The 121,896-nt window shown below is 37.9% G+C and overlaps 1 protein-coding gene across 4 annotated transcripts; it reads left to right on the top strand.

Moving 5' to 3' along the window:
• Positions 1-1,296: 1,296 nt before the first annotated feature.
• USO1 (USO1 vesicle transport factor) lies at positions 1,297-96,908 on the top strand. 4 transcript variants are annotated; one of them, XM_042984373.1, is made up of 25 exons: positions 1,299-1,567; positions 26,428-26,514; positions 26,592-26,656; positions 35,863-35,939; positions 48,772-48,872; positions 49,283-49,385; positions 49,542-49,597; positions 51,974-52,094; positions 64,812-64,990; positions 68,616-68,756; positions 70,648-70,736; positions 71,133-71,287; positions 71,697-71,902; positions 73,438-73,458; positions 79,313-79,423; positions 79,744-79,862; positions 80,219-80,400; positions 80,680-80,801; positions 83,414-83,552; positions 84,529-84,692; positions 85,364-85,453; positions 88,914-89,012; positions 91,036-91,143; positions 92,111-92,326; positions 93,051-96,904. In XM_042984373.1, the coding sequence occupies exons 1-25, from the start codon at positions 1,502-1,504 to the stop codon at positions 93,138-93,140; spliced, it is 2,907 nt and encodes a 968-aa protein (XP_042840307.1). In that variant the 5' UTR covers positions 1,299-1,501; the 3' UTR covers positions 93,141-96,904. The 4 variants fall into 4 exon arrangements, with proteins under 4 accessions (XP_042840309.1, XP_042840307.1, XP_042840306.1 ...); XM_042984372.1 differs by having other exon boundaries at positions 71,691-71,902; XM_042984374.1 differs by lacking the exon at positions 73,438-73,458 and having other exon boundaries at positions 71,691-71,902.
• Positions 96,909-121,896: the final 24,988 nt, after the last annotated feature.

The following is a 121,896-nucleotide window of genomic DNA, read 5'->3' as shown; positions in this document are numbered from 1 at the left end:
AGATGTTTTCTTGTTGTTAGGCTCACCCAAAGGTGGAGCGGAGACTGGACTGGATGGAAGCCAGGGCTTGAATGCAGACAAACTAGTTAGGAAGCTACTGCTATAATCTTGGTGAGAAATGATGAGAACATAAACTATGTCAGAGGCAGAGAAGATGAAGAGCAGAGGACCTGTCTGAGAAATAGTCTATAAATAGAAATGAAAGGACTTGAATATTGGACGCGTGGAGGTAAAATCCAGAATATAAGATTCCACCCAGCATCCTTCTTCTGGCTTAGGCAATTATTTGGCTAGTGGTACTGTTGCGCGTGGCAGGGCACAAAGAAGCATACTGATTTTTTTTTCCCCTTTAATGGAGGCTGGGGAAGATGATGAGTTCAATTTTAAATGCTGAATTTGAGACCTGTGGGGCATCCAAGCAGAGAGGTGTATGAATCAGTAAGCTAACTAGACCCTGCGCTTTTTAGCCTCCCTCAAGAAATTTACAAGACTACTCCAGAAGCATGTGTACCTACCTGGGCAATTTCATTTCAAAAGGGTCAGGGCATACCATTTTGAAAAAAATGACATTTTTCATGTTTAAAAAAAAAACCGCTGAAAATGCAGACGCTGAGTTAGTAACAAAATGTTATGCTACTAGCTGCCAAACTGACACTACAGACCAATGTATTTTGTCTAACAAGCTAAATGCAGGGTTCAATCGGTTTGCACCTCACACTACTTGAAAATAGCGGCGTACCTGGTGTTAAGATCTAGGAATTCCATTTAGAACAGGTTTGAAGAGCAAGAACTGAGAAATGCGCCCTCCAGTGGCAGTGGAATGAGGGGGCTCTACTACCCTTTTTACCACTAAACAAAGCCCTGTAAAGAAATGCAATTGGCGAGGATCAGAAGGCCACACGGCTCGTACTGCTAAAACACAAAACCAAACGAACCCTCCCAGGGGCCGGGACCCCTTACCTGTCACGTCGGCCGAAGTAAAATTTCACTTTCGACTCAACAAAATACGACCCCAGATTCGATAGCTTGCAGTAAGTCCCCCTCGGCGACAACTAAACACCCGCAAGCCAAAACACGTACACTACTGGTGTCCTCTCCAGCCGGCAAGGCCGGGCTTCTACCACGTGGGTGGTTGGGGCCAGCAGTAGCGACCCGAGAAGGGCGGGAGTAGGAGGCGTGTCCCTGCCGTGGGAGGTGGGACCTGCGCAGTGGGCGGCGCTTGGGCGGATCCGAGCTACCGGCCTCCTTTTTCCTACTTTTCCCCTTTGCCTTCGCCCTTGGAGCCGCCACGTAATGCCACGTCCCCGCGCATGCGCATCTTGACTGGTGGCGGCGGCTGTTTCCGGGCTTAGCGGGGGCTGGAGCGGCCGCCGAGTAGGAGGCGGTGGTGGCAGTGGCCACAGTGCAGAGTGCGGGCTTGGGGGCCAGGCCCTGCCGAGGGCAGGGAAAGTTACCTCTTCTTTCCCGAAGGTGCCGATAGAGCCGGTGGCTGAGCGACAAGATGAATTTCCTCCGCGGGGTAATGGGGGGTCAGAGTGCCGGACCCCAGCACACAGAAGCCGAGACGGTGAGAGGAGCGCGACGGGTCCGGGACTTGGGAAGGGTTCGCGCAGGAACGGGACGGAGGACTCGGGGGCCTGGAGGTGACTTCCCGCGCGCCACCGTGGGCCGGGGGTCCACATGCCGCCTCTCCCTTAGCTTCCCTTTCTCTCCTGAAACCCCCGAGTTATTCCCTTACGCCCCAGCGCAGTCCCCACCGCGGCGCTTCGGCCCGGCTGACAGCAGCCGCGCCCCGAAGCTCCGCAGGCCTGGCGTGAAGGGTGGTCCTCGTGTGATGCCGCCCCGTCAGGGCTCGATCCTGGGCACAGGGGCCCCGACTTGTCTTGTACACCCCTCGGGGCCGTGGGCCCTTGACTCCTTTCCCCGGACCGAGAGGAACCTGAAGTCCTGCTTCCTCCGGCGCAGCCTGGAATGGGGCATGGGGGAAAACTGCAAGAAGGTTTAAAACCCAGCTGTTGACGAGAGCAAGTGGCTAAGAATAAAACGATAGTTTGGGGGCACAAAGCCACCTGCTCCTGTCCCTTCAACTGGAGGAAGGTCGTTCTGCCAGGTGTTATTAGTTCAGACCTCGTTTTTCGGGTTCCTCCAACTATATGCCATTTGGGAAATACTCGATTGGACGTACAGGGATGTTTCGCGCTCAAACCGCTTTGGGATACATCCCCCGGCTTTCCCTTACACTCTCCCCATTCAGAAGTCTGAACCCTTGGTAACACGATTTGCAGCGTCACTTTACAAAATTGTTAGACACTGAAAACAGCATTTGCTAGTTGGTTAAGTTTAGGATCAACTTACTTTGAAGTTTGGTTGGTGTTATTAGAAGTGTGTGTGACACTTTTAAAATAAACTATGTGAGGGTAATTTTAGATCTGCAGAAAAGTGACAGAGGATGACATTTTAAAGGAAAACTTTGGATAGTAGTCATGAACATAACTGGAATATCTATGAACGTAGGTCCTATGTTCTGTGTTACTGGGATCTTGAAAGATAATAATAGCTTTCATTTGTCAAGCTCTTACCTTGAGGTAGAGGCTTACCTTGAGGCTGAGCTCTTTATAGTCCATGTTCTCCTTTACTCTAACCACGCTGCAAGATAGATGATAGTATTTTCACTTTACAAATGAAGAAATGAGGTTTAGAGAGGTAAAGTAACTTGACCAAGGTCGCACGGCTGGTGGTAGTAGAGCCAGGATTCAACCATGGTTTGCGTTAGTTCCTAGCCTAGGTTTTCTTGCTGATGCCCATATTTTATTTTTTTTTAATTTTTTTAAGTTTATTTATTTTGAGAGAGAGAAAGAGCATGAGCAGGGGAGAGGGAGAGAGAATCCAAGCAGGCTGTGAGGTGTCAGTCCAGAGCTGGGTGTTGGGCTTGATCTCACCAACAGTGAGACCATGACCTGAGCCCAAATCAAGAGTCCAAGGCTTAACCAGCTGAGCCACCCAGGTGCCCATCCATATTTTAATACTTTCTTGGGAATTTTGGAAATTTATGTAATATTATTGAAATCAACCTCATAGATCTGGATTAGAGCTGTTTGAAGCAGAAGTTGAAAGCTAGTGAGTCTGTTTTTTTTTTCATTTGAAAATCAGGAGATTTTGTACAATATTAGTGTGCACACACACATCCCTGATTTTGGCTTCTTTGTCTGCTCGCATGGCTACAAGGTCCCCAAGCTGCCCCGTTTATAAGACCATGCTCCCTCCAGATTACCAAAGTCGCAGCCTACCTGTTGAGCTTTTGTTCATTTATTTTATGTCTGACATTTTTTGTTTGAGGCACCAAGTATGGCTTATTAGAGCTTGCTTTGGCATCAGACCTTGATTTGAATCCTTGCCTTCCACCCCTAATTTTATTGGACCAGACAAGAGTTGGAGGATACCCTGCATAACGGAAGGGAACCACCTGCTCTTATTGGTGTAAATGAGGATTAAATGAAATAGGAAATACAGCCTGGCACTTAGTATAGATTTTATTGCATGTTTTTTTTTTTAACATTTATTTATTACTGAAAGAGACAGAGCATGAGCAGGGGGAGGGGCAGAGAGAGAGAGGGAGACACCGAATCCGAAGCAGGCTCCAGGCTCTGAGCTGTCAGCACAGAGCCTGACTCGGGACTTGAACTCATGAACCGTGAGATCATGACCTGAACCAAAGTCGGACGCTTAACCGACTGAGCCACCCAGGTGCCCCAATTGCATGGTTTTTTTTAGAGGAAGACTGTTTCTTCTTTTTCTTTTTCTTTTTCTTTTTTAATAGTTGGCCTTGTCACAATAACTTCTGTAGAAAAGGTAGTGTACAATTGAGTATAGAATTTTAAAGCTGGAAGGCCCTTTGCGGATCATCCAGCTTAAACACCCTCATTTTACAAGTTAGGAAACTGAAGCACAGAGCATTAAAGCAAGTTGTACAGTATGAGACTAGAACTCTGATCTTGCCAGTGAATGGAACAATATAATTTTTACATCATGATTTCAAATGAAGCTTGAGTATCACTTGTGTATGTTGTTTATGTAAACTGAAAGGAAAGTGAGAGCCCTTGTTCTTGCCTAACTTTTTAACTCTTGCGGTCCGTGAGTTCGAGCCCCGCGTCGGGCTCTGTGCTGACAGCTCAGAGCCTGGAGCCTGTTTCCGATTCTGTGTCTCCCTCTCTCTGACCCTCCCCCATTCATGCTCTGTCTCTCTCTGTCTCAAAAATAAATAAACATTAAAAAAAAAATTAAAAAAAATATGCATACTCAAAAAAAATGCATACTCAAAATTGGATAAGTAATTTATCTTATGAAGAGAATTAATAGCTTACTCCAAGTTACACAGTGAATAAAATTTGTTTCACCATCTCATTCAACAGATAAAGGGGGTCATGGGTCACTAGTTTTGAAGGTGTTTGTAGGGGCTCCTGGGTGGCTCAGTCTGTTAAGCGTCCAACTTTGGCTCAGGTCATGATCTCGTGGTTTGTGGGTTCAAGCCCTGTGTCCGGCTCTATGCTGACAGCTCAGAGCCTGGAGCCTGCTTCGGGTTCTGTCTCCCTCTCTCTCCTCTCCTGCTCGTGCTCTTTCAAAAATAATAAATGTTAAAAAATTAAAAAAAAAAACGTATTTGTAGAGCATCATAGAGTGGTACAATATTAAATATTTTAATTGGCGATTTGATCTGGCCTGGATATTTTAGTTGCCAGAGTTGGGAACCTCTAACTTCTACATAATTGTTTAATATTTTGTAATTTTTTCCATTTCTCTAAAATTAAGTTGTTTTCATTGTGGTTTTCCATCTTTTGTGCTTTTCTCCTCTTTTTCCCAGCAGAAAGCCTCTTTTCTTTGTCTCAAGTCTACCTGTCCTTTATTTTAATTAATTTTATTATCTTGGTTTTTTTAATTTTTTAATTTATTTTTAAAGAAGATTTAAACAGATTTTAATCTCTGCACCCAACATGGGGCTCAGACTTACAACTCTGAGATCAAGAGTTGCATGCTCTACCAACTAAGCCAGTTAGACACCCCTAAAGTCTACCTGTCCTTTAAATCCACCCCTTTTCCCCCACCAAGCTGCAAATAATCTCTTTCCCCTCTGAACAATCTTCATATTTTAACTAGATTGTGCATTTCTTATGCTTTCTACCTTTCCCTACCATTTGTATATGTTTCACTCTTCTGGACTCTTAAAAATCTTTTGGTCAGAGTTCATACGTATTTTAATCTTTGTTTTTTCATAGTAGTAGATACTTGGTGAGTATTTGTTAAATGAATGAATTATAGTGTTACATGAAAGAAATCCCAGATCTATAATCATAGCAGCTTATGAATTGCTAGGTGGTAAAACAATACTTTTTTTTTTTTTTTCCAACGTTTTTTATTTATTTTTGGGACAGAGAGAGACAGAGCATGAACGGGGGAGGGGCAGAGAGAGAGGGAGACACAGAATCGGAAACAGGCTCCAGGCTCCGAGCCATCAGCCCAGAGCCTGACGCGGGGCTCAAACTCACGGACCGCGAGATGGTGACCTGGCTGAAGTCGGACGCTTAACCGACTGCGCCACCCAGGCGCCCCAAACAATACTTTTTAAAGACTGCTGGAATCAAAGTTCTGGAATGATTGATGTTGATTTTGTCAAACTTTTTACTTAAGGGATTTTTCAAATTTACTGTGCCTTTAGTGCTTTCCTGCTTTCTTTTACTGAACTTAAATATCTTCTAAATGTGTTAGAGTTACATTATTGATTAAAAAAAATTTTTTTTAAGGTTTGTTTATTTATTTTGAGAGAGAGAGAAAGTACAAGCAGGGGAAGGCCAGAGAAAGAGGGAGACAGAGAATCCCAAGCAGGCTCCCCACTGACGGCGTGGAGCCAAATGCCGGGCTCGAACTCACACCTGATCTGAGACCAAGAGCCAGATGCTTAACCAACTGAGCCACCCGGGCACCCCATATTATTGATTTTTTTTAAGATTTTATTTTTAGGTAATCTCTACACCCAACATGGGGCTTAAACTTACAACCCCAAGATCAAAAGTCGCATGCTTTATGACTGAGCCAGCCAGATGCCCCATTACTGATTTATAATACCTAATTCTTCATCCTCTCAGTTAAGAGTAACTTTTTTTTTAAAATAATCCCCAAGATATTATCCCAACTTTTCAAAGGGACTTTTTTTTTTTTTAATTTTTATTTATTTATTTATTTGGACAGAGGTGGGGGAAGGGACAGAGAGAGAAGGAGGGAGATTATCCCAAGCAGGCTCTGCTGTCAGCACAGAGCCCGATTGCAAGGCTCCATCTCACAGACTGAGATCATGAACTGAGCTGAAATCAAGAGCCCGTAGCCCAACCCACTGAGCCACCCAAGTGCCCCAAGAGTAACTTTTGATTGGTGTTAAGGATGCTTTCTAGAGACATAGTGTTATATCATAGGATAGTCAATAATTCTATAAAATTCTAAAAAATATTTTAAGTGTAGAATTCCATCCACATTAAACCTTTCATATTTTAGAGTCAAATACTTTTAAATTTGATTTCTCTTTTTTTTTTTTTTTTAACTTTAGAGACAGGCACTGATTTCTGGTGATTGAAGCCTCCTTAGTCTTGACATACTTTGCAGGGTACAAATAAACACTAATTATAGTAAAAGTCCTACTTATTTTTTTTTGAATGCTAACACATTTAATTTTCCATCTACTTTTCATGTAATAGCTTTTTTGTTTTAAAGCTAGTTTCTTGAAAATCCCAAGAGAAATATTAACTGCATTTGATGATAGATCATAGGGGATTTTCTTTTCTCAAGTTGTATCCCAAGGCATAAAGGTTGCTTAAGTCCAGAAGAAGTATGTGGAATTACTGTACTGATAAAGTCATCTCTTTTTGTTTTTAATGTTTATTTATTTTGAGGGATGGGGGGAGGGTCAGAGACACAGGGAGAGAGAGAGAGAGAGAATCCCAAGCCAGGCTTCATGCTGTCAGCCTGAGCCTGACACAAGGTTTGATCTCACCAACTATGAGATCATGACCTGAGCCGGAATCAAGAGTTGTGTGCTCAACTGACTGAACCACCTATGTGCCCCAGGTCATCTCCTTTTAGATCAGATGTTGATCAGCTGGCTTAAAAAGCAAAAGGGCTAACAATATAGAGACAGCTGTAGTTTCTTGTAATAAAAATTGTTGTTACGGAATGTGTGTTTAAATTTAGACATAGTTTTGGTTTGGTCAAACATGTTTTATACCTCGTTACTATAAATGTATAGTCTAAAACTCCTGTTTGGGTTCAAGTTTCATATTAATAACGAGGTCAGTGTCATCACTGATACGTGTTTTCTCTCTTGGTTCTCTTGCAATAGCAATGTCAAAGAAAACCATAATAATGATTTGTGTTTTGATCACTTCTATCCAACCAAAGATGTCTCATATTCTTTTTAAGTAGTGTCTGTTGAAAACTATATGGATTTTTTTTAAAGGTTATTATGTAGATTATTAAGGGAAAGTTAAAAAAAAACTAGAATTGTTTAAATATTACACACCCTACCAGTAGCAAGGTATGTTTCAAAAAACATGAGTAGATGTACTTAAATTTGTTATCAAGAAGTATGTTGGGTGATGATCAGAAACAAAACAAAAAGCCTAATATTTATGCAAGGTTTATTAATAAGCAGTTTTCAAATATATTCAACATGTAGATATAAAGTAAGTTGTGTTTATGAATTTTATTAGACCAGATCCTTTTTTCCTCTGGAAACCTTATAGATCTGAGTGTTCTGAAGAACATACTTTGGGAAAACTTGTCCTAGAGGATATATTTTTAAAAAGATACTGCATTTTAAGGGGTGCCTAGGTGGCTCAGTCGGTTAAGTATCTGACTTCGGCTCAGGTCATGATCTCACGGTTCATGGGTTCGAGCCCTGCATCGGACTGTGTGCTGACAGCTCAGAGCCTGGAGCCTGCTTCAGATTCTGTCTCCCTCCCTCTCTGCCCCTCCCCCACTCACACTCTGTCCCTCTCTCTGAAAAGTAAACATTAACCAAAAAAAAATTTTTTTTAAGTCTTTTACTATTGTCAGTTTTATGCAGCTCATGAAGTGTTGCCAATTTAAATACCTAAAAGATTGGGGTGCCTGGGTAGCTTAGTCAGTTAAAGCATCAGACTTTGGCTCAGGTCATGATCTCATGATTCATGGGTTCGAGCCCCACGTTGGCTCTGTGCTGACAGCTGAGAACCTGGATCCTGCTTCAGATTCTGTGTCTCCCTCTCTCTCTCTGCCCCTTCCCGGCTCATGCTATCTCTCTCTCTGTCTCTCTTTCTCTCTCAAAAATAAACAGACATTAATAAGTAAATAAAAGATAAAATAAGTCCTGGTGCTTTGTGGTTTGAGAACTAATTGTAATCACTCTTGAATCTGATTATCGTTTAGGAGAGAATTTAAAATTTTCTTATGTAAATTTGCTGATAGCAAATACCATTTTGCTCTCTTTATGTATTCACATTTTATATATACTGCATTGTTTGTTTTTTTTTGTCTGTTGTGGATATCCTAAAAAAGGCCTGCTTATATTTTTATACCTCAGGCAGAAATGCTATAAACATTTTTGTATAAAAAATTACCTTTAATTTGAAAGCTGGTGGTGTTAAGACTTTGAGATGCTAACATTTGTGATAGGTTAATTGGTAGACAAGTTTCATAATGATGCCTTGCTTGGAAAAAATGTTCTTTTGGAAAGCATTGTTCTTTTCTTAGAGAAAACATGGAGAATAAACGAAGCAGTATATTAGCTTGGCTGACTTACTGGTAATTGTAATGGAAATTGATTGTATTAGATTCATTGGATTTATTTGCGAAGAGACTGGTGTTTGACTTTGTAATGTTCCCACATCTTTTTTTAGATCATAATAATTTAGGTCATCTGAAGATAGGACTGACCTTTGCTTTTTTTTTTTTTTTTTTTCCTTCGTAAAACCTCTTAGTTGTAGAGTTCAATTTAAAATAAATTTCTGGTTCTTGGGGCACTCGGGTGGTTCAGTCGGTTGAGCATCCAACTTCGGCTCAGGTCATGATCTCATGGTTTGTGAGTTCGAGGCCTGCATCGGGCTCTGTGCTGACAGCTCAGAGCCTGAAGCCTGCTTCGGATTCTGTGTCTCCTCCTGCTCTCTCTGTCCCTCCCCTGCTTACACTCTTTCTCTTTCTCCCTCTCTGTCTCTCTCTCCAAAAATAAATAAACAATAAAAAATATTTAAAATAAATTTCTGATTCTTTTTGTGTTCTGAAACACTAATTTTTTTTTTAATTTTTAAAATTCTTTATTTTTGAGAGAGAGAGACACACAGAGTGTGAGAGGGGGAGGGTCAGAGAGAGGGAGACACAGAATCCGAAGCAGGCTCCAGGCTCTAAGCTGTCAGCACAGAGCCCAACACTGGGCTTGAACTTGTGAACCACGAGATCATGACCTGAGCTGAAGTAGGACGCTTAACCAACTGAGCCAGCCAGGCGCCCCGAAACACTAGTATTTTTTTTTGTTTGTTTGATTAAAACACTGTAAATGAATTGATTATTGGTTAACATGAATTATTTTAGTCCTGCAGTAAATAGTCATGGTTAGGGAAGTTCTCTCCAGGGAAGCTATAACTACGTTTTAAACTTCTTGGAGGCAGTTATATGATCAAATAAGTTGGTAATAGATGTTTGATAAATATTTATTGAATAACTGGTTGAATGAGATTTTTTATTTTATTATTATTATTTTTTTAATTTTTTTAATGTTTATTTATTTTTGAGACAGAGAGAGACAGAGCATGAATGGGGGAGGGTCAGAGAGAGGGAGACACAGAATCTGAAACAGGCTCCAGGCTCTGAGCTGTCAGCACAGAGCCTGACGCGGGGCTCAAACCGCGAGATCGTGACCTGAGCCGAAGTCGGCCGCTCAACCGACTGAGCCACCCAGGCACCCCTATTATTATTTTTTTTAATGTTTATTTTTGAGAGAGAGAGAGCACAAGCTGGGGATGGGCAGAAAGAGAGGGGACAGAGGATCCGAAGGGGGCTCCGCACTGACAGCAGCGAGCCTTACGCGCAGCCAGAACCACAGCCAGAACCATGAGATCGTGACCTGAGGCAAAGTCAGACACTTAACTGACTGAGCTATCTGTGCTTCCCTGAATTAGATTTTTTAAATTGGCATTCCTGTCCTTCATATTTGTATGTCAGTTAAATAGTTACTGAATACTAAAAAAATATATGGGTTTCTCCTAGGAATTGTCAGAAAATACTGCAAACTGCATTATGTCAGTGTCTTTAAATTATACTTTCAGCATGCTGGTTTTTTTTTTTTTCAAGTTTATTTATTTTGAGAGAGAGCATACTACACACCATTGTGCACAAGTTGGGGAGGGGCAGAGAGAAAGGGAGAGAGAGAATCCTAATCAGGCTTGAGCTATCAGTACAGAGCCCAACAGGGGGCTCCATCTCGTGAAATGTGAGATCATGACCTGAGCTGAAATCAGGAGTCAGATGCTTATCCGTCTGAGCCATCCGGGCACCCCAGCATGCTAGTTTTATGCCACTTGCCTTTTTCCCCTTTTTCTTTTCAGTGGCTTTTCATTTTCACGTTTCTCATCTCACTTTCTTCTTTCCTAGTCACTCCCATCACATTGCTTCTTTTTGGTCTCCTTTGTTTATCTCTGAATAAAAGTAAATGGCACTATTGGTTAGCAACGTAAACAAATATTAAATTCAGATTATTAGGTTATCATTCTGATTATGCTCAATTTACCAATTGTTAGTGGGATTATTTGCCCTTTTCAGTTTTGTCTTGGTAAGTGGAATTGTGAATCTCAGTTGACAATTACTAAAAATGATGAAGAGTTCTGATAAATAATCACCTGCGTGAATTACATTATCTTACGCATACTATCTTTTTCATTAGCTTTTTAATTTTTTATTACACAAAATGGCAAACAATACTAGTAAAGTTTAAGGCCTGCTTGACTACCATCTCCAATTTCCGTACTCTTTCCAGAAATAACCATGATTCTTAATGTGATATAAATCCTTCCAGAGTTTTATGAATAGTTATACATTTATACAATATAGAATTATATATTGGATGATCATATTTATCCTTTTTTTCATAAATGATATACCATTTATAGTGTTTTGCAGCTTACATTTTTAATTGGTTGATAGGTCTTAGAGATCTTTGCATGTTAAAACATAAAGCTACTTTATTAGAATTATTTAAAATACCAGATTTCCAGTTACTTTGTTAACTACACTATACTGAGGCTATAAAAGCATCTTGATAACAGGATACATCTTCATTTATTTTGAGAGAGAGAAAGGGAGAGCACATGCAAGCAGGGACAGGACAGAGAGAGGGAGAGAGAATCTCAATAAAGCTCTGTGCTGTCAGTGCAAAGCCTGACTTGGGGCTCCGTCTTGCGAGCCATGAGATCATGACCTGAGCAAAGCCAAGAGTCAGATGTTTAACCAATTGAGCCACCCAGGCGCCAGGATACATGTCTAGTTCATCACTGTATTTATCGTTCAGAGCACCTAATACTTAGCATAATATAAATTAGTTGAAGAACTTTTGTCTTTTGAGTTTTTCCTTATTACCCCTTTCCGGTCTTTCTAAATAAAACTAACTCTGGGTTAAATGTCATCCATATATATATATATATGTATATATATATATACACACACACACACACGTCTATATATATATACACATATATATATGTGTATGTATATACATGTATATATATGTACGTATACATATATACATATATAAACATATATCTATACATATATGTACATATATGTGTATATGTACATATATACACGTATATATATGTACATATATGTATATGTACATATATATACGTGTATATATGTACATATACATATATACATATATAAACATATCTATACGCATATATATGTACATATACATATGTGTATATGTACATATATATGCGTATAGATATATATATATTTTTTTTAGAACTGTTTTTTGTTAATATATAGTATTCTGTTGTTTAATGCAAGAGTCACAAACTCAAATCCTAATAGTGTCAGTTGGGTAACATCACTGTTCATTCCAGCAGGTCAGGTTAAAGGAGAGCAGAGGTCTGGCTGAAACTGGAGCCTGTGTATCCTGACTTGAGAGCATAGATAGTGCTCAACCCCAGCCAGTTGGTGCCTCCAGAAATGCAGGCTCAGAGAGCCAATTTAATGTAACGGTTAAGCACTCAAACTGCTTCACTTTGAATCCTGTCCAACTCCTTACTAGTTTTCTGAACTTGGATTTACCCACTGTACCTCAGTTTCTTCATCTCTAAAGTGTGGATAATAATAGTGCCTATTGTATAGCATTTTTATGTAGATTAAATGAATTTTAAATACATAGATCTTTAGCAAAGACTGGCACATACTAAATGCTGTACATTGCCATATTATAACAATTCTGAGATGCACATTAGCATGTAAACATCTCTGAAATCACCTTGTATCATGTAATTATAATTGGCAATATTTCTCTTTGCTTGGTGTTACATTAAAAAATGGTGGATCTTGTGGCCCAGTTGCTAGAATATGCAACTCTTGATCTGGGGGGTCATGAGTTTGAGCCCCACATTGAGCATAGAGATTACTTTCAAAACTGGTGGATCTTATAATTGATGGCTTCTTAGATTGTGTGAAATACAGTATTAGCTATCATTAGCTATCAGGCTGATTTTCCTCCAGAAAAGGTGGAAATATGGATTTCTATATAAAATCTTTCAATTTTTAGATACTGGCTTAAAACTCACCTTAAATACTGTGTAGGCCAAATAGATCTTTCAGATAGTATACAAAACAAATACGTTATTACTTACTATGAAAGGTTAAGTATTTTTAACTTTTTTATTTTTATTTTTTTCAATGTTTCTTTTTATTTTTGAGAGAGAGACACAGAGTGCGAGCAGGAGAGGGGCAGAGAGAGAGGGAAATACAGAACCTGAAGCAGGCTCTAGGCTCTGAGCAGTCAGCACAGAGCCTGACGCAGGGCTCGAACTCACAAACAGTAAGCTCATGACTCGAGCCAAAGTCAGACGCTTAACCAACCTGAGTCACCCAGGCGCCCTGAGTATTTTTAACTTATTCTAAGTGTTGAGTATTAAGTAGCCTTAGAGTTTATCCTTTATTCTTCCATCTTGCAGATGATGAACCTGACTTAGATTATATTTAAGGTACAGTCAATCCTTGTTATTCATCTATTCCATATTTGCAAATTCATCTATGCTGAAATTTCTTTGTAATTCCAAAATCAGCACATCTAGTCCTTGCAGGTTATTTGTGGACATGTGCAGGGTAGTGAAAAATTTGAGTCACCTGATCTGTGTGTCCCCAGTTAAGGTCAAACAAGGAGATACTCTGCCTTCTTGTTTCAACTCTCATATTAAACCAGTGTCCTTTTCACAGCCTATTTAGTGTCATGTTTTTTGCATTTTTGTGCTTCTTGGTGATTTTGCTGTTAAAAATTACCCCACATGTAGTGCTAAAGTGCTGTCTAGTGTTCCTAAAGCACAAAAAGGCTGTGGTGTTTTCACAGAGAAAATATGTGTGTTATAAAAGCTTCCTTCAGGCATGAGTAATAGTGCCGGTGACTGTGAGTTCAGTGTTAATGAATCAAGGACATGTATTGAAAAAGATATCTTTAAAGAAATACACATAAAACAAGGTTATGTATTGGATTGATTGGGGAAAATGTGACCACAGGCTCACAGGAACCTAGCACTGTATTTCTCTTAGATGCAAAGGTTCAGTATCTGCTAATTCATTGTCTGTGGTCACTTACAGAACATAACTACTGTGGCTAACAAGAATCAACTGTATTCAGAAAGTAGATAAACAGTGAGTCAGTCAGGTGCTATGTTAGAGCACATAAGAGAATAAAAGCAAGGTCTAATAAATTCTGGAAATTTCTTTAAATTTTTCTGGTTAGTTATTGAAGCAATAGTGAAAACATGCTTATTGTAAATAATTCATATCACTATGTAGTCTAAAATTTCCCCTTTCTTCTTCCTGTCACAATCTCATTTCCCATTGCCAAGGGTAATTGCTAATGAAGTTTGGCATACATCCTTCCAGAATATTTTCTTTGCAGTTACCAATATGTTTATGATACAAATGAGGTTTTTTTTTATAAGAGTGGCATATGGGGCACCTGGTGACTCAGTTAAGCATCTGGCTCTTGACTTCAACTCAGGTCATGATCTCATGGTTCGTGAGTTCGAACCCTGCATTTGGCTTGTGCTGACAGTGCAGAGCCTGCTTGGGATTCTCTCTCTCTCCCTCTCTCTCTTCCCCTCCATTGTCATAGCTTTCTTTCTCAAAATAAATAAACCAAAAAAAAAAAAAAAAAGAGTGGCAGAGTTAATTAAAAATTTAATAGTAGATGAGGCACCTGGGCGGCTCAGTTGGTTGGGCATCCAAATTTGAGTCAGGTCATGATCTCGTGGTTCATGAGTTTGAGCCCCACATCAGGCTCATTGCTGTCAGCACAGAACCCATTTTGGATCCTCTGTACCCCCCTCTCTCTGCCCCTCTGCCACTTGCACTCTCTCAGAAATAAACATTAAAAATATATATATTAGAAAATTTAATAGTAGGTACTAGAATTTTCCTATTCACTAATCAGTAAACATAGATTCCCATAGAGTTTAAAAAATATTTACAGGGGCGCCTGGGTGGCTCACTCAGTTAAGCGGCCGACTTCAGCTCAGGTCATGATCTCACAGTTCATGAGTTCGAGCCTTGTGTTGGGCTCTGTGCTGACAGCTCAGAGCCTGGAGCCTGCTTCTGATTCTGTGTCTCCCTCTCTCTCTGTTCCTCCCCCGCTCACAGTCTGTCTCTCTCTCAAAAATAAATTAGGATGAAAAAAAAGTAAAAAATAAATAAAATAAAAAATATTTACAAATTTCTTTGTTTCAAGCAAATAGGCTGAAGTATCTTCTTTTGTTGTTACCAGTTTTCCGTTCTGTAACCTTACATGTCTTGTCTGTATTTATATTTCTCTTTATTCAGGTAGTGAAATTCTGGGAAGGTTACTTGTTTCAAGGGTACAGAATGGTTATCTGAAATGTTGTGCTTTATAGTCTACTGAGATAATGACTATTTTGGTAAAAAGTCTAGGTATAAACATTTCTGACTTTTTAACAAAGTAGACTTGATTACCTTCTTCTGTATTAGATCAATAATGGCAGCAAAATGTTAATTAAGGAGAAAATGGTATTAAAATATGTGGGATTTAAACCTTTCACTCCCTTTCCAACTCTCCCATCATGTCGATGAGAGTGTTGAAGATTCAGACAAGAGTTTCTGACTTTAAATACCCAGTATAATTATGAATTTTGCTTTAAAATTTTTTTAGGTTTATTTATTTTGAGACAGAGAGAGAGAGAGAGAGAGAGAGACAGCGCGCAGTGTTGGGGCAGAGAGAGAGAGAGAGAGAGAGAGAGAGAGAGAGAGAGAGAGAGAATGAATCCCAAGCAGGCTCTGCACTGTCTGCACTGAGCCTGGTGTGGGGTTTGAACTCAACGTACTGTGAGATCATGACCTGAGCTGAAACCAAGAGTTGGACGCTCAACCAACTGAGCCACCCAGGCACCCCTTATGACTTTTGCTTTAAACAAGTTGGCTTCCTTGTTTGGTTTCTGAGATAGTGAGTGAGTTGCTAGTAACAAAGTCTCTCACCTCAGGATCCCATTTGGGACACTGAATACATTTATCCTTTAAAACACTGCCTTTTTCCTTATGGTAATATGCTCATTCACTCTGCTTCCCTACTTTTCCACCTGCTTTGTTGTTGTTACTCATTACCCACACTTCTGGCTATGTCCAAACCAGTGCTTAACTTGGGGCCCTCTGACCAACTAGGCTATGTAAAGTCGTACTCTCCACCTAATCACTATCTCATTTCCCTAATTATTCCCCCTTGTCATACTTATCACTTTCTCTCTTTATCTTAATTATTTTTAATTTGTGGTCTCCTTGCCATTATCATTTCATTAGAATAGGTACCTTCTACAGTGGCTCACTGCTATTCCCCCAGAATAAAATTTTGCAGTGCTTTGCAAAATGTTAAGCACTTTACTAATATTTCTCTAACTGTCTGTGGTGAAAGACCAGTTGCTTTAGTTTTATTTTTTTAATTTCCAGTTAATCACAGATCAATACCTCTATAAAATACAATAAAAATGAGTTGCTGGGAAGATGGAGTGACAGTACACATAGACACACTCATGTGCGTAAAAATGTTAAGCCCTATTTTTTTTTATATAGCCATACAGTTATCCAGTTGTAGAAGTTTCTAAATGTGTGGTCCCAGTTTCAGAACTTACCTTGTCACAGACCACTGCTTTCTGGTTGCACTGATCACAGCCCCCATGGGGGTAGCAGCACTCTGATATTTGTTGAATGAATGGATGAACCACCACTTAGGATTATGGTACTGAATTCTTCAGATATATTGCTCCTTTGACCTTTATCCTTGCCAAAACCCAGAGTGTTTGCTGAGATATAGAAGAATGATTGCTGGTTCATGATTTCAAACTTCAGCTAGCTTTAATCACTGCTGCTTTTTTGATTTTTTAATTGTATCTTTTAAAAAACAATATTTGACCATATGTTTGTTTAAGGAAAAGCTGTAGAAGTTGAATCCCAAATAGTGGTTGTCCCAGATGTTTTATTCTTTAGAGCCCCCAGCCTCTTAAATTCAGTTCTTTCAATTATTCTTTTGCTTTGTTTATCCCTTCAGCCCTTTGCCCATTACCACCACCCTAATACGTTTTTTTCTTAACCTTATTCCTTGTCTATTGTAATGAGCTGACATATTTTTTTCTCTTTCTCTCTTTTTCCACTCCAGTTTGTCCTTATCTCAGCCAGGTTAATTCTGAAAGAGTGAGTATATTAATTTTTGTAGTTTTTCTGAAGTACTTATACGGTACTGATTTTTTTTTTTTTAACTTGGTAGCTGCTGCCTTCCGCACCCCCCACCCCCCCAGCTTCTGATTATAGCTTTCCCAAAGTAAAGAGTAAAGCTCAAACTCCCTTAGAACAAGGGACAACCCTGGCTGACCAGTTAAGTCGAAGGCTTCTCAGGGTCCTTTAGTGAGCTATAGTGCAAGTAAAACCTATTCATAGAAACTGTATTTCAGTCTCCCCCTATAAAGTCCTGCAGTCCATGTAGTTTGCAACAGTAACTCAGATTCACATTTTTCTGCATAGGATGCAATATAAGCTATGAGAGGGTGGGCTTTGGAGTGAGACATCTACAGCTTGGGTAGAAAGAATCTGGACTGTGCCACCAAACTGCCAGTGTATTTTGAGACGTATTGTTTTGTTTCTGAGCCTTAGTTTCTTCTGTAAAATAAGTACTAAGAATGCATGGGCCAGAATATAGTCACTGTCTATGCCTGGATGCAAGGAAGACTTAGAAAGTAGTTTATGTAGATAGACATCTATGTGCCCAGCTAAAACACAGAGGATTCTAATAACTGAAAGGAGGAAATGGAAAGAGAGGCAGTTACGCTGCATTGGATTGGTTTTTCAAGTAAGGAATAAATGGCATAATGGTCTGTGAGAGCTACAATTTCTGAATATAACTTAAACATCCTTGTGGTACAAAATTTTTGCTTCGTAACTATCAACTGAAAAATATAGACAGTGTTTGGCCTAAAACATGGCTAAATCTTTGTAAGGTTTAGAACACATATATTTTCCTTTCATTTGGTTTCAGTGGTCGGTAAAGAGTAGCAATGTAGCGCTTTATTACAGAGAGATCACTTATTCAGAAACTTCAACCATCTGGAATATTATCAGGAGGTAATAGGCTTTCCTATAGCAAAAGTAGAAGTTGCAAGGTCCGTGTTCTCAATCTTGATCTTAAGCCTGAATGATTTTTTGTTATAGAAAAATTGTATTTGGGCACCTGAGTGGCTTAATCGGTTAAGTGTCCGACTTTGACTCAGGTCATGATCTCCTGGTTGGTGGGTTCGAGCCCCACATCAGGCTCTGTGCTGGCAGCTCAGAGCCTGCAGCTTGCTTTGGATTCTGTGTCTCCCCCTCTTTCTGCCCCCCCCCAATTGGCTCTCTGTCTCTCTCAAAAATAAATAAACATATAAAAAAATTTTTTAAGAAAAATTATATTAGTGTCTAACTTAATTATCAAATTTCTCACTTAGTTGCAAAATTGAAAAAAAATCTGCAAAATTGAATGGTCTGTTAAAAACATATATGATGGAAGTGACAGCCAAAAGCCTGATAGGATAGACGAATACAAAAAAGTCATAAGCTTGGTAACAATAAAGTTTGTTAATAATATTTATTGAATATTTGTAGGTGCCAGGTACTAGGCAAAACCTTTTATGTTCAATACTTTATTTAAAACCTAAGACGTTGGTCTTATGTATATCTTGGAGAGGACTTAGGTTTAAGTGCTAAGAAAGCTTATAATTATGTGTGTTGTTTAAGAAGACAGAGAAGCTGGTAATTAATTTTAGATTACTATCAGAAAAAGCTAAAATGAAAAGAACAGTTTGGTCCCTGACAGAAGGTATCGGAAATAACTCAGTCTAATGCTTCTAAATAAGTTGTTCTTATATTCACTTTGATTCTCATTGGCTTGCACTATGGTTGACTGCTTTGAGTTCATCTTTAAGTTGCTAGAGAGAAAGTTCTGATTAAAATCCCCAATTTGGGGGCGCCTGGGTGGCTTGGTCGGTTAAGTGTCCGACTTCGGCTCAGGTCATGATCTCACGGTCCATGAGTTCGAGCCCCACGTCGGGCTCTGTGCTGACAGCTCAGAGCTGGGAGCCTTTTTCAGATTCTGTGTCTCCCTCTCTCTCTGACCCTCCCCCGTTCATGCTCTGTCTCTGTCTCAAAAAAAAATAAACGTTAAAAAAAAGAATTAATAAAATCCCCAATTTGGAAGAATATGTACTTGCTGTAAAAATCCAGGTTTAATCAGTCAGAAGCATGCTTATATTGTTAAAAATAGTCTTGATAGAGGGGCGCCTGGGTGGCTCAGTCGGTTAAGTGTCTGACTTCATCTCAGGTCATGATCTCGCAGTTCGTGAGTTTGAGCCCTGTGTTGGGCTCTGAGCTGACAGCTCGGAGCCTGGAGCCTACTTCAGACTGTGTCTCCCTCTCTGTCTCTCTCTGCCCCTCCCCTGCTCACACTCTGTCTCTCTTTCTCTCAAAAATAAACAAACATTAAAAAAAAAAAGTCTTGATAGATTATTTACCCAAACTCAAGAAAGAATGGATTTTATTTCTATAAGTATAATAGTGATTAATTTTAATATTCGAAAAGGTACTTTTTTCAACTAAAAATAGTGATTTGCTCATTAATCAGTTTATTGAAGCAGATACTTTGAACTTACTAGAAAAGAAATATGTTTTTAGCTAACATTTTAATCTTATATATTCTTATTTTTCCCATGTTATTTTAGATCAGCCATCATTCCCAGAGATACAACTTATTGTAAAAGGGGAAATTTTCTAATTTTAGAAAGTCTCCTTTGGTGTATTATTTTACTAGAACAAGTGTGTGTGTGTGTGTGTGTGTGTGTGAGAGAGAGAGAGAGAAAGAGAGAGAGAGAGATATGAAAATTACGTTTTTTGGTTCATAGATGTATACAATTTAAAAACTCAAATTAGACCAATTTTGGGGGGTGTTTTTATTATACAATGGGGACAGGACCCATGGGCAGAAAGAACTGCCTAGACCAATTTTATTGTGAATATGAAATGCTCTTTTATACATTAAAATATGTGCAAACAATTACAAGGAAATAATTTTCAGTGCCTGAAATTCCTTCATATTGTCTGATGAACTACTTATCCTTTTTTTTTTTGTAATGTTTATTTGGGGGGTAGAGGGGCAAGTGGGGGAGGGGCACAGAGAGAGGGAGGCACAGAATCCACAGCAGGCTCCAGGCCATCAGTGCAGAGCCTGTCATGGGGCCTGACCCCATGAACCTCAAGATCATGACCTGAGCTGAAGTCAGATGTTCAACCAACTGAGCCACGCAGGCACCCCTGAACTACTTACTTATCCTTTAATTCTTGACTCAAGAATGGCATCCTTAATTATACCATTCTTTTTTTTTTCTATTAAGATTTTTATTTTATTTTATTTTTATTTTATTTTTTTAATTTACGTCCAAGGTAGTTAGCATACTAACTACACTGTACTGAGGCTATAAAAGCATCTTGATAACAGGATACATGTTCATTTATTTTGAGAGAAAGAGAGAAAGGGAGAGCACTTGCAAGCAGGGACGGGACAGAGAGAGGGAGAGAGAATCTCAATCAAGCTCTGTGCTGTCAGTGCAAAGCCTGACTTGGGGCTCCGTCTCGCGAGCCATGAGATCATGACCTGAGCAAAGCCAAGAGTCAGATGCTTAACCAATTGAGCCACCCAGGCGCCTCTAAGGGGTAGATTCCTTAGTGCCCCTTACCCATTTAGCCTATCTCCCCTCCCACAACCCCTCTAGTAACCCTCAGTTTGTTCTCCATATTTATGAGTCTTCTGTTTTGTCCCCCTCCCTGTTTTTATATTATTTTCATTTCCCTTCCCTTATGTTCATCTGTTTTGTCTCTTAAAGTCCTCATATGAGTGAAGTCATATGATTTTTCACGTAGCATAATACCCTCCGGTTCCATCCACGTAGTTGCAACAGGCAAGATTTCATTCTTTTTGATTGGAGTAATTGGAGTAATACTCCATTGTATATGTATACACCACATCTTCTTTATCCATTCATCCATCGATGGACATGTGGGCTCTTTCTGTACTTTGGCTATTGTTGATAGTATTGCTATAAACATGGGGGTGCATGTGTCCCTTCGAAACAGCACACTTGTATCCCATGGATAAATGTCTAGTAGTGCAATTGCTAGGTCATAGGGTGGTTCTATTTTTAGTTTTTTGAGGAACCTCCATACTGTTTTCCAGAGTGGCTGCACCAGCTTGCTTTCCCAGAGTAATACTCCGTTGTGTGTGTGTGTATGTGTGTGTGTGTATATATATATATATATCTATATGTATATATATATATAGATATATATATATATATACAACACTTAGATATATACTTAGATATATATGTATATATATATATCCCACATCTTCTTTATCCATTCATCCATCGATGGACATTTGGGTTCTTTCCATACTTTGGCTATTGTTGATAGTGCTGCTATAAACATTGGGGTGCATGTGTCCCTTTGAAACAGCATACCTGTATCCCTTGGATAAATACCTAGTAGTGCAGTTGCTAGGTCGTAGGGTAGTTCTAGTTTTAATTTTTTGAGGAACCTCCATACTGCTTTCCAGAGTGGCTGCACCAGTTTGCATTCCCACCAACAGTGCGAAAGAGATCCTCTTTCTCTGCATCTTTGCCAACATCTGGTGTTGCCTGAGTTAAATATACCATTCTTAAACAGTATCTGTCTTAATCTATTTGGGCTGCTACAACAGAAATATAATCTGGGTGTGGCTTAAACAACACGCATTTATTTCTCGCAGTTCTGGAATGTGGGAGGTCCAAAATCAAGGCACTGGTAGATTCTGTGTCTGCTGAGGGCCTGCATTCTGGTTCCTCCATATATCTACTCACTGTGTCCTACTTGGCAGGAAGGGAGACGGAGCTTTCTGGAGTCTCTTTTATAAGGGCACTAATTCCATTCATGAGGACTCTATCTTCATTCCCTAATCACTTCCCCAAAGCCCCATCTCCTCATACCATCACATTAGGGGTTAGGATTTCTAAATTTGCATTGGGGGTGGCGGCCCGGGGAGGGGTGGGGGGAGGACATAAACATTCAGTCTGTACAGTTTCACTTTCACATAGAATTGACTGTTTTCTTTTGTGCCCCAGCTTTACTCAGCACATACTTATATACCTTTAACTTGTTATTATTCTGTATTTATGTGACTGTCTTCCTGTGCAAGTTCCTTGTGGTTAGAGACCATATCTTATTTTGGTTAGTACAAGAACAAATACATGTGTCCTCAGTGTGTGTATATTAACTGAGCAATGACTGCATTCTAGTTAAAAAAATTTGGACTTGATAAGCAACAGGGGGCCAATTGAGGATATTTTTATTATGGTAGTTTATTTTTTATCAATTAAGAGCTTATTTCATACTATTAATTTTTTAAGTCTATTAGGGAGGACATGAGCAGGGGAGGGGCAGGGAGAGAGAGAGAATCCCAAGCAGGCTCCACAGTCAGCGCTGAGCCCAGTGCAGGGGCTTGATCTCACGACCACAAGATCATGACCTGAGCTGAAATCAAGAGTTAGATGCTTTACCAACTGAGCCACTCAGGCACCTCTGATTTCATATTATTTTGATCAGAGTGAAGATAGCATTTGAAAAGATGTGTTCAGTCAGTCATGAAAATATCTTAGAAATTCCAATAAAACATAAACCATTTTGCTTTACTCCATTATTGCTCTTTTTTGTTTATAAAGGTAATTCCTATTTTATCAAAATTCAAACATGAGAAATAATGTAAAAAATGAACATTTCCAGCAACCTACCAAATGGCAATATGGTACATTGTCTTAATATTTTCTATACATATTCACATTGTTTATTAATAGTATCATATTAAACCAAAATGAACTAATGCCAAACATACTGCTTATAATTTTTGTCCACTTTTTTTCTATTAAAAAAAATGGCTCTGATTCATTCATTTGATCAACTGCATAGTTTCTGAGTACCATATGTTAATTACTCTCTGATTGATAGATGAACCTTTAGATTCCCCTCCACCTTTTTTTTTTTTTTTTTTTTTTTTTTCCAATTAACAGAAATTTATTGCTCAAAGTTGTGAAGGCTGGAAGTCTGAGTTCTGGAGTGCCAGTTGCAGACTTCTTATTATATTCTTATGTGGCGGGAACTGGATTTCCTTTTTAGCTATTAAAAGTATTGCTACAAAAAACATCCTAGTATAAAACGTTATGTAACTGTGGGGGTGTTTTTAAAGAGTAAATTCCTAGAAGTAGGAATGCCTGGCTAAAAAAAGGGTATGAATATTTTAGGTTGTAATTGTTTTTGCCAAATTGCCACTTTTTTAGGTTAGTTTCCCTTTGGTAGAATATAAGCAAGTTAATTAATATATCTTTGCCTATCCTAGATATTTCTATTTTAAAAAATTTATTGGGGTGCCTGGTGAACTTAGTCGGTAGAGTGTGCAACTCTTGATCTCAGGGTTGTGAGTTCGAACCCCATGTTGGGTGTGGAGATTGCTTAAAAATAAAATATTTTAAAAATAATTAAAAATAACTTTATTAAATGTATTAAAGTATGTAGAAAAGTATGCATGTCAAATATGTAAACCTCACAACCTGAACACACCTATGTAACCAGCACCCAGATCAAGGAACAGAACATTATCAAGACCCAAAAAGTCCCCTTTGTATTCCCAGTCACTGCCTCTCTCCATGAGTAACCACTATCCTGACTTCTGCTAACACAGATTAATGTTACTTGTTTTTTTTATTTTATAGAACTGATATCATAGAATATTTGGTACAATTTTAATCTTAGTGAGTCTGATAGGTAAAAATAACCTCATTGCTATTTTAGGTTGTATTTATCTTCATAACAACTGAGATTATCTTTGTGTATATCTCAAAGCTTTGTAAAAAAAAATTGACAACACTCAAATATTAGCATATTTAGAGCACAAAATAAAAGACTGAAAATAAAAACAAAGCAAACCCCCAAACTCTAGGATTATGATCATCTCACTCCAAAATTCCTAAAGCCGAGTTTCTCCTTCAGTATCAAGTAGCCTTCAAGTGTTCACATTCAACAAATAATTGAAGAGTTTCTAGACATGGAAGGTCATATTTTGACACAGGGCTTTCTATATACTAACCATAGAGGAGTCTGAGGCTGAAGCTTGAGTTCAAGCCCTGCATGGTACTAGAACTCAGTACTCCATGAGAGTTGGGAATCCGAGGTCTAGGACTGGTGCTAAGGTCTAGGGCTCGTAAAAAGCAGAAAATGCCTATAAATGATTTCAATTCCTAGTATCAGTTATAAATGACCTAGAAAAAATTAAAAGATGTACAAGACCCAAGTAAAGGAAATTATAGTCATACTTAGGAAAACTATTTTTGGACTATGAAATTCTTTAAGCTGAAAGAAAGTAGCAAGCTTCATGTTTTCAAGAGATAGTTATGTAGTTTTTCTAATGGTAAAAAACAAATTGTGGTAGAAAAAGTCAACCAGTTATTTAATAAAGAGAAAGTTGTATTATTTGTGTTTTGGAAAGTCAATGTAATTATTACAAAAGTAAATATAGTTTAAGGTAGAAATAATTCTTAAATGTGAGCAGTTAGAATGAATAAAATCAAAGAGTAAGGCTATGCTTGGTTATCATACTCTGTCCGCAGTATGAAGAAATGCAAATCAGCATAGTAAAGACTTTTAGAAATCCTGCAGTGCAGAAACCTATTTAATTTTGTATAACCTTGTGTTTCCTGCTGGTTCTGCGATCATAAGAAATCTATTAATATCTTCTGGGACACTAGAAGTCTGCAGAACATAATTTGGAAAACAGTGTATGTATTTAAACACCACTAATTCAGATACATAGGATACAAAAGTGTGAGTGATATGCCATAATATTTATAGGATCTTAGTAACAGTCATTAAAATAGTAACTGTTAGAACTTAACAGGAGCCAAGTATCATGGTTTTAAGAACTATTCTTTATCAGATATTTTCAAATATTTTCATTCAGTTGGTGGTTTATCTTTTCATTCTCTTGAGAGTGTCTTTTGAAGAACAGAAGTGATGAGGTCCAGTTTATTTAGTTTTTCTTTATGGATTGTGCTCTTAGTATGTATGAGAAGTTTTTGCCTTATTAAAGGCTACTAGGATTTTCTCTTATGCTCTCTTCTAGAAGTTTTATAGTTTGAAGTTTCCAATTTTTTTTAATGCAATTTTACATGCACAGTTTAGTACTTTTGCTTCAGTGGGCTCATAATTTACATGTAGTTTTACAACTTGCTTTTCTTTTTTCCCCACTGTTTATTAAATCATTGTATTTTCATATCAGTACAGTTAATTGTTTTGAGTAGCTGCATAATATTCTACCAAAGAATGTATAATTTATTTTCTTCTTTAAAAATTTTTTTTAATGTTATATTTATTTTTGAGACAGAGAGAGACAGAACATGAGCAGGGGAGGGGCAGAGAGAGAGGGAGACACAGAATCCGAAGCAGGCTTCAGGCTCTGAGCTGTCAGCACAGAGCCCGACGTGGGGCTCGAACTCATGAACCGCAAGATCATGACCTGAGTGGAAGTCAGATGCTCAACTGACTGAGCCACCCAGGCGCCCCTAGTTTTTCTTCTCTTGAGGGACAGCTGTCTCCAGTTTTTTTCCCATTGTAAATTAAATGCCCAAAGGTTTTGTTTTATTTTATTTTTAGTTTATTTTAGTTTATTTTAGTTTATTTATTTTGAGAAGAGTCCACAAGCAGGGGAGGGGCAGAGAGAGAGGGAGAGAGAGAATCCCAAGCAGGCTCTGCAGTCTTAGTGATATCAAGAACCGTAAGATCATGACCCAAGCCGAAATCAAGAGTTGGATGCTTAACCAGCTGAACCACCCTGGCTACCCCTGGAAGGTTTATTTTAAAATGCAACTTGAACTGTAATACCTGCAAATTTATTAAAAATTTTAATAATAGAAATATTTCATCTCTATAGACTTTGAGGCACAGTTAAAACTTAAAATTTTAAGTTTTTATTTATTTATTTAAGTAATCTCTACACCCAATGTGGGGCTCAAACTCCTGACCCTGAGATGAACAGTTGCATTCTCTTCTGACTGAGCCAGCCAGACACCCAAAAACTTAATATTTTTGGTATATAATTCCATCTTTTCTTCTTCAAATACTTAGTAGAACTATTAGGGTGAAATTATAAACAATTATTATTTCAAAAACATTTTTAAATAAGTTCCCGTCTTCTACCATAACCCTGCTTTCCTCTTGGCTCAAACAGTTGTAAGCTGCATGTTTACAAAGTTCTGATTATACTGATGATTTCTCTTAATTCCTCAACTTATATGACTTATTTCATTTAACTTTTCTTTCACCACTTCTGTTTTTCAAGTCTCTGTGAGAAATCTGTCTGTAATGAGATTATAAAAGCTCCTAATTTCTTTTTTTTTTTTTTTTTTTTAAAGCACCTAATTTCCATGACATCCCATTTGTTGATTTTTGTTTTCGAAAGTAAATGGTGTAAATTTAGGGGGGAACTTCATGTTTCTTTTTTGCTTTTTTAAGTTCTGTTTATGCTATTTCATTTTTTCATGACAGATTCAAAAGCTTTGTGACAGAGTTGCTTCATCTACTTTGCTGGATGACCGAAGAAATGCTGTTCGTGCTCTCAAATCATTATCTAAGGTTTGTAATGCTTTATCACCTACTAATTTTATTAAGTTGGATATTAGTTATTTTAACAGCATTTTTCTTTTGTGCAGAAATACCGCTTGGAAGTAGGTATACAAGCTATGGAACATCTTATCCATGTTTTACAAACAGATCGGTAAGTCTGTTTTTAATGATTTTTCTCCCTAATTTTCTTGCAATTTTAATTCCTTTGTTTTAGAGTCACTATTTTAGAAATGAAATGATTAGCTTATTAAGGTTATTAAGTTTTTATTTTCAGTTGTTTCAGTAAATACTAATTGGATACTAGGTGCAAACCACTGTGCTAACCATTAAGACAGATAGAATCTCAGGGGTTGATATCTTTCCATTATGTGAAAATGGAATGACATGACTTCTCATTAAAAGCTGAAGATTTGTGGTTTGAATTGGTCAGTTGGATGTTTTGATATTTAATTAGATATACTGTAATATACTGTTCTATAACATAAAATACATATTATGGTATATCACTTATCTAGATTTGTCTTTATGGAGAAAGAAACTGGACTAATAGAGTGAAGTGTTAAATCTGAGCATGTCCTAAGAGAAAGATCACTAGCCTATTTTTATCACTTCCAATTTCTCTTTAAGAGATTTTATTTGCATCTTTGGTTTTAATTAACAACTATGCATGAATAGCTTTCAAAAATCTTATATCTAGTTAAATATATATTACCTTTAACTGCTCAGTGTACATTTCTACCATATCAAGATCTCTCATCGGTGTCTCAAGTTCAGAATGTTCAAGAGTTAATTTATCTACTCCTAATTGTGGCCTTCCGCCATCTCCTTCAACTGCCTTTGACCCAGGTCAACCTAGGTGGTAATACTGTTCCAACAAGCAAGAAACTGTAGGATTCATGCTGAACTCATCCCTCTCCTTAACCCATTATGCTCCTGCAGACCAAAATCCATACATTTCTTTCTATTTCCTTTGTTGATTTTTAGTTCTAGCTCAGTATCAATCAACGAATCAATTTTCAGAGCCTCTGTGTGTGTGTGTATTTTTTTGTTTGTTTTTAATGTTTATTTATTTTGAGAGACAGAGCTTGGGCAAGGGAGGGGCAGAGAGATTGGGAGAGAGAGAATCTCAAGTAGGCTCCGCACTGTGAGCACAGAGCCTGACGTGGGGCTCAGTCTCACAAACTGGGAGGTCATGACCTGAGCCAAAATCAAGAGTCCGGATGCTCAACTGACTAAGCCACCCAGGCACCCTTGTATTAGTTATCTTTATTATTATTATTACTTTTGCTGTATAACAAATTACCTCAAAACTTAGTGGCTCAAAATAATAAGTATTTATTATCTCACACTTTCTGTGGATGAGAAATTCAGAAGTGTCTTAGCTAAGTGGTTCTGTTCTGGCTCAGGGTCTCTCATGAGGTTGCAACCAAGATGTCAGCCAGGATGGTAGTCATCTGAAGGCTTGATTGGGAAGATGTGATTCCAAAATGGCTCACTTACTTTGCTGATGGCAGGAGGCTTCACTACCTCACCATGTTGCTCTCTCTATAGGACTGCTTGAGCATTTTTATGGTATGGTAACTGGCTTCTCCCAGAACAAGCACTTTTAGAGAGAAAGCAAAGAGAAAGCTAAAATGCCTTTTGGGACCTAGTCTCAGAAGTTGCATACCATCAATTCTACCGCTCTCTGTTTGTTAGAAGCAAGTTAATAAATACAGCATACACTTAAGAGGAGGAAGATTAGGTTCCATCTTTTGAAGGGATCTGTACCAAGGAATTTTTGGACATAGTTTTAAACAACTACTACCTCCAGACTATTCTTTGCCTCTGATCTTTTTGTCCCTCCATTCAGTCTGTGCATTATAAGAATTACCTATCTGATGTATAAATCTTTTTTCACTTCATGCATTTCACCAGCTCAGTGCAATGTGAAGTCTAAGTTCTTTCTTCTTTTTAATATTTATTTTTGAGAGAGAGAGAGAGACAGAGAGAGCGAGCGCAAGTGCAAGCATGAGTTGGGGAGGTGCAGAGAGAGGGAGGACAGAGGATCCGAAACGAGCTCTGCACTGACAGAATTCAAAATCATGAACCGTGGGATCATGACCTGAGTCGAAGTCGGACACTTAACTGAGCCACCCAGGCGCCCCTAATCTAAGTTCTTAAACAAGCAAAGCATATAAACTTTTTGAAGGTTTTGGTATTGCCTGTCTAACCTCATAGCCTCTTATTTCAGTTATATTTTAGCAATGCCTAGCTGCTTATTCATACCAGTTAGATTCTTTCCTCCTGTCAGATGGTACAACCCACATTGGCTATCTTTTCAAAACCAACTAATTCTAATGCATTTGAATAAATACACTGGATATGTCAGGACTATCTGGCCTTTGTTTTTTTGTTTAAGTTTTATTCTGAGAGAGACAGAGACAGCACAAGCGGGATAGGGGCAGAAAGAGGGGAAAGAGAATCCCAAGCAGGCTCCATGTTGCCAGCACAAAGCCCAATGTGGGGCATTAACTCATGAAACTGTGAGATCATGACCTGAGCTGAAACCAAGAGTCGGATGCTTAACCAACCGAGCCACCCAGGCACCCCAGGACTGTTTTTTTGTTTGTTTGTTCTTAAGTAGGCTCCACGTCCAGTGTGGAACCCAGTGTGGGACCCAGTGTGGGGCTTGAACTCAACACCCTGAGATCAAGACCTGAGCTGGAATTAAGAGTCGGACACTTAACCGACTGAGCCACCCAGGTGTTCCTGGACTGTTCTATTAACAGCATAGTGAGTAACTATAGTAGACAGAATAATAGACGCCCCTAAGGATGTTCACATCCTAATTACCACCACCTCTGGATGTTACCTTATACGGCCGAAGGGACTTTGCAGATGTGATTAAATTAAGGACTTTGAGATGGGGAGATTATCCTAGGTTATCCTGGTGGGCCCAGTGTAATCCCAACGTTTCTTAAAAGTGGAACAGGAACGCAAAAGAGAAGGTCAGAATGAGGTGATAGAATAAGATCTTGATGTGTGGTTGCTGGCTTCAAAGGTAGAGGAACTGGGCCTCTAGAACTGCAAAAGGCACGGAAACAGATTTTCCCTTAGAGCCTATAGAAGGGAAGGCAGCCCTGCTGAGACCTTGATTTTGGCCCATTGAGACCCATTTCAGACTTCTGAACAGTAAGGTGATATATTTGTATTGCTTAAGTTTGTGGTAACTTGTTATAGCGTTAGTGGAAAACTATAAATAAAGTAATCTAAAGTTAGTTACCTGCTTTAAATAATATTCCAAGTTAGAGAAAATGGAGCCTAGATCAAAAAAACTTTAGTGTGATGACTACGCATACATACAATCTGTAATTTTTCTTTTATATTATTCCATGTGTCTTTATTCCATGTGCACATTTTCTCATTGAGTCTTACAAAGTTAGTAATGAATGACTAACATCTCAGTATGGAAAGTAGAATGTTACCTCTTATGTAAAGTGGCTTTTATTGTCATTTTAAGCACACAGCAGAAAACAAATGTGTAGATATTAGAAATTCTTGATATAAAGGTTAAGAAGTTGAGTTTTTAAAACATTTACTGCACATTTACTATGTGCCAGGTACCATGCTTAGAAGAAGGGTGTACCATTAGCCTGTGAATGTATGAACTCATAATTGTATCATGTTAGAGACTGCTTGTTTTATTCTGCCTTTTAGACAGAAACAAAGCTAAATTTCTATGAGCCTTCTTGTGTTTCACTCCCTTTCTTGTGTCAAAATAAATTCCCTTTCCATTTGCCTCTGATACCTGTCAATTGCCTTCTGTTTCCAAAGTGTTTTGGGTTATTTTTTTTTTAAACGTTTATTTATTATTGAGAAACACAGAGAGACAGAGCATGAACATGGAAGGGCCAGAGAGAAGGGGAGACACAGAATCCAAAGCAGGCCCCAGGCTCCGAGCCGTCAGCACAGAGCCCGACACGGGGCTCGAACTCACAAACTGCGAGATCATGACCTGAGTGGAAGTTGGATGCTCAACCGACTGAGCTGCCCAGGCGCCCCTTGGGTTATTTTTTTTAACTTCATGGAAAGAAAAGGCCATCTCTTTCCACATCTCATCTTCATTACTGTTGTTTTTTGTGGGGTTTGTTCATTTGTTGGTTTTTTTAAGTAAACTCTACACCCAACTTGGGGCTTGAACTCACAACCCTTGAGATCAAATGAGTCATGCATGCTCTATGGACTGAAGCAGCCATGCATCCCTCTTCATTACTATTTTATGCTTCTTCTCCTGGCCTTTCCAACTAACACTCTGAAAATTCTTCCCCTGAATCCTCTTCATCCTTGGCTGCATCACAGAGAGCTCTGTTCCCTTTCTTGATGTGGCTTGAAACTCTGCATCTGTCTGTGGTTCTGCTTCTCTTAACAACCATATTGAGGAGAGACTGCTCATTCTCCAAAGTCCTACACTCAGAGCCTGAAAGTTTTCTAATTTCTCACTGGTTCCAAACCATGATGCCTAGATAGTAATTTTAAAAATTGAGATACAATTTTTTTTACCATAAAGTTCACCTTTTTGAAGTATACATTTCAGTGGGTTTAGTATATTCACAGAGTTGTGTGACCATCACCACTCTCTAAATCCATAACATTTTCTTTTTTTTTTTTTGGTAAAGATTTTACTTTTAAGTAATCACTGCACCCAACATGAAGCTCAAACTCACAACCCGAGATAAGAATTGCACGTTCCACTGACTCAGCCATCCAGGCACCTCAAAATCCAAAACATTTTCATCACATCAGAAGAAATCCTGTATCCATTAGCCATCATTCCCCATACCCTCCTCCTCCCAGTGCCTGGCTACTAATCTTTCTGTGTCTATAGATTTGACTGTTTGGGACATTTCATATAAATGGAATCATACAATATGTTACTTTCCTGTCTGACTTCTTTCACTTAGCATATTTCAAGGATCATTCATGTTGTAACATATATTAGTATTTTATTCCCTTTTTACAGCTGCATACTAGTCCATTGTAGGGATATATCTCATTTTGTTTACCCAATTTGTCAGTTGATGGATGTTTGGGCTATTTTCATTTATTAGCTGTTATGAATAATGCTGCTGTGAATTTTTATTTGCTAGATTTTGTGTGAACATGTGTTTTATACATAAGCATGCAAATGTCAGGGCATGTGGTTAACTCTGAGGAATTGCCAAACTCTTCTATATTTCCACCAGCAGTACATGAAGGTTTAGTTGTTCCTCGCCAACAAATTTGTTGTCCTTCTTTTTTTTTTTCCCTTCTTAACAGCCATTCTTGTGAGTGCAACTTAGTATCTCATTTTGGTTTTGATTTGCATTTCCTTAATGACTAATTATTTTGAACATCTTTTCATGTGCTTATTGACCATTTAAATGCTTTTTTTTGGAGAAATGTGTATTCAAATCTTTGCCTGTTTTTAATTGAGTTACTTGTCTTTTTATTGTTGGATTGTATATATATTCTGGTTATAAGTCCGTTATCAGATACTTGATTTGGATATACTTTCTCACATTCTTTGGGTTGTCTTTTTACTCTTTTTTTTAAAATTTTTTTTTATTTTTTAATGTTTATTTTTGAGAGAGAGAGTGACAGAGACAGAGTACGAGAAGGGGAGGGGCAGAGAGAGAGGGAGACACAATCTGAAGCAGGCTCCAGGCTCTGAGCTGTCAGCTCAGCCCAACGTGGGCCTCGAACCCACAAACTGTGAGATCATGACCTGAGCTGAAGTCAGACGCTTAACTGACTGAGCCACCCAGGTACCCCTTTACTTTCTTGATAGTGTCCTTTGAAGCACAGAAGTTTTTAATTTTGACAAAGTCCAATTTATCTGTTTTGTCTTTCCTTGCTTATGCTTTTGGTGTCATATCTAAGTAACCATTGCCTAATCCAAAGTTTTGAGGATTTATACCTATGATTCTTCTAAGGGTTTTATAACTTTAGCTCTTACATTTAGGTCTTTGATCCCTTTTGAGCTGATTTTTGTATATCGTATGAAGTAGGGGTCCAACTTCATTCTTTTGCATGTGAATACTTACCTGTCTTAGCACAAATTGTTGAAGAAATTGTTCTTTTCCCATTGAATGCTCTTTTCATTCTTGCCAAAAATCAGTTAAAATGAATGTTAGGCTTTATTTCTAGACTCTTTATTCTGTTGATCTATATGTCTATCTTTTTTTAAAAATTTTTTTTTTAATGTTTATTTATTTTTGAGACAGAGAGAGACAGAGCATGAACAGGGGAGGGGCAGAGAGGGAGACACAGAATCTGAAACAGGCTCCATGCTCCGAGCCGTCAGCACAGAGCCCGACGCGGGGCTCGAACTCAGGGACCGTGAGATCATGACCTGAGCCAAAGTCAGACGCTTAACCGACTGAGCCGCCCAGGCGCCCCGTCTACATGTCTATCTTTTATGCCAGCGCCACAGTCTTATTTACTGCCATTTTGTGATATGTATTAAAATCAGGAAATAGAGTTCTTCCACTTTGCTCTTCTTTTTGAAGATAGGTTTAGATATATTCTGGATCCTGTACATTCCCATACAGATTTTATGATCAGCTTGTCCATTTCTGCAAAGATGGCAGCTAGCATTTTTATAGTGATTGTGTGAATCTATAAATCAAGTTGGGATATATTACCATCTTAATAATATTCCTTTTCTATCCATGAACACAGAATGTCTTTTCAAGTATTTGGGTCTTGGGTAATTTCTTTCAATAATGTGTTATAGTTTCCAGTGTACAATTCTTGTACAATTTTAGTAAAATTTATTCCAAAGTATTTTAATCTTCTTTTTGTTACTTGAATTGAATTGTTTTCTTAATTTCTAATTATGTTTACTCATTGTTCATTGCTGGTATATAGAAATGCCATTTCTATAAATTGATTTTTTTATATTGAGCTTGTATTCTTCAATTTTGCTGAATTTATTAGTTCTGATACTTTTTTTTTAAATTTACATCCAAGTTAGTTAACGTATAGTGTAATAATGATTTCAGGAATAGAATTTAGTGATTCATCCCCTAGGTATAACATCCAGTGCTTATCCCAGCAAGTGTCCTCCTTAATGCTCCTTACCCATTTAGTCCATCCCCCCACCCAACACCCCTCCAGCAACCCTCACTCAGTTTGTTCTCTGTATTTAATAATCTCATGGTTTGTCTGCCTCCCTGTTTTTATATTATTTTTGCTTACCTTTCCCTGTGTTCATCTGTTTTGTATCTTAAAATCCACATATGAGTGAAGTCATATGACACTTACCTTTCTCTGATTGACTTATTTGGCTTAGTATTATACACTGTAGTTGCATCCACGTTGTTGCAAATGGTCAAGATTTCATTCTTTTTGATTGCCGAGTAAAATTCATTGTGTATGTATATACTGCATCTTCTTTATCCAGTCATAGTTCTGATACTTTTTAGTGGATTCCTTAAGATTGTATACAAGATCATGTCATCCTTGAATATGTGTAGTTTTACTTCTTCCTTTCCAAATCTGTATACCTTTCATTTCCTTTTCTTGCTCAATTGCTCTAGCTAGAACTTCCATTTCAGTGTTGGATAGAGGTGGCTAGAGGGAACATCATGATCTTGTTCCTGATCTTAGGTTGAAAGCATTCAGTTTTATATCATTACGGGAGTTTCATAGATTCTCTTTTATTATCTTGAGGAAATTTCTTTCTGTTCTCAGTTCCTTAATACTCTCTTAAAAGATGCTCCTCAAGATTTCTCAAAAGCAAAATGGTGAATAATAATTTTTTTATAAATAATTTTTAAAACTTCATTTGAAATTTACATCCTCTGGTTGTGATCCCCTTTGTCCCTCATCTTAGCTTTCACTTATCATTCGTAATTACTTCTTCATATTTATTGAATCTTTGTGACCTGTATTTCACTCTTGCTTTCCACACTAAATGCCATCATCGTCCATCATGTTTTCAAAATTTGTCTATCAACAACTATAATCTTATACTCCCTGATTTTATAAATAGTATTACGTTTACCATAAGACTTTTGTTTTGTTTTGTGTGCTTGTTTTTAGGTAATAAAGTATAGAGCAGTGAAACAAACTCTAGTAGTACAACTAAGGATCACACTGTTAAATATATATATCATGAAACATATATATAAACATAAACACATACCCATAAAATTACCTGGTTTGTATTAATTTTTCTAGTTTTAAAGTGTAATTTTGTAAAACAAATTTACTTGTAAGCTGTTTTAAAAAAAATACATATAGACACACACAGGAATGTGTATGTATCTTTTGCTAAATGGGATCATTCAGTACATTAATTTTATATTTAATTTTTTTTCTACTGACATTATATCAAAGGTGTTTTTTTTTTTTTAATTTTTTTTTTATGTTTAATTATTTTAAGAGAGAGAGAGTATGTATGCATGCATGCAAGTTGGGGAAGGCCAGAGAGAGGAGAGTGAATCCCAAGCTGGCTCTAAGCTGTCACCATGGAGCCCAAGGTGGGGCTCAAATTCACCCACTGTGAGATCATGACCTGAGCAGAAATCAAGAGTCAGACGCTTAACCGACTGAACCATGCAGGCACCCCTATCAAGGGTATTTTAATTGCCATGTCATTAAACATTCTTTAAAAATACTTTTTTGGGGACATCTGGGTGGCTCAGTCGGTTGAGCGTCTGACTTCGGCTCAGGTCATGATCTCGTGGTCCGTGAGTTCGAGCCCCGCATCAGGCTCTGTGCTGACAGCTCAGAACCTGGAGCCTGTTTCGGATTCTGTGTCTCCCTCTCTCTCTGACCCTTCCCCGTTCATGCTCTGTCTCTCTCTGTCTCAAAAATAAATAAATGTTAAACAAAAAAATTAAAAAAAAATAAAAATACTTTTTTTGCTTTAAAAATACTTTTATTGCTGCTGTATGTGTCTATTTTTTATTATTATACATTTAGGTTGCTTCTATCTTCCACTATTACAAATAAACCTTTATACATTCTTTACGCTTGCACTCTGATATTTTCTTAGGGTAGCTTTTTTAATTTTACTTTTTTGTTATTTATTTATTTTGAGAGAGAGCGAGTATGATGGCGGTAGGGACAGAGAGAGAGGGAGAGAGAGAGAACCCCAAGCAGTCCACACCACCCAGGGCTGACACAGGGCTCAGCCTCATGATTGTCAGATCATGACCTGAGCTGAAACCAAGAGTAGGATGCTTAACCAACTGAGCCACCCAGGCACCCCTCTTAGGGTAGTTTTAGATTAATGTTTTACACAGTCTTGCTAAATAACTGTCTAAAAATGATCATTAACAGTTTATACTCTAGCAGTGTATAAGTGTAATAATTTCTTTTTTCCAGTTCGGATTCTGAAATAATAGGTTATGCTTTGGACACACTGTATAATATAATATCTAATGATGAAGAAGAAGAAGTAGGTAAGTTTCTTTTATTGTGTTTTCTCTACATAAAATAACATATGCTATATATCCTGGAGTTGTGCCAATTTTTCTGGTTTTGAAGGTGAATTTATAAATTTATTTATAAGGGTTTGTTTTCTTTTTTAACTAATAAAGGAAAGACATAAGCTTAGTCCCAGAAAAGTGTCTTTAAAATGATTACTTTGTATGTTATTTGGAGATGAAATTAGATTCTTCTTTTTTATAAATTTTGCCCTCCTTTTGTATTTGTTTTAGTTAAGTAGTATGAATATTAGCAGTTTCTGGATTAAACATCATTTTTGGCTATTGAAAAAAGCTATTTCATTTATATGTTATTATCTGGTGAGCAATATGAAATTACGGAGTTTTTCCTTTTAACATGGGACTTTTGTTAATTTATAAGGAGCAACATCTTACTGAATTTAGAATTTCCTTTGTATTGTCTGCCTGGTGTGAAATGATACGAATCAGTTCAAAATTCACACACTTTTTTGGTACATCTTTCCTTTTTCTTTTGTTTCAAATTACTTGCATATTTAAAATAAGGTAGTCTGTCATTTTACTTCATTTTATTGTCAGTATGCGAAATACTTAAAGAGAAGTCCATACACATTTTGTTCTGTGTATTGTAAAAAATGTGCATTTGAGTAACATGTGACTGTGCTGTTGAAGAATGCATTCTTCACATCAGATTACCTGTTGCAGGAGGACAGTCAGTGTTTCATTATTCTAGACAGCCAGAAGGGTGGACATATTTGTGCATTTTAGAAGTCTAATTTAGATTAAAATTATAGGATCTCTTGAAATTCTGTAGACAAATGATAAAGAAATGTAGATAATTATAAGTTTGTACATATTTTATTATGATAATAACAGAGTGGAAATATAGATATTAACTTCACAGAATACCAGTACTAGAAACATTTGAGATTGGGTTGTGTTGAATGGTCACAATTTCTTGGACTTAAATACTCTTTTTCTTAAATTTTTATTTCTCTGTGATATCTAGCTTAAAACTTCACTTTGTTAATTTGTCAGGGGTGAAAAAATCTTTAGAAAACATGATTTGGTACCCATGGAATAAGAGGCTGTCAGTCACAGGACAACACTTAAATACAATACACATAAGAACACACTTTGAAGAAAAAGATACTTATTTTCCTATTTATTTCTTAGATGAGAAAATTAGGTACAATACACTTGTTAGAACACATTATGATAAAAGACATTTTCTTTTTTTGTTCTCTTAGTTTCAGATTAGAAATTTAGCTCTTTTTGTAGTTTACAGCAGATAATTTTTCTGTTTTAAAAAATCATGTACAGCAATATTTTTAGTTAGGTAGTTTTTCTTTCTTATAAATTTATAATATAATCATGTTTAGAGTCAGTTTTTGTCTATGTGTGTTTGGGCTCATTTTTAATTCAGCATCCAAAAATGATTCTTTGAATAAAACAACATAAACAGTTCTTCAGAGAAACAGTAGTAGAATCACTTTTTCTAGGGAAGATTAAAATAGGAACTTAAACTTTGTTCTGGAAATTAACTTATCCTGAAAGGGCCAATTAAAAATCCGGATTGGGAAATATGCCCTTTAGTTTTATTATTGATACTTTCTACTGCTTCATCAAAAGGTGATTCTTAGCTGACATAACGAACTCCATTTTAGAGTTCTTTATTTTGGGGATAGTTTAGAATCCTTAATTGATAAATCTGTCTCATAATCCTCAATATATAGCATATGCTATATCTCTTTTAGGCTATCTCAGATATCTAATAAAGTGAATGAGTCTCTCTTTCCAAGGGATTATATTGCTCATTTGACATTTTTAAGCTCTTATTTATTTTATTGTGGATACTGCTACATAGAAACTGTTTTCTTCACCACCCACTTTGTATTTATTTTTGTCTACCTTTTCAGATGATGTTGAAGGTAAAAGATTGCATTTACATATGCATGATGCTTTTAGGCATAATTTCTGGTAATATGAAAAGGACACTGTCAAGTGATGTTTCTTCTGGCTGGTAAACAACATTGAGATTTGTTTCACTATATAAGAATCCTTAATTAAAGGGAAATATTTGATAATCTTATATAGCTATTTATTTTTTCTATGGTTATTAAACCTATTGTCTAGAACACAAAATATTCTAGTGCACCTTTTAACAACATTATAGCTTTTTCTCTGGCAGGACAGTCTATTCAAATTACTTTTTGGGTATTTCTTGGAGAAAATTTTTGAGGCAGTTTATTTAAAAATAAAAATATTTGAGTGTGTATACGTACATATGTATACGTATTAATTTTGCATGTATTCAACAAGAACTGGAAAGTATTTCAGTTTAGAGAATACTTACATGTTGATATTGTCCCTTTAAAAGAATGCATGCACAATAATGTCTGGTTAGTGACATTTTTTATGTTAATTCACAGAATTCACTGATACTGTCTTTTTCTTGTAGTCTGCTTCAAGTTCCATTTACTTTTAACATTAATATTTCTTTTCCTCATAATTAAAGTAAGCAAGTTTTATTTTATTATTTTGCTACTTTTCCTGAGATCCTTAACTTTTTTAAATGAGGAGGGGACTATCCTTATCTAAAGTAGGCTTAAAATGGTACATGACAAAGTTAACTATACTTAACAAAAACTAACAAACTAACTTGTTAAAGTGCATAGCCTTCCCTTTGTGACATTTGAACTGCTTGTTTGGAAGCAGAAAATATCAAAACATTATGCCTTTACTCTTGTGACAATAAGCTGGTTTCCTTGCTGGGTAGTAGAAATTAGTAGTTGTTTCTATTATTGTTTCATCAGTTTGTATCATTTTTGTCTTATTTGAGCCTAATAGCAGCCTGTGGGGTAGGTGGTATTTTTCTCTTTTCTGAAGATGAGAAAATAAAAGCCCAGAGATCATGTAACTTACATAGTAGGATCTAGTAAGTAGCATAACGGTATTTTTTTAAACATTTTTTTTAAGTTTATTTATTTATCTTGAGAGAGAGCACAAGCTGGGGAGGGGCAGAGAGAAAGAGAGACACAGTCTCAAGCAGGCTCCATGTCATCAGTTCAGAGTCTGATATGGGGCTCAGACTCGCAGACTGTGAGATCATGACCCCAGCTGAGGTCAAGAGTCAGACGCTTAACCGACTGTGCCACCCAGGCACCCCAAGCAGTATTTTTTATATAGTTTTTTTTTGTTCATTTCCCTGTTAGTGGGCATTTTCGTTGTTTCTGGATTTTAGCTGCTACATATAAAGCTTTTGTAAACATATATGTCTTTGTGTGGATATACGTTTTCATTTCTTTTGAGTAAATGCCTAGGAATAGAATGGCTAAGTGATATAATTGGTGTATGTTTAACTTTATAAGAAACTGCCAAAACTGTTTTTTTTTTCAAAGTAGTTGTACCATTTTACATTCCCAGTGGAATGTGTATGAGAGTGAGTTCCAGTTCCTCCACATCCTTTCCAGTACTTGATATGGTCAGTCTTTTAAAATTTGAGCCATTCTAATAGGTACGAAATAATATCTCATGGTAATTTTTATTTGTATTTTCATAATAATAAGCTTTTCATGTGATTTTTTTTGTCATCCATATAACTTTCATCTTTGAAGTGTTTATTCAGATCTTTTGTTCATTTTTACTGTTTTTTTCCTTATCTTGAGTTGTAAAAATTTTTTATATATTTTAGGTGTAAGTCCTTTGCAGTGTTAATATCTTCTTCTAGTCTGCGATTTTCCTAACAATGTGTTTTAAAGGACAAAGTTTTAAGTTTTGATTAAGTTCAGTTTATTGATTTTTTTTTTCTTTTATAATTTAGGCTGTTTCCTATTTGTGAAATCTTTGCCAAATCTGAAATCACTAAGATGTCCTCCTATGTTCTCTGTTAAAACATCTGTAGTTTTAATTCCTATGATCAGGTCTATGGTTTCTAGTTTTATACTTAGGTCTGTGATTCATTTTGAGCTATTTCTGGACCTTATCCTTTTCCTTACATGGTAAGGTACATGGTAAGCACACTTATCCTTTTCCTTACATGGTAGTGTCTTGATTACTATAGCCTTATAATAATCGTGAAATTATGAAGTGTTAAGTCCTCCAACTTTGTTCTTTTTCAAAATTCTCGGCTTTTTTAGGTTTTTTGCATTCCCATATCAGTCTAGAATCAGTTTGTCAATTTCTACTAAAAAAGACTGGCTGAGATTTTGATTTGGATTCTGTTGAATCTGTTGATTGATTTGGGGAACACTGACATCTTAACATTTTTACACCTTCTAAAATTTTTTTTAAATGTTTTTATTATTGAGAGAGAGAGAGCGAGCATGAGCAGGGGAGGGGCAGAGCGAGAGAGGGACACAAAATCCGAAACAGGCTCCAGGCTCTGAGCTGTCAATACAGAGCCTGACACGGGGCTTGAACTCACAAGTTGTGAGATCGTGACCTGAGCCGAAGTCGGACACTCAGCCAACTGAGCCATCCAGGCTCCCCAACACTTTTGCACCTTCTTTTTTTTTTATTTAATGTTTATTTATTTTTGAGAGAGGGAGACACAGAATCCGAACGAAGCAGGCTCCAGGCTCTGAGCTGTCAGCACAGAGCCTGACACGGGGCTCGAACACACAAACTGTGAGATCATGACCTGAGCCAAAGTTGGACACTTAACCAACTGAGCCACCCAGGCGCCCACTTTTGCACCTTCTTATATAAGAACATAGTATATATGTTTATACAGGTCTTCCTTTAATTTCTTTCAGTACCATTTTGGAGTTTTCACAGCACAGTTCTTATAGGTCTCATCAAATTTATTCCTAAATCTTTAATAATTTTTGGTGCTGTTTTAAGTGGTATTGTTTTTTAAATTTCAATTTCTAATTGTTCATTGCCTATATATAGAAATGCAGTTAAGTAGGTATATTGACCTTTTATCCCATAACCTCTCTTATTAGTTCTAATAGATTTTATAGATTTTTTATAGATTTTTATAAATTAACATAAATTTATAATCTGTAAATAGAGACAGTTGTATTTCTTCCTTTTCAGTCTGTATGCCTTGTATGTTTATTTTTCTGCCTTATGGCACTAAGATCTCCAGTATAATGTTGACTAGAAGCGGTGTAAAAGGGTACTCTTTGCCTCTTTACTGATCTTAAGTGGAAACCATTCAATCTTTTACCATTAAGCATGATGTGAGCTGGTTTTTTGGTGTGTGTGTGCGTGTGTGTGTATGTTTTAAGATTTTGTTTTTAAGTAATTTCTGCACTCAACGTGGCGCTTGAACTCACAACCCCGAGATCAGGAGTTGCATGGTCTACTGACTGAGCCTGCCAGGCACCCCAGCTGGAAGTTTTTGTTTTTTGTTTTTTTTTTGATGCTCTTTATCATTCAGTTTTGTGACTCTAAGTATCATTTATATATGTTTACCACTCTAATGTATATGTCCAACCCAAACTTCTCCACTGACATCTGTGCTTATGTTTATCCAATTGCTTGCCTTGATATCACCACTCTAATCTTTATCATGTGTCTCACACTTGACACATCCAAAATGGAACGTCTCTATGTACTCTTAGCTTACTTCTCCACAGTGATTTTCATCTCAGTAAATGGTAAATTTTGTAAAAAACTGTTACCACTAAGGTCTAAGCCATCTTTACTGCTTTCCTTGGTTGCTTCCTGTCTCCCTATTTCTCTTGTTCTCAGCACCGCAGCCAAAGCAATCCTTTTAAAACGGAAGTATTTTGTAAGTAATGTAGTTTGAGGGTTCAGAAACATTTAATTCTTTTACTGACACAAGAGCTGATGTATCAGAGAAATATTTCCTAGAGTTTTTGAAGGGTGAACCCAGCGTATTTGGGTACTTAATCATAAGTATTGAAAACACTTTTACTTTTGCTCTCTTCCTTTTCCTACAAATAATTAGATGTGATCATCACTGTCACTGTTGAGTGGCTTTGTTTTTCCTTTCATCTGCTGGTTTCTTTCCATTTTAAAGTATATTAACATTAAAATCTCACATTAGAAAAGAACTATTTGAGGGATCTTGACTGTCAGTTCCATTGGTTTTTAGTCACTGCCTGAAGCAATATGTAGAAAAGGATTAGTTGTGTCTGGCATGGTTGAGGGAACAGGGAGGAGTATATTTACCATGTCTAAATTGCCTGGATAGCATAGGCAGATTTTAAATGATCATTTGCTTTGGCAATTACTGCTTCAGTTTTTAGAGATCTTTTACATTTTTTTGACATTGAAACAATACATAGTTTAATCTAAAGATTATTAAGTCTTAAGGACAATTATAGAGTCTTTTAAAGAATAAATGTAGGGGAAGATGGCGGCGTAGGAGGACACTGGGATCACCGCATCCTGCTGATCACTTAGACTCCACCTACACCTGCTTAAATAACCCAGAAAACCATCAGAAGCCTAGCAGAACGGATTCTCCAGAGCCAAGTGCAGACGAGAGGCCCACGGAAGAGGCTAGGAAGGGCAGAGAGGCGGTGCGTGCTACATGGACTGGCGGGAGGGAGCCCGGGGCAGAGGGGCGGCCCGCCGGCAAAGCAGAGCCCCCGACTCTGGCTTGCAAAAGCGGAGGGGCCGGACAGAGTGTGTTCGGAGAGCAAGCGGGACTTAACATCTGGAAGCTTATAAGCTAACAGCCCTGCTCCGAGAGTGGGAGGGCTGGAGGACAACAGGAGGGAGAGTTGTTGAGCCCTGACGACAGAGCTCAGCTTGGCGGGGAATAAAGGCACTCGCCAGCGCCATCTCCCTTGCCCATCCCCCAGCCAAAATCCCAAAGGGAACCAGATCCTGCCAGGGAACTTGCTTGCACCTCACAAACACCCAACACTGTGCTTCTGTGGATCCATCCCTCTGGCGTCGGGTCTGTCTCCCCCCGGTGCCGCAGGGCCCCTCCCGAAGCAGATCACCTGAAGATAAGCGAACTGAGCCTGCCCCTCCCGCCCCCGTGCACCTTGCTGATCCACCCCAGCTAATATGCCAGATCCCCAGCACCACAAGCCTGGCAGTGTGCAAGTAGCACAGACGGGCCATGCCACCCCACAGTGAATCCTGCCCCTAGGAGAGGGGAAGAGAAGGTGCACACCAGTCTGACTGTAGATCCAGTGGTGGGCTGGGGGCAGACATCGGGTCTGACTGTGGCCCCGCCCACCAATGCAAGTTATTCAAGACAGCACAGGGGAAGTGCCCCGCAGTTCTGCACCACAACAGGGACTATCCAAAATGACCAAACGGAAGAATTCCCCTCAAAAAAACCTCCAGGAAATAACGACAGCTAACGAACTGATCAAAAAGGATTTAAATAATATAACAGAAAGTGAATTTAGAATAATAGTCATAAAATTAATCGCTGGGCTTGAAAACAGTATAAAGGACAGCAGAGAATCTCTTGCTACAGAGATCAAGGGACTAAGCAACAGCCAGGAGGAGCTAAAAAATGCTATTAATGAGCTGCAAAATAAAATGGAGACGACCACAGCTCGGATTGAAGAGGCAGAGGAGAGAATAGGTGAACTAGAAGATAAAATTATGGAAAAAGAAGAAGCTGAGAAAAAGAGAGATAAAAAAATCCAGGAGTATGAGGGGAAAATTAGAGAACTAAGTGATGCACTAAAGAGAAATAATCTATGCATAAGTGGTATTCCAGAGGAGGAAGAGAGAGGGAAAGGTGCTGAAGGTGTACTTGAAGAAATAATAGCTGAGAACTTCCCTGATCTGGGGAAGAAAAAAGGCATTGAAATCCAAGAGGCACAGAGAACTCCCTTCAGACGTAACTTGAATCGATCTTCTGCACGACATATCATAGCAAAACTGGCAAAATACAAGGATAAAGACAAAATTCTGAAAGCAGCTAGGGATAAACACGCTCTAACATATAAAGGGAAACCGATAAGACTAGTGGCAGACCTACTGAGACTTGGCAGGCCAGAAAGGAATGGCAGAAAATCTTCAATGTAATGAACAGAAAAAAAATATGCAGCTGAGAATCCTCTATCCAGCAAATCTGTCATTTAGAATAGAAGGAGAGATAAAGGTCTTCCCAAACAAACAAAAACTGAAGGAATTTGTCACCACTAAACCAGCCCTACAAGAGATCCTAAGGGGGATCCTATGAGACAAAGTACCAGAGACATCGCTACAAGCATAAAACATACAGAATCACAATGACTCTAAACCCATATCTTTCTATAATAACACTGAATGTAAATGAACTAAATGCGCCAACCAAAAGACATAGGGTATCAGAATGGATAAAAAAACAAGACCCATCTATTTGCTGTCTACAAGAGATTCATTTTAGACCTGAGGACACTATCAGATTGAAAGTGAGGGGATGGAGAACTATTTATCATGCTACTGGAAGTCAAAAGAAAGCTGGAGTAGCCATACTTATATCAGACAAACTAGACTTTAAATTAAAGGCTGTAACAAGAAATAAACAAGGGCATTATATAATAATTACAGGATCTATCCATCAAGAAGAACTAACAATTATAAATGTCTATGCGCCGAATACGGGAGCCCCCAAATATATAAAACAATTACAAACATAAGCAACCTTATTGACAAAAATGTGGTAATTGCAGGGAACTTTAATACCCCACTTACAGCAATGGATAGATCATCTAGACACATGATCAATAAAGAAACAAGGGCCCTGAATGATACATTGGATCAGATGGACTTGACAGATATATTTAGAACTCTGCATCCCAAAGCAACAGAATATACTTTCTTCTCGAGTGCTCATGGAACATTCTCCAAGATGGATCACATACTGGGTCACAAAGAAGCCCTTCATAAGTATACAAGAATTGAGATCATACCATGCATACTTTCGGACCACAATGCGATGGAGCTTGAAATCAACCACAGGAAAAAGTCTGGAAAACCTCCGAAAGCATGGAGGTTAAAGAGCACCCTACTAAATGAATGGGTCAACCGGGCAATTAGAGAAGAAATTTAAAAATATATGGAAACAAATGAAAATGAAAATACAACAATCCAAACGCTTTGGGATGCAGCGAAGGGAGTCCTGAGAGGAAAATACATTGCAATCCAGGCCTATCTCCAGAAACAAGAAAAATCCCAAATACAAAATCTAACAGCACACCTAAAAGAAATAGAAGCAGAGCAGCAAAGACACCCTAAACCCAGCAGAAGAAGAGAAATAATAAAGACCAGAGCAGAAATAAACAATATAGAATCTAAAAAAACTATAGAGCAGATCAACGAAACCAAGAGTTGGTTTTTTGAAAAAATAAACAAAATTGATAAACCTCTAGCCAGCTTCTCACAAAGAAAAGGGAGATGACCCAAATAGATAAAATCATGAATGAAAATGGAATGATTACAACCAATCCCTTAGAAATACAAGCAATTATCAGGGAATACTATGAAAAATTATATGCCAACAAACTGCACAACCTGGAAGAAATGGACAAATTCCTAAACACCCACACGCTTCCAGACTCAATCAGGAGGAAATAGAAAGCTTGAACAGACCCATAACCAGCGAAGAAATTGAATCAGTCATCAAAAATCTCCCAACAAATAAGAGTCCAGGACCAGATGGCTTCCCAGGGGAGTTCTACCAGACGTTTAAAGCAGAGATAATACCTATCCTTCTCATGCTATTCCAAGAAATAGAAAGGGAAGGAAAACTTCCAGACTCATTCTATGAAGCCAGTATTACTTTGATTCCTAAACCAGACAGAGACCCAGTAAAAAAAGAGAACTACAGGCCAATATCCCTGATGAATATGGATGCAAAAATTCTCAATAAGATACTAGCAAATCGAATTCAACGGCTTATAAAAAGAATTATTCACCATGATCAAGTGGGATTCATTCCTGGGATGCAGGGCTGGTTCAACATTTGCAAATCAATCAACATGATACATCACATTACTAAAAGAAAAGATAAGAACCATATGATCCTGTCAATCGATGCAGAAAAAGCATTTGACAAAATTCAGCACCCTTTCTTAATAAAAACCTCGAGAAAGTTGGGATAGAAGGAACATACTTAAACATCATAAAAGCCATTTATGAAAAGCCCACAGCTAATATCATCCTCAACGGGGAAAAACTGAGAGCTTTCCCCCTGAGATCAGGAACACGACAGGGATGTCCACTCTCACCGCTGTTCTTTAACATAGTTTTGGAAGTTCTAGCATCAGCAATTAGACAACAAAAGGAAATCAAAGGCATCAAATTTGGCAAAGATGAAGTCAAGCTTTCACTTTTTGCAGATGACATGATATTATACATGGAGAACCCACCAAAAGTCTCCACCAAAAGTCTGCTAGAACTGATACATGAATTCAGCAAAGTTGCAGGATACAAAATCAATGTACAGAAATCAGTTGCATTCTTATACACTAATAATGAAGCAACAGAAAGACAAATAAACTGATCCCATTGACAATTGCACCAAGAATCATAAAATACATAGGAATAAATCTAACCAAAGATGTACAAGATCTGTATGGTGAAAACTATAGAAAGCTTTGAAGGAAATTGAAGAAGATATAAAGAAATGGAAAAGCATTCTGTGCTCATGGGTTGGGAAGAATAAATATTGTCAAAATGTCAATACTACCCAAAGCTATCTACACATTCAATGCAATCCCAATCAAAATTGCACCAGCATTCTTGAAGCTAGAACAAGTAATCCTAAAATTCATATGGAACCACAAAAGGCCCCGAATAGCCAAAGTGATTTTGAAGAAAAAGACCAAAGCAGGAGGCATCACAATCCCAGACTTTAGCCTCTACTACAAAGCTGTAATCATCAAGACAGCATGGTATTGGCACAAAAACAGACACATAGACCAATGAAATAGGATAGAAACCCCAGAACTAGACCCACAAAAGTATGGCCAACTCATCTTTGACAAAGCAGGAAAGAATATCCAATGGAAAAAAGACAGTCTCTTTAACAAATGGTGCTGGGAGAACTGGACAGCAGCATGCAGAAGAATGAAACTAGACCATTTTCTTACACCATTCACAAAAATAAACTCAATATGGATAAAGGACCTGAATGTGAGACAGGAAACCATCAAAACCCTAGAGGAGAAAACAGGAAAAGACCTCTCTGACCTCAGCCGCAGCAATTTCTTACTTGACACATCCCCAAAGGCAAGGGAATTAAAAGCAAAAATGAACCATTGGGACCTCATGAAGATAAAAAGCTTCTGCACAGCAAAGGAAACAATCAACAAAACTAAAAGGCAACCAACTGAATGGGAAAAGATACTTGCAGATGACATATCGGACAAAGGGCTAGTATCCAAAATCTGTAAAGAGCTCACCAAACTCCACACCCAAAAAACAAATAATCCAGTGAAGAAATGGGCTGAAAACATGAATAGACACTTCTCTAAAGAAGACATCCGGATGGCCAACAGGCACATGAAAAGATGCTCAACATCGCTCCTGATCAGGGAAATACAAATCAAAACCACACTCAGATATCACCTCACACCAGTCAGAGTCGCCAAAATGAACAAATCAGGAGACTAAAGATGCTGGAGAGGATGTGGAGAAACGGGAACCCTCTTGTACTTTTGGTGGGAACGCAAACTGGTGCCGCCGCTCTGGAAAACAGTGTGGAGGTTCCTCAAAAAATTAAAAATAGATCTACCCTATGACCCAGTAATAGCACTGCTAGGAATTTACCCAATGGATACAGGAGTGCTGATGCATAGGGGCACTTGTACCCCAATGTTTATAGCAGCACTCTCAACAATAGCCAAATTGTGGGAAAAGCCTAAATGTCCATCAACTGAGGAATGGATAAAGAAATTGTGGTTTATATACACAATGAAATACTACGTGGCAATGAGAAAGAATGAAATATGGCCCTTTGTAGCAACGTGGATGGAACTGGAGAGTGTTTTGCTAAGTGAAATAAGCCATACAGAGAAAGACAGATACCATATGTTTTCACTCTTATGTGGATCCTGAGAAACTTAACAGAAACCCATGGGGGAGGGGAAGGAAAAAAAAAAATGAGGTTAGAGTGGGAAAGAGCCAAAGCATAAGAGACTCTTAAAAACTGAGAACAAAGTGAGGGTTGATGGGGGGTGGGAGGGAGGGAAGGGTAGGTGATGGGCATTGAAGAGGGCATCTTTTGGGATGAGCACTGGGTGTTGTATGGAAACCAATTTGCCAATAAATTTCATATATTAAAAAAAATAAAGAATAAATGTAAATTTGGATGTCACATTCTGATTTTATTGCCAAATAACTTTCTTGTGTGTGTGTGAGTGTGTGTGTATTAAATATACAGGTGATTGGTTTAATTTTGTAATTAAATTATTTAACACAGTAACACTAACAGTCAACAAGGACTGTATGTTCAATAATGTTTTGGGGAGAGAGGGGTTTTTAGGTATAATTTATACACAGTAAAATTTACTCTTTGTGGTTGTGTAGTCCTGTGTGTTTTGGTAAATGTATATATAATAGTGTAGTCACTATCATATTTGAGATAGAATATTTCTACCACCCTACTAAGCTCCCTGTATCCTAATTAAAAGTTTAATCTAAAAATATCTTTGAAAAGATATTAAATTTTAGATATCTTTTCTTTGAATATCATATTTAAACATTTAAAAAGTAACATTCATTTAAATGACATTGAAAGTTATTTTAAAGATAATCTTTCCAGCATAATTGTGATATCACTACCAGCCACATTGTTCCAAGAAAAGTCATTTCTGCTTAGCTCCCTCAACAAAAAGGATACTTTAAAATAACATAACATCATATTGAAGTACTTTATCTTTGAATATTACAGAAGAAAATTCCACAAGACAGAGTGAAGATTTGGGAAGCCAGTTTACAGAAATTTTCATTAAGCAGCAGGAAAATGTTACTCTCCTATTATCTTTATTGGAGGTAAATAAAGAATCTTGCTATTTTTGTCATCTTAATAAGTTTTGGGGGGTTTTTTTTGGGTTGTTTTTTTTTTTTGCCTTTTTGGGTATTATTGATGAAGCAACGTATATATACCTTTTCAAGGTTGTGAAATTTGTTGTATCATTGCAAGAGATTAATGTGCATTGTTTTAAGGACTATATAATCTATTAAAATATTGTCTGCTTATTTCTATTTTTATTTTACTGAGTCAGGAACAGTTTAATCAATTTATATTAACTATTTTCTTTTTATTGCTTTTTATTTCTTACATTGCTTTTTTAAAGTTTGCTAAACTATGTTTGTTTTTGGTACCACTGTTAGTTGAAAAAAATGTTTTTCTTGAAAATGTGAATTACATATGTTAAATATTTTAAATTCTTAAATTGCAGGAGTTTGATTTCCATGTCCGCTGGCCTGGTGTGAAGCTTCTTACTTCTCTTTTAAAACAGCTAGGGCCTCAGGTGCAGCAAATCATTTTAGTCAGTCCCATGGGTAAGTGACTCATCTTCCTTACATAATTTTGATTTAAAAGTGAGGATCATTCCTATAAAGGGAGACTGAAATGATGTGTTAATAAATGGTTTATAATTTCAATCACTATTTGTATTTTTGATCTGCCCGTATTTTTCACATGATTATATGTTCTAGGTGTTTCGAGATTGATGGACTTATTAGCAGATTCCAGGGAAGTTATACGTAATGATGTAAGTTAAATTCAAAAAAGAAGTCTAAGAATACGCAGCTTGTTTTCTTTTCTTTGCAAGTGAAATCTTTGTTGATCCTCTTTTAGAGTCGTAAGTTAGATTTGGAAAATTGGGGTATTGGCCAATCTTTTAGACCTTTTTAAGTTGTATACAAGACCACATTATTTCTTTGTTTCCTGCCTATCCAGTATTTTGACTTAGATGATTTTGGTATGCAAATTTATGTGTTCCACAAGTTTAGGATTTCTTTCATCCTCTTCTCAAAGGTTATATTGACACCAAACTCTGCCTCCAGAAAGAGTAAGGGAAACCTCCCTAGACATTTAACTGTGTAAATTTAAAGCCTTGTGTTTGGAATCCTCACCCTCATTTGACTGAATATACATTTCAAAGGATTTTCCTTGTAATCATCATTTAACTATAGAGCATGATTTGCTCTGGAGTTATTTTCAATTCTGATTTATTTATTTGCATATATGTTTGAATATTTTGTATTGATGCAGTGTTTTTTTGTTGTTGCTGTTGCTTAAACATTTTTCAGTGGTTGTTATCTATAACTTGGTCAAGACTGTAATACTTTTTTTTTTTCAAGTTTATCCATTCTCTTCTTGAGAGGGACAAAGAGAGCACAAGCGGGGGAGGAGCAGAGAGAGAGAGAGAGGGAGAGAGAAAATCCCAGGGAGGCTCAGCACAGTCAGCACAGAGCCCAACGTGGGGCTTAAGCCCTGAAACTGTGAGATGATGACCCGAGTCAAAATCAAGAGTCGGATACTCAACTGACTGAGCCACCTAGATGCCCTTACTTTTTTTTTTTTTTTTTTAAAGACTGTAAGTAATCTCCACACCCAACATGGGGCTCACACTTACAATCCTGAGATCAGGAGCCTCATGCTCTACTGACTAAGCGAGCCAGGCACCCCTAAGCTATAATACTTTAGACAGCAATTGGAAAAATCTTTTAAAATTAAAGTCTAGAGCTAGGAGAGCATATCAATCTAATTCAGTGGCCATATTGACACTGAGAAGCCCAAGACTCATGGAAACCAAATGATTTCTTATTTGTTAATAATGTCTGTTCATCTGTGTATTAGTGGTACCTGGTCTGTGCCTTTCTCATCCTAAGTGCTAGCAAATAAATACCATTTGGATTGCTCTTAGCTTCACAACCGGTTAGTGGCAAAGCAGAGACAAAAGTGCTGTTGACTTCTAGTCCATATACACAGTGTTTTTAGCTTTGTATTTAACATTTTGCGTTATGTATGTCAACGCAGTATTATAAGGGCTGAAATTATGTAACTCATGGAAGGAACATTTTTAAATCTCTATTACTCTTTCAAGAATTGTCTTATTTAAATCTATACCCATCTACTTAGGAATTTGAAATGTCTTTCTTTCACTAAAATATTACTATACATCTTAAACTTGATGTTATTGTTCTAGTCTTCTCTTGGCCCTCAGTATAAATATGACGATTCCATAGAAACCTTTTTAAATTTTTTTTAACGTTTATTTATTTTTAAGAGACAGAGCATGAGTAGGGGAGAGGCAGAGAGAGAAAGAGACACAGAATCTGAAACAGGCTTCAGGCTCTGAGCTGTCAGCACAGAGCCTGATGCGGGGCTCAAACCCACGAACTGTGAGATCATGACCTGAGCCGAAGTCAGATGCTTAACTGACTGAGCCACCCAGGCACCCCAGTTTTTATTTGAAACAGATAAAATTCTCTGTTTATGTTGTTTTTCATTAATTTTACGATTAGGGATTAAGTTACATTTTTGTTGTAACATCTAGATTCTTGTTTATTAAAGTTTATTTTATTCTGAGAAAGAGAACCAGTGGGGGAGGGGCAGAGAGAGAGGAGGACAGAGGATCCAAAGCAGGCTCTGCACTGACAGCACAGAGCCTGATGCAGGGCTCAAATCACTAGTCGTGAGATGAAGACCTGGGCAGAAGTCAGATGCTTAACCAACTGAGCCACTCAGGCGCCCCTGTAAATTTATATTCTTGAATTCACAATTTCATATCGTTACTATTGTGAAGCACATACAGAGATATCCCTGTGACATATAATCAAGCTCAGTTTTCTTATGCCACAATGAAAGCTAAGTAAAGATGGATGACTGTGTAAGAATTGTATATTTATATTGTGCAGTGAAAAGAATTGGGAATTGGTAGACATAGATTCCAGTCTAGGCTCGGTCTCTTTGAGATCTATAATCTTAGGGAGGTATCTTGCTCACCTCTGTCCTTGTTTTCCCTATCTATAAAGTGAAAGAGTTGGACTTGTGAAATTCCTGCACTTCTAAAATTCTGTGGTTTTTACATGTCTTAAAAAGATTGTTCTCTACTTAACAAGTTATCTTTTTTCTCCATAAGGGTGTGTTACTACTACAGGCACTAACAAGAAGCAATGGAGCCATCCAGAAAATTGTTGCTTTTGAAAATGCTTTTGAGAGACTACTGGACATTATTACAGAGGAGGGAAACAGTGATGGAGGTATAGTATGAGGAGATTGATTTAAAGAGATTCCTTTTGTGCTCACAAAATTGTTAACTTCTAGGGAATGCAATTAGAGGGAAAAATGAGAACTCATACTTTATATTCTTTCTTTCATTATGGTTTGTTGAGTATGGATTTCTTCCTATTTCTATTTGATATTTGTTAGGCTTCTGGAATCTAGGTGATATCTTTCATCATTTCAAATGTCAGCTATCTCTCTCTTCAAATACTGTTTTATTTTCTCCTATCTTTCTAAACTCAGAATCAATTCTCTGTCATCTGATTTGGCTTTCACTTTATCTGTCTTACTTTCTCTTTTGTGTTTTCCATTTTTTTGTCTTTCCAATCTTTATTCTGTATTATTTCTTCTTTAAAAAAAATTTTTTTTAATGTCTATTTATTTTTGAAAGAGAGAGAAACAGAACACAAGTGGGGGAAGGGCAGAGAGAGAGGGAGACACAGAATCTGAAGCAGACTCCAGGCCCTGCACTGTCAGCATGAGCCCAACATGGGGCTTGAACCCCCAAACTGTGAGATCATGACCTGAGCTGAAGTCAGATGCTTAACCAACTGAGCCACCCAGGCGCCCCCCCCAGATTATTTCTTCTGACCTGTTTTCTGTTTCATCAATTCTCTCTTCACCTATATTTATTTATTTATTTTTCAGTTTTTATTTAAATTCTAGTTAATGTACAGTTGAATATTAGTTTCAGGTGTACAGTTTAGTGATTCAAACACTTCCATACAACACCTGGTGCTTATCACAAGTGCACTCCTTCATCCCCATCACCTGTTTCACCCACTCCCTCCACCCACCTTCCTTCTGGTGACCAGTTTGTTCTCTATAGTTAAGAGTCATTTCATGGTTTGCCTCTCTGTTTTTTTCCTGTGCTCATTTGTTTTGTTTCTTAAATTCCACAATTGAGTGTAGTCCTATGATATTTGTTTTTCTGTAACTTATTGTGGTTAGCATAATACTGTCTACCTCCATCCGCATTGTTGCAAATGGCAAGATTCCATTCTTTTTTGATGGCTTAGTAATACTCCATCGTGCACATATATATGTGTGTGTATACACACACACACACACACACACACATATACATACATGTATACATGCATACCATATCTCCTTTATCCATTCATCAGTTGATAGACACTTTGGCTGTTTCTGTAGTTTCACTGTTGTAGATAAAGCTGCTGTAAACTTTGGTGGGGGGGGTGTCCTTTTGAATTAGTATTTTTGTATTCTTTGGGTAAATACCTAGGAGTGCAATTGCTGGGTTGTAAGATAGTTCTGTTTTTAACTTTTTTGAGGAACTTCCGTATTATTTTCCAGAGAGTCTGCACCACTATGCATTCCCACCAACAGTGTAGGAGGATTCCCCTTTCCCTGTATCCTCACCAACACCTATTGTTTCTTGTGTTGTTTTTAGCTATTCTGACAGGTGTGAGTTAATATCTCATTGTAGTTTTAATTTGTATTTCCTTGATGGTGAATGATGTTGAGCATCTTTTCATGTGTCTGTTAGCCATCTGTATGTCTTTGGAAAAATGCCTATTCCTGTCTTCTCTTTTTTTAATTGGATTATTCATTTTTTTGGGTATTGAGTTTTATAAGTTCTTTATTTTGGATACTGACCCCTTATCGGATATGTCATTTGCAAATATCTTCTCCCATTCAGTAGGTTGCCTTTTAGTTTTGTTGATTGTTTCTTTCACTATGCAGAAGCTTTTTATTTTGATGACAAAAGCAAAAATAAACAATTGGGACTTTTATCTTCACTTGTATTTAATCTGCTGTTAAACATGTCTATTGAGAGATTTTCCCTCCCATTTTTATTGAAACATAGTTACCTACAACACTGTTATCAGTTTAAGGTGTACAACATGATTTGACTTAACATACTGTGAAATAATAAGATTAGTTAATATCCATCCATTGAATTTTTTTAAGATTTTATTATTTTTTTTTAAGTGATCTCTACACTCAACATGGGGCTCAAACTCAACTCCAAAAGCAATAGTCACATGCTTTTGCAACAGAACCAGCCAGGCTGTTGAATTTTTAATTTCTTTTTCTAGAGGTTCTGTTTCGTTCTTTAGCAAACTTGCTGTGTAATTTTTTTTTATAATTTCCTTTTCTTTGCAGATATTTTCAACTTACCTTTTATTTCTTTGAATGTAGGAAACCATTATTTTATCGTCTCTGTCTGATAATCCCAATATTTTTAAGTCTTTGTGGATTTGGAACTTTTGCTCTGTTTTGCTTTGGTTCTTATGCATTGTATAATATTTACTGGGTCCATGATTATCTTTGATTATGTATTGTGTTTTACTTAACAGAATTAATTCAAATAATTTGAAGCCTAGGATGGAGGTAATTTCTTTCAGAGAAAACATGCTCATTTCTGCCAGGCCCTGGGAGTACAATTTATCTGGGATCACCTTAATCGAGGTTTAAGGTCTGAGAGTTCCTAGACCACTCAGGCAATTCAAACCCAGGATACAAGATCTATCTTGACTAGTTAACTTTTGGTTGTTCTCACCCTGAGGATATAGCCATTTAAAGTCTCAGCTTATTAGTGGAGAGTTTTATATTAGATTTCTTTCCCACTTTGTATATGCTCTTCGCTTTGATTTATTTTCCCTCTGCCCTGTAAGTTTGTCACAATGAAAGTTTTATATTTTCTAAGGTCGAGAAATGTACTCCCAGTCAAAAGGTATTTATACTTGCTTACCTCACTAAGATATTCATTTTCTTATCAATGTTAGCCTGCTAAACTGTAAACTCTTCATTGCTCCTGAGGCTTTTTTTGTTTTTAATTCAGCATTTTTAGTTGTTTTTAAGGAGAGGTTGATCCAAAAACCTAGCACTAGGGTTGGAGGAGAAAATTAGTTTATTTGCATTGACTGGACTGGGATTAGCAAGTAGAGTGGTAGTGTAGTTGACAGTTGGCTATATTACCCTGGAGGGGAGGGCCAGCCTGGATATAAAGATTTGAGTGTCTAGGGGTACCTGGGGGGCCCAGCTGGTTGAGTGTCCAACTTCTCATGGTTCATGGGTTCAAGCCCCACATTGGGCTCTGTGCTGACAGCCCAGAACCTGGAGCCTGCTTCGGATTCTGTGTCTCCCTCTCTCTCTACCTCTCCCCTGCTCATACCCTGACTCTCTCTGTCTCTCAAAAATAAAAAACGTTAAAAAATTTAAAAAAGATTTGAGTGTCTAGAACATGAATGATAGATGAAGCAAAGATAAATGAGATAAAAGATGAGATGAGTCAGTCAGGGTAAGGAGTGAGAAGGGAAGTGCTAAACCAAAACCTAAGTTATACTAATAGTGAAGGGATGGCAGAGGAACAGGTATTGGCAAAAGAGACTGAGAAGAAACAGGCTGAGAAACAAGAGGAAACCCACTGTAGAGAGGGTCTAGGGAGTGGGTAGCATTGTTAGAAGCTGCTGGGTTGTCAAACAAGATAAGGGCAGAAATGTACCTTTGAGATGTAGAACATGGACATCATTGATGACCTTGGGGAGAGCAGCTGTGTATAGTGGTTGCCTCAGAATCCATATTGCAGTGTCAGAATTAGAATTAGAATTAGATGTGGGAAGATAGAATAGTAGAGAAAACTCATGTAAAGAATTTGGAGAAGTCAGGGGAGAGAGGTGAAAAGGAATTGGAGGTTGACAAGGAATGTTTTTTATCCTCTTAAATTTTTTCTTGACATATGAAATATTTCAAAAATACAGGAAACAGTAAGAGATAGTGTAACAAACACTTGTACACATGTCATCCAATTCTATTAAATGTTTACATTTTGCTATACATGCTTTAGGTAATTTTTTTAAAGAAATAAAACACAAGAGATAGTTAAGTCCTTTGTATAACCATTATTACTCTGCCTTCCTTCTCTAAGATAACAGTATTCTGATTTTGTTTTTCCATCCAGTGTGTTTTTATACTTTTAACATGTGTTTGTGTGAGTCTATACACATGCACATCGTATGTTAATATATAGCATTATTTTGCATGTTCTCAAACTAGATAAAAAGTATCCTTCTGAGTATAATTTTACAACTGGCTGCTTTTATCCAACATGTTTTGAGATTTATCCATGTTGATACATGTTACTCTAGTTTATTCATTTTAAGTGCTATATATTATTCAGTAGTATAAATATTCTGTGATCTATTTTTTTAATTGAGTTGACAGATTGTATCTATCTTTGCTAATATAAACTGTTGTCACGAATGGTCTTTTGTGTCTACTTATGTATGGATTCACATTCTTGTCAATCCTTGCTTGCCAGTTTGATAGGTGTGAGATGGTATCTCACTCAGATTTTCACTTTTCATTTTGTAAAATAATGAGATTAAGCATATTTTCATGGTGTATTCACCATCCATTTTTGTTGATTTGTCTTTTACCCGTCTCAATTACCTGCTTACCCATGTTAGTGTAAGATCATTTTTCCTTTTCCAGTTGATTACTGAGAGTTCTTTATGTATTCTGGATACTAGTCCTTTGTTAATTATACATGTTTCAGTTATCTTCTTCTAGTCTATTTATAATATTTCTATTAAAGTTTAAATTTTTACTCACATATATTGGCTTTTTTAAAAAATGTTATTTTGGTAACCATGAGCCAGGTACTTTACATATGTTAGCTTATTTAATCTTTTTCTTTAATGTTTCTGAGAGAGAGGGAGAGAGAGAGAGAGAGAGAGAGCACAAGTAGGGGAGGAGCAGAGAAAGAGAGAGACACACAGAATCCAAAGCAGACTCCAGGCTCTGAGCTGTCAGCACAGAGCCCCACATGGGGCTCAAGCCCACAAACTGTGAGTTCATGACCTGAACCAAAGTTGGATGCTCAACCAGCTGAGCCAACCAGGCACCCCTAGCTTATTTAATCTTATACCACTTTGTGATGTATTATTATCATCTCTGATTTGTAGTTGAGGAAATGAAGTCTCTCACATATGGAGTCAGAATTTGATTCCACATAGGTCTGACCCCAAAGCAAGTGATCTGTGTCTTCTTATTATCTGGTCAGAATTTAATAAAACCTATTTGAATAACATTTATGAGAAGCCACCAAGGTTCATCTGATTTACTTTCTGGATCTAGGATTACTTTCTCCTCTTTTTTATGTAATCTATAACTTGCCTACATTTGATCCCTTTTAGTTGTCCAAAATGTAAGTAACACATTTAAACTGGAGTGCCCTGTTATAATAAATAAATAAATAAATAAATAAATAAATAAATAAATAAATAAAAATATAAATATATATAAATAAATTTATATATAAATAAATATATATTTATTTATTTATTTTTGAGAGAGAGGGAGAGGGGCAGAGAGAGATGGAAAGAGAGAATCCCAAGCAGGTTCCACACCCAGTGCACAGCCCGACATGGGGCTTAGTCTCACAAACCATGAGATTATGATCTGAGCCAAAATCAAGAGTTGGACACTTTACCAACTGAACCGCCCAGGTGCCCCATATTGGCTTTTAAAAATAGTTTATGCTTTTGTGTCTTGTTTAAAATTTTTCTCTCTACCTCAAGGTTGTAAAGAGCGTTTTCAACATTTTCTTCTACTAAAGGCTTTGCAATTTTATCTTTTGCATTTAATTAATATGGATTTTGCATTTGAAAGATGGTATGAGATTTGTAATCAAATACCTATATGTGTGAAGGTCTGCTTCTGAGTTCTCTGTTCTGTTCCATTTGTCTTTTTGTCTCACTGTATACTAAAACCACACTTTCTTAATTACTAAACCTCATAATAATCTCTTATCTATTAGAATATAGGAAAAACCTTTTATTTTGGCTCTCCTAAGCTTCCCAGATCCAATCCCAGTGTTAGATACCAGCAGAGTATTTGAGAATTCAACTCAATTCTGACATTGTCTACCCAGAGATAGTATCAGATTCTACCCAGAGATAGCATCGGATTCCATAGGTTTAGGCTTTAGTCCTACAAGGCTGCCCTCCACATCTCCCTTCAGATGCCAATCATAAGCCTTAGGCTGTTTTCCTGTGCTTCCGACCCACCTCACAGAATGCAGGGAAACACTTATGTTTACTGGTTTATTTTATCTTATTTTTTTTATGTTTACTGGTTTGTTAAAGGATATAAATCAACAACCATATGAAGAAATATATAGAGGGAAGTCCCAAAGAAAGGAGCTTCTGTTCTTACAAAGCTTGGAGCCCAGCTCAGTGACGCATAGAAGCAATTTGTTTTCCCACGTGTGGAGGCTCTCTGAAAAGAAGTGAAAAAACTGTGCTCTCGGATTTTTATGGAGTCTTCATTACGAATTCATAATTGACTAAGTCATTGGCCATTAGCTGATTCAACCTCCAGCCTCTCTCCCCTCCCTGGAGGTGGGGGAGTTGCCAGAGGGGGGTAGTGTACTGAAAATTCCAACCCTCTAGTCACATGGTTGTTCTTCCTGGCAACTAGTCCCTACCCTTGGGTGACATCCTCAAATCACCTTCATTAATAGCAAGATACCCATTTCACCTTTATGACCCTGAGGAGGTTTCAGGAACTGTGGCTGAAGACCAGATATATCTGAGAAATATATTTTGGTCATCTGAATGAATTCTGAATTCTCAGAATTAGCACGCCTTTTCCTTTTGTTCTTTTATTTGAATGAAACTTGTTTGCTAGTCCAGATCTATGAAAATCCCTGTTGGAAATTTTTTCCCCTAAAGTAATCTCTACCCAGTGTGGGGGTTGAACTCACAACCCCAAGATCAAGAGTCACATGCTCTACCAACTGAGCCATTCAGGTGCCCTCTGTCAGGCACTTCCAATTTTGATTGGAAGTATATTGGACTTAGAGATTAAGGAGAATTTTCATCTCTACTGAATTGACTTTTCCCATTCATGAACCCAGGTCTATCTCTTAATTTGTAAAGATCTTCTTTTATGTCTTTGAGTCATGTTTTATAATTTTGAGCAAAAGGATGTTACACCTTTTCTTTTTTTGTTTTTTTAAATTCATTTCTAGGCATCTTACTTACAGTTTTTCTTAACCATATGCATGGGATGTTTTTCTACTACATTCTCAAACTGATCACTACTTGATTTTTCTTTGTTGATCTTGTGTCTAACCACCTTATTAAGCCAGTAGTTGTAATTGGGCTTTCTGTGCAGATGATCCTATTTTCTACTAATAACAGTAATTGTTTTTCTTCCTTTTCAGTTCTTGCACTACCTTTCTTTTTTGTCTTGCACTAGTTAGAATCTTTAGTACAGTTGAATGTTGCTGACTTTAATGAGAATGCTGATGTCTCACCATTAAGTTTGACTTTTGCTAAGAGTTTTTTTAATCATGAATGAATCTTAAACTGTAGTGAATTTTTTTTATATCTATGGAGATTATCATATTATTCTTCTTTAATCTATGAGGGTGTTTTCTTGAAAAAGAGAGGCTACAACCAACATAAGCAAGTAGAAAAGAGGGAGGATACAGGAGAGAGGGAGGATGATCAGTGGTACACAATACCAAAAAAAAAGAAGAAGAAGAAGAAGAAGGAATGGAATCCAGAGCAAGGGCAGGAATTGGCTTTTAAGATAGGAGAAGCACATCTTCCATCATAATGGGGAAGGCACAGGTGGAGATATAGCTCCTTTTTCAGACTTGAAGAAGTAAAGATGGGGAGGGGGGTAGGGTGTTGAGTTGAAGACAGAGTAATATGCTAAGAGTGAAAGAGGAGGACACAGTTGAGAATTATGGAGAAGGTTAAAAAGTCTTTTGGAAAATAGGAGAGCTAGTTGACTGTTGAAATTAGGAAGATTTCCAGTCAGGGATAAAGGTGCCATTAAGGATTTTCACTGGGATTTTCTAGCACTGCAGACTGCTTGATTATGTGATTGCATCCCCCCACTCCCTTCCAGTACTCAGCTGCCGAGCTGCAAGATAGAGAAAAAGCCAAGCAGTTAGTTTTTCACAGGGTTGTGTCTTTTCCAGGAAGGTACCATGAAAAGATAGTAAGGCAAGAGAACTTAGTATATTACCTATAGAGTGTAAGAAAGGAAGATCTATATAATCTAAGCTAGATAGGGAAGGAAGTAAAGATGGGGTTTCTAAAATGGGAGTTTCAAAAACTTATTGATGGGTTGAAAGTCTCAGGGAAGTCATAGAACAGATATGTTGAGAATATTGAACTGGAAAGATGGGAGGTTTTAGTAATGGAATGAGAATTCTCTCTGAAGATGAGGACAAGGAACTTAGAAGTCCAGGTATTAGATGGATTGTCTTTGGAATCAAGAGTGACAGCAGTAAGTAGAGAAAGAAGATCTGGAGCAAGATGCTGGCGATGTTTTCAGTGAACAAAGAGTAGTGACCACGTTTTTTTACTTAAATGCAATTAGGAATGGTAAGAGATGGATGGTGTAGGCAGGTGGCCTGATCCTCAAAGGAACGGGAGATTTTGTGAGAGGGTAGAGAAACTTTGGTCTCTGGAAAGTACACTGGGCCAGTAGGATCACAGAATCCATATCCTGACTCTGAGGTACATGGGATTGAGAGCATGATCTGCTTTCACTTCAGAATGTTACAAGGTAAGGTAGCTTCTTTAAAGAAAAAAGCATTTCATGAAGTGATTGAGGGTTTTGTTAACTAATATTTGGGAGTTGGAGGTAACATATAAAAGAGTTTGAAAGGAGATTAAGTAGAGGAAAAAAAAGTATTTTAAAATGAGAACATAAAAGAGCATAGGTGATTAGCAAGGTGCATATTTTCAGAGATGACCAAGGAAAACAGGGATTTTAAGGCAACATAGAATTAGCTTGTCTTTAGGATTGCTAAGATAAGTCCCAGTGGCTCCTTGTAACTGATGGTGGCCTTCACACAGTGGAGGGAAGGCTGCCAGTTATAGTGAGGGCTTTGACATTCTGTTTCCTCCAGAGCGTTCAGATGCTTCTGGTGGCAGATCTTATTTAATGGAGATTTATGGTCCTTCGTAAGGGATATAGTGGTTCCTCTTCAGGAGGTGAGGATCCACATGGTTCAGCAGTATGAGGTGAGGAAGCCTCTAATTTGGAGAGATCAGGATTGGTTAAATCAGAGATTTTTTTTTTTAATTTTTTTTTTTTAACGTTTATTTATTTTTGAGACAGAGAGAGACAGAGCATGAACAGGGGAGGGGCAGAGAGAGAGGGAGACAGAGAATCCGAAACAGGCTCCAGGCTCTGAGCTGTCAGCACAGAGCCCGACGCGGGGCTCGAACTCACAGACCGCGAGATCATGACCTGAGCCGAAGTCGGACACTTAACCGACCGAGCCACCCAGGCGCCCCTAAATCAGAGATTTTTAAAAGGACTTAAAATATGCACGTTAAAGATTTTATTTCAAGTTCAATGTAATACATTTTTTTCTAACGTGCATTGCTATACTGATCTTTTGAGTTAGGGCCAAAACCTTTTCTTTGAATATGGGTCCACTCATTGGAGTTTTTCCATCTTTCTGCATGTTTCATATATCATATCTATAATACATCATGTAGGATTTGCTTTTTTATTTCTTTACAGTGGAATGCAAGATCTTTCTGGGTTTTTACAGTTACTTTTCTTGTTTTTTAGACTTGTATTGCCCATATATAACAACAGCTGTTCTTAATGACTTGCTTTCATTAAGTTTTGCCAAAGACTTAAACTTAGTTTTTATAAAAATAGCTGTGTTATTATATAGTTCCCTCGTATGTATAGGGAATACATTCCAGGATGCCCAGTGGATGCCTGAAACCGCAGATAGTGCCAAATCCTATGTATATTATGTTTTCTGCTGTGCATACATACCTATGATAATGTTTAATTTATAAATCAGGTACAATAAGAGATCAACAACAACTAATAATAAAATAGGACAATTGTAACAATATGCTGTAATTAAAGTTACGTGAATAATAGTTAATAACTAGTGCAAATAGCATGGTGCATTTGTAAATTACGAAAGTAATTTACTTTTAGATACAATACCAAAGGCATGATCCATGAAAGAGAAAATTGATAAGTGGGGCTTCATTAATGTTGAAAATTTCTCTACAAGACACTGTTAAGAGAATGAAAAGAATAAACCAAAGGCTGGAAGAAAATATTGGCATATTATATCTCAGAAGGAAGTTGTATCCCAAATACTCAAAGGACTCTTAAAATTCAACAATAAACAATGGGCAAAAATAACACCAAAGAAGATATATAGATGGCAGATAGCATATGAAAAGATGCTCAACATCATATGTCATTAGGGAAATGCAAACTAAAACAGGGACTACAGATGCTTTCATTCGTTGCTGGTGGGATGCAAAATGACACTTTGGAAGGCAGTTTGGCACTTTGTTACCAGACTAAACATACTCTTACCATATGAGCCAACAATCACACTCCTTGGTATTTCTCCAAATGAGTGGAAAAATTATATCCATACAAAATCTTGCCCTCGAATGTTTATAGTGGCTCTATTTATAATTGTTAAAACTTAAAAGCAATCAAAATGTCCTTCAGTAGGTGTATGGGTAAACTGTGGTACATCCAGACGATCCAATATTATTCAACAATAAAACAGCATCAAGCCATGAAAAGACATGGAGGAACCTTAAATGCGTATTGCTCAGTGAAATAAGCCAGGCTGAAAGACTATATACTCTGTGATTCCAACTGTATAATATCTGGAAAAGACAAAACTATATACACACAGCAAAAAGATGAATGATTGCCAGGCATTTGGGGTGGGAGAAAAGAGAAATGAGTAGGTGTAACAGAGGATTTTAGAGCAGTGAAGTTATCCTATCCTGTAATGGTAGATAAATGATATTATATGTGTGTCAAAACTAATATGCTAAACCCCACACAACACAGAGTAAACCCTAATGTAAACCATGGGCTTTAATAATGTATCAGTTTTCATTCATCAGTCTAACAAATGTACCACACTAATGCTAGCTACTAATAAAAGGGGAAACGGAGGGAGAGAGTATATGGGGATTCCTTTTATTTGTTGCTCATTTTTTCTGTAAACCTAAAGCTGCTCTAAGATATAAAGTGGGTTTTTTTTAAGTTTTTAATTTTATTCTGAGAGAGAAAGAATCCCAAGCAGACTCCATGCTGTCAGCACAGAGCCCAATGCAGGCCTCAAACCCATGAACTGTGAGATCATGACCTAAGTCAAAATTAAGAGTCAGACAGACGCCCAGCCGACTCAGCCACCCAGGCATCCCTAAAGTTTTATTTAATCTCTACACTCATTGTAGGGCTCAAACTCAAACAACCCCAACTGAGATCGAGAGTCATGTGCTCTTCTGACTGAGCCAGCCAGGTGCCCCAAAAATAAAGTCTATTTAAAAAAGAAACTGGGGCTCCTGGGTGGCTCAGTCAGTTAAGCATCCGACTTCAGCTCGGGTCATGATCTCGCGGTTTGTGAGTTCAAGCCCCACATTGGGCTCTGTGCTGACAGCTCAGAGCCTGGAGTCTGCTTCGGATTCTGTGTCTCCCTCTCTCTCTGCCCTTCCCCTGCTCATGCTCTGTCTCTCTCTGTCTCAAAAATAAAACATTAAAAAAATTTAAAAAACTGATTTTTATAAACACAGACCTCAACTACTAGGAGTAAATGTGTGAGTGTACCTTGCAGAGGAACTTACTAGCTGTGAACATCTAACATTAGTCATATTCTTTTTTTTTGTTTGTTGTAATGTTTATCTTTATTTTTGAGACAGAGCATGAGCCGGGGAGAGGCAGAGAGAGAGGGAGACACAGAATCGGAAGCAGGCTCCAGGCTCTGAGCTATCAGTACAGAGCCCAACGCAGGGCTCGAACTCGTCAACTGCGAGATCATGACCTGAGCTGAAGTCAGATGCTCAACCGACTGAGCCACCCAGGCACCCCAACATTAGTCATATTCTTAACAGAGGAGACAGATCCTTGGTTAGACTAACACATGATAGAGATCAGTTGATGAGCTTTAAGCCGTGATGATAGTATATGCTGTAGTGTGGATGGAACTACCCTATAGAATAGTATGTTGTAAGCAAAGATAGAAGTAAATGGAGAAGAGGAACCAGGAAAGATAGGAAGCCTGAGGAGTGGCCAGAGATCTGTAAGGAAAATCATGAGAGAGTAGTTATTAGAAACCAAGGGAAGAGGAAGTTTCAAGGAAGAGACTCAAGACAACAATGTCCAGTGCTTCTTAGTGACTAAATAAGATATGATTTATTCATTCAACAAATATTTAATAGTGAGCTGATATGTATAGACCTGATATCTTGTTTCTGTCTCTGGTGAGGATATAGAGTAGGTCACTGTATCCTAGTAGGACATTCACATTCCTGTCTTTATGAATTATAATCTAGTAGAGAAGACAGATACTACATAATAATAAAAGGAGCAGTTTCTTGTGAAAGCATGTGGCTGGTGATGCCAACCTAGTCATCAGGTCTTGATATTTAATCTGGGATCTGAAGAAAAAATCTGAGTTATTGAGGTGAGGGGTAGTCGAACAGAGAGGTCAAGAGATCACTGGAAACCTAAGAAAGAGCACGCAGATTGTGGCCTGTGACCATCAGGAGTCAGAACAGGCTTTTTGCCTTGCTGTACTGAAGAAATGCTGAGTTTGAAGTTTTGTCTTATTTAAGTGTTTGGGGAGTGAATTTTCCTTCAGGTTTTATCAGCCTTAACACTTCCATTTTACATTCTTTTCTCAGGCATAGTAGTGGAAGATTGTCTGATTTTGCTCCAAAACTTGTTAAAAAACAACAATTCCAATCAAAATTTTTTTAAAGAAGGCTCATATATTCAACGTATGAAACCTTGGTTTGATGTTGGCGATGAAAATTCTGGCTGGTCTGCACAGAAAGTGACTAATCTGCACGTAATGCTACAGGTACACTATAGTTAGACATAAATGTGACAAGAATTTTGACAACATTCCTTTCAAAGAAAAGAAAATTGCTTGTATTTGATAAATCTAGGATATTGAGTTGGTTTCAGATGGGCCTAAAAGAAAACCTTTTAATATGAAGATTTGCAGTTATGCTCAGAGATAGAGATCCACTGCCATTAACCGCTCCCTCCAACCCCCAGTACATATGCCCATGACTCAACTTCAATAATTATTAACATGTGGCAATTTTGTTTCATCTTTTATTCCCTTCTCTTGCCCTGCTGGATTATTTGTATTTTATTTTATTTTATTTTATTATTTTATTTTATTTATTTTTAAGGTTTATTTATTTTGAGAGAGAGAGAGAGTGAGCAGGGGAGGGTGGGGCGGGGGGAAGAGAGAGAATCCCAAGTAGTCTGTGCTACAGAGCCTGACTCAGGGCTCGAACTCAGGAACCGTGAAGTCCTGACCTGAGCCAAATCCAAGAGTCAGATGCCTAACTGATTGAGCCACTCAGGCACCCTGCCCTGCTGGATTATTTTAAAGCAAATCCAAACGTATAGTTTCCTGATGGGTTTTGCACCCAGAGAATAATAGGTTAGATTGTTGATTTGAATTTTTTAAATCTACTTTCTTCAGTTAAGGTTCTAATGTAAATTTTAATGTACGGAATACTGCGTTCAGCAAATAAATTCACTCAGTAGACATTTACTGAGAGCTAGGCAGTGACTGCTAGGAAATGAATGATAATGTCCCTGCCTCCAAAGATTAATAATCTGTTTTAAGTCTGATATAAGTTAAAATGACAAGTCACCTGCAATTTTATTTTAGCTTACTGTTGATGAATGGTAAAAGTGAAGACAATAGGATCCCAAATGATTTCTGCATCAGAGAAAATATGAAGTTCTTTGAAGTATTTTTCTTACTTATTCCTTTTATTATTCCCTCTCCAAACCCTTAAGTTTATATACTAGCTTCCCAGCTTACTGGCTCTCTGGTGATTCTTGTGGGTCTTTGAATATCTCTGAATTGTTCCTGCGTCTCTGAAATCGTTTTCCTCAAAACTAGATGGATAGTTTCTCTAGTAATTAGAGTCTGAATATCATTGCATGCCCTGGGAGTTGCCTGTGTAGGGTTAATTGGTAATTAAGGTGACCAGATGCCCCATTTTGCCAGGCTAATAATCGTTTTGTAATTACAAACAGTGTCCTCTTTCACTTCTAAAGTGTCCCAATTTAGATAATAAATTATAGTTACCTTATATAGAATATGCCTCAAACCTGTCAGGAAAATATTTTACAGGAGAACATGGGTAGAATATTTCTATTTTATACTCCCCACTTCATCCTTTCTACTTTCACATGTCAATATTACACATTTCAAGACTTAGTTTTTCAACATGTTTTTTGCACCTTAGAAATAGCATTCCAAGTATAAGCTTGATATTTTGCCCAACACCACTTTCTTAATAAAAGAAATTCCTGTAGAAAAATACCTTTCAAAACATGATTAGAGAGAGCGAAGGGATCTGGTGATGTGCAAAAGCTTATATATATCCTACCAAGCAGGGAAAATTTAAACTGCTAGAGGAGTCCACTCATGTTTTATGGCTTAGAGTACTAAGCAAAGAATCATTTTTGAAGAAAGCCGCTGTTTAAAAAGTACTACTTTACCAAAAGAAAAAAAAAATTAGACTAGGGTGCTGCATATAAACAAAAAAATACATTATTTTTACATATGTAGTAAATTGGTTAAGTTTTTTTTACTTTTAAAAAGTAAATAAAATCTTAAAGAATGTAAACTTCAAAATAAACTGAATTTAATTCACTTCAATATATTCTCCATCTCAAAGATTGAGTAGTTAATGCATTCATGACTTCGCAGGCCACAGGTTATCTTCTGCTTTTCAGCCTATTACTGTGCTGTTTCCTTATAGCTTTATTTAGGGTTGCTTGTATTTCCAGTTCTCTGTTATGCACCAAATGAAAATGCATCAAAAATGAGGATAAACAGTCCTATTTGGACAGATAACTTCCTAACTGGAATTATTCATCATTGTGTTGAAATCATGATTGATTTTAAAAATTCTATAAATTGAAATCGATGTGTTTGAGGGTATTCATTCAAATTTTACAGATTAAATTTTGGGGAAGCATCTTTTTGAAAAGTTTTTTAGTCCTAAAACACTTTAATTTTTCTTGGAATGACAGTGTTATGACTAGTTCTGCCTCCTATTCCTATAGGAATATACCCTTATATATCATTTTTTGGACAGATACTGCCAGCAGTTCCCAGAAAGCTCATTACCTTATGAGAGAATCCTTTTCATTGTTGGGTAATTCTAGCTCTTAAAAACTTCATATAATGAGTCAAAATCTGCCTTCTACAAACTTCCCCCTGTTTTGCTCTCAGGGAAAATATAAGTCCATTCCTTACGGTATTTTACGTATTTGAATGTTGTTACTAAGTCTTCCCTTATGTTGTTATCCTTATAATAAATATTCCCTCTTTCTTCAATCACCTTTTCCTATTTCTCTGTCATCTAGAAGATTGATAATTACTTTTTCTTTATTTACCTCATCAATAGATACCCAACTGCTATTAGATGATACTAAGGAATTATTGTTGATTTTGTTAGCTACAGTAATGGCATGATGATCATGTTTTTTAAAATTCTTTTTAGTTAGAGGCATATGTAGAAATATTTATGGGAGAAGTGACAAATAGCTTGGTATTGCTTTAAATATATATATATATATATATATATATATCTTTCAATTAGGGATAAGAGGAGAATAAAACAAAAACCAAAACAAAAAGCCATGGAGGTCTAACCAGAAAGGTCTAAAGATTTGAGCCATTATGTAATTCTAAAGCTTCTCTCTAGTGACATCAATGTATTAATCAACCCTCTTAATAAAAATATTATAAAATCTCATTTGATCTTAATATACAAGGTTTTGTACACACATAGACTGGTAAGTCTAGTTTTAAAATACAAGCTATATGTGAAATTATTTTGAAGACGTAACTGCTGAACATTTGTTTGGGATGACATTTTTTATGTTTCTCAGACTTCATGTTCAAGTTCAGACTAATCATAGAACCATAAAGGTTTCATTAGCATTAACAATCAATGAGGCCAGCCCCTTGCCTAACGCATAAATCTTCTACCATGTCTTCAGGGGTTAGTTTTGGTCTCTCTTTAAGTATCTCCAGTTTAGGGGGACTTTATTTCACCCCAAGCCATTCTATTTTCAGACCTTCTCCATAATTAGGTAGTTCATCTTTACTTTGGTAAGAAATATACCACCCTGTTACTTATTCATTCATTTATTGACTATACACTATGTTATAAATACTGGGCCTTTTCTTTGGAATATAAAAATGACTGAGGCAGTTTCTACTCTGGGAGTTCACAATCACCTGAAGGAGACAAACTGGCGTAATGTGCTATGTACTATAACAGAACTATTGCCATGAGAGCGTGAAGGAAAGAGCATCTAGATCTGGCTGAATAGGTGAGGGGAATCCTTTATATAGACGTTCTTGTTCATACAGATTATTTGCCTCAAGACTTTTCACATCTTTAAAAGACCACTTTTGCTTTCTCTTTCTTTCACAGCTGGTTCGTGTGCTGGTATCTCCCACCAACCCTCCGGGTGCTACCAGTAGCTGCCAGAAAGCTATGTTCCAGTGTGGCTTACTGCAGCAACTTTGCACTATCCTAATGGCCACTGGAGTGCCTGCTGATATCCTGACTGAGGTAAACCAAATGGAGGCAGAGGCTACTCTTGCGGAAGTTGAAATCAGGAATCCTAAGAAGAATTAGATGTCAGCTGAAGGCAAAACAGTAATAGTTAACCATTTTTATATGTTAAATTCCTTATTGATCCTACTAAAATATAATTTGCATAATGATGACAGTATTAATTCCAAAAGGTGTACTCATCCCTCAAGTTTAATAATATATAAATACTGTTCAAGTTTACAGGACTTTCATTAATTTTATTGTATTCAACAGGAGTGCACAGTATGATTTAAGTTTTTAATGTTGAGAACAGTATGACTTAGTCAAATAAGACTTGAGACTTAAATAGTCTTACAGAGTCCTAGAACAGTAAATTCTTTTTCCCTGATGTTTGGCGTTTTTTGTTTCCTACCTATTAAGAAAAAGAGGTTAGTTTGAAGAAAAGAAAGGTTTAGTTTATTTAAACTTTCATAAAATCTTTCTCAAATTAACACATGCACATTAAAAGAATAGGTAATAATAAAAGTTTTGTAACAAAAGCAGCTAGCTATCTGCAGCCTCACTCCTCCCTTGCCTTAAGTCTTGCTTCCCCTCTGCATAACCCTCTCACTTTACTTCCTCCTGTCACCCCAGTAATTTGCATTTAAATCAGTAATCAGGCTTTATAATTTTATGACTGTACAAATACTGTTCCCTGCCAAGCCAAAGCCCTGTATCATTTTTAAATATCTCTCTTTCCTAAGTTGTAATAGTATTCTCTTTTCATCTTACTGTTTTTCTGTGTATCTGCATATTAATACTATCAATATGATTAACATGCCATTTCCCATCCCAGACATTTTTTTCCTAGACATTTTTTCTTCTTTTCTAGAAGCCCCTTCCATCCTCCTGCTCCAATATGGGCTGGTCTACTTCTGTGCACATCTCTAGCCCCAGGACTTTCACCATCCTCCTAGGATCTCCCTTTACTCCTCTCTGGAGTTAAATCCCTTAGTTACCAGGATTCCATGTCTTTACTCCCCACCTTTTGACTCATTATCTTAGTTTACTTCACTTCCTAAAAAAAGTAAATGGCAAGAGAACTTGTTTTTATCTTTTACATGTCATTCCTTTATTTTCAGAGTTACTCTAATGTTTGGCTAGGTATAGATTCAGGGTTAGAAATCATAACACTCAACTTTCTGAACATTATTTCAGAGCTGCCGTTAAGAAATCTGAAGCCATTTTTAATCTTAATCCTTTTCATGTAACTTTTTTCTCTAGAAACTTTTGGGATCTTCTCTAACTTTCTGGTTTCCTGAAATATACTGATAATGTGCAGTACTACAGACTTTCTTTTTTTTTTTAACCCTCCCCAATTATTGTTGACACCCACTGGACCCTTTCAAGCTGTAGACCTGTGTCCTTCAGTCCTGAGAATGTTTTTTATATTTCTTGATAATTATTTTTATGTTCTATTTCTGCAACTCCACTAATAGATTTGTTAGACTTTCTGTGTATCTAGTTTGCCTTTTTATTCTATTTTCTTGGAGGTATTTTCAACTTCATCCTTAAATTGAAGTTTTAATTTTGTTATATTTTAAATGTGTTTGCTGATTTTAGTTTGAAGCACCCTTGTTTTGTAGAAATAGATTCTGTATTTTAGAGGATACTATTGATTTTAATTTTTTGAGACTTTTAAATCCTTATGGTCAGGTGTTATTTGTAATTAGAGCCCTATGCTTAATGTTTTAAAGCGTTATTTTGAAAAAGCGTTAACAGGATTATAATGCTGTCACTCCTTTTTTTTGGTATCTGAATTTTAGCATTTAAAAGCAAACCACAGAAGGATATAACATTTTGTTTTGAAAACAGGTTTTCTTCCTTGACTTACTCTCTCTCAATTTTTATTTTTCCCCCTAAATAGACCATTAATACTGTGTCAGAAGTTATTCGAGGCTACCAAGTAAACCAAGACTACTTTGCTTCTGTAAATGCACCTTCAAACCCACCAAGGTAGGAAAAGGGAAATACTGCTGTTTCTCTGAGGAAGTCAGAATTTACTTTGGGTTTTTAGTATATCTCATGTACACATCTTTTAAGAAGTTCACCCGTATGTTTGAAACTAGAAATTATCTGACAAGATAAACATGTTGGTGTTTTAAAAGAGTCTGTGGTCCTTGGAGCTTCGGTATTTGGGCTCAGCTATCACCCTCGCACTTCTCCGTGCCTTACGCAGACCCGATCGCTTGCTTGTCCGAGCGGCAGTTGTCTGTCCTGTGCAATGGAGGTGGAATACTTACCTCGCTGGTGTTCTGCTTATGGTGTTTCAGTCAGCAGAAGCGACTAGTTACTGATCTGTGTCCTTGGGTTGCAATTTTTCTTTTGCTCTTTTCTTTCTGAATGCAACAGACCGGCAATCGTGGTACTTCTCATGTCCATGGTTAACGAAAGGCAGCCGTTTGTATTGCGCTGTGCCGTTCTCTACTGTTTCCAATGTTTCTTATATAAAAACCAAAAAGGACAAGGAGAAATTGTGTCAACGCTTCTACCTTCCACTATTGATGGTAAATAATTTAGTTCTAATTTCTGTTCTGAGAAGTACATAGTCTTTCCAGCTTTTAATGATAAGTTATATTGTAAATGATAAAAGACCCTGGATGTAGTGGAATATTTAAAATATGGCATTTCCTTGGATTTGCTTTAGAAATGCAGTTTTTAATTACGACAGTAATTTTCTGGAATATTATCTCATCAATTTGATGCCTGAAATGTAATTATTTCTTTGTTCTGCTACTCTTCTTCCAGGGTCATTTTGTCATCTTTCATTTTTGTCTTGAAAAGCAGACTTTTTAAAATGTAACTTAATACCCCTAATTAACAGATTTTAAAATCGTATTTCATACTATTTTTGTGTGTGTGTAAAACAACAATTAATTTTTTATCATCATCTGCCTGCCATCTTTGTAGCAACAGGTAATTCAGTCTCAGCTGGTCAGTTATTATGCGGAGGTTTATTTTCTACTGATTCACTTTCAAACTGGTGTGCTGCTGTGGCCCTTGCCCATGCTTTGCAAGAAAATGCTACCCAGAAAGAACAGTTGCTCAGGGTTCAACTTGCTACAAGTATCGGCAACCCTCCAGTTTCTTTATTGCAACAGTGCACCAACATCCTTTCACAGGTAACGTGGCTGGCGAGTGGAACTGCTCTAAGGGGGAAAAAATCTCAGCTATACGTTTTTGTGTCAGTGATACAAAGATTTAAGGGTGTCCTTCGTAGATGCAGATGAAAAAGGAAAGAGGCATGGACTTACCTGCTCATTAACTCATTGTAACCTGAAACAGGGTGTGGAGAGAAAGAAATACATACTCTTACAAGAATGGTTTTGCCAAATAGTAAGATCTGCTTCATGAAACACATCTTCTGGACAGAAAGGTGTTTTGTTTCTCTTTCTGTTTCCTTTTTCTATCATCCAGTGTTCTTGCATGTCCTTTTCTCTCTCTGCTCAGTAGCCGAATTTGGGTCTGTTTATGAGAGAGAATAGAATAAAGTGGTTCATAGCTATGTACCTCCCTCTTTCTCTTCCCAGACCAGTTGATTTTCCTTTTAGAAAACAATACCAGTCATCGCTTACTAAACATTGTACTCCTTGATGTTTGAGAGCTCTCCAACCCTCAAAACCCCAAGGCATATAATTTATCTAGTAATACAGAGAAAAATGTAACTGTTTGCATTCCTCTAGACACCTAATGAGAACAACAAAGCTTCACTGAAGTGTGGATGATAAGGTCTTTACGAAGGTCACTTACAGTTGGATGATTTGTCCACATGGACTTCTGTTGCTGTTGAACAGTTCAGGTTCACTGTTTAGCAAAACTATAGTCATTAACATTCAGAGTCACTTAGAGTAAAAATATACTTAAGTCTGAAATTGTGCTGTCCCCTAGAATTTTCCTCTCTCCCTCCCGGTGATAATGTGTTGTGTCCTTCTTAATTTTTAATTTTGACACACTCATTGAATTGTTTTATTGTGAGCTTTTAAAGAGCCATCAATGCCATCATCCATAGGAAGTTATAAATTACGGTTAAAAATTAACTAGTGAAAAGGGGATCAGACATTCTCTTTATTGTTTAAAATCTGTTTATTTAAATTGAAAGCTTGTTGCATCTTTATCATTTATTTCTTAGTGATTTGGAAAAACTACCCCTAAATATTCATATCCATGTGTATTTAATACTTCTCATTCTCATGTTGCTGTTTGTTGAAAATAGCTTTTCTTAAGCCAAACAGCAGTTAATGGACCACCACCACCAGACTTTGCTCTAACATTGTAGTCACAATTAATGCATTATGAGAAATTCTCAAGATAGTGGTGTCTTCCCCCTCACAGCACAGTGCTGTAAAATGATCCTTTCTCCTCCAAAATGCATATTAATAATATGCATAATATTATGTTACATAATAAAATACATAATAAAATATGTTACATAATATATATGTTACATAATAAATATTACATAATAAAATATTAGAACTATCCTGTTACAATAAAATATTAGATAATTACATAATGTTACATAATAAAATATTAGAACTATCCTGTCCCAAATTATTGGTGTGGGTTTGTAGAGAGACCATCTGTGAGGGATTTTTCTGGATTTAAATTTTTCTACAGCAGTAATATTTATAAATAATTTTTAATGTGTAATTTACAGGGTGATAAGATCGACAGACGGGTATGTATTGCTTGTTTAAGCTTAGGCATTTCCCTCTTACAGCAAGGCTTTCCTTTGTCTTGGGTTTTGCTGATGGTTTTTTTAACTGCTTGTCTGAAGTTACATTCTACTCACACTTTCATGTGTCAGCAAGTTTATCTCTATCATAAGTGGCTCTCCCAATTTTTCTCCATGGGGCATTTTCTCCATGTAGTGGTGTTACTAAGAGCTGTGGGAATGAAAGTCTGAAGCTGTACCTGTGCTTCCTCCGGGTATGCTTGCACTTTCTGGAATAGCTTGGTTTGGGTTTTTTTGGTTGGTTTTGTGTGTCTCCTCACCTAAGCTTGCTTCTCTATCCCCCCTGAAACTATTTCAAAGCTAGTAAAATTTAGGGTTAAGAAGTTTGTCTTTAGTCAGTATATGAAAGAATGTGATGACTTTTTTATTACTTAGATTATTGAAAATGTACAATAGTAAGTATAATTTTGTAATTTGAAAAATTTTTAAATTGGATATTGTGGGTTATTCTGGATATAACCCATATGGTACAATTACCATTGGGGGTTAGTTTTTGATGTGTGTGGGGAGTGTGATTTGTGTTGGTTTTGATTTTTTTTTGTGCAGTCTTTGGCAAAAAGGGAGTGTACCTTAATATTTACGTTCATATGTTCAATTGTGCAGTATTGCTAGTAGTAACTGAGGTGCTGTTAGGAGTTATATCTTTGTGTATGAGTATGATATGACACATGTTAATAACACAGATATATTCAGCAGTTTTAGCTTCCAGAATTTTTGATACTAGATATTTTAAAAGTATACATGTCAGTCATTTAAAAAGGAGTTTTTGGAGGCACCTGAGAGTAATGCATTACCGCACTAATTTTATACACAGTAAAATTCACAGACTTTAAATGTTCGATTTGATGATTTTTGATGGGTTAATATACTTCTGTAATCACCACCCAAATACAAGATATAAAACATATTTGTAATCTCAGAAAGTTCCATCGTGCCCCTTTCTTATTAAATCTCTATTGCCAGAGGCCACTGCTTGAAAGTGAGTCTAATCATAACACTCTAGAACCTCATTTCAGTACTTGGAAGAGTAGAAATTTAAAATGTTAGCTTGTCATATTTCTATACACAGTGTAAAATATTACACTTGAAATCCACAAAGTAGGAACAAGAGGAACTATTTAGATAGAAAATAATAAGGAAAACATAATAGTCTATCTTAAAGGTAATTCAGCTTCATTTATTTTGTTTGTGGTTCCATTCCAGCCTGTAAAATCTGTGATTTCTAGTAACTAAACCCTCAGAATGCTCTGAAATTACAATTTCAGCATCCATTTGTTTCTCCACATCTCAGTGGTTCATATGCTCTGGAGTGCTAAAGAGATACATACTTTTTCTTGACTTGAACCTATAAACAATCACAAACACACATAAACATATAAACAAAATGAAGAGTTTTATGAAACTATTCTATGAAGTGGAGTGTGGACTTTTTTTTTTTTTTTTTTTTTTTTTTTTTTTAGCTATTCTTGGTGTTTTATCTTCTAAAGAATCCATCAGAAGATCAGAGTGCCATGACATAGAATGTTTTGATAGCCTTTAAGGTCTAATCTCTAATTTTATTTTTTGGATGATAGAGCAGCTTCATCAGGATTTTGTTGGGTTGATCTTACTAACATTTTGTGATTGTACGCTGGACAAACACTATAGCATTTTTACACTCATTAATTGTTGAGTTTCTTTTCATTTTGGAAAGTTTAGAAAAATAAAAAAGTAGAAAGTGGGACTTCTACCCAAAAGTAACTATTGGTTAAATTTCAGTCTTTTTTCTTCTATACTATTTACTTACATAGGGGTGATCATACATTAGATTCCATTGAGTATGCTGCCTCTTTCCTTACAGATATCTTCCATGTTCTTAAACACTAAATAAATATAACTTTATATGGTTGCATAATATTTCACCAAATAAATATACCATTGGTTAGTTAACCATCTCCTTATTTTTGTATACTTAATTATCTTCCATTTTCTTTATTATAAATCATGGTTTGATGAACATCATAATAATACAGTCTGCACAAAAAAAGTATTATTACACAGTCCTCACTGTGCATGTTTCCAATATTCATAGGTTTCTATTAACCTAGCAAAAAAGCAAGGACCACCTGTATTTCATTGAGGTTTAAAAAAAAGTTTATCCTAGCAATTTTACTGTTTTTTCCTTTTCCTAGTTCAAACTTTGTTGTGCCATCTACTTTATTTAAAAAAATTTTTTTTAAATCTTTATTTTTGAGAGAGAGAGAATATGAGCAGGGGAGGGGCAGAGAGAGAGAGAGAGGGACACATGGAATCCTAAGCAGGCTCCAGGCTCCGAGCTGGTAGCACAGAGCCCAACGCGGGGCTTGAACCCACGAACCGTGAGATCATGACCTGACCCACAGTCAGACGCTCAACTGACTGAGCCACCCCGGTGCCCCTGTGCCATCTATTTTAAATTTGGTGCATTATTCTACTTTTAATACAGTAGTAGGTAGCATAGAATTGTATAACTAGAAGGGATGGTTCATAGTTTATAGCACTCATGAAACACTTATTATGTACCGTGTGCTGTTCTAAGTTCTTAATATGTATTAACCCATGTAATCCACTCCACAACTCTATGAAATGGGTATTAATTATTACTGCTATTGAAGGATAATGATAAAGTTTCAGGATGTTGAGTTTTAGAACCAAGATACAAATCCTGGTGTTCAGAGCCTATCCTTTTAACTTCTGTGTTTGAGATTATTTAGTCCAAAGGCCTTGGTTCACTAAATGAGGAAATTGGGGTCCACATAGCATGTTGAACTTCCACAAGGTAGGACAATAGAAGATTTGATTCTTCTAATTCTCAACCAGATGTTTTCACTGACACCACACTGCCACTATTAGAATTAAATTTAGTCCTTTAAAAGTGTGTGTGTGTGTGTGTGTGTGTGTGTACTTTAAAATACATATATACGTATATACATGATTTAGAAATCAAATGTTATAAAAAGTATACAATAAGAAGTCATGGCCTCACCCCTGTCCTGGGTCCCTGCCTCTTATTTCTTCTGGTGTCTTTAGGTGTTTTTTATGCATATTCACTGTTCTGTTCCTTGTTTTTTCCCTACCTAATCCCATTTTGAACCACTAGCAAAGTGCGAAATAACATTGCAGTGAGCTATATTCCCCACAGCCTCACCAACAGTGTATTAACAGACTTGTATTTTTGCCAGTCAGTTGAGAGGTGAAAAATATTATCTTAGTGAGTTTTAATTTGCATTTCTGATTCTAAAAGTTTGAATAGCTTTCCGTATATTTATACACCACTTAAAGTTTTCCCATGAACTCTCATTTCTTATATTTCATATCATCTGCCCATTTTTGTATTGGGTTAAATGATTTCTAATTTCATAGGAACTCATTTTTTATTAAGGAATTCAACCCTTATCTGTGATAAGTTACAAATACATTTTTCCTGGTCTTTTGACTTGGGAGACACAGAATCCAAAGCAGGCTCCAGGCTCTGAGCTGTCAGCACAGAGCCCGATGCAGGGCTCAAACCCACGAACTGTGAGATCATGACCTGAGCCGAAGTCAGACACTTAACTGACTGAGCCACCCAGGCGCCCCTGTTTTGGATTTTTTTAATGAGACCTTTATCACTTCTACATTTTATATCATACTTTTTAGAAAGGCCTTCCCCACTTCAAGATTTTAACAGACTTACCCATATTTTCATCTCACAGTTTCTGGTTTCATTTTTTGCATTTAAATTTTTGTTCCATTTTTCTTGATGAACAGTATGAGTTATAGATCCTTTGGTCTTTTTTTTAGATAGCTGCCTAGTTGTCCCAACATTTTGTAAGTCCTCCTGTATCCCACTAATGCTTATATGCTATCTTTTTCATAAACTAATTCCCATTTGTAGATGGATCATCTCTGGACTTTTCATTCTGTCTATCCCTTGATTCCTGTCTGTTTATGACCTAGTATCTCCTTGTTGCTCTTTTTCATTTTTTTTTTTTTTTTAATTTACAAGGTCTCTAGTCATTCTTGCTTGTTTATTTCTCCATATGAACTCGAGAACCAGATTTTTTTAGTTCTGTGGAGAGAAAAACCTTTTGGTATTTTTGTTTGGATTACATTAATGTAATAAATTTTAAATAGCGTTAGTGTCTTTATGATCTTGGGTTTTTCTGTCTAAAGACATGGTGTCTTTCTATTGATTTAGATCTACTTTTGTGCTCTTTAGAAGTGCTTTTAAATTTTCCTCCTTTAGGTTTTGTAGTTTTGGTTAGGCTCATTCCTGAAAACTTTATCTTCTTTTGTTGCCATAGTTTAAGTGGGATGTTCCATCTGATTCTAACTAGTTTTATTTAACTTTGCTGTTCTTATGCTTCAGTTAGACCCCAAAAGGTATATACGTTTAGAAGAGCCACATTTGAATCTAGTTCCATTTTTGCTTATTCATATATGAGCCAGTGATTTGATAGGATGCCCTTATATATACAACGTAGGTATATTTGGTACGTGCAAATGATATTCCAAATAATAATAAATCTTTTATATATACTTAGGGGCAGTCAATGAAGTATTTTCATTTATTTACTTGAGTAATTAAAGTTCTCTGTGGCACATAGTCGATTGAGATTAACTATATTTTTTAACTTTTAAATTTACTTGGGTAACATGAAGATACATCATGAGCATGGTAATGACATAGAGCAAGGAAAGCGTAAGAATAATGCATCATGTAAAAGCCAGATTCATGCTAATTAATGCTTCTTTGGTGGCAAAAACTTTGAAGAAGTCTATTTTGAATTTGTTTAATTAAATATTAAATATACTTGAAAATAGATTATAAAAAGGCCAGGGTATTGACATCAAGGTTCATGAAATTGGAATAGTCTGAATGGTTTTTCAAAACATAATGATGGTTACTTTAAATCCATTCTTTGCCTAGCTTTGAATAATTGTATTTTGGATATTTTCTGAGACTATCTCAAAGTAATGCATTACTGTGCTAATTTCCACTTGTTTCAAACAAGTTTTGTTTTCTTAAACAAAAATATAGGTTATATAATGTAATATGGGCAGTGGCAACATTATAAGCTAAGAGACTGTCCCACATAGGAGATACAAATGTGTTGCATAAAAATTTAGGAAACTGTAATTTTGATGGATGTGCTAGTTTTCAATATTGTCTAACTGTAGTTGGCAGCAGTATAATTAGTGGTTTGGGGCAGTTAGCTAATTTAAATAAATCTTTTTCTTCTTCGTTATGTTTGTGATTCTCATTATTTGGCATGTTGTCAGTGAGTTTGCAACATGGTTTATTATTCTAATGGAATTTGACTAAATAATTCAGGAGATGATTTCTTTTTATTTTTCCTAATATTTTTGAAGAAGGTAGAAATTGTCCTCTCATCAGAAACTTGTTTCTAAAATTCTAATTGGAACATCATAAATTTGCCTGGCAAGTTTATGTTATTATAAAGTGTTTCAGACTGATAAATTTTTTCAAACATTCACATCATGCATCTTCCTTAGCAGACCAGGTTTTTCCACTGATAGTATTTTGGATAACCTGGTATATGTTTATGAACCTGAATCAATTCTAATTTCTGCCTTCTGTTCATTTTGGGAAATATGACCCATAAAGGACAAAAGAATGAATTCTCTTGTTCAGGTTTTTTTTTTTTTTATGTCTAAATTCTTAATACATCTTTTATAAGATGTTAAAGATCTTTTAATGCAAGTGGAGGGGGTCTTAGGGCAACATTAAGTTTAAAAGAAGTAAATGAGATTTCTGCCAACTTGTCTATTGCAGGGAAGCAAAATACAGACAAGAGTTGGGTTACTAATGTTGCTTTGTACCTGGTTAAGCAACTGCCCCATTGCTGTAACGCATTTTCTTCACAATTCAGCCAATGTTCCATTTGTATCCTTTATATTTTAGTAAGATACATGTAAGTATGCTTATTTCTTCCTCTGCATTAGAGGTAGCTCTGTGTTCTAAATATTTGAATTCTCTTCAGCTGTGTTGCAGCTTTTCAAACTGTTATGGTGGTAATGATGCTTGCTTATGCTGTGTGTCTGTGTGTCTGTGTGTGTGTGTGTACCATTGTTTGTTTTATGCTTGCCTAGACTATACATAGAATTTTTGTAGAAATTCTTACATGAAATGTATGTCAAATTCAAACTGTAAAATAAAATACGCTAGATATTATGAACCATTAGTTTCCTTAACAAAAATTTCAGCTTACGGGACAAATTGCAGAAAATCTTGGCGAGGAAGAGCAGTTGGTACAAGGCTTATGTGCCCTTCTGTTGGGCATTTCGATTTACTTCAATGATAACTCACTTGAGAGCTACATGAAGTAAGTGGGGGGAAGATGCTAGGGGAAAATGACTGCTAATGCATCAAGTGATAATGATACATTTTTTTCTGCCAAAACATAATGTAGACCAAGCTTTTGTGTTTTGTTATGACTTTTTAAAAAATGTTTATTTATTTATTTATTTTGAGAGAGAGAGAGTGTGTGTGTGTGTGTGTGCACAGGTGTGCAAGGGAGAGGCAGAGAGAGAATCCTGAGCCACATGGGGCTCAGTCTCATAAACCGTGAGATCATGACCTGAGCTGAAATCAAGAGTCGGATGCTATACTGACTGAGCCACTCAGGCGCCCCTTGTTATGACTTTTTTTAAAAGCATCTCAATGTCCTTGTCTCTGTAGAGAGAAACTAAAACAACTAATAGAGAAGAGGATTGGCAAAGAAAACTTCATAGAGAAACTAGGATTTATTAGCAAACATGAGTTATATTCCAGAGCATCTCAGAAACCGCAGCCAAACTTCCCCAGTCCAGAATACATGATATTTGATCATGAGTTTACAAAGCTGGTAAAAGAACTTGAAGGTAAGACAAAGTTTATATTGATTTTCATTAGAAAGTGCCTATGATTATTTTGTATACGTATATTCTGGACACATGTAGATTACATGGTAAGCCTAAAAGTAGGGGCTTCTTCCTAGCTCTTGGTCTGTAGTTCATTGAAGGACTTTTGGCATTCAGTAAGATTGGAAAGACTACATCTTCTCTGTCATGCATTTAGGCCATATGTTTTTACTGATTAAGTCTTAATAAAATAACATTTTAAATTTTTAAAATATTTTTTTAATAAGCTTTCTTTTATAGGTGTGATAACTAAGGCTATTTATAAGTCCAGTGAAGAGGATAAAAAAGAAGAAGAAGTGAAGAAAACATTAGAACAGCATGACAGTATTGTGACTCACTACAAAAACATGATTCGAGAGCAAGTATGTATTGACAGATTGTAAACACTTTCTAGGGCACTGATACTTTTCTACTTTGAGGAAGAGTTTTTCCTGGCATTTCATATACAAGAAGATACAGAAAGTAGAGCTCATTATTTTCCTAAATAATCTAGAACTACCTGAGTATTCAACAAATTGAGAGCTCATGTTAAGATTGTGCAGGATGTTGTGGATGAAGGCATGAATCAGGCACGTTCCCCTATCACAGTCTCATGGGGAGAGAGAACTATAAATAGGTTTTTGTGACACACATAACGTATTAAGTCTAGTGATACAGATAATTGAAGGTATGTGGCAGCACTGAGAGGCACCTCATTTAGCTAGGTGAGAGCAGGGCCTTGGAGAAAACAGAACATGAGTCCTAAAAGCATAACTAGGAATAAGCTGGGCAAAAGGAGAAATAGGGGAGAGGGGCAGGACGTGTTATTATATGTATTTGGGACACTTAGTGGCTGCACCAAGTAGAAACTTGAAAGGCAAAGTTGGAGGGAGGGAGGTGGTATGGCAGGCATTGGGGAGGATATTGGGGCATTGATGGTGCCAGTGATGATAATGGCTGCTGTTTTTTGTTTATTGTGTTTTGGGTGCTCACAAAGCACATTTTAAACACTGTTTTGCTTAATTTTCATGTCGTCCCTACAACATAATTAATACCTTCATATAAAAATCAATGAGGAATCTAACACTTCCAGAATTTAAACTTCTCCAGGGTCACTCAGTGATTGGTGGAACAGAATTCAAAAACATGTGTGTTATTGGGACCTTAAAACTCATGCTATGTAGTGTAGAGGGGGCAGATCTGAGAAATGTGGTGACCAAAGCAGATGAAACTGGCAGGACCTGGTACTGACTGGATGTATGTGTAGGGAGCATAAAGGGTCGGATACAATCCTTAGAGCTCTGTCTTTCACATCTGAATAGATGATGCTGAGAATAGCAGAAGGAGTTGATTGAGAGTGGAGAGTGATGATGAAAGTCAAAACTGCGTTCTCAGAATCATCAGCTGACATTTTCTCTTCAGAACACCAGAGAATTCCACTCTTGCATTATCTTGAGCACCTTAAACTTTCTATTACATTTCTTCAGAGTGTATTTCTTGTTTCTTTCTCTCATTTAATTCCTCATCATGGTATATACCTTGATTGGAATCCTAAACAGTGCTGCAGTATTACCTGGAAGATGGCAGTACTGATGTTATTAAAATGCCAGTGTCATTTAGAAACAATATACTGGTGACAGTCCAGTGAAGCAGATTGCGCCCTCTGCCCTGCACTGCCCTCCACCCCCTGCTGATTGTACACAGTTTGAGGCCCGTGTGGCAAGTGCAAGCTTGGGTAGAGCCCTCTAAACGAGAACCGCTGTGTGTTCTTCCCCACAGTCTATATTGTTGAGATTGGAATTCTGAGAAAGAATAAAAATATAGTGGTATATTTAGCACTCAGTCTGAGCTTTTCAGTTTATAAGCAATCAGTAAATTAGAATCTTCTTTGGATGATTCAGACTTAAATCATTAACCCACCCATGGTTATTAGGGTTTCTCATCTATATTTTAGTACAAATATGGAGTCACTTCCAGATGGTAAGATGTAATATCTTTAGAGCAATGGAAAATAAATACTTGGAATGTGATGTTACAGCCTACACTTGGGGCTGATAAATATGGTTAATTTGGAAGAAGAAAAGAGTGATTTGACACAATTACTATAATGACTGTGCTTTAGAAATGTTAATTTTAAATATTCTCATCATTTAAAATGCCATTTGACAATTAGGCAATAAGCATTAAGAGCTATAAAATATTTATATAAACTGAATGACATTTGAGAATCCATCCTAAGGAAATTCTTCAGAATACAGGGAAATGAAAATATGACTATGATATTTATTGTAATGATAATTATTATCTAGAAAAATGGAAAGCATCCTCGGTGTTGCTTTTGAATATAAATTATATTGCATCTACTGATACTTAGTAAACATTAAAAGTTATGATTGCAAAAAACTAGTAATATGGGGAACTTACAATTGAATAGTAAGTAAAGGCTACAGAATGACATATGGACTGAGTGTGACAAGTTTAAAACACTTGGATTGGAAAAAAATTAGAAGAAAGTAAAGAAACAGATCATATCCAACTAGTTACATTAGGGTGGTGAGAGTTGGAAGTTCTTTTTTTTTTTTGGTTTTCTAAATGTTCTATTCTAGAAATTATCTTTTACGTTAAAAGTAATATAGATGCATGTATACATATACTGAGTTTCTTAAATGGTTTGGTATGAATTTCTTAAATGGTTTGATGGACCATAGAATGGAGTTTTTAAAATTGACCATTCCCCACTCCAGTAATTGCAGTGAGATTGCAGGCTGTGCTATTGTGCTTATTATTAACGGGGCCTTACTGGAAATTTTATGGTTCTGCTACATGTTAGTTGACCTTTGTGCATACGTTAATGTATTATTAATGGTTGAGTGATTCTGGAATTGTTGAGTACTTTAACATCATGACCCAGAATGATCTCTGATTTTTAGTTTGCTCATCTTCTTAATGCTAATTAGTATAAATTTAAACACTTGAATTATGTTTTGTTTTACAGGATCTGCAGCTTGAGGAATTAAAGCAGCAAATTTCTACGTTAAAGTGTCAAAATGAACAGCTCCAGACAGCAGTCACACAGCAAGTATCTCAGATTCAGCAACACAAAGATCAGTATAATCTTCTTAAAGTACAGCTAGGTAGGTATAACTGGTTGTAACTGTTGTGTCCTCAAAAGCTGGACTGAATCTAACAGGTTATTCTTGCGGACTAGTCTTTCTCTAACCTTAATCACTATAACAAATGTGTAAATCAGAGTTTATAGCACAGGTTTCTTGCTACCTATTTCAGTATCTTTTCCGTTGATTCTCAGCCTTGGCTGCACATTAGAATATCCTGAGATATTTTTTTTCTTTTTTTAATACCACCAATACTGAGACCCCACTCAAATGTTTGATTTTAATTAGTTGGGTTGGAGCCAAGCATTAATAATTATTACAAGCTTCCTGGGTGATTCTGATGTATAGCCAACTGAGCATGACTGCTCTAATCTTTCTGTTTCCTCATCTGCGCAATGGAACTGAGAATAGCATCTGTGTCATCTGAGAATCAGATGAATTAATATATAGAATTCTAGTTCAGTGCCTGGCACAGGTAAGTCAAATGCTTATAAAATAACATCATCCTGTAGTGCTTATGATTGGAATGCTAGCTATTTAGAAATACAGTTTGTTTTATTTATATGAAGGTGACTAAAATTTTCAGAAAAAATTACCTCTTTTACTTCCTTTATTTATAACAATAATCTGTCAGTTATTGTAGTCCACATAGAATACTATTCCTTTGCGAAGATTTTAAAAGGGATTTTGTTTTCTTATATTAATTGACCAAATTGGAATTGAAACTACTGTAATTCTTAATTGTAGATCACCAAACCATGCAGTTTAGTCTTAATAAGACTATGCTGTGTTTCTCCCCAGAAACCTGAAAATATCATCACTTTACTATTTTTATCAGTACACTGTTCTGCAAAAATGAAATGTGCTTATTACAAAAGTGCCACCAAAGTAATTGAATTAAGGAAATTTTATATTTTTATATTTAAATCTTCTCATTCAAGAAATGAAAAACCTAAGTTTCATGCTGGCTTTTCAAACTTTATTCCTGTTTTAATAGGAAAAGATAATCCGCATCAAGGTTCTTACAGTGACGCGACTCAGATGAATGGCATTCAGCCAGAAGAAGTTGGGAGGTTACGAGAAGAGATAGAAGAATTAAAAAGTAATCAGGAGCTTTTACAAAGCCAGCTGGCTGAAAAGGACTCTCTGATTGAAAATTTGGTGAGTAAATGTTAAAAAAATTTTAAGAGGTCAAGAGCAATTCTCATTATCCTGTTTGTTTATTTTTCTGGATCCTTTAAGCCAAAATATCATCATAAGGCTTTAGAATATGAGCTTTGGGAGGGTTCCTGGCTGGCTCAGTTCGTAGAACATGCTCTCAGAGCCATGAGTTTGAGCCCCACATTCAGCATAGAGTTTACGTTTAAAAAATTAGATTATGAGCTTTGGTGTCAAACTGCCTAAAGCTTCAACACTCCCCAGCTCGTTGAATTTAAGCAACTTAGTTAACCTCTTTAAACTTTTTTACTGATCTGTAAATTGGTAGTGGTCATATCTGTTTTGGTGTTGAGAGGATTAAATGAGCTACTGTGTATAAAGCTCTTTTAATACATGGAAATCACTTAATAAATACTTGGGTTTATGCTCTTTCTCCATATAACTTCAGATAAGTGCTTAGATTTAATAAATACTTGGTATAAGTATAAATTTATTAGCTATTGTAGACAGCGTGTGCTATGTTGAAATTTTATCTTGGATATAAAAACTAAAATGTTGATGTGAAATTTTTGGTAAGCCTCTGTAAGGCATAGCTTATACGTGTATAGTTCTGTTTTGTTTCCTATCTCTTTAGACTAAATTTATTTCATAGTTTATTTCTATGATATTTGTAGAAATCTTCCCAAGCATCACCTGGCACAAATGAACAGTCTTCAGCAACAGCTTCTGCTCAAGATTCTGAACAAATTGCAGAATTAAAACAGGTAATTTTCTGGCTTGATCCAAGTTCTATTTTGTGTTGTTTTAATTATAATAGAGTAACAGCTCTGTAGTTTCACTAATCTGGAACTACTTTTGCTAATGTAAGCAAAATTTTTTTTTTTTTTAACGTTTATTTATTTTTGAGACAGAGAGAGACAGAGCATGAACGGGGGAGGGGCAGAGAGAGAGGGAGACACAGAATCGGAAACAGGCTCCAGGCTCTGAGCCATCAGCCCAGAGCCTGACGCGGGGCTCGAACTCACGGACTGTGAGATCGTGACCTGAGCCGAGGTCGGACGCTTAACCGACTGAGCCACCCAGGCGCCCCAAGCAAAATTTGATAGTGAAGATAGTTATTTGAAAGTCCAAGAGCTTTTTAAATTATATGGTAATTGGGGGCACCTGGGTGGCTCAGTCAAGCATCTAAGTCTTAATTTCAGCTTGATTTCTCACGGTTCGTGAGATCATGAGATCAAGCTCGGTGTCAGGCTCTGCACTGATAGCATGGAGCCTGCTTAGGATTCTCTGTCTCCCTCTCTCTCTGCCCCTCCCCAGCTCTTTCTGTCTCAAAATAAATAAATAAAGGTAAAAAACATTGTATGGTAATGGTATTTTGCTTTTTGTTAAGTGTTTTTATTTTTTAATTGTGTTCTTTTTAACAGATCTGAATATCTCACCCCGGTTATTTGTAGATGATCAGTGAACTAACAATTAAGGACAATTTAAGTATATTTATAAGCTGCAAATATGAAGATATAAAATCTTATGCCCAATTTTCATTTACTATTGACCATGACAATTGCATACTTGAATGTATTCAGTGTTTAGACCATTTTCTCCAGAAAAATGTTGGTTTTTAGAGTTGGAAAGGGAATAAACTTGTGTATATCTCAGATGACTAGCTAAAAAAAGAAAAACAAAAATTTTCTGCTAGAGTAATTTATAATATCTAGAAAAGCAAATTAAACTTTTTCCTACTTGGTTATCATAATATTTATAATTCTAGTGTAGGGGCGCCTGGGTGGCTCAGTTGGTTAAGCATCTAATTCTTGATTTTGGCTTAGGTCCTGATCTCATGGTTCGTGAGATCGAGCCTCTTTTTGGGCTCCAGCCAGGAGCCTGCTAGGGATTCTCTCTCTCCCTCTTTCTCTGCCCCTCCCCTACTTGTGCACACACACTCTCTCTCAAAATAAATAAACTTAAAAAAAAAATGAAAGTAGGTATGCAGATCTAACTTTATTAATAGAATATAGAATATTAAATGTATTTGTTTAATAAGAACTAGAAAAGGGAGAAAGGAATTACTTATGTATAGAATTAAATATTGGAAGAAAAGTCTAGAAAAGTATCAGATTGCTCCTTAGTATACTATCCCTAAACAAGTTGAGTTTTTTCCTTTTAAATTTTTCTTTCTTTCCTCTTTTTTATTCTATCCTACCCTTCTTCCTTCCTTTCTTATAAAAAGAATGTATGTTTCTTTTGTTTCTTTTAAAAAACAAAAAGTAATACTAAAGGAAGAAGTCAACGGCCCAGACAACCTAAATTCACTTCCTTTTCCTCTTCTAGTCATCTGGTCCTAGCCCACTGACATGGCTGATCCAAGAGAGGAGTGACCGTACACAGAGAAACTGTGTCATATTTTGATAAAATCCATGTACCCCAGAGTAGATTCTACAGTCAGGCTTTAAAAATAATAATAATAATTTGTCATTAAGGATTTACAATATTTACAATATTTGTCCACAGTGTTTTATTCTTGTGAGGAAAATTAATATACTGTTTGGGTTTTATTAAGTCTACCTACACTAGAGCTATATTAAAATTAAAGGGAATTAGTTATTAATAAATGATCTTAGTTTATAAATCCCAAGTAAAAATTTTTACTCTTTGTGTTTCCCAGTGAAACTTTAGCTAGATATTTCTGTGCGTTGTTGGCACAGAGCCTGATGTGGGGTTCAATTTCACGAACCATGAGACCATGACCTGAGCCAAAATCAAGAGTTAGACACTTAACCGACTGAGCCACCCAGGCACCCCCTTTCTGCAATTTATTTTCTTTTTCAATTTTACATTGTTAAAAAGGATACATATTTTTAAAAGATATATTTTAAATTATAGTTTTGTTTCTTTTTTTGACAGTTTTGTTTCTTACATAGTAAAATACTGTATAAAAAGAAAACTAAAATTGTCCATAATCTTAGTGTCTATGTAACTCATTTAACTGAAAAAAAAAAAAAAAAATCCAAGGAAAGCCACATATGTACATGATAGAAAGGTTTAAGAGAATAAATTAGCTTTTTACACGACAGCATCCCACCACTTACCCAACGTCTACAGGTGTTGCCAAATATTGTGAGGGGGATTCCCTTCATTGAGAACCATGGTTATAATCGCCTTTCTTTCCCTGTGCATTTCTGGTGGGGAGAGGGCAAGAAAGTTGGGAATTTCATTATTAATGACATGTAAACTTTGAATTAATTCCCTCCTTTTCACTACAGTACTGACTTCTTTCATCTATCTTTTGTGGTCTGGGGTCTAAAAATATCCTATTTTCCCTTTGCAAATAATAAACCCCAGTCTTTGGCCAAGAGAAGAACAGTTGCTTGATACATGAGATTGGGACAGGGATCTGGTGGTCTTCCTAAGCAGACTTTGAACCAGTCCTGCTGTTTGGTTTTTTGTTTTTTGTTTTGTTTTTAATGTCTATTCATTTTTTGAGAGAGAGAGAGAGAGCACAGGGGAAGGGCAGAGAGAGAGGGAGACACTGAATCCAAAGCAGGCTTCAGGCTCCAAGCTGTCAGCACAGAACCCGACGCGGGGCTCAAACTCGAGAACCTCTATGTCACGACCGGAGCCAAAGTTGGACACTCAACCAAAGTGAGCCACCCAGGCATGCCTCGACCAGCCCTGCTGGTTTTGACCCCATTTTTACCCACACTTTCAGAGATATCTGATAGTACCAGTTCCCAAGCCTTTAACAGTTGTGCCTTGTAAGTCAGGTAGCAGCTGGGCTTTCTCAAGTGTCAGTTAAGTTGTCTTTCTCAGGTGTGCTGTCTCAGTTACCGCTGTCATTTGTTTACTGAAATTCCTCAATTTTATTGCTCTTTTTTCTTTCATTCTCTTTCACCTTGTGGGTTTCTCCCTCCCTCTCTCTCTTCCTTTTACCCATCCTTCCTTCCTCCCTCCCTTCCTTCCTCTTTCCCTTCATCCCCTACTTTGTGATTTTTTACATGGACTCTCAGGAGAAGTCAGAGGTGAATATGTATCACAAACTTGCTTAATTCTCTAGCTTGACGCCAAAGTTCAGGAATGGTTTTTTAGAATTAGATTTTCAAACTTGGAAGTTGTGATTTTAGAAAGGTCAAGAAAGGAAATAATTTTAAATTTCTTCCTGTAACTAGATATTTCCTTGATGCAATTAATGCTATTTAATGTTACAACTCAACTATTTTTGTCTCTTAGGAACTGGCAACATTAAAGTCTCAGTTAAACTCACAATCTGTGGAGATCACCAAACTGCAGACAGAAAAGCAGGAGCTGTTACAGAAAACAGAAACATTTGTGAGTTAATTATTACTTTTTTTTCCCTGAAAAATAGTTAACACAAGGTTAGGATGTTATTTCTCAGCCACTATGTAAAAGAAGCAAATGTGTCAGACTGCACCTTCCCTTTTAGGTTGCTTACTAGCCAGAGTTCTGGTCACATAAGCATCTTGGCCATGGTGACAGCCATATTAGAGTCAGACTCACCATATCAGTATAATCCATTATTTGATGGTTCATTTTGCTGGTATTTTATATTTTATCCCATCTGTGTCCCCTTCAGTCCAAGCTGACAGGTTTTCTGCTGGTATAAAATTCTTAAAAACCCCATGCAATACACAGGGATCCAAGCCATTGGATAAGAAGGCCCTCTGGATCCTTCCTAGATAATCGCATCTCTATTTCAGCTTCTGCTCAAATGGTTGATTGCGTCCATGAGTCACAAAAGTAACTTCTTTACAAATGGGAGTCCAGACACATCCTTGATATTTCAGCACAACACACTTTGTCATTTATTACAATAGGGATAGGCTATTTTCTAAATCTTCATGTTCTGATCCCTTTTGCTTAACAGTTCCTTCTGAAATGTATCTCTCTCGGGGAGCCTGGGTGGCTTAGTCAATTGACTCTTGATTTGGGCTCAGACCATGATCCCAGAATTGTGGGATCAAGCCCCATGTCAGGCTCGTTCTCTCTCTCTCTCTCTCTCTCTCTCTCTCTCTCTCTCTCTCTCCCCCCCCTCCCCCCCCCGCCCCACCCCACTGCCCCTCTCCCCTGCTTGCATATTCTCTAAGATTAAAAAAAAAATGTATCTCCTGTCACATTTTATTGTAAGCAGCAAGGAGAAACCAGGCCATGCCTTTCTTTAACACTTTGCTTAGAAATCTCCATGAAATATCCAAGTTCATCACTTACAAATTCTACTTTCTACAAAGCACTAAAACATAATTCAGCCAGTTTCTTTGACACTTTATAACAAGGATCTCTTTCTTCTACTTTCCAGTAACATGTTCTTCATTTCCATCTCAGGCAAACAACCTTTCCATCCGTATTTCTACCAATATTCTCTTCACGATGATGTTTTCTCCAAGGCCATAGAAGCTTTCTCTCTAGCTCCCCTTTCTTTCTGAGCCCTCACCAGAATTGCCCTTAATGTCCATATTTCTAGTGACAGTCTCTTTGGGGCAGTTTAGGCTTTGTCTGACATGCATCTCAAAACTCTTCTAGCTGCTACCAGTTCTGAAGACCCTTCCACATTTTTCAGGTATTTGTTACATCAGCACCCTCCTTCCCAGTACTTTAAAAAAAAAAAAAAAAAAAGGTGGCGAAAGATTAGAAAACTATCATTTAATGGGGCGCCTGGGTGGCTCAGTTGGTTAAGCATCCGACTCTTGATTTAGGCTCAGGTCGTGAGTCATGATCTCATGGTTCATGGGTGACAGCCCCACAGCACAGAGCCTGCTTGGGATTCTCTCTCTGCCCCGACCCCTGCTCTACCTCTCAAAAATAAATAAATAAACACTAAAAAAAAAACCATTATGATTTAAGAACACTTCCTATTAGCACTTAAGAAAATCTTAGCATTTTATCAATTTATGTCATTTAGCTCTCTTTCCTCACCTGTCTCTCTGAGAAGATAATGTGGACTTAAGTTCTAGAAATTTCCTGAGGAAAGGGCTTTGAAAATTTTTCTCTGCCTATTAAATGCTATGTTATAGCTGTAGTCTGACCTTGAGGCTGCTTAACCCAGCTCTCCTCATGCTCCATGGAGGTCCAATGCTGCACCCGATCCTGACCCAGCCTCCTGCTCTGCTGTAGGGACTGCCCATCTTTCCGGGGAGAGCGCTTCAGTGCGTGTCAGTATACATAAGGAATTCTACAGTTCTGCAGTACAGGAATTGTATTTCTGCTATTGGGCATAGTTTCCAAATAGTGAGAAAATTCAATAACCTTTGGAATTGCCTGTTGCCTGTAACTTTAAAGGAACTCTCCCCGCCCCCCCCCCCCCCCCCCCCCCCCCCCCGCCAATTTCTACCGTCAGGCAAAACCAGCCCCTGTACCAGGAGAGAGTGAAGCTGTAGCAGCTGCAAAGACGACGGATGTGGAAGGAAGACTATCAGCATTATTACAGGAAACGAAAGAATTAAAGGTTGCTTTTTGGTGAAACTCTTGCTTGTTGCGTATTCTAGGAAATGACTCCAGGAAATTTGATTGTATTTCATTTAACGTCCCCAATTCTTCGATTTATGAGGAAAGCTAATGGGGTATAATTTTATCTCACAGCATGGCCATTGCTATTTGGATGAGTAAAGATGGCACAAGTGAAGCCTTTTTAAATGCCATTTCAAATGATGACATCATATATATAAAGTAAGACTGTATATGATGTACTTTGAAAGTGGAAATCATTTAAAGTTTAGTTTTCTTGTCAATGTCTAATCACAATAAGAAATAAAGAGCACAGCTTGGGCTAAAACCCAAGCCACATGTGGGTTTCTCTTCAAGCTAAGGACACGGGCACATTAAATCCTGCCAGCCTATTTAGTGTGACAGAGAAATCAGAATAAATAACATAAAGAGAGGAATGAGGTAGAAATAATAAAACTAAAAGGGAATTTTTTATTCATATAAAAAAATGCAAAAGGGAAGGTAATGTGTGATTGTGCCTTTTGGATAGTGATCAAATTACTTTATCTTTAAGCTGTAGATTGTATGCATGAAGTTGGGCTAAAAAAAATTTTAACCCGAGTTCTAATTTCTGATGCTGATCAGGCCTCTGCTGTAAAATGTTTTGTGTCTTTATTCTTACAGTTATCTGAAATGGTATTATCTCTTAGGATTTTTGAAAAATAGCTCATTAAAACTAGTTTTTGGATATTAAACTGTATCTTTTCATAATAACCATCTTTGATGTATATAGCCTAACATAAATTCTCTTGTTACTGGATGAGTGTGTGTGTGTGTGTTCTATTCCTAAAACCTCCACCGCCAAACTCCTCAGATCATCACAGAAAGAATGAACCTAAAAAAAGAAAAAGAATGAGCCTATTTGTTAAAAATCCTGTGAGAATGAATGCTAATCTTAGATCAGTTGATTTTCACCTTTCTTTTCCCAGAATGAAATTAAAGCTTTGTCTGAGGAAAGAGCTGCTATTAAAGAGCAGCTGGATGCATCTAACAGCACCATTGCCATTTTACAAAATGAGAAAAACAAACTTGAGGTGGATGTTACAGATTCTAAAAAAGAGCAAGATGATCTGTTGGTGCTGTTGGCTGATCAGGATCAGAAAATATTTTCATTAAAGAATAAACTCAAGGAACTTGGTCACCCGGTAAGATTGAAATCTTTCCAAAAATTATATCTGTACATACATATGTATATATGTATGTGTTTTTTTAAGTTTATTCTGAGAGAGAGAGAGAGACCATGTACAAGCAGGGGAAGGGCAGAGAGGAGAGACAGAATCCCCAAGCAGGCGCCACACTATCAGCACAGAGCCTGATGCAGGGCTTGAACTCACAAACTGTGAGATCATGACCTGAGCCGAAATCAATAGTCGGATGCTTAACTGACTGTGCCATCTAGGTGCCCCTATATTTTTAAAAATTGTACTGTAGCATGGAAGTGTTGTGCCTAGATATCCATTATTACAGGCGTAAATATGTAGGTACACGAATGAGGTATCATGTGCATTGCTTTCATGGTGTTCAGTGAATTGATGTAAACCATACAGGCACAGTTTCCAGTATTTGTTAACTGGCTCTCTTTTGGGCTTTGAGCCTAGTAATGAATTGATTTGGTCCTGTGGTCATAAGACTCTCATTATCCAGATGTGCCATTCTCTTTTGTCATGTTTGGTCCAGATTTGTGTGTAGACAGGTATGACCTGTTAAGCTGTATATCTCCTCTCATATTATCATCATCAAGGAAATCAGATGGCTTGTAATCTGCTACAGTTACTGGAATAAAGAATTTATCAAGTGGTACGTGTCATTACATGTTGAAAATGAAGTGAACAAATCTTAACAGTGTTCAAATGTACATATTCCCTTTAGGTTGAAGAAGAGGATGAACTTGAATCCGGAGACCAGGATGATGAGGAAGACGAAGATGAAGATAATGGCAAGGACCAGGGTCCTATCTAGCTTTAAATCTCTAGGAATGGTAGAGACTATATTGTAACTTTGAAGATGGAGTCTTAAGACAGTGCTTTGGTTTGCCTCCACAGAAAATAAAGATTTAGAAACCCAAATGGCAAATACTCACTAATAAGACTATTGATGTATTTTTTAATGATGCCACCCATGTTGAACACCCTAAAACTAACTTCCTGCAGAACACACATCTTTTATTGAAATTCATCTGAATTGTTCCGAATGATAATTTGCGAAGAGCTTCAGACACTAAAAATACACTATTTTAAAGCATGTGGTGGCAGTGCTATTTGCCTTAGTTTATTGGTTGTTTACCTATGTTCTGTATTAGTCTATTATTTTCACTTTTCAGAATACGTGACTTTAAGTACTAACACATTTGATTTAATGTGTATTGGAATCATTGTTTCTAAATTCAGCATTGGGCTTCTTAGCTAATGATTTCCCTTTAAAGAAATGGATTTACTGAAAGGCAAGATAGCATGGGCTGGGGCATAATATAGATCGTCAGCCCTCCATCCAATGTGACTCCTAAGATGGGCAGGATAGGACCGTTTAGAATGAGTGCCTTGACACCTGATATGGCTGCACTCTGTATTGTTTTTCAGGGAAGACACCGAAGGACACTCACAGATGAGGAGGGTGTTTCTCAGAACGTTTTGCAACAGTGTATTAGCATGCCATTGGGTTGGGTTGGGTTTTATTTTAAGCTAAACTTTAAAACATTACAAAATAACAGCTCATACAACTCAGATTTAGTATTGTTGTCTGATTATCATAAAACATAGTATGGTCCTAGTTTTAAAAAGACCCAAACTATGATTTATATAATTTATTGGCATTTTTGCTGAATAGGTTTAAGTCAGATAATAGATTTTTAAAAAGCAAATGAAGCAATGTGTCAAAATTTAATGTTTCATAATAAAAATAGATACTATGTTCACTTAATCCCTGGTCATGGTTCCCTTTTTTAGATTTTGAGGAAAGTATTTTATTCTTAATAAAAGTTGAAGCAGGTGGAAGTGATAAGAGGAATTCTCTTACTAAAAGTACGTTATAACTGAGGAGTCTTACTGTTCAGAACTAATGAGGATTCTGTAAAACTGGAGGTACTAATTGAAGCAGAAGCAGAAGAGGTTGGAGAAGGGTTTGGATATTTCTAAATTGATCACTGGAGTTCTTTGCAATGATTTCCATTTAAAGAAGGAGGTTTACTTAAAGGCAAGATGGCAAGAGTTGGGGGATAACGTGATTCATCTGCCTCCTGACCTCAGGAATAGTTTGAGCAGTACACTGAGGGGCACAGACTTTTGAAAGAGGAGAAGTGTCCTCCTGTGTCCTGAAAAGGGAGATGGCTGTGTGATACAGAGCACCTGAGAGGGCCCCACTGTGCTTCTTACCCCTTGCCATCCGAGAACCACATGACTATTACTGGACCATAAAATCTTCCTAAAGTTGACACCACGAAATGAACAAATTGTTAATGACTGTATTTTACGCTTTTGTTACAAAGATAAAGAAAAATAGGTCAGGAGTATGAATATGACTCCTATAGATAACAATACCAAAGATCTTCAGAAAGAAACCTCTGCAAAATCAGTGATCGTTTACCAAAATTCAGTCATTCAGGCAGGCCCGGAGTAGAGAAGATGCGTGGAGGCTTCGTAGCAGTTTAGACTGGAGCCCAAAGGGATATCTTCCTAACTGTAGCCACAGGTTTTTTTTGCCTGGATTGCTTCTAGAGCCTCCTAAAGTGTCTGCCTCCAGGCTGGTTGTTGCCTCTCTACCCCTCGCTCCCACCATCCTCTCTTTTACACTTTCCAAAATGGAGAAAAGACCACAGTTGTCTACTGTCACAGCCCTTAGCCAGGTGGATAAGCCCCTCTGTACTCTTCTGCTCGCTAAATTTCCCTTTGAGTATATTTTACAATCACACAAAGATATTTGCTGCTTTTTCATTTCTAACTGTGCTTTTGCACATGTTCTCTCCCCCGCCCATGTGCGAGCCCACTCAGTAAAGACAGTTTCCATGTACAGAGAGCTACAGTAGTGGAGCATTTGTCATAAAGTGCAACACACATTTGTCCTGATGGCTTGAAATTTTATTCAAGTGTGGCGTATACCTCTAGCGCCTCTGAAAGAAAAGAATAATCACCCAAAGTTACTATAAGAGCTAAAGTAACTACTCACATTTGACAGGTTTAAGTTACTAGTCTGAAATTCTGCTGATAGAATATCAAAGCCTTAAGTTTCAAAGTTTTGTTGCGGCCAGGTAAGGGCCGCATAATGCTCATTAAAACCAAAAATCTGTACCATTAGAGCAAAATTCATTGACTCATTCAGTGAATTTGAGTGTGTAACGTGCTGGGTACCTCTGCAGACACTGGGGATATAGCAGTGAATAAGGCGAAGTCCCTTTCCCATATAACTTACATCATGGAGGAGTCAACAGCAGTAAACAAGTACCTAAGACAGTGTCAAGTGCTGTGTGGCTTCCGGAAAGGAGTTTGCATTTTCTTCTGAGTTTGATGGGAAGCCAGAGGAGTGATCAGGTCTGACTTCTGGTTCGTAGATTACGTTCTGTCGCAAACTGCCTGTGGGAGGAGACCGTTGCCCCTGTCTAAGCAAGAGCAGATGTAGTTCAGGCTACATGGTAGGAGTGGAGGTATCTAAAGCGGTAGGATTGGGCATATGTTTTACAGGTCGGGCTGAGAGGACTTGTTGAATTGCATGTGTGGGGAGCAGGGGCGTAAGAGAAGTCAAGAGTAACCCCCAGAGAAAGGTGGTGGCTCTTGCTGAGCTCAAGAACACTGGAGGAGCCGGTTCCGAGTGCTGATCCAGAATTGTGTTCTGAGGCTTGCTAAATCTGAGACACACAAGTAGATAGATTTACACAAGTAGAAGGGTTGTATCAGATGGATAGAGAAATTTGGAGTTCATTAGGACTGCAAAAATAGCATATGGATGATATTTAAGTCCATCCAGCAGGATAAGTTCTTGCAGGGGATGAGTATAGAGAGAAGGCAGCCAAGAGCTGAGGCTTTGGGCAACTCAGTCTTTAGTGGTAAGGAAGGAATCTTTAATGTTCAGTGCACTGTGTGGTAATCTTAACCCAGAGCAAATTTGAGCCTTGGAACTAAAGGGAAAACTGAGAAACCTGTGAGCTTTAAATTGATTTCTTACTGTCTTTTGGAAAATAAAAACTTAATTCATTTCAGAACTGCTTTAATGAGACATTCTGTTGATGCAGAAATCTGCCCTGCTAACCAAATAGAAGATAAGTATCTGAAAATATTTCTTTCATTGCATTATATCATTTGAAAGGTGTGTGTTTTTTAATGCACGTTATTTTATCAGATTGCCCCCTTAGTGGATTATTGACTTGCCTCTCTACCAGAAACCCTGAAAAGAAGTGATGGTTCCAATTTTTCTGTCTACAACTCAGAAACTTTAGGATTTTCTGTAATCTTTCAAAATGCAAATTAAGCCAGAGGGAAAACATTAAGGTGTGACACATATATCTATCTTAAGATGTGGTTTCCCTTCCTGCAAATTAACTAATTTTGTCTAGACAGAGGTTTTCTCCATACACACCAAAAGCAATTGTGACCAGTTGTTTTAGCTTGAAAAAACTTTTACACACTGACCTTGGTACAATTACATACTACTTTTGATTTCACTCACTGCAACACAAGACCACTCTGTAATTACATTTTTCCACCTATGAGGGTGTAAACACATGAATTTCTAATATCGGGTTTACTACTCATTTTCCAGTTCTGGCTTTTAATTCTAGATTTACTCAAATAAATATATTAAATAAATAAGTACATACATATACAAATTTATTCTCTAAATCTAGAGAAATATGTATAGTGGTAAAGCTTGCCATTTTGTGGCTCCTCACTTAAAGTTTTTTCACTTTCTCTGTGACATTTCATGCTTCTCCGGCCCCTGTCAAACAGCTTGTTTCCTCATCACAGAGACGGTGAGACAGATGCCAGTTAGTTGCTGTGGTGGCCTTCGGGTGCACTTTCTGTCAGCATGTTTAAAAGTAGGATGCGCTGAATAAAAGCTTAAGTATTACTTAGGTTTCTGTACCACATTACAAATTACCACAAATTTAGCTACTTAAAAACTACACACATCATCTCACAGTCTTTGGGTCAGGAGTCTGGACACAGCTTGACAGGGTCCTCTGCTCTGGATCACAAGGCTGCGATCAGGGTTCTGCCAGGCTGTGTTCTCATCTGCAGGCTCCTCTGGGCGGGGGGGGGGGGGGGGGGGGGGGGCGCGGAGAACCGGCTTCCAAAGCTCATTCACATTGATGGTGGAATTCATGTCTTTATAGCTTTAGAACTGATGGCTTCAGTTTCTTGCTGGGCAGTTGGCTAGAGTCTTCCCTCAGCAACTAATGGTCACCCGTAGTTCCTTACCTCATGGGATCCTTCAGCATGCTCACTTAACTTTATCAGACCAGCAAGGGGAATCTGTAGCTCCAGTCAGGTGGCCAGGCTGAGTCTCAATACAAAATACTGTAATCACAGAGCAGCATCCATTACTTTGGCATATTCTATTGGCTAAAGGCAAGTCAGGTCCTGCCCGTGTGTGGGAAGGAATTAAACAAAGGAATGAATGGGAGGTGGGGCTTATAGGATGCCACATACTTTTACCTTCTTGAACCTTAATTCTTAATCTGTCAAATATTCTCAGAATAAGGTGGGAGGGGCGCTACCTTTGGAAGGGGGTAGTAAATTTGATAGCAGATGTTTGTATGAAACCCTATCTTATTTAATTCCAGGCTGGGATCTTTGCAAATGGACAAAATAGATCAGAGTAACGATCACATTGGTCAATGATATAACAGTATGAAGCTACCAACCACAGTTCAGATGTTTGTATCACGTATGTGTGTCTTCAGGCCAATTCTCTTCTCTGGGCTTTACTGTCTTTGACTGGTATTACAAGAACACCTCAAACCCAACATATTAAAAACCAAATCCACGTTCCTCCTTTCCCCAAATCTGGTCCTCTTGTAGGCTCATCCCAGGTGAACAGCACCATCCTTTGACCTGATTGTACAAATGAAATTTCAGACTCATCCTTAGTACCTGCCTCTCAACTTTGGTTTTAATGCCTAAGAAGTTCTCATTTCTGTCCATTTTCTTCCATTTTGCCATTATTCAGTCCTTGGCTCTTCTCAAGTGTTTGCTCTATTCAAGTTTGGATGTGTTTGTTTAATCCATTTAATCATATTTGAAGGTTATTCCATCCATTGCTATTTCAATGGATTTCTCATTGAAGGACTCTTCTCTCCCAATTTAATAATCTTGAGTCATAGTAACTACCATTATTCAATGGAAAAATAATTTACTGAGTGTATGAAGTTATAATATTTAAGGTGGCTTGGGTTACAAGTAATAGGAAACTCAATTAGAAAAGACTAGAAGAGTTGGAGACAACAGACCTAGAAAACTCTTGGGAAGTATTGATAACAATGGGCAGTAGAGAAATGGGCCATAGCTGCACTAGGGTTTAGGATCAAGTGAGGGAGACTTTTTAAAATAGAAAATACTAAAGGCTGTATGCTGATGGAAGTAACCAGGGAATGGGAGGGTTTACAGTTGCTACAGTGATGTCCTTGAATGGATGAGTGGGGACAGAGTCTGAAGCATAAGTGGAGGGGGTGGCCTTGCAGTGGAGTGTGGACAATATTTCCATTGTAAGAAGAGGGGAGGTGGACGATGGGTGGGTAAAAAAAAAAGTAATGTTTGGTAGGTGCTGGGGATGTGTAAAAGCTCTCTTCTGATTGCTTCTGTCTTCTCAGCTAAATAGGAAGCAAGAAATCAATTGGAAATAACAGTGGAAGAGGTTTGAGTAAAGTGGAGGAATTGGGAAAAGAGATGTCTCAGAGTGGAGCTTGGGAAACTAAATGGACCAGGAAAATGTAGTTCTGAGCATCAACTTCAGACACAAAAATGCCCAGAGGAATAAGACTTTATCTTCTTCTGTGTCTCTTAATAGCCTGGAAACCTTTCCTTTGAAGCCTCCATGCAATGTCCTGTAAGGGTCTGGGTCTCAGAACTGATTTAAGCCTACCTGGGAGAGTGACCTTGGATCTGCCTTCTCACAGCACTATTTCCTTCACAACTACCAAGTTAAGCTAGAGAGCAATGCTCTGTGCTGACTGCTGGCTGCCTTGTTTGCTGTGAAATCCCAGTCTGCAGAACTGTACCTGCACAGGACGAGTGGTAAATTGGGACCCAGATAATCAGTCAAGTGAACCTATGCACCTTGAACTTCCTTAGCAGTTGTATATGAGTAGCTGAACACTTGGATAGTCCCTGAGCCTTACTGTGCAGTTGTCTTCCTGTTTGTATCCCTCTGTAAAGTCAAAAAATGAAGTATTAGAATAAAGCCTAAGGTAACTTATGAGTTTGACAGTCGAAACCTATGACAATGACTGATGTGGAGCAGAATGGCATTTAAAGCAGAATTGGTATTCAGATCCTTAATTCAGTTTGTATCTTCCTGTCTCATGGCCAGAATTGGCTGGCAGACCCATTTACTGGCAAACCAGTTAGCATCAAAGGGAAAAAGGCCACAGAGATTGTCTTAACTAATCGCGATTTGCCCCTAGGGTATGGTGAGTGACTGGGTGGCACCTCTTAGAGCACACAGCTTTGTGGGGGCACACAATACTTAGACAAAATTAAAGTTATGAGTTAAGAAGGAAGGCTCAGGGCCGGGACTAGCAGTGAAAGGATATTGGGTAGGTAACCAGTTGTATCTTCTGTGTGCATATGCACAGCATAAAATAGAATCTTCTCTCAGGTCTCAGTAGCTGTTTGCTGAGACAGGGATTGATATCAGAAAGTCCTACTTAGAAGTTGACTTTCATGTTAGATATGAATTATATCACCAGATATGTAACCAAGCACTAAACTCAACTTTCATTTTTCTAATTTTCATACTTCTATGAAATTGTTTAATTTAAAATTTTTTTAAATTTTTATTTATTTTTGAGAGAGAGAGAGAGAGCATGAGCAGGGGAGGGGCAGAGAGAGAGAGAGAGAGACAGAATCTGAAGCAGGCTCCAGGCTCTGAGCCGTCAGCACAGAGCCTGACACGGGGCTCGAACCCACGAGCTGTGAGATCGTGACCTGAGCCAAAGTCAGGCGATCAACCAACTGAGCCATCCAGGCACCCCAAAATAATTTTTGTTTAATATATTTTTGGTGATTACCTACCATGTGTAAAGCACTGTGACAGTACCAATGTCTGAAGATTGGTAAAAAACTCATTACATCAGTGTCTTCCTAAACAACTTACTTTTTATTTATTGGTTCTTTCTTAACAAGCATTTGTTCACCTGCAGACTGAGCTCATTAGAAACATTGTGTTCCCCAGCTGGTGATGTTAAGTTGTTCTCCCATTTACCCTATACGTTTAATATAGATACTTGTAGTAGAAAGGATAGGCAGACCTAAATCCAAACCCTTGCTCCTACACTTTTTAATTTCAGCGCGTTTTAATCAGCTCAGGCTACCATAACAATACCAGAGACTAAATGGCTTAAGCAATAGAATTTAATTTCTCATTTCTGGAAACAGGGAAATCAAAGTTGCAGGAGAGGTAGGTTTCCTTCTGAGGCCTCCTCTTGGCTTCTAGAAAGCTGCCATCTTGCTGTGTGCTCATGACCTCTTCTGCACCTGGAGGGGGAGAGAGAGAAGCTCTCTGGTGTCTCTTTTAAGGGCACTCATTCCATCAGTGGGTCCCCCCATCGTGACTGCATCCAACGCTAATTACCTCCCAGAGTCTAGATTTTGGAGACAGACTGCCTGAGTTTGAATCTGGACTCTGCCACTTTCCAGTTCTGTGGCCCTGGGCAAGTTATTTATCCTCTCTGTGCCTCCATTTCTTCTACTGTAAAATGGGAATAATAACAGCATCTAGGCCATAGAGCTGTGGATTACACTGCTTAATGTATGTAACTTGTTTAGAACAGTGCATGGCACATCATAAGTCCTCCATAACTGTTTAACTTATTGCTGCTGCTGTTGTTATTGAAAGAAACCTGGCTTGAAGTCAAAAGACACGTGAAGTGCTCATTTTGGAAGCATTTATTTATTTATTTTTAATGTTTATTTCTGAGACAGAGAGAGAGCATGAGTCAGGGAGGGGCAGAGAGAGAGGGAGACACAGAATCAGAAGCAGGCTCCAGGCTCTGAGCTGTCAGCACAGAGCCCGACGCGGGGCTCGAACTCACAGACGGCGAGATCATGACCTGAGCCGAAGTCGGACGCTCAACCGACTGAGCCATCCAGGCACCCCTGGAAGCATTGATTTAAAATCTCCACTCATTCTATTGGTAACATTGAGAAAGTCACTTCATTTTTCAGTATTATTTCCTCATCTGTAAAATTGGAATAACACTTATTTCTAGAGAATCTGTGTAAGACAGTGATTAAAAGAATAGACTCCAGGGGTGCATGCCTGGCTCAGTCAGTAGAGCATGCAGCTCTTGAGCTTGGCGTCATGAGTTCAAGCCCCATGTTGGGTGTAGAGATTACTTAAAAAAAAAAACAAAAAAAAAAACCAGCATAGATTCTGGAGTTAACTGTTTGGGATCAGATTCTAACGGCACCACATTCAAGCTATGTGACCTGGTGCAAATTACTTAACCCTTGTGTGCCTCAGCTTCATTACCTATAAAATAGGGATAACTGTACCTTATGTTCATAGGAATGTTGCAGGAATTAAATTAATTCCTAGTTAACATATGTGAAGGTGTCAGAACAGTGTCTGACACTTAGTACATACATGCTGAATAATTGCATGGCACATATAGGAAGTGCCTAATAAGTTTTAGCTAACATTCTTTTCTCACAGGGTTTTGAGGATTGGCTGTATGAGTAGGCATGAAACCGCTTTATAGAAATTACTGGTTGGGGCGCCTGGGTGGCTCAGTCAGTTAATCGCCCGACTTCAGCTCAGGTCATGATCTCACCCAACTTTGGCTCAGGTCATGTGATCTCACGATTCATGGGCTCAAGGCCCACATCGGGCTCTGTGCTGACAGCTGGGAGGCTGGAGCCTGCTTCAGATTCTGTGTCTCCCTCTCTCTCTGCCCCTTCCCCCACTCGTGGTCTGCCTCTTCAAAATGAATAAACATTAAAAAGAAAAAAATTTTTTTTAAAGAAATTACTGGTCAAATGTGAAGACCCAGGAGTCTGCAGTGTAGATTCCTACGGCTATGTAATTAGGCTTAACCAGGATTGACATGTTCAGGCAGCAGTGACCATTTTCTTTTGGAATTTTGTCCAGTTCAGAGCAACCCACTTAACTGCCTCCTTTAGGTGGGGATGGGTCCTGGTTACTATGTTTGTAGCTTGTGAATTGTAGAAGCAAAAGCAAAAGCAGAAGCTGCTTCCAGTATTACTGAGCACTTCACGTATGAAATTCAGGACAAAGCTTTGCACCCTGAGATAAACCAAAAGGATTGGAGTCACCCTAACTGGCTCTGATCTCCGAAATAATAAAGCCTTGAAGATTTCCTGTAAACCTGGACTTCCTAGCCAAAATAACATTCTCTCTGTTTATGCTGGTATCTAAAGACATATCATGACCTTTGAGAAAATTATAATCATGTGGGAAAGTCGCTGTTTCCTCACCATGAGCAGACTAATATAATTGTCATAACCTTGGTAATTTGAGGGTTTTTTTTTTCCTTTAAATACTTGTGTGGGATTTTTGTTTGTTTGTTTTTGTTTTAATTTGGGAAGTCTGTTCTGAAGCCTGTTCTCTTGCACTCTTTGTAAATAAACTTTATCTTTCCTTTTCTAAATGTTTCTGTCTTGGCTTTAGTTGATTGGACTAGAGGTTGCAACCCTGACCCAAGATGGGCCAAATTCTCCCATCCAGGAAGTTGTGTTTATATTCTTTTTCAGCTTCTTAAAGCAGGAAGGTGTGAACTAAAGGACTGTGGAGCAGGGACCTTCACCAGATAGGCATCAGGGAAGTGAAGTTCATCTGCAGAGTAGAATGAGGTAGAGGCAGGGGTGGGGGTGGAGGGAGAGTGGGAACATGGCAGGGATTGGAGGGCAGCCCTGACATCCATCACCTTGACAGCCTCCAGCCTATCAGGCTGTTTTATTCACCTCCCAACACTAACCATCGTCTACACATGTGTGCTGCTGACTTTATAAGAATCAGTGTTAAACACCATGAAGACAAGAAAATGGTCTTCATCATTGAGTCCCAATGCCTAGATCAATGCTTGGCATATAGTGGGTACTCCATAAATACTGACTGGATAAGTGAATTCTGTTTACTTGTTCATAATCAAATTACAATTTGGAGAATTTGTGTGCCATTGTTTCAAAGATCTTGTTGTCTGCTTTGTGTTAGTACAAATGAAATTGACCAAATAATCTCATGTGATTAACTTTAAAGCCTGAGACTTTAAAATGATAAGAGCCTCCGTTCATTCCATGGAATGAGTTGCGTTATAGCGTCACTTTGAGAGGGCAAAGCATCATGGATCATCATGTAGAGGGATCTGGGATGATTCCTCTCAGTCATCCTGGGGTTACAACGATAGCCCTTACGAAAAGGAGAGGGGGCAGCCATCTCGTGGTCCTGTTCACTGTGAGAACCTAGAACCTATAATTGCTTGGTTCTATGTGTGACTTACGTGGAACATTAATTATCCAAAGGAAGTTTGCTTAAAATTGCCATTTTCTTCTAAAATGTTCAAAGGAATGTCCTTCATAAGTAGCTTATTAACATGGTTATTATTAGTACAAACTAAAATTTTTCCCACTATCCACAAAACACTTGTTCATAATAATGAATGGTTTGGCCATAATGAGTATTTTTCTCATTGGGTATTTAATCTATGTTAATACGGATCTGAAAACCTTCCTGTCTCAGTTAAGGAGTAATATGGATCTGTATGGTTCATTTTTGTTTGCTGTCCACGGACCTTGTTGACCTTCCTGAATCATAATTTTTTCTGTGGGTTGAAATACCATTTCATAAGCTTAAGTACTCCTTGAATTTTTAAAAATTAAGGTATTTATGATGTCCATCTGTTCCCAGAGTTTCCTTCTTTTTGGGTTTTTAAGTTTCCTCTCCAGCGTGTGCAGGTGTGTGTGATCAGATAAAGCCAGTTGGGAAGGAGCTATTGTTTTTTTAGAGAAGTCACTTTCAAATGATGTGGCAGGATCTTTGACAAGGTTTTGTAAGCTTTTCTTATTACATTTAGACTTCCAGAGGATTTATTTATAGTGATGGCACAGAGCATAGGGTAACTGCGGCTTGTTCCCGTCTTCATTGCAAAACCAAAGATCTGTGGTCTAACTGCTCCATGTTATGTTTATTTGGGCAAAGAAACATTCCCTTTAAGTCCCACCTGTATGACCACTTGGCTGAATTGTGCTCTCGGAACATTTTCTTCATTCTTTCTGATTCTCATCTGCTTTATGTTATGCGATAATGCCTACAATCCTGTGATAATTTCACGTTTTCTTTTTCTTGTCTTCTTTAAGAAAGAAGGCAACTTTTGTTCAAACTGACTCTTTTTTTTTAAGAAGGCTTCATGCCCAACGTGGGTCTTGAACTCAAGACCCTGAGATCAAGAGTCCCACATTCCACCCAAGTGAGCCAGCCAGGTACCCTCTGTTCACATTGAATTGAAAGCATTCTTAGGGGTGATTTGCAGGACCTTGGATGAAAATGGACCCATAGTCACTGTCTTTGACAGTTTACTACTATCTGTTACTTAACAATTGAGTTCTCATGCAACTAACCTGATTCTGCATCATTCTCTACATTTTAAACAATCTGCAAAGTTCTGGGCTTTGGTCTCTAGTTTCTATCCTTCTTACTCTGTATAATGGAAATAGCCTGAACTGATTAAGTTAAATATAATCAAATTGTAAGGGAAGACTAAGTGAGCATGAATAACAAGTTGTACACCTCGTCAAAAGGATATTCAAATAGAGAATGACCTTGGATGACTGTTGTGTCACTCAGAACTCTATCCCTGTTACTAAGGAATTACCGGGACGGTTCATCTATTCAGCATTTGTCACTGCAGCAGCCTCTCCAGTTGTCTCTTGACTATGTCTAAATGATGGTAATTTTTCTAAAGTCTTGAAATGTAAATGATTCCTATCGGGCACAAGCCCAGAGACTGAGCCTACTGTTAATGGCCTGCTCATCCAATTGCCTTTAATGGAGATACAATAGCCACTAAGATCTTTACCAAGCCCCTGGGTATTAGAGGACAGTTTTGGCAATTAGTGCAGCAGCAGCTATTGGTTTTGAACTCTCTGCAGCCATGAGTCTGACTTTAAGCAGGTGATTATTTCCTCCAGTGGTAGACAAGTGGACTTTTGTGTGTTCCTTTTATAGCCACATGAAACTTTCTGTTGTTTTTATTTTTTTTGGCAATCTTCATTTTTTTTTAATGTTTTTATTTATTTTTGAGACAGAGAGAGGCAGAGCATGAGCAGGGGAGGGGCAGAGAGAGAGGGAGACACAGAATCCGAAGCAGGCTCCAGGCTCCAAGCTGTCAGCACAGAGCCCGACGCGGGGCTCGAACCCACGGACTGTGAGATCACGACCTGAGCCGAAGCCGGACGCTTAACCGACTGAGCCACCCAGGCGCCCCTACAATCTTCATTTATTAAAGGTCTTTTTGATGACCTGACTTAGCCACGAGTGGCTACTAGGTTGCACCATATATGACAGTTGCTGTACCCAGTTGAGGTCATGACACCACATTTTGCTCAGTGGGACATTATTCTCTTCAATTAGTCATGTGGCAGCACAAAAAAAGAATGGATATGTTTGGTATTTTTTAAATTCTTTTAAAATTTTAATTCCAGTTCAGTTAAAATAGAGTACCATATTAGTTTCAGGTGTACAAGATAGTGATTCAACAATTCTACACATTACTCTGTGCTCATCATGAGAAGTGTTCTCTTTAATCCCTCCCCTTCACCTGTATCACCTCCCCTCTCACCCACCTCCCCTCTGGTAACCATCAGTTTGTTCTCTATAGTTAAGAGTCTGTTTCTTGGTTTGTCTCTTGTTTTTCCTTTGTTCATTTGTTTTATTTCTTAAATTCCACATATGAATGAAATCATATGGTATTTTTCTTTGACTCATTTCACTTAGCATTATACTCTCTGGATCCATCCATGTTGTTGTAAATGGCAAGATTTCAATTCTTTGTTATGGTTGAATAATATTCCATTTTACATATATACCACATCTTCCTTTTCCATTCATCAATCAATGGACACTTGGGCTGCTTCCATGATTTGGCTGTTGTAAATCACGCTGCAATAAACATAGGGGTGCATATATTCTTTCAAATTAGTGTTTTTGTATTCATTGGGTAAATACTAGTAGAATTACGGGATCATATGGTAATTCTATTTTTTTAAGTTTATTTATTTATTTTGAGAGAGAGACAGAGACAGAGACAGAGAGAGAATCCTACACAGGCTTCGTGTTGTCACTGCAGAGCCCGACTCAGGGCTCAGTCTCACGAATGGTGAGATCATGACCTGAGCGGGAATCAAGAGTCAGATACTTAATCGACTGAGCTGCACAGGTACCTATGGTAATTCTATTTTTAATTTTTTGAGGAACCTCCATACTGTTTTCCATAGTGGCTGTACAAGTTTGCATTCCCATACACGGTGCATGGGAGTTCCTTTTTCTCCACATCCTTGCCAACACTGTTGTTTCTTGTGTTTTTTATTTTACCCATTCTGACAGTTGTGAGGTGATATCTCATGGTGGTTTTGATTCACAAGAATGGATATTTTTGATGGGCTATGCATCTGCCACCATGTAGGAACAGTAAAATCTTTAGGCAAGCTTTGAAAGCCACTAAGATACTTTCTTATGTCCAGTAAGAACACTTTCCCTCTACCCTTTTAGGTTTAATGAATGGGATCCTGTGAATTTAACAAAAGACAGATGAACAGAAAAGGAATACGAATTTATTTTTTTAAGTGTATAGGAGTTGAAAGAAAAGTGAAACTAGAAAGGGCTCGACTTGGGGTTGGATATGGGGTTCACAGACAATAAATTATGGGGAACTAGGAAGTAGAGGGACTAATGGAAGATAGGATTATTTTAGTTAAGTTTGTTGATGCAAACTCATGTCAGTGTTGACTCTCCGTCTCTGATGATAAGAATGCTCTTCTCTTCCTGGTACAGTTGGGGGGCACACCTTCACAAAGGGAGATTTATGCCCTTCTTTCAGGCAGATAAGGAAAAGGTAGGGAGCTACTCCTGGAGCTGTTAATTCTCAATTGCTTTCAGCTCAAAATTAACCTATACCAAAATGGCATATTTGGGGTGACATATCCTAATCCCCTTCAAATGCTAACCCATTTTTCAGAGTAGAAGATTGCAGTGTAAGAAAAAATTGAAAGAAATTTGTGTCCCCAACTCCTTTTCCTATGATGTTGAAAATGCTTTCTTCTGTCACATTTCCCTTCAAAGTCAGCAGGTCTATAACGCAAGAGAGTAAACTTATATTTCTAAATTTCATTCCTTGCTACAAGAGCTTTTGTGATGTCTAAGACTCTGAAGTACAGAGATTATTCCAAACCAGAGAAGGACCACATTAAGTCTCTCAGGCTGCTCTGTTTTTGCCCAACTGCATGGTTTTCTTCCTTTTCTCCTATTTCTTCATCTCACGCTAGCACATGCTGTGGCAATAGCCCCATCTGTTCAAGTATTTCCTTCTCCTTTCTTCTGGATTCTTTATTAATGCACACATTTTCCCACATGGAGTACAATGTAAAAAAGTCCCAGTGGTACCATACAATTGTTATCACTAGGATTTCGATTTCTCTTTCCATTTTACAACTTAATGTTTCTGTGTTACGTCTAGGAATATAAGATACTATATAAATATGAGAGAACTGTAAGATACTCATTCTGATACTGCAAGATTCCCTTGGGTCTGCTTCTTTTTACCTTCTGATTTCATCTTCATGACTAGTGGTGAGCTGGAACTGTTTGTTAAATCTTTAGGGATTTTGTGAGCTGCTTTTTACACATGGCCCTTATTAATATTGAATTATAGGGGCGTGTGGGGGCTCAGTCAGTTAAGCGTCTGAGTTTCTTTAAATTTTTTTAATGTTTATTTATTTTTGACAGAGACAGAGCATGAATGGGGGAGGGGCAGAGAGAGAGAGAGAGAGGGAGACACAGAATCCAAAATTAGGCTCCAGGCTCTAAGCTGTCAGCACAGAGCCCAATGCAGGGCTCAAACTCAGGGACCGTGAGATCATGATCTGAACCAAAATCAGACACAACCGACTGAGCCACCCAGGTGCCCCATGCGTCTGAGTCTTGATCTCAGCTCAGGTCATGATCTCAGGGTTCGTGGGATCAAGCCCCACATTGGGCTCTGTGATGTCAGCATGGAGCCTGCTTGGGATTCTCTCTTCACTCTCTGCTCCTCACCCCGCCCCCTGCCCATGCTCTGTGTCTCTCAAAAAAAATTTTTTTTAAGTTTGAATTATGTACATATATGATTAAATAAAATATATTAAAAACAAAAGTAATAAGTACTCTAAACTCATCAGTCCCTAATTATTTACTATATATTATCATATTATTATCTATGCTCTTGAGGCTATTCATGCCATCATATCACCCTGTATGGAGGAAACACTGCACACAGTCCTCACAATTCCATTAGTGCCACATGGCCAAACACTACACGTCAGCTCTTCATCCCCCCAGACAGCCAGTTGTTAATCATGTGCCAGCACACCCCTGCTCTAAGCCCACAAAATGTTGCTTGTACGAAGCTTTCACAACCGAATCCTCACTTTCGTATCATTCTTTTTCCTTCCAATTTCAAGATTCACGTAGCCGGTTCATAGAAATGTTCCTATCAAGCCACATGTTCTGTCCTTTCAGCCATGTCTAAATAGGATGGCTTCAGCTTTAAGGTTAGCTGAATTTGTCTGTCAAATCCGTTAGCTTCTTCCTTTTGAGCCAGCTCTAAGTTCCTGGTTTCATGTGCTGCACACAGGACGCCACTAACAGCTCTGAGTGAATCTTTGTCAGGTGCGCCACCATCAGATCGGGTGGTTGTGAAGCTGTTCGGTAACAGTCGCCTGCCTGGTTGGCTGTGGTATTAGTTTCTCGTGTGTGCCCAGTGTTCCGTTATCATCCCCACCAACTCACTCTCTGAAGACATTTTGTCAGTGCAGCCAGTGTGCCAGTGGAGGAGAATCTGATTTAACTGAGAAGAAAACTGGCGTATTTTTAAAAATCTCCTGCTAGAACAGTTCCTTTCTGAGCCTTTTCCTTTAAGAATTATCCAATGAGATGGGGTGCCTGGGTGGCTCAGTTGGTTAAGCGTCCGACTTAGGCTCAGGTCATGATCTCACAGTCCGTGAGTTCGAGCCCTGTGTCGGGCTCTGTGCTGACAACTCAGAGCTTGGAGCCCACCTCAGATTCTGTGTCTGCCCCTCCCCTGCTCATGCTCTGTCTCTCTCTGTCTCAAAAATAAACAAAAAAACATTCAAAAATTTTTTTTCAAAGAAAAAATTATCCAATAAGAATTATTCTATTTGTTACAATCTAGGGTATCTCACTCTGGAGGCCACAGCTCAAGTATTGGAAACCAATGACATCAGGATTATTTCAATAGTCTAAAGAGTACTGTAGGAATTAAAAGTGTAAATGACCAACCTTAGAATCTTTCCAGATTTGGTAGGAATAATTTGAGAACAGGAGATTGTAAATTCCTAGGGCAGGAAGAAAAAAAAAAAAGGGCAGGGAACAGGTGGCAAATTACTATGGCTTCCCAATTTTGCCTGAAATTGTTTTTTTCATAAAAATCCTAAACCGTTCAGAAATGATTTAGGAGTTGCACCATTTGATTTTTCTTTTTTTTTTTTTTAATTTTTTTTTTTAACGTTTATTTATTTTTGAGACAGAGAGAGACAGAGCATGAAAGGGAGAGGATCAGAGAGAGAGGGAGACACAGAATCTGAAACAGGCTCCAGGTTCTGAGCCATCAGCACAGAGCCCGATGCGGGGCTGGAACTCACGGACCGTGAGATCATGACCTGAGCCGAAGTCAGACGCCCAACCGACTGAGCCACCCAGGCGCCCCACCATTTGATTTTTTGGTAAGAGTGAGGAATTGTCTCAGAGTCACACAGCACGTGACAAAATCACTTTCTCGGGGACCGTGAAGCTTCCTTCTTGAGGAATTTCACTTCTAGAGGAGTTGGTGATTGAGGTGAATCCCGTAAAAGAGCCGGGTTCCCAGGATACGTCACAGGGGTGATTGCCTGGGCCCCCAGAGCGTGAACACTTCTCCCGAACGTTGCTCTCCGCACCCAGACAGCAACACAGACAGACGTGGGTCCCCTGCCAAGAGAAGGGGGCACTGCCACATCGGCTTACATATCTCCTCGAGGCTCCTTAGTTGTGGGAGAGGTGGGGACACTGGTGCCGTGAAGGGCTCCGTTTGTGGGGAGACCCACAGTCGTCAGAACTCGGGGTGTTGGAGGAAACCTGGCTGACACAGCGAAGTGGGTCCCCCGGTTTCTAGGTACAGAGGCCAGTCCCTTTGTCTGTGGTATCCTGGCCTGGGTGAAAGGTGTGGGGACAGGGCCTCTCAGAGCTGTGCTCCCCAACCAGCGAGGAGCCACCGTGGACGGATTTTGTCTAGGGGTGATGGGCACTGGCCGAAGCCGGACACTTGCCACGGTGCTGACGGCTGGTCTAATTACATCTCTTGCTCCCAAAACACTGGAAGGCCACAGAGCTGGCGGGTCAGCTGCCTTCCTGTCAAAGGCATTCTCTGGTCTCCCCTTCAAGTTTTGAATTGGCTGTAAATAGAAGCACAGAGAGGCCAAGTTAGAGAAGGCACTTCCTGACTGGAATAAACATGGCTCCATGTGAATCGACAGCTTTGGCCTGAAAGCTCTGAGGGTGGGGATAGGGGCAGTGCACATGTGACGCCTGCAGCAGGCAAAATAAAGGGGGAAGCTGAGGCTGGGGTGACATATGACAGGTAGCTGTGGTTGAAGCTGAGTTAAACCGGGCAACTGGTTGGGCTTTGGCCTGATTTGCCTCCATTTTGAATGTCCTCTCAGATACAAGCTTAGAGCATGGGGAGACAAGTCATGGGGGTGGGTCCGTATCAGTGTAGCCAGGTCCTAAAGTATCCTGAGAGCCCTGCTCTGTCCTGGTCACTACCACCTACCACCTGAGTAGTTCCCATGCTGGTGCTTGGACTGAACAGTTAAGACGGGCTAGATATCTTCTGTCCTGTCCTTTCATTTATTGTTTTCCTTTATTGTCAGTGTGACACAATACTAGGACATTTGCAATCAAGATATGTCTTTGGCCCAACTGTGCTGTATTACACATACCCCCAGGCCCATCAATGTCCTTTCATTCGTCCTAGTGTTTTTTTTTTTTTTTAATGTTTATTTATTTTTGAGGGAGAGAGAGAGAGAGAGAGAGGCAGACACGGAATCCGAAGCAGGCTCCAGGCTCTGAGCTGTCCTCACAGAGCCCAAGGTAGGGCTCAAACTCACGAACCGAGAGATCATGATCTGAGCCGAAGTCAGACGCTTAACTGACTGAGGCACCCAGGAGCCCCTGGCCTAGTGTTTTTGTATGTCCTTCTTGTCTCGACCTATTTCTTATCATAGGTCACATACCTGCCACACACAAATATACATAAAAGTGCCACACACAAATATACATAAAAATTTTTCTTGAGCCGATGTTCCTTTCGGTGTTGTTTCAAATTTTTATTTAAATTCTAGTTAATTAACATACAGTGTAATATTGGTTTCACGAGTAGAAGTTAGTGAATTTAGCTCTTCACAAGTGCCCTCCTTAATGCCCGTCGCCCAATTAGCCCATCCTCCTCCCCTCCCCTCCAGCAACCCTCAGTTTGTTCTCTGTATTTAAGATTCTCTTATGGTTTGCTTTTCTCTCTCTTTTTTTTCCTTCCCATATGTTCATCTGTTTTGTTTCTTAAATTCCACATATGAATGAAATCATATGGTGTTTGTCTTTCTCTGATTGACTTTGAGCCCAAGTTCTGTTGGCTGTGCTAAGGAAGTCAGTGAGCTTTTTAGGCAGGAATTAGATCCTACAAACATCCTAGTCATTATGCCCTAAGTGACTAATCTTTTTGTGGTGGTGGGTGTTATTTTAGTCTTAGGATTTCCTTCAGGAGGATATTGGATAAAGTTTCAACTTTATATCTTTACACTTGGCCTAATTCTGAATTCTTCTAGTATGACAGAGGTATTTTACATGAAAAAAAAAATCTGTTTTTACTGAATCCAAAACATTTCTATTTGGGTTCAATATACAAGAGGTTTGAAGAATCCAGACAGAGTCAAATTTTGCCAGCCCCTCAAAATATTACCACTGAATTAAGTTTCTGAAATTCAAATATGGACTTCTCTTATAAATTATCTGAAGCAAGTGTTTTAAACAGGAGCAATTTTGCCCTGCAGGGCACATTTGGCAACATCTGGAGACATTGTTGGTTGTCACATGTGGGGAGGCCAGGGATGCTACTAGACATCCTCTAGGGCACAGGACAGTGCAACAATGGTGAAGCATCTGGCCCCAAAGTCAATAGTGTCGCTGTTGACAAATCCCGATCCAAAGTAACTTAATTCGCTTTTTTAAGGAAAGGGAATATGCTATTGACTTACCAGCATCTGAAATATATAGTAGCTTTTCTTGTATCCACGACTGCTGTCACTGCTCTCCTCCGACAAACCAAGCACCCCTTTCTAGAAACAGAAAAATGCAGTCGTCTTAGAACCTCTTCTTCCTTTCTGTCTGTTGCTTCCTTTCCAAATGGGTGCATATTGCTCAAAACTTGGAGAAAAGCTACTCAAAGTAACAACACTAAGTTAGTGGCTCTGCCAAGGTGTTCAATGTCTTGGATAAAATGGAAACTTGGGGCAAATAAATAGACTAAAATAGACTTGGGGCAAATCAAAGGTCAGAGGCTGTCTCTGTCAGCACCCCTCCTTTCACTATGACCACAGGCACCTCAGTCTTCTCATCCCAGCTCCCTTCTCTTTGGGGACCTCAGAGATAGTCCCAGGTGGTCTATAAGCCTATGTGCAAAATAACCCTAGATCCTCCCCAACACACACATACATGTGCACACACACACACACACACCCCCTGAGGAGCAGCCATGTTTTGATTTGGATTTTTATCTTCTCCCCCCTCAACACAAGCATCTTTTCACCTGTGTATGCATATTGCCTAAAATTTCCTTTTTTGAACTTAATGGATTTCCAATTAAATCTTCAAATTGGAGCCCTTTGTGACATCTTGTAACATTCTACATGTTTTCAGTCCTTTAGATGAATTTAAGTGGATAATGATGCCAAAAGTATCTCATGAAAACAAACCAATTTATTTATAAATAAAAAGCATTGCTCTGAGTGCACCATTATCGAAGTCAGTGATTAAAACAATATTTCATATCAGAAATATCTCATTTCTGATAGCAACCCTAAAAAGGTGTATAGGAAGCACAGATGTCCTTTGTTACTCAAGCCATAACTGAGCTGCTGTGAACTGAGTATTTGCGTCCCTCTAAAATTCATATGTTGAAACCCTAATCCCTAGTGTGATAGTATTTGGAAGTGGCACCTTCAGTAGGTAATTAGGTCATGAAGGTGGCGCCCTCGTGAATACAACTGATGCCCTCATAGGAAGAGACACACGGACGCTTGCTTTCTCTCTCTCTCTCTCTCTCTCTTGTCTGCCATGTGAGGATACAACAAGAAGATTGTCTACAAATCAGGAAGACATTGGCAGGCACCTTGATCTTGGACTTCCCAGGCTCCAGAACTGTTATGAGAAATAAATTCTTGTTTATTAAGCCACTCAGTCTATGGTATTTTGTTATAGCAGCCAGTGCAGACTAATACATGGGCTCAGCAGGAAGAAGCCCCAAGATCACCTAGCAATGTCTATCCCGATCACATAAATGGGCAATAATGGAATGTACGTTCATATTTGCCATTAATCCTAGATATATAGTAGACATGTACCTATACCTCTACCTATCATCTGTTTGGGAAGAGCAAGAATGTTTGTGGGTCGTTTTGGGGTTCTTTGGATCATTATTATGTCCTCATACCATTGATTAGCAAATATACATTGAGTAAATCACTTGTACAAATTCTAAATGTCACACACGCCCCTGTATTTTATCACATCTGCCCCAGAAGGGGGGAGAACCAGAGAACAATGGTGCTGAGCCCAGATGACTAAGCTGGGTGGTCATCCAGACTGACTAGGTCAGTAATTTGTTTCCACAAAGCAGACTACAGCAACACATGACTGAAATTTCTACCTTGACAAAATAATAAATTATATATTATAGCCCTCTAGGTTGCCTGTAAGTAATAGGCAAATCATGGAAACTGTGATGGTAAGTCCCAAACTTGTGCTCTGAAGCTCCTCATCAGCAAAAGAGTGAATGCTATCCTTCTAGAGGCCTAGCAAGAAACACATTGCCTAGCTCAAAAATATGCTGGAGTCTCACGTTTCATCTTAAAAATTCATGTGAATTTTGTATTTGTGCCACAATAGATTTGTTGTAATGTTAACATGTTCTAAATTACCAGTTAAATTTTTCCTCAAAAAGACATCTAGAAAACTGTCTTAGAAGATGTACCATGTTTCTCTTGTGACTTGGCCCACCTCTGAGCCAGCACCCAGTCCTCTGCACACATTATGATACATGAGAAGGGTGAGTTGGTTGAACTGGGGTCCCTAAAAAGATACGTGCAAGTTCTAACCCTCGGTATATGTGAATGTAACCTTATTTGGAAATAGGGTCTTTGCAGATATAACTGAGCTGAGGATCCTGAGTTGAGTTCATCATATATTTAATCCAATGAGGTTTTCAGACACAGAGAAACATGGAGAAGGCCATGTGAAGATGGAGGCAGAGATGGGGACATGTTGGCACAAGCAGCCAAGGGACTGTGGGAGCCACCAGTAGCTGGAAAGGAGCAAGGAAGGATTTTCCCTGAAGCCTTAGCAGAGAGCATAGCCCTGCTGATGCCTTGATTTCTCACTCCTGGCCTCTGAGAGAATAAATCTTTATTGTTTTAAGTCACCATCTTTGTAATTTGTTACAGCAGTCCTAGCAAAGTGATACACTCAGGACCTACAAAAATCACAATTCCACAGATAATACCACCAATATTTGAACCTGCTTTGGCCACAGGGTCAGAAGTTAACTTTATTGTTCTCTCACAAAGAGGCAAAGCTGCAATGAATCCTAAATCCAATGTCTGAACAGTTCTGCTAACTACCCTCCCACATACTTTGCAAAGTAGACCTTAATCTTGAGAACATCAGAGATGTTTTTGACCACAGGCAGGCCATACAAGAGTGTACAAATTTGAATGGATACCAAGAAAAATATTCTTGCCTATAAAAATTGGATAATTTGTGCTTCAGAGTACTTGGGTGTGATTTCATAACTGGCCTCAGCTGAATATTCAGCCTTGATGCTCACCTACTGTCTATTGCCACTTTGTAAAAGCATCTAGTAGTTTGTTTTAACAGTCATGGAGATTGCCAAATGATGTATTTTCATATATTTTAAAGTAGTTTAAAATAACTTAAAGGCATAACTCATCTGGTATTGGCAAATGTGACTTGGAAAATCAGTTCAGCATATTTTTAGACCATACTAGTAGACAATTAGGTCACATCCATATGTGTAATTAGAAAAGCAGGAAAATGGGACATTTGCTAGCAGTATATGTTAAAAACTTTGAAAAGTTTTCCACAAAATGCTAGAAAAGGAAAGAACATTTTATACACGGCTGGTGAGAGAGACCTGATTGGAAAACAAAACCAAAATAAGCAAGAGTTTACGATGCTGAAGGTGATATTACCGTTCTGACTTTATGAACATTGAAAACATAATATTGGGCGCCTGGGTGGCTCAGTCACTTAAGCATCTAACTCTTGATTTTGACTCAGGTCATGATTTCATGGTTCATGAAATCAAGCCCTGCATTGGGTTCTGTTGTGGAGCCTGCCTGGGAATCTCTCTCTCTCCCTCTCTGTCTCTCCCGCGCCCCCCACCGCCGCCGCCCAAAATAAATAAATAAACTTCAAAAAAGAAAGAAAACATAATGACAATGTCACAGAATGGATTCAGAGGCCAGTTTCCTAGTGGATTTCAGTTAGGTAATCTTTCAAGTTTGGTCAAACAGTGTGTGTGTGTGAGAGTAAGTAAATCTTCCTTTGAATGGGAGAAGAATGCCATGTGCCTGAAACTATCCCTCTTTCTAAAATTGCCCCAATTAAATCCTTTTTTTTTTTTTTTAACTTCACTGTCTTTCAGGTATCCTCTGCTATAGTTCCTGTAAAGGTGCTGTCTAAGTAGAAAGAATGAGAATTAAAAGTGGCTCCACCAAGCTGGCACTTCTCAAATCACAATGTGTCTCCTACTTCAGAATATTATTTCAAAGTGGGGAAGAACTTTCACTCTGGTTATTTCTGCACTCTTGCTACACTGTTCTTCAAGCAAAAACTGTGAATTGGTGGCGACAGCCCTTGAATCATTTCATTAGCCCGATGATTTAAATGTACTGAGTGAATAAAATAGAATTGAAGTGATTTGTTCTTGTGATATCCCACGCAACTTCCTAAAGTGCTAGCCCTCAGAGCAGCGCTCGGTGGCAATAGTTTCAGATTAAAATTATATTGCTACAGCCGGGCACCGCTACAAGACTTGCAGAGCAGGGAGCAGATTCAGTTTATTTAATGATAAAGCTAGAAGCAGCTAAGAATGTGTTCTTCACTGCAGAAGACATTCATTAGGAAAGTTGATGCCATCACCCCCTTTGTTTTCACCAGGCTGTTCTTGAGTGACAAGCGTCTACTAAAATAACTTTAGTGGTGATTTTGGCCTCTAATCATTAAATACAATTACAGTAGTCCCCCGTATCCACAGCTTTGCCTGCCACAGTTTTCATTACCTGCGGTCAGCCGTGGTCAGGAAGCAGATGATCCTTCTGAGGAACGGTCAGGGGTCAACAGCCCAACCCTACATGACTCATCTCACTTCGTCTCATCACGTAGACATTTTATCATCTCATCACGTAGACGTGTCATCACAAGAAGAAAGGTGAGTGATGTACAGTAAGATATTTTGAGAGACAGAGGAGGCCACATTCACATAACTTTTATTACATGTATTGTTATAATTGTCCTCTTTTATTAGGACCCTATATATAGGATTCAGTACCGTTCACAGTTTCAGGCATCCATTGGGGGGGTCTTGGAAAGAACACCCCACAGACAAGATGGGGGGAGACTACCTCAGGGTTAAAAAATAGGTTATTTAGGGGCACCTGGGTGGCTCAGTTGGTTAAGCGTCCGTCTTTGGCTCAGGCCATGATCTCATAGTTCATGAGTTTGAGCCCCAAGTAGGGCTCTGTGCTGACAGCTCGGAGCCTGGAGCCTGCTTTGGATTCTGTGTCTTCCTCTCTCTCTGCCCCTCCCCTGCTCACACTCTGTCTCTTTCTGTCTCTCAAAAAATAAATAAAAATGTATAAAAAAATTAAAAAATAAGTTAATTGTTAATAATTAAACTATTAAAAAGTTATGAAGTAAAATCACCCAACTACTCTTCTGGCATGCTTGCAGACATAGGATACTGTGGAAGGATCTCTGAGAGAGAGATTTTAAGGATACATGTCAGAATTTAATTTAAATCACAATATTTTTTGTTTTCTGAAGAAACACACCACTAGGAGGTAACAAAAATGCATAGATAAAGGTCTGGATGGAAGTGTCCCAACGTATGGTGATATGGATAGTTTTTATCTTCTTTAGACTTTTTTATTTCTGATTTTTCTTTTCTTTAATGTTTATTTATTTTTGAGAGAGAGAATGAGAGAGAAAGACAGTGTGAGGGGGGAGGGGCAGAGAGAGAGGGAGACAGAGGATCTGAAGAGGGAGCAGAGGATCTGGGCTCGAACTCACAAACTGAACCGTGAGATCATGACCTGAGTTGAAGTTGGATGCTTAACCGACTGAGCCACCCAGGCATCCCTATTTCTGATTTTTCTGCCGTAAGTGTGTAGAACGTTTATAATCAGGAAAAGTTATTTTTTATTTTATTTTATTATTTTTAGAAAAAATTACTTCTTAAAAGATTTTAACTTTAAACACTTTCCTTCTTCCTCTCATTCAATAGGTCAGGGAACAGGTCACATGCACAGATATATATCATGGATATGTATATATACATATTTATACATATAATTAAATTGTTTAGTAAAGCATCACTACAGTGTGGAAGAAAGTTAATAATTAGTCCCTCTATAAGCCAATTTTAAGGAAAAAAATGAATTCAATGATAGGTGGGGAAGGGGAAGGATTTATAGAGAAAGTAAGTCTCCTTCTCACCCCTTCCCCCAGAACTCTAGTTTTCCAGCAAATCTGTTTTTATTTCTGCTTTGTATACATATATATGTATACATATGTACATGTACATATATACATTATATGTACATAATATATATGTAGTATATATGTATACGTACATATGTACATATATTTATATAAATTTCAAACCATTCTTTGTCCTTACTCCTACAGTCTAAGATATAATCTTTATTAACATTTTGCTACATATCATTTCAATCTGTTTCTGTATCCATACTATAGATCATAGCGTTTTTGGTTTTTTTTCTTAACACAAATGAGGTTATACTGTAGATATTGTTCTGCCACTTACCTTTTCTCGTTTGGCGATGTATCACAGACAGTTTTCCCTGGCGGTATCTACTGTGTGACATTCTACTGTATGCTTGAATCAAAATGTATTGAGATTTCCCTGTTGGTGGATATTTAGACTGTTTTTTGCCATAATAAGTAATTCTCTAGTGAATATCATAACCATTATTTTAAAAATAGAAAAATAAACATAAGATGTTTGGGGTCACCTGGGTGGCTCAGTCAGTTGAGCATCTGATTTCGGCTCAGCTCAAGACCCCACGGTTCACGAGTTCCAGCCCCACATTGGGCTTGCTGCTGTCCCCCTCCTTTCTGCCCCACCCCTGCTCACACTCTCTCTCTCAAAAATAAACATTTTTTTAAAAAAGCACCTATCTCTGCACTTAGGAAATGAAGCAATCATAAATGACTTATCTAGATTACAGATTCTTTTTCTAAAAATTTATTTATTTAGGTAGTCTCTACACCCAGTGTGGGGCTCAAACTCACAACCACGAGATCAAGAGTCACAGGCTCTCCTGACTGAGCCAGCTGAGTGCCCCCAGTTTATAGGCTCTTATAAGCACCAATATTTAGATTTTTTAATGTGTTTGGAATTGTCTGTAAGGGAGGCACACTTCCAGGCTATCTTAACTAGAGCATATTAAGCACAATTCGCATTTTATTGATAACTTAGGGCCTCTGTAAATACCATCCATATACTGCAATCCTGTGATGGCCCCACGAGGGGGTTCAGGGTTGGGTCCATGTTCCCCTGCCCTCAGTGACATAAAGATGAAGTTCAAAGTCAAACAACGTGTTGGTTTGTGATAGTAGAGGAAGGTGGGGAGAGGGGTTGTCACTGTGCATCTCATTCTGTGTTTTGCGTTTCTTTGGTCTCCTGTGAGTCAGCAGCTCTGGTGAATGATTGACCCAGAAATTTATGGGACATAATTGATGAACCCCCTAAGGCAAGTCCCAGTGTCCAAACGGAACACGTCCACGAAGGGGTTACTTAAGAAGAGTGAAGAAAATGAATATTGGATTTGACAGGCTGTTGGCAGACAGGATTCTTAAAACATCAAAGCTCTGGGAGACAGACAGTTGGTTATAACTAAAAGGCCAAAAAAGCAGTTGCTGGTAGCAGAAAGATGGGAAATATAATTTCCAAGCTCCTTTTGGACTCTAATATTCTATGAGGCTATGATTGCATTTTCACTGAGGGGTCCCAGTTGTGAGCACAGGCAATCAAGACCCCAAAGCTGTTTTTTCTAGGAACGTAGTGGTGGCTAGAAGCAATTTAAAAGCAGCAAAGAAGGTGCCTGTGTATTGAGGGGAGAAGAAAATGAAGCAAAAGTACAAACCAGGAGAAAGCACGTAATTACAATAGCTCTTTTTCTCAGAGGAAATCATGCAACTCAATACTACAAATGCTTCATATTCGGTGCCACAGATTAAAGCAGAATAGGATGCCATTCCAAATAGTTATGAGTTTTAAAAAGGAAAGGAAACAGTACAAGGACATATACAATACATACCAATAATTTATCTTTTACTTCATAAATATAAAAGGCCCATTAGATATAAATGGCAAAAGAATATAGATATTGCAGGCAGTTTATGTGAAGAACAAGAAAGTGGGAAGACATTTCAACGGAGAACGACATCATTGAAATCTGCTCTTTTCTGAGTTCACTGACGTTCTAGGAGGGCGAAGGCCACAATATTTAATATATTGTCATTACCCTGATGTCTAGCGTCCCAGGAAAGCCATCAGCAGTGGAGGCTCCATCCCCCACCCCCCCACTGCTGCTTCTCGTTTCTCTCTCCCTCAATTCCTTTCTTTCTCCCTTGCTTCCTTTCTCCTTCCTCTTCCTCACAAGTCGGAATGAGAGAAATCTCATGCAGAAACTCCATCTGCCAGGCTGCTCTAAGATACTCCACTTTTGACATTTAAAGAGAGTGAGGAAGCCAATTTTGTGATGCTACCCAGAATGTTAGCTGGAGGCCAGGAAACCAGCACTTGATCTGTCAGCTGAGACAGTGAGAGGGGTATTGAGATGAACATTTCTGTATGTTTCACATGTAGGGAAGTGGACAGCAGCTGGCTTTGCATAGGGCAGCAGTCCTGAATCCCAGAGGTCCGTGGATTTCTAGGGGGTCTGCTTGAGGTTTTATGCAAATGTACATGTGGGGGTTTTACAGATTCCCAAAGGGGTACAATGACCAAAAGAGGTAAAGACTGTGGCATGGAGTGTGTCAGATAGCCCTGGTGCTTCACCGCATCCTTAGACCCTATGTGGTGTCCCCAAAGCACTTCCTGTTGACTCTTCTGGTATGACTAGAATGAAGTGCCAGGTTCAGCCTTGACAATAATAAGGGTTTAGTGAGTGAATCCATGAAACAGGAAACACTGAGCTATCCGTTCCAACTTTCCCGCTATTTAACTCTTGTATCTTCATGTATCAGAAACAGGAGAGGGATCTGTGTTTATTATACTATATACCATATATATTTTTTAAAAGTTTATTTATTTATTTTGAAAGAGAGAGAATCCATATGAGCAAGTGGGGGAAGGGCAGAGAGAGAGGGAGAGAGAGAATCCCAAGCAGACCCCATGCTCTCAGTGCAAAGCCTGACTCCGGGACTCAATCCCAAGAACCGGAAATCATGACCTGAGCTGAAATCAAGAGTCAGATTTTTACATGACTGAGCCACTCAGGCACCCCTGTCATATTTCTAAAAAAGAGAATATAATCATGTTTTTTTTTTTTGTACAAACATGGAAGGAACAAGTGTAAAGAATTATATTTAACTCATTAATTAATATGGGAACTGGAAAGATATTACAACAGTTTAAGAAGTCAACACAGGGGCGCCTGGGTGGCTCAGTCGGTTAAGCATCCGACTTCAGCTCAGGTCACCA

Source organism: Panthera tigris, chromosome B1, assembly GCF_018350195.1.
Source record: "Panthera tigris isolate Pti1 chromosome B1, P.tigris_Pti1_mat1.1, whole genome shotgun sequence".
NCBI lineage: Eukaryota > Metazoa > Chordata > Mammalia > Carnivora > Felidae > Panthera > Panthera tigris.
This window is presented reverse-complemented; position numbering and strand designations above follow the sequence as displayed.

Excerpts from the sequence above, each read along its gene's own strand:
- USO1 (XM_042984372.1), top strand. The coding sequence starts at position 1,502 with ATGAATTTCCTCCGCGGGGTAATGGGGGGTCAGAGTGCCGGACCCCAG. Across the intron at positions 80,802-83,413 it reads AAAACATGATTCGAGAGCAA|GATCTGCAGCTTGAGGAATT; the intron begins GTATGTATTGAC and ends TTTGTTTTACAG. Across the intron at positions 83,553-84,528 it reads TCTTCTTAAAGTACAGCTAG|GAAAAGATAATCCGCATCAA; the intron begins GTAGGTATAACT and ends CTGTTTTAATAG.